The sequence below is a fragment of the Aplidium turbinatum genome, chromosome 16 (assembly GCF_918807975.1).
Source record: "Aplidium turbinatum chromosome 16, kaAplTurb1.1, whole genome shotgun sequence".
Lineage (NCBI taxonomy): Eukaryota > Metazoa > Chordata > Ascidiacea > Aplousobranchia > Polyclinidae > Aplidium > Aplidium turbinatum.
In genome coordinates this window covers 19,687,727-19,791,146 of record NC_137487.1, presented here as the reverse complement: position 1 = coordinate 19,791,146, position 103,420 = coordinate 19,687,727, and the positions used below count along the sequence as shown (strand labels likewise).

Below are 103,420 nucleotides of genomic sequence, written 5' to 3'. Positions count from 1 at the left end.
TAAGCAGTTAATTAAAATACAGTTTCAAAACATAATACCTGCTCTTTATTCATAGCTATTCTTATCCTAACATTGGTTGAAATACTTCCGTTTGTGAGACCCTGGCTAAAATAGCGGTAGAAGTTAGCGCTGACGCTGACGCTGTCAAGTTATCAGAGCTGACGCAGTACTTAACGCCGTAAAGATTTAAGGCAATTCGCGCTCACGCTGACGCCGTCAATTTATTTCATTGACTTGTACAACACTGGTTAGCAGGCAAACTAGTGGCTAGCATGTTAGCAGGCAGACCAGTGGCTAGATTGTTGTTAATAGACAAATTGGTGGCTAGCATTTTGTTAGCATGCAAACCAGTGGCGATAGCATGTTGTTAGCATGCAAACTAGTAATAGTCTGGATGTTGTTAGCATGCAAAGTAGTAGCCACTGATCACGTTGTTTGCCTGCGAACTTACTTTGCATATTGGATCTAGCCAATGGAACGCATACAGGAACGTGTTTCAATGGAACTCCATATTGTGACGAAGACAAAGCAAATTGTAGAAGAACAAAGAAAAGCAAATGCAACAATTGTGAACAAAACATGGTTTCAAGTACAAACAGAATTGTTAGCTCTGTTGAAAAAGCAAACCGATAACAAGAGATCAATTATATGGGCACTTTTTACTAGAAGCATTGCAAAGTTGTTCTGATTCTAATATTCATAAGTAACCAAGTTTTTTGATACGTTTTCAACAGCCATGTGTAAGTGAAACAAAAGTGAAACCAAGTTTAATACTCTTTAAATGTAACAAATCAGTCATTATATCTCGCTTGACTTGACCAAAATGACATTTTTAATCCAATGGTTGTTAGTCAAATGAAAATGTAAGTATCAAAAACTAATGATTAGATTTTTAATTTAAATCAATGAAATTGGCATTGATGGAAAGTCTTAGAACTCGAATACCAGAAAATAATAAATTCAGATTAAAATTTTAAATGTTCTTTTTATTTGAAATTTCAATACTATATGCCGTAACTTCAAGATTGCTTTTTAAACTAATCTTTTTATTAATTTTTGCAAGCCCAAGCGACTAAAAAAATTTCAACACAAATAACGTAGGTCAAGTATTTTTTGTTGCAAAACTCGGAGGATTTTTGTTAAACTTGTATTGTTCCTGGTTTGCGCAATGAATGAAAGATATCAGGGTAAAAAGTACTCGGCTTTTCTTCTTTAGAGCTGCACTGACACTGTCTGTTTTGTAAAGCGCTGTGAGCGATGTATACTTGCCGTGGATACAGAGTATCAATACAATATGAGAACACACGTTATCATTATAATTATCACACATATTTGCTTACTCGGTCTAATTTACAATCCCACTTGAGAGTAAATAACATAAAACATGCTTTGAGATCGACAAAGAAGAAGATTCTTTTCATTTGAGTGTCATTTATAATAATTGAATGAAAATATTTTTGAGGAATCAGTTTTTATTCTGGGGTATACTTAGCTTTTGGACTTTTTTATTTCCTTGACATGACTGTAACTTTAGAAGTGCTTTTGGTACATGAGTCTACTTCATCGATTGCACTAATGAATGTATCCTACTCGGTAGCTACTGCAACAAAGCCTCAACATAGCCAGGCTATTTAATCTAAATGCAACTGCCAGCAGGAATGGTTTCAAGGAAAAATTGTTTGAGAAGTTATTTAAACTAATGGAAAAAAAAGGCCAAGCACAGCAGCACTTGTCAAATTCATCATAGCATGCTACAAAAAGTGTTAAGATATTGTTTCAAATAGTGAGCCTCAAAACATTTCTTTGTGGTGCAGTTTCATCAATAAACAACGCAAATCGAAGGCGATAATCTCGGTCAGTGCAGTCATGCATCTGCATGCCAAGTACGTGCTTTTGCAGTTAGTCCGTGTGATTTGTCCGATAACGCACTTTCTCAACATGTTCAATCATATCAAGAAAATGCTCACTAATTTATTAGCAAGGCTAACTCTTCCAATGATGCTGTATTAAGCTCCTGCGAGCCTTCCGTACATCATTTCTACGCTCTCTGGCGTTATTTATTACTGATTCTAGAGCAAGGGTCTCAAACTAAAATTGCTCTGAGGGTCAAAGAAACACTTGTAAATTAACCCAATGGCCGCAATACACAATAAGAAGTCAATAAACAAAATAACTTAATTAAAACGCAATAAAAAAATGTGGTAAAAACACACCAAGAACTTTAGATCGCAAGAAAAGGTTGCAAGAACAAAGAGATATTAAAGCATGGTACGAACCCAAAAATCTCAAACGAAAAACAATAACAGAAAAGAACGCAAACGAAACGACGGAGCTGGAGAGTAAAAATCCTGCAATTAGCTTTTAAAACTACAAAAAAACTAAAACCTTGAAGAACTGACTTTAGCAATTATCTTCTTCTTTATCAAGGTTACTATTGCGATAACGACACAATAAGTGAAAGTCAATGTGGTTGTGATGTAACATCACGAGTTTCTGCACGCAATAAAATGGCGCGACAGCAGTGCTAAAAAGGCGTGTGAAGTTTAATGGGCATTTTCAATTTTTTGAGCAAATTCTGGAGTGAACTTTGTTTTTCGAAATCTTTAGTATAAATAAGTACTGTAATTAGTAATAAGTTCAAAGCTTAAAAATGAATCGCCGCCACACTAAACGTGCTTTAGAGCTGCATGTTTGAAACCTTGGTCCTCAGCCCGGCGTCTTTGATTTTTTACAATCCCTAGGTTGGAATGCCATATAGTGCTTGGTCGCATTCTTGCAATTGGGATATCGATACATATACAGTACATGGTGTTAGCGTCCGTGTTACGTCGCACATTTTGTTACATGCACATTGTAACACATGTATCGTGGCCACATGCTATGAGCAGCACGCCTTTAATCAAGACGAGTTTCTTAGCTGAAACGATCAGTGTTTAATTCCAGGCGCAGAGAAGGCACTTCAGGTTAGCTGTATGCCTTGGTGTGGGTATAACTTTTAGTACTACTGTTAGTCTTAAGTTTTGTTTTTGGTGTGGACGTCATTGTTCCGCAGATGATTTGTCCTACATACTGCTCATGGCTTAATTTTTGGTGTGAGACCGGTCAGTCTCTTTTTACGTCCTGATGATGACGATTCATTTTTAATGCAAGAAACTGCTACACAAGAATATAGGCCTCGTTCTCAGGCCATTTCCATCCCACTACTACTGTGCACAGGAGGTAACTGTCTTGATTGCAGCTACGTATAAGCGGGTTGTTACTCACTACGTCCGTTCCACTGTACAACGCGTGTGCACAGAACACTGACGCCGCTTATTTTATTTTGTTACCAATTACATATTTGAATTATTAAAACCAGATGATGGATGACTTTTGGTCAAGGACTGATCCAGCAAGTAGCCTTAGGGAGCTGGGGAGCAATTTCAACAGGACACGATAATGTGTAGGTCTACATTAATCCGACCTTGCAAATACACACCGTGACTAAACTTATTTTCCACTGCTTTAGGGGGCGATCATCTCCAATCTCTCCCCCTGTATCCCCACTGTTTAGGTTCGTTTATAATTTGTAAAAGAGCCTCAAGCATAGAAAGGCAACCAAAGTAACTTTGTAACTTTAACTTTATAATACATATTCCCTTGGAACATTATGAAAATTAATATTAGATTTCTTGATAAGCAAGGTCGATGAGACATTGGTTTTGCATCGAATTGCTCAACTTTCTAGTGTCAGTCGGGAAGTGGTTGTTGCTCAACGCGGCTCGTTCTTGATGAGTTCCAAGTTTTGTCAACATGTTCTAAGTTCTGCTTTGACGATATTTGGTTTAAAAGTTTCAATAAACGCTCTTTTGAGTTAATAAATAAAAAAATTGTGTTGTATTTACACGAACTCAATTTTTTGTGACCATGCATGAGTTGCAGTTGCAAATGTTTCTCTTTCGCTGCAAACAGTTTGAGAAATCCTGCTCCAGACAAACATGGCGTGGTACGCAAACTTTAGCATAGAGTGGATTACCATATAATCTGTGGCCTTTAAGGTTTATCAAACTTTCCAATTGATAAGGAATTTTTTTAAAGCCAAATTTTATAACTTTACAATGATTAAAACCACAAAACACAAATCAAAACATTCTGGTTAAAATGAACAAGTTTCAGTTTTTATCAATCTTCCATCACACTGTCGGACATACATCCGGGATACTGTAGTACGCTTCACCAAAATGCTCCACTCTGTCCAACGTCATCGCTATAGCGAAGTCACTCGGACAATCGCAGTTACGCGCGATGTTGCTGACTTCTTGTCCAGTGAGGACACGTGGCCAGATCATGAAGTTTGTCATGTTTCCCCTGTGAAAAAAAACTGAAATTCAGAAGCCATTATTTGCAAACAAATATTATCTTATGACTGTCTCTCAATCACTCACAGACAAAATAACATTTTAGAAACAATCAATTTCAATGTCGCTGCTTTGCCGATAATTCAAGCGTCGGAACGAATTGAGGGTAGGCTAGGCTACTTACAAATAATTACATGTAATAATTAGGGTAAGTTTTGCCAACTTTTTTCATACAGCAGCTTCAAACAATAGCCAAATAAACAAGATTTATGCAGCAACATATATTGAATTACTTTCAGAAATTTTATAATGTGATCTTTTTGGGAACGTTTTATTTTTTAATATGCAATTTAAAATTTTAAGCTCTTTCAAGTAAGCCTACTTTGCGAAGAACAAAAGTAATAAAAAATCTGTTTTAGTTGGACATTTACAACGATCTTGTATTTTGTATAAACTGGTATTTGGTCCATCGGCGTAAACTGAATAGTAATCTAAAATGAATCGTTGATAGGCCTAAAGTATATCTACATGTAGTATGGAAAGCATGTTTTGCGATGGAAGATGGAAAATGTTAAAGATGGAATGGGATGGAAGACAGTCTTCCATCATTCCATCTCAATTTCATTATTAACTTTCTAGCCTAACACGATTTTAAGACATAAAAATAATTGTAAAATAACGAATAAAAGTTGTCGTTTAATTATTTTTCTTGAACTAAATTTAATGCGATTTTCAATTTGCATTGAACCAACGCGATTGTTGACCGGACGGTTGTTCGAGAACAAGAAGTTGAGAACAACTACAAAACAAGTTATTCGAGAACAAGTAGGCTACATTGAAACAAGCATCCTCGTGAAGCAACATACTTTCACTTCAGCCATTTAAATGCACTAAATCGCTCTTGGATTATTCTTTTTGTGTGAAAACGTGAACAATCAATCAAATAGTTTGAGAAACAATAGCATTAGGCTATGTGGCAGCAAGCAAAGCGCTTTGAAAACCAAAGTGCTGACTGTGATCATAATAGTAAATCAATCAATCAACTTTATTTTTAGTATAGCATAAACCAACAAAAGCTTCACATACCGGTATGACTACGGTAAATTTGACAAAGGTCCGAGATAATAACATTAGGTGACCGTATATCAAACACATAGCCTAACTTTTATCCATATCCAAGCTACATCTTGGAGGCACCGAAAAAAATCCTGCGGTTATCTAAGACAAGGTGCCACCACAATATAAATAAAATTTAAACGATAAAACAGAGAGTAAGTAGGCCTAAGCTTGAATTCAGTAATTATACTGTGCACAGTTTTCGCACAGCTTTCCATGCTTTCCCTCACCGATCGTCATTGCATTTCAGCTACTGTCAAGTTAACCAATGAGATTTACATGGTCATGTCGGATTTGCTTGGCCATCACTTGCTAAACTGAATTAGCTGACTTGTAACATTCCAAGTTTCAGCTTGCTCAGGTGTTACTTGCTCAGTTCACAACTGCTGGCTTGTAGGAGACTCTAAAAACTAAACACTCACCACAGATCGTAAACCTAAACTTTCAAGATATGAACATGTTCCACTTTTATACCAGAATGTGATTTGCTCAACGATATGATGGGGCACAAAAATCTCCATGTTTTTCGTTTAAAATTTTTATCTTTGCCAGTTGAAAGGTCAAGGATCTGTGTCTTTCACTAACTTTGGCAAGGGCTACAGCTACATGTTTTGTCAAGAGTTAAAAAGCCACTGAATTGTATCGTCATTCAATTCGCGCTGATTGCACACACCATTATGGCACGTGGTAGATAACGCAATTACAGATAGTGTAGTCTGCAGTTTGTTCCTCCTTGCCACTCTCACAAATCGCAAATGGAGCCACCTCCCATTTGTGTAGCTATGTTGGAGCAAAATATCTCGATGCAAGAGCATAGGTAGGGATACTGTACTGTCCCTAGCATAGGTGGTTGAACCGCACTCAGGCCTTTCATGGACAAAGTATTTCGGTTGAGTGGGAATCCGATGTCAGATATGAAACTTTGAACTGTTGTGAAGTTTTTCTTCCATTTTTGCTCCATTGGCAGTCCGTCAAGTTCGCCACATTAATGGATTGGTATTCAGCAGTTTTCATCAGAGTTGTTTGGCTTGTATAAATGGGTGTCTTGATTTCAATCACCAGGGTTGCTTGCATGCTCATAGAGCAAGTGATTGGTAATCATGGCGCGACAGAAAAGAGACAAGATGGCTTCTTTGCTACAAAGTTTACTCGGTTGGATGCCTGCAGTGAAAGGAAAGTTGTTCGATGGTGCAGGTTGCAGGCAACGGGTCACAATTTAGGTTAGTTGGTTGAGCACCCGACTTTACAAACGAAGGAAACTGCAAGATCAAGCGGCGCTGGTTCGACTCTCCGGGTGTGCGCGGGAGCAACGCCTTTTTAGGACTGCTTTCCATTCAACGACACCTGGTGAATGGAATAGTTCACGGATTTTTTTTCTCTTCACGGAATCGCCAACTTTACTCTGTCAATCTCAGTGACCTGGTTTGCGCCAACACTTCAAAGTCTCTACAAATACGCGAAACTGCCAGGATTAATGTCTCAAAGAATTTTTTTTTTTCAGTCTGAAGATAAAGATTTAATCTACAATACATGGCGTCATTTATGGAAGCGTCAATTTGATGGCAATAGTTACTGCGACTCCAGACAGATGCACAGTATTTTGCTGGGGCATAGACTTGCGCAATGGTGGCAGTGCACAAAGTATCAACTCAGGCATACCACCAGATCCAATCGAATGCCTGAACATAGTCATACAGGATGAGATCTTGTTTTATAGTGACTTTAACTGCTTGCATATATTTTCTGGGTAAGCTATGTTGCTGCAAATCTATACAAGAATCGAACCGGTGTCTTCAGCAAGGACAATAAGCAAGCGCTTCATTATCATGTCATAGCCTGCCCTACTGACACAACATTGCAATTCAAAAAACTAACTACTTCAGTACCAAAAGCTTTGAGATGCTTGAAAACCTCCTCCGTTGCTATCATCGTGATCTTGCCCAAGAACTAGTATTCCTCCGCTCGCAGATGGACGCGTTGAATGAGAAACAGATCCTACTTCATCACCATCGATGTAGATGCTTCTATCATTGAATTTGGAGGAAAATGTCAGACACAGATGGAACTGAAAGAAAAGTGATTATTAAAGCGGGACAGAACAGATAGAGTCTATCGTTTAATAGATATGGTCTATCTGATAGACCATACAGGGTTATAGGCAAATTGTTCGTAAACAGTTCTTCGTAAAACAATTGTTCGTAAACAGTTGTTGGTGAAAAGAAATCCGTAAAACAATTCTTCGTAAAGTATTTCTTCGTATACATCAAATCTGCATGCAGCGAGGAAATGCGTTGGGAAAAATTGTTTTACAAAGAATTAATTTTACGAAGAATTGTTTTACGAAGAAAACGTCGGACACCCCCATACGGGCAGGCGGTTAAGCGCCGGACTTTGTGCACAAAGCATCAGGAAAATAAAGAGTCAATAGTTCTTCTTCCTGTTTGTGCACTTGGCACACAAATTTTTAGAAAAGCCTCTATTCAGCCGCACCTCATAGATAGAATAATTTATAGGTATCGACACTTCAGCAATCGACAATTCAGCAAGTGACACTTCAGCAAGTGACAATTCAGGAAGTGACACTTCAGCAAGCGACACTTCAGCAAGCGTAAATTTCGATCTTCCAATCTCGGTGAATGGACGAGCTCCAGTAGTTCAAAGCCTCTGCAAGTAAGTGAAGCTGCCAGGACAAACTTCTTAAGGAAGCATTCTCTGTCCGAGGATAATTTAATTAAATTAATCGAATAAAATAAGTTTATTCAAAAATGAGCTTACTTTTGGCACTTGGATTTGCGAAGGAGCATTAAAATAGTTGAGTTCACTTCGAACAAAAAATGGAAATCTAATTGGGTTTCTATTTATGAATACGGTCAGGTCGTTATCCACAGTTTCAGGTGAGGCGTAACCAAAAATGGCGTTATCGTTGTAATCGGTCGTTTCGATCCAGGAGCAAATGGTCGCTTCTTTCATCGAAGGAACAAAATTGCGATACTGAACGTAATCAGTGATCTGATTACGACGAGGAAAATGATGCGTCACAGTCGGACAGCCTGAAATATAAATAAAATGGAAGAAAAATAGTTTGATAAATAGAAGACAATTAATCCTGTAGTTGTTCGTTTCTGACGGTGGTCAACGAATCAAAGTCACGTTTTAATACGTAGTTGGCGTTTTCGCATGCGACGATGACTGATGAGGGCTATCTGTGCGGTGAAGCCTAGATTGGCCTGACATGAACACGGAAAGAATGGTTGTCTGAAGTTCTTGAAGTGCGTTGAAGTGCGTCGGCTGCGTAGCCGAGTGGTGAGAACGTCTGCGCGACGTTCGAAAGGACGTGGATTCGACACCGCGGATGTGTCTCAGCAAAGACACTTAATGGCAAGCCAAAATAAGGGGAGCAGCTGACTCGAAGACTATATTCCTCTTCGCTGCTTCCTATCGTCTGTTGTATCGCATCTGTGATGGCAGTGTACTGTGTTACCGCAATGGGCGCAAATATAGTAAAAACACGATTATTATTATTGTTCAAAGCTAAGATCTTGCGCTTTTCCCTTTATGTGACACAAAAGAGCATGTTTTTCAGATGATTCTGCTTCCACAGAAATAAAACTGCGCCGTGATGATTGTTCTGCGGCTAAGTCTTCTAAGAATCAACTTTGCTAGAGAATTTTGCCATGGAAGTTTTCAAAATGTCGTAGAAACGTTTTCTCTGAACAACCACTTGTCGTCTGGCATTAATATTTCCTCTATAGAACAGTTGGTTTGGAATGCGATGGTTCGGCATCCGTTGGGTGGGACCTGGACATCTGATTTGTGCTTGTTCATAATGGTGAAAGTGCTGGGCATGTTTGCTCTACTGAGAGCTTCGATGATTGAAACTTTGTTCTGCCATCGAATCTTGAAAAGGTTTCGAAAGCAGGAAAAGAAAAAGTAATTCACCTTCGTGCAAGCTAACAACTAGCATATTGTTAGCAGGAAACTAGTAGCTAGCATGTTGTTAGCAGCAAACTAGTAGTTAACATGTTGTCAGCATGCAAACTAGTAGCTAGTATGATACTAGTATGTTGTCACCATGCAAACTAGTAGCTAGCATTTTGTTGTCAGCATGCAAACTAGCAGCTAACATGTTGTTAACATGTCCGCCCCGTTAGCTCAGTGGTTACGCGCCTGGCTTAAGATCACACGGCGCTGGTTCGACTATCGGGGTGTGCGCTTGAGCAACGCATTTCAGTACTGCTCTCCATTCTGCGGCACCTAATGAATGGAATAATTTTCCGGCAATAACACTTCAACAATCGGAAACTTCACTCTGCCAATCTCGGTAACCGGCCCTGCGTTAAGAGTCTCTACAAGTAAGCGAAACTACCTGACCTGTTGTTTATATTCAAACTAGTAGCTATTTTCTGTGCGCCCACAAAAGTCTGAAGCAATTATGTATTATAATAAAAAAAAAACAATAATAAAATTGCTGGAAAATTTTAGTTACTACAATGACTTAATTAAACTTTTTATCGCATTGTAGTGATTTGTACACCAGGCACATTGTGTTCCTTAGTGATGTGCAGCTTTAGCAATATGTATGGTGTCATTTGTGTACTCAGCCATCTTGCATGGCTATTGGTGTCAAAGCAGCCTATTGCGAAACAGCTGATTACCTCACAATAAAATTTTCTAACTTTGACCTGTTGCATCAGGAGACTTTCATTTTCGTTTTAGTCTTGGACCAAGGCCAAGACTCTTGGTAGAGGAGCGACGGTTGCGACGGTTTTTCTGATTATGTGAATTCGCTCAAAGATGTATTCTGTTTAGTTAGCTCAAAATGGGCCTGGCAATGTATTCAAATAAATAATGAAGACAAAAGTTTTGCATATCTTTTATGTAATATATGAAATCTCCAATTCCTTGGTCAATTTAAAATTAAATAAAAGCTTATGTTTTGACTATTTTAAATTTATGTTTTGGCTTAAAATCTTAAACATACTATTAGTGCGGTCCTCGAACAAATTCAGATTCTGAATGCGGCCCTGGAGATAAAAAGTTTGTCCGCCCCTGATAGAGCATGTTGTTAGCATCAAAACTAACATGTGCCAAAAAACAAATTAGGTTACTGTCTGGCCATCTCTTCAATGGCCCAACTTCAACAAACTTTTAACCAACGTAATAAAAATGTAGAGAAGATTGCAAATTAGCAATGCGGATGTGGTGCGAACTTAAGTTAATGGGAAATAAATGACAAATTAATTTTCTTTGGACGTTGAAACTTAAAAGCAATTTTTGCTCGTTAATTCTTGGTTTAAAATCACGATTTGTCTGTACAACGTAAACTAAGTGGCAGTTAATTTACAGTCATGACACGGAACTTGGAAGCCATATAAAAACAAATATATAATGTTCGGTTTGATTTACCAAGTTCCGTGTCATGGCTGTAATTTAATTTACTCTGAACTTACGAACGTGATCTAAAACCATAAATTAAGAGCAGCAATGAGATTTTTAATTTCGACATCCAAAAAAATCTGCTTTTTGCAAACTTTCAATAATTTTAGACCACAAAATTATTTAAACTAATACTACAGTTCTTAAAACAGAAAAGGACTCTACAAATAAATTGTTTTCGGAAAGTTGACAGAGAAAACATGGGAACGTGCATGTTACACAGGTGCCACAAGTTGCACAGTAGCCTACCTCTTGTGTACCGTGCACTGACAATGTCTCGATCGACCAATTTATAAGAAAAATCATATCTCGAGGCAAATCTAAATTTCAGACTAAGATCATGGAAGCTTCAAGAATCAAACGTAATAATCCATCTTTCAACAGGCAATTAATTGCCTGTGGCTCATCGTTCCTTTTGTGTGTGTTCTAATTGTTTGTCACATGCCTGCAGGGCCGTTGACAGGATTTCTCGGGCCCGGTAAAACTTTATTTTCGGGCCCCCTTCATCGACAATGTTATGGATGTAAAGGTTGTGTACAAACTTTTATTGATGTCGTTTTAGCATGATCATTTAACAAATCTTGCTCAATCTTAAAATTCCTTGAACCGCAAAACTTACTATCTCTATCTAGCGGTTGCTTTTTCGAATTTTTATTTTATCACATAGCGCTAGAATATTACTTCTCGATTCCATTGATGTTTCACTGGTCATTCTAGGCTGACAAGAAGAGAATTTACAGCAAAGTTAGTGCAGACAGTCAGAAAATTTTCAATTTGATTTGGGAAAGGATTTTGGGCTAGGTGAAACATTTGCTGATTGCTGCAATCTGAAAAGCGGTTTTGGTCTAATTTTTAGTGCAGAAATAGGGATAGCAATCTTCTTACCTGTGCCATTTCAGTTTTTGAGTTTGAACAAATATTAGCTTGTTGTTTTTGAAATTCGTGTTTCGAGTAATATTCGTGGTTAGGAAAATCACTATACTAGACTAAATTCTTGTTTTACTGTTTGGTGGCTGAAGTGGCTATTTTACCACCAGAAAGCTGAAGTGGGCCCGATACCCAGAAGGGGGCTGGTGCTTTACCATCTGACGGCTGAAATGGCTGTTTTAACCTCTGATGGCAATTCCTTTAGATCTGATTATATTAAGATCTTGATAATGTTTAAAGTCGCGGGGAATTTTTTAAATCCGGACCCCTTAAATACTCCGAGCTCGGGTCCAAAAGTACTACCTAGACCCCCCTGTCAACGCCCCTCCATGCCTGTACTTTACACCTCATGTGATCTGATTCCTGCTGTAATAATCCTTGCTAAAAGTCATCATGTAAACTTGTAGCTAGCATGTTATCAGCATGCAAACTAGTAGCTAACATATTGTTTTCATGCAAACTAGTAGCAAGCATGTTTCTAGCATGCAAACTAGTAGGAAGCATGTTGTTGGTATGTAAACTAGTAGAAGCTAGCATGTTGTTAGCAAGCGAAATAGTAGCCTCTGTAACATGTCAGCACACAAACTACTAGATAGCATGTTATTAACATGCAAGCTCACTTTGCATGCTGGTTCCAGCCACTGGAAGGCATACAGGAACTTGCTTCAATGGAACTCCAAATTGTGACGAAGACAAAGTAATTTGAAGAATAAAGAAAATCAGATTCAACAATTGCAAATAAAACATGGTTTCAACTAAAAACACAATTGTGAGCTCTGTTGAAAGATAAACCGATTACCGACAACAGGTCTTAGAACCAAATTTCTTACCAAAAACATAGTAAGATTGCTTCTTTTAAAACTCGTAATCAAAATTTTTGGTGCGTTTTCGTTGTCAATGTGTAAACAAAGCAAAAGTTAAAAACCAAGTTTCATGCTTTTTTAAATGTAAAGAATCAGTCGTTGCTTGCGCCAATATGACATTTTCAATCGGTCGTCGGACCACTTGGCATGCGACAACTCAGCAAGTGCTTCAAATCAGTAAGTGCTTTTCAGCTACTGTCAAGTCAGCAAATGAGATTTAAGCGCTCACGTCAAACTTGCTTGGTCAATTGGTCATCGCTTGTCAAACTCATTTTGCTGACTTGTATTATGATGTTCCAAGTTTCGACTTGCTCAGTTGTCGTTAGTTCAGTTCACAATTGCTGACTTGTAGGAGACTCTTTTCGATTCAATGGCGATTGGCCAAATGAGAATATAAATATCTAAAACAAAAGATAATTAATTAATTAAAATTAATGATATGTTGTCTAAGCTAGTTTAATTTCAATTCACAAATTTTTTTTTTAATTTTTACAACTAAATTTTTAAAAACTCAACGAAATTGACATTGATGGAAAGTCATAGAACTCGAACACACGAAAGTGATAAACTCGGATTGAAATTTCAAATATTCTTTTTCACACAAAATTTAAATAAAAGTTGTAGGTCACCTTAACACAAACTAATCTTTTTTTATTAATTTTGTTTAAATCCAAGCATTACAAATAACGACCGGTTGTTGTTTTTTTTTGTCTTTTTTTTAAGTTATAATAAAAATGTTTTTTCCTATTTGTTTTTTTAAACTCAAGGGTATTTACCTTTCCACAGTAGCCTACAAAATTCGGCTTGAAAACACAACAAAGGTCTTCATTTTGAGACTAGTTGAATGAACAATCACCTGGTTCCATGGCTTCGTCGTTTCAATGTCCGTCTCTGAATCGGTAGACTTGGGCTCGATTCCTTGTTGGGACATTTAACAGCGATATTGAATATTGTTCCTAATTGACACACATCAAACGCATGATATCAGAGTCAGCTTCTCGGCTGCTCTTTTTTGGAATACGCTGACACTGTCTGCATTGTAAAGTTCTTTTTTCTTCTTCGTGTGAACCTTCTTCCCCACTCGAGGGGTCGATGGGCGTTGCCTTTTACCGCCCTTGGGCAGACCTTTTACCACCCATGAACTGGACGACACGGTTTAGTTGGTTGGGCAGGTGTCGAGCAGCCACTGAATAGATTCGCCATCCAGTTCACGCAGACCACACACACCATTTGTCGTAAGTAGGTATATTACTATATTATGCACATACTCCGACACCCTGACTCTGAATAATCTGTAGGCTACAAGGCTACTGAAGCTTTAAGATAAAACAAACATTCTTTGCGAATGAGTGTTATTTGCAACTGCACTGTACAGAAATTACTCATCGAAAAATCAACTTTTGAGCTGAGGTATAGCCTGCTAAGCATTCGAACTTCTGCATTCGTCTAAGGTGACTGCAACTTTGCAAATGGTTGGTTTGGTTTGGTTTTGAATCTTTATCCTCGGACTGACAAAGCCTTGATAGGTTATTCCTGGTACTTGTTCGCATACTTGTAGAGGCACTTGACGCAGGGCCGATTACCGAGATTGGCAGAGTGAAGTTTTCCGATTGTTGAAGTCTTGTTGCCGAGAAATTATTCCATTCACTAGGTGTCGCTGAATGGAGAGCAGTCCTGAAATGCGTTGCTCAAACGCACACCCCGAGAGTCGAACCAGCGCCGCGTGATCTTGAGCAGGGCGCGTAACCACTGAGCTATCGGGGCAACGGTTATGCTTTTCAACGGTATGCTTTTCAACGGTTGCTATCAATGACTGCAACCTACTCAGAAGGCCTAACAACTGCAGCAAAACGACATTGAGCCAGGTTATTTATCTCGAAAACAACAGCAGCAATCATGGTTAAGCAGCAAGTGTTCGAGAGGTCAAGCAATGTGGGAAAACAGCCAAACACATTTCGAATTCCTCTTTCATCAATCACAAAAATTGTTAAAAGTTGTTCCAAATCGTGAGCTCGATAAGATTGTACTTTCATTAATAAAGGACGCAAATCGACGACGAGATGTATCTATCCAGAGAAAAGCATTTGGATTCCAAAAACGGTAGGCTATGTAGTGTGCTTTTGTAGTTGCCCTGTGTGGTGTTAAATCAGCGCCCAGGAGCATAGTTTGCACTGTGGATGTGGCGCTTATTATTATTATTATTAAATAAAGCACTTTCGTGGCATGTTCACTCATATTAAAAAAACGATTACTAAATCATTTGTGAGGCTAACTTTTTCTATGCTAATGTACAGCACTAGTGCACAAAACATCGACACCCCTCATTTTATTCTGTTATCAATCATTCATTTTCGAATTGTTGAAACCAGGTATGTTCAACTCAGATGAGTGACTTCTGGTCTAGAGCGGGTGCAATAACTAACCCTAGGAAAGGAGGGGGAAGATTTTAACAAAATACTATAATGTGCAGCTCTATATTAATCTGACCTTGCAATTACACCATAAATAAAGTTACTTTTCAGTGGTTTAAATCAGCGATCGCTCCAATCGCCCCCTTCCTCTTGGATCCGTCACGGCTTTAGGTTTATATTTCAAAAGAGCAGCAAGCGTAGTGAGACATCCAAGGTGAACATTGCAGCATCATACATGTGTTTTTGGAACATTATGAAAATCAACCGTGGATTTTTTGACTAACAACGTTAATAAAACGTTTGGTTTTGAAATGATTGCTCAACATTCTTGCTACAGTTGGGAGCGTTTGTTGGGGCTTACCTTGGCTCGTTTGCGATATTTTTATTAGTCAACACATTCAAATTTTTTTCCGTATTTGGCTTCAAAGTGTTGGAAAATCTTTCTAACCTACTAGTTTTGAGTTAATGTAGTGAATTGTGTTTATCCTACTCAAACTCAATTTTCCTAAAGTATTTCTGAAATCATGGATTTGTTGCAGTGCAAATGTTCCTTTCTTGCTATATTCAGTTTGGAAAGTCCTGTTCCAAACAAACGAGGCATTGCACACGTATTTTAGCAAACAGAGCTTACCACATATTCTGTGACGTTTAGGGTAAGTCAGCGGCCAAGACCTTCGTTTTTTTTACTTTGTAGATCGCAGAGAGCTATACTCTCGCATCATGCACATAGGCTCACAATCACCATGTCTCTTTCTTACTGAAACATATGCGTTTGTTCAGCTAGATTTATCGTAAATGTCACCCACAAGCATGAAAATGACAGAAATATGTATTATACAAGTCTTTATTGTTATGCATCTTACAATATTTAGCGGGATTTTTAGCAATCCTTGTCTTGAACAATTCTCTTCAAATCTGCCTTGTGTTTCGTTCAATCAAAGTAACTCGTTTACGCAGTGGCGTACTCAAAAAACTTTTTATGGGGAGGGGAAAGATTGCATGAGACTATTTTGAACTAGGTATGTGATGACTAACATTTACTTCACGGAAGAAACGAAACAAGACTTGTGGCAGATCACAAACCGTCGGGGGGTCCACGCAAGTAGCCTTAATCAAGGAGACAGTTTCAACAAAACACAATGATGTGTAGATCTACAGTAATCCGACCCTGTAAATTTTGTCTTACCTCTACCCCCTCCCCCTTGCGTACACCTCTGCGTACACATGGGTGTTTCATTGCTTTGATGTTTGAGTTTTAAAGTAGAAAGCACAGTCTCATAGCCGTATGTTGACTCGATACCAACAGTAACAAAATTGCAGTTCGTTTGACCTTAGAGTAGTTTTCCATTGGCACATTTATTCATAACTCAATGGTCTCTTCCCATAAATCGGTTTCAGTCGATCCTCCTCCCAAAAATTAATCATGTCCAACTCAGCTGTAGCCTCATCTGAGACAATCGGAGCTTTCAAACAGTTTATCACAGAATCCAACAGGTTGACGAGGTGTGGTCTTTTATGTTGCAGATTACAGAACTTGAGCACAAAGAGTTTTTAAAAGGTTTTAAGCAGTTTTCCAACTCTTTGGTCAGGCTATTCAAGGCGATGTTAATAACTTTCTCGCTGGTTTTAGCAGAGTGATAAAATGTAATAAATCTCCATTTTGTAAATGCACCTTAAACAACTTCAGTTTATTGACAAATGCAAACACTTCGCACTAGGTCAGGTAGAATTTTTACTAAATCCTGAAAATCCAGGTCGACTTAGTCTTTCGTCTATAAAAAAGGTCAGAGCCATAATCCACAAGTTTTCGAGTGCTCTGGGGATATCTTGTTTTCTTTCTGTATTTACTACCCCAGCTTCAAGATGTTTAGTCAGTTTTTTTTTGTGATAAACAGTTTCACGACATCTGAAAGCTGAGAAGCAATGGAGTACTTGGCATTTTGACAACCATCACCTTATAGAGCGCACTGCAGCGGCAGGTCACCTGGCCGCTCTTGATCTAACTCGATGATATGAGATTCTGAACTTGCCGGTGATTGAGCGCATGAGTGCAAACGTTGTTGACGGTTTCCCTCACAGGCTTTATGACGTTGTCCAAATTCAATATTTTGGATACACGTTAGGCCTAAAGCGACTTTGGAAAGTTGTTACCTACCATGCGTAAGAACCGCGCAAAATCTGGAAAAGAGCCTCAAGCGGCTCGCGAGCAGCGGGCTAGTCAGGCCTGTTGTACAGACTTTTGACGCAGAGCCGGTTATCGAGATTGGCAGAGTGAAGTTTTCCCGTTGTTGAAGTGTTGTTGCTGCAGAATTATTCCATATACTGGGTGCCGCTTTATGAAAAGCATTCCTGAAATGTATTGCTCAAACGCACACCCGTAGAGCCGTAGGCTACCAGCTATGCGTGATTTCGAGTCGGGCGCGTGACCACAGCGCTAACAGGGCAGAAAAAATAACAAACTATCCGATTGATGCACTCAATAAAGTGGGCTACAGTAGGCAGCCAACTATCTGAATACTTAAATATAATTACAATAAGACGATCCCAAGGAAATTGCCAATAATAATTGATATAAGAAAACTACCGTTTATTGTCGTGTGAGCGGAGAAAACTTTTTTCTCTCAACATTGAGAAAATTACAAGTCTGACTAGTTAGATTGCTGGGGAAGTCTTCGACAATAAACGGTAGCCTAGTTTTCTTATATCAAATAATTACAATAAGAAAACAACCTTTTTCCACTGAAGTTTTCATAAGACAAAATTTCATAACTTTGTGATGATTGAAAACACAAATCGAAACATTTCTGGTTAAAATAAACAAGTTTTAGTTTTTATCAATCTTCCTCCATCTTCCATCACACTGTTGGACATACATCCGGGATACTGTAGTACGCTTCACCAAAATGCTCCACTCTGTCTAATGTCATCGCGATTGCATGGTCATAGGGACAATCGCAGTTACGCGCGATGTTGCTGACTTCTTTTCCAGTGAGGACGCGTGGCCAGATCATGAAGTTTGTCATGTTTCCCCTGTGAAAATGTTGAAATATAACAGTCAATAGCAGGTAAGTTTTACCAGATTTTGCACGTGGTGGAGCAGACTTATAAAAACGGCATCGTGTTTGTAAACTAGATGGCTATCAGCTACACTGTTCAATTAGTAGCCTACTGTCGGTTGCATGGCTGGGTGAAAAATAATGAAAGGACGTGGGTTCGACACTGCTCCAGAGCAGGCGGCTGTGTCTCGACACGACACAATGGTATACGGATAGTGGGAGCAACTGACTCAATGACTAGATGCCCCTTCGCGGTTCCTAGTTACCTGTTGTCTCGCTTCTGTGATGCGAGACAACAGGTTTAGTCTACGTTGCTCAGGGCTGTTGGTTGTCATCTTATTTGTGGTTTGAACTTTTGGGGCCGAGATTTTGTCCTTTTAAGTTGGAAATGTTATTCAAGAGGCTACTAAAGAGCAGCCAGTCTTTGGTGTCATTAAAGACACGCAGATCTTCTGGTGTATTTGGTGGACGAAGGATAGGGCAAACAATAGTAGCGCTGATATGAGGAGTTCAAAAATGATCTTGGGCCCTATTTTCTAATAACTGTCTTGATTTGGGGACCGAGGATCTTATCGGTACCTGGCCCAAATTCCTCTCAACGGATCTGACAACCATGAATAATGTAGTTTGTAGTCTCATCCTTAACATGAAAAAGATGCTTTTCTCCATTTGTGAAAGACTAACTGTAAAAAGTCTAAATCCTGTGCGAACACACGATCGAAAAGAACCCACGACTCTCTAAGTAGGGTGAAGATTGTTGATGAAAAATGATATTGCAAAAATAAACCTGCTGTTTGTGCGACGAATACTGGAATTGAACCAGTGTCTTCAGCATAGAAGCCAAGCACAGTAGCGCACTAGCCCTTACGTCATAAATTCATAAAAATCAACACATTTTATGCAAACGTAGGCTACATATTCATTACTTATGTACCAAAAGCTTTGAGTTGCTTGAAAACCTCCTCCTTCTTTATTATCGTGGTCTTGACCAAGAACTAGTATTCCTCCGCCGTTCACTGAACTTGTTTCCTTGGAAACGGTTCCCACTTGATTTCCATTGATATAAAGATTCCTTTGATTGAGTTTGGAGGAAAGAGTCAAACAGAGATGGAACTAAATAATGTGATCCATTAAGGCGTGATTAAAATACTGTACCAAATCGCTACCAGCTATAGCATAAGGCAAAGATAAGACAAAATGATGCAGCGTCGTCATCAGCATTAGTTCAATCATTTCCTCGTGTGCTTTTCAAAACCGAAAAATGGCTTCAAACTAAAAGCGAGTAGTAAAATAAAAGTTTTTGGATCACAAAATAAAGTTATGTTTAAAGAAAAAAAGTTATTTAGTTAGGGCACAGATTGCAATCCCGCAATAATTTCCAACCTGGTAGATCTTATAAATGAATTGATTTTAGGAAAACGTAAGTTCTTCTTCAATTGCCTTGCCTGAAGCAGGCATCAACGGCCTTGGATGAATAATTAGACCAATGGTTTCTATTATTATGTTGTATGAATGATTGTTTCTGCTTATCGTTAAATTATTTCACATAAATTTGTCAAACATGATGAAATGAATGAACAAGACAAAATGAAAGCACTAAAATTTGCATATTCAAAAACCGGACTGTGCAATTTTAATTGATGGTCGCTCTTCAAACTTCACAGGTCCATGTGCATGATAATTCTTGAAAACGTTTGTGACTAAGAAAAGTTGAAAACCGCTGCAACGATGATCTGACCAGCTCACAAAATGAGAGCTAAAAGATCAGCAGAAAAAACAGGTGTAATTATTTTACAACAAGGGACTCACCTGTGGTGTTGAAGGTAACGAAGAAATAGTAAATTCGTAGCCTTTACCTCGTGCGATGAAGCGAAATTTAATTGGGTTCTGCAAGATGAATATAGTTATTTCGTTGGCATCAGTCGCAGGTGAAGCGTAACCTAGGATGGTGACATAGTCAAGATCTGTTGTCTCTATCCAGGCGCAAATGGTCACTTCTTTCATCGAAGGAACGTAACCGCGATACCGAACATAGTCCGAAGTCTCGTCTCTTCGCGGAAAATGATGTTTTACGGTTGGACAGCCTAAAATATAAATAAAAAGGAATAAAACAGTGTTTTTCGAGCAAGTGCAATTGACAGAAGACAGGAAAAAAGTTTTCCTTCCGGGTATATGACGTTAAGTGCTAAAACTCGGCGAGGGCTCTTTTTTTATGCAGCAACCTGACATTCCAATACAAAACGACATATGAGGCCCATATTTGATATATTTTCAGAATTGCATAGGACTATTGTATAACAAAATTATAAATGTTCTTACATTTTTCGAAAATTTTAATAAAACAAAAACAATACATTTTTCATACAAAATTTACTTCACTTTTGAGAATCGCTATATTTAGATTTTTAACCTCCACGTCCCCATGGCATCCCGGGATGTCCTTGATCTCCTTTAGCTCCATCAGCACCTCTTTTTCCAGGAGGACCTTGACTCCCTTTTGGACCTTGAAAAGAACCTTAAAAAGAGAATAGTAAATTTTGGTTATTATGTTGAAACCTTGTTTAACTTCACCAGTGGTACTTTGTTGGAAAGTAATGTGGTTTTAGTCAGAGATGCAAAGGGAGAGGCAAAATCACATGATTTCAAAATGTTTCTAAGACCATTTTCGACTACATGAGTATACTAACCGAATTCGCGAAATACTTAATCCTATTTGTGCCTCCTCTGATTCTTAAGTCCTGCAATGGCATCAACATCTAAGAAAAAGAAGAAGAACTTCTAATCAACATCTGCAACAATCCACTTGAAGCTAATGCAAAGACCACAACACTTTTCATGAATCCAAAGATCACTTCAGTTTCTTTGTGCGGTGACAATGCTCCTTACTTGGGCAACGAGAGTCTAGTCGTAAAACACTCGAAAAAGGCAAAGACGAGAAACGCGATGACGTGTCATCTCTCTGTTATAACGTGATAGTAACCGAAACTATTTTTCTCACCCACACCAACTCTTTGACACCCACAGTCCCACACCAAACTCCAATGCCCGGTGAATATTGGGGAAAATAACCACCGTGGCTACAAATCTTTAACGTTACACTTTCGCAAACAATTTTGTCATTAATCTTGCCATAAACAAACTTGAGTTCCATTACTTTGCTTTGATCAATTTCAATTCGATCCAGAGAAAAATAATTGATGAAATTGATAACAACAATTGCTAAAATCTCAAGACAAAGAGACTTTCACAAATATTCAAACTAAATCTTGATTCTACATCACACAATTGCATAATGAACTCAACAAACTACAAACAAACTCGAGAAATCTGAGAAGAAAATGCATGTAATACAAACAACTAACTATGCAGTGTGAGAATACATACGTTTACATCACAGATTTATATCCAAAACGAAGACAATCAACAAAACCTGATAGAATTATTTAAGTTGTTTTCAAAATTTTTGCTACAGTTAAGCCACAATCAAATGGTGACGAGACGAGAGCTCCATTGTTGAGCAAAGAAAATACATAAATTATGAAAATAGCGATAATGGCTTCAACTGGAAGTGCCATCATTTATGATTATGACGTGGAAAGAGCGAGACTTGTAAGAAAATCAGCGTCATGACAGACCACGTCACCAAACACAGATCTCCAAAGGAGCGTAGCCTGCTCGAACTCGCATGTGCAGCGAGTCACGGCAGCGGCAGCGCCCTTATCTTTGTGACGCGATACTGCACACAGGCGACATCAACTAACTCCAAAGGACACGATTCAAAATTATTCATCATCAGTACTCAGCCATTCAGTCATCAGTGCATAGTAACACTACTGTTGTCTTTGGTTAGGTAATGCTAATGTATTAATGGAGATCTGAGTTCAATACCATGTTGTTAACCCGCCAACTAACATTGACATGTTGTTAGCATGCAAACCAGTGGCTAGCTTGTTATTAGCATGTGAATGAGTAGCCAGCATGCAAACTAGCATGCCACTAGCATGCAAACTCACCTTGAGAGTTGGATCCAGGCAGTGGAGCACATACAGGAACTTGTTGCAATGGCGCGTCATCTTGTGATGAAGATAAAGCAACTTGTAGAAGAACAAAGAAGAGAAAATTCAACAATCGTAAATGAAACATGATTCTCTAGTTATGCGCAAACAAGTAAGTTCTGTGGTAAACGCAACCAAGTGAAAATTTGTACTGATCAAACCTTTGATAGGATTTAGTGTCATCATTGCTTTAGCATTTTAAATAAACATCACAGTTTTCCACTTGTTTCGAGTGTAATGCAGCATAAACAAAGCCAACTATTTTAAAATCAGTTTCTTGTATGAGACCTCCACGTAACTTAGAGACGGGGAAATTTTCAAATAATTATGATTTATAGAAAATAAAAGTAAATTGATAGAATGTAGGCAAAGACTTAATGTTGTTCTACTTTAGTATCATAAAAACCACCAGCATAGAAAATATTCAACAAAATAGGTTTTACATTATTTAAAGCACTGTTAAGTTTAACGATATTTAAAACATTATTATGTAACCATCTACTTAGAATAGAATTTTTATGCGTGTTGATAATATTTGTTCGTTTTACGTATTTTTCAATTGTTCTTTGTTACATGAGCTAGCTAAAGATGCTAGCTCATGTAACATGTCTGCTCCATTAGCTCAGTGGTGACGCGCCCTGAAGATCACGCGGCGCAAGTTCGACTCTCGGGATGTGCGCTTGAGCAACGCATTTCAGGACTGCTCTTCATTCAGTGGCATCTAATGGATGGAATAATTCCCCAGGCAACAAGACTTCAACAATCATAAAACTTCACTCTGTCAATCTCGGTGACCGGCCCTGCGTGAAGAGCTTCTACAAGTATGCGAAACTACCAGGAATAGCCAATCAAGGCTTTGTCAGTCCAAGGATAAAGATTCAAAACCAACCAAACCAACTAAAACCAACCAACCAAACTATTACTATAGCGAAATCGATTCCTAATAAATTACACTGAGAGATTAGATTGTTGTGCGAATGCCAGCAGTTGATGAATTCAAAATAGCAGTAGGCCTACCAAGTTTTCATCATCATCATTAAGTTCCTTCCTCTCGTCGAGGGTTGGAGGCAATGAGACGCCAAGTTTCTCTGTTTTGAGCTTTTTCTTTTGCAGTTTTGTAGTTAAGTCCTGACCAGTCTTCAATATCATTAGTCCAAATTCTTGGTGGTCTGCCCCTATTTCGTTTGCCGTTCATTTTTCCTTCTAGTAGTTGTGTTTGAATAGAATTATTGCGAATCATGTGGCCAAAATATTTCAATTTTCTTGATTTAATTGTTTGTAGAACTTCCATGTTGGTTTGTATTCTGGATAGTACATCTTTGTTTGTGATTTTATCCTTCCATGAAATTTTAAGCATTCTTCTATAAATCCACATTTCAAATGCCTCAAGTCGTTTAACCATTTGTGATGACAGTGTCCATGTTTCTGCATTGTAGAGTAGTGTAGTCCATATATAGCATTTCGCAATTCGTTTTCGAGTGTTGATGTTAATTTTGCGTGTTGTTAATGTCTTTTTAATTTTCACGAAGTTGTTTCTTGCTATTTCTATTCGTCTCAATATTTCCGTATTGCATCTGCCATTTTCAGTTATTGTGTGTCCCAGATAGGTAAAACTTTTGACTTGTTCGACCAGCATTCCGCCAATAGTAATATTTAAACTTGGTACATTTTCTTTTCTTGTAATAGTCATAGTTTTCGTCTTGTTTATGTTGATTTTCATGTTATATTCCTTTCCAATATTGTTCACTTTTTCTATTATTGTTTGGAGAGCTTCTGCTGATTCCGCCAATAAAACAGTATCGTCTGCATACCTTAGGTTGGATATGTTCATACCTCCTATGCTGATACCCTCCATTTCATCAATCTGTCTGAAAATCATTTCAGTATACAGGTTGAATAGACATGGAGATAGTATACATCCCTGGCGAACTCCACGTTTTATGTCCATTGCACCAGATAAACCATCTTCTATCTGAATAAACGCCTTAACCAAGTTTTGGTTAAACATTATTTAGTCAAATATCTGTTTTAATATTGTATTGCCCTCCCGTACTTGTTACCTTGCCGTGGTGGGGAGGCTTGAGTACCTCAAGGATCCTGTGGGCTATACCGACCGGGGCTCGTAGCCCCTGGCAGGTCTAACCATGTCGGGCAGGTTACAGGTGAGAGGTCAGATAAAAGACAGTACAACAGCCGGGCAGACGGAGCCGTCAGCCTTGGACGGCAGTTCGTCTAGGGGAAGGCAAACCCTGATTCAAAAACCTCCGCTGTCTTGCGGCTACATCCAGTCCTGGAAAAGGCTACGGGAGTCAACCCAGACAGAAAATCCGGAGTTGAGTACGTGAGGCGGTCGACTGTCAAACTCTTACATCCTTCCGGCAACTCCCGCAGCCAAACCGTCGCCGAGTGTCACGCTTTGCGTTCCCTCGGACCACGCCGGAGAGGCAGAGAGGGGGTCCTGTTATGCTTTTGGGAAGCGCAAGACCTCCATACAGATGCCCAGGCCAGTACTCTGGAGAGGCCACTCCAGTCGCCCCCATCCCTGGGTGCGAAAAACAAACCGGAGGACAGCAGTCTACGGGTTATAAGTCTCCACACGAGAAGCTACCGTACCCAGAGTGCTACAATCATCTGAAAAGATGGAAGGATGTCTACTACTATTGTATTGCCACAACATCAATTTATACGTCTCGTGATTCTATTTGAATAAGCTGATGATGCTATTATTATACCGAAATCAATTCTTAATAAATTACACTAAGAAGTTAAATTGTTGTGCAAATGCCAGCATTTGATGAATGCAATATAACAGCACCACCCTGGTGAATACTATATAGCTTACAAGCGCAACATTGTCACAATCAATGTGCAAGGCCTCGCGTCGGGCTGCTTTGCATCTTGACAGAATGTGCTGTTTTCATTGTAGAATTCTGGTGCGATGTGTTATTATCGGTTATGACCTGAAGTAACCTCTGATTACGAAATCTGTATTATGTAACGTGTATTTTTCTGGAATCATTTTCCCTACGTGACGTTCTAGAGACCTCTGTTGTTTACATTTAAATGCTGCTTGATAGAACGATGGTTCTTTATGATGTAACCCTACGTAACCTTCTCGAAGTTACTGGACTGAATAACCAACTATAAATAGTGGTGTAGTTTGTGTATTATTATTATTATTATGAGTTGATTATGAGAGTTGTGCTATGAGTTGTGGATAGGTAGTTGATGCAGAAATTATTGGTGATTGAGACTTGAAGTAATTGAATACAAGTAGATGAGAATTGGTGCTGATATAAATTGTGTTTGAAATTAGAGTTATTTGAGAAGCCGTTTGTTAAAGTCCTTCAAGAAGTTAGATTATCATTTCACTAGTAGAATTATTCGACATTAAATTGACTACTTTTCGGTTTGACCCATTAAACTACGTCATTGAACCTTTCCAAGTCTTTTTCCTGGTAAGAGATAGAAATAAATCGTGACAAACATAAATGCTTGAATATCCAGATGAGCTAAAGATGCTTCTTTCATTGTCGCAGCTATACGGTGTTTTTCAGCTTTAAACACTTCAGCTTAAATACTTTGACTTTGATTGACAAGTCGCTGTTTTTTACTACAGTGGACGTTAAGTTTTCTTGCGTTTCTGCAATTAGACGCCTGCGTGGCTTAGTAGTGAGAACTTGCTGTCTAAACTCAATGACGTCGGTTCGCTACTCGCCCAAAGCATGTAGTTCTGTCTTGGTTCAAATAAAAGCATGAAGTTGGACGCAAAAACTCTTTGTCTTTCACTTCACTTAATCTGCATCTTCAACTATCGGACATAACATTGGTACTACAAAATACTTGAGTTAGTTACTAACAGCGGTTTTGGCGGTAATATCTCATACAATGAAATTTTATCATTGTAACCTACGTTGTAGGCTATAACTGGTATCGGCAGAAATGTATCCAACTAAAACTAATTTGCTCTCTCAGTGAAGCTAACCTGTTGCATTAATCTAATATTATAAAGTATTTTTACCTTTTCAAAGCCAGTTCCATTTGAGAATCTTTCTTATTCTGTTGCTCTTGCAACCCACGCTTCCTCCGAAATGTCTTCCTGTTCGGTCTACCAACATCAGGAAATACCTATAAAGTTTTCCTAAAGTTTTCTATCTGCTTTCCGGTTTCTTTTAAAACCTTGCCTTGATTTTACTTTGAAATAGAAGCAATTTCGTTTAGTTGAAAATTCAAAACGAAACGTTCAACAAGTCGTCCAGCTTACAAGAGTACGGCCCCAGTAGCGTAATCAAGAGGGGAAAAGGGGGCAATCCCTCCCTTGAAATATTTTAAATAAAACTTTCACACTCTTTTACAGCATCATTTAACAAAGTTTTACTGTTGATTAAGGCTGAAAGTGGGCTACTCTCAAAATGCGCAATTTTAATGTATTTTTTTCAAAAATTTGCTTGCTACTCTTTTGCACAACACAAAAATACTTTGCAACATTTTTGATACAAAACCATCTTGATTTTTTTTCAGTTTGCTTTAATCACTTCCCACTCCACAAGAGTCCTTTTACATTGGATGAACGTCTGAAGACGTTGAATCAATGTAAAAAGGATAGTTTGTTAGCAAGGATGTTTTAAGCGCGACATCGAGTGCTGGTAGCGTCGTGCCCCTTGGAAAGTGCATGGGGGTGTAAAACACCCCCACCCCTACTGTGACGTAATCATATTCTTTTGAATACATTTTTTTTCTGATTATTTACTGTTTATTTTCTGCTTTATTTCAAAATTTAAGAAAGTTTCAATTGTGCCCTTCAGAACGATGTTAATTGTGCCCTTCAGAACAATGTAAATTGTGCCCTTCAGAACGATGTTAATTGTGCCCTTCAGAACAATGTTTTCTTGTTTATTTCTATTGAGTTTTCTCTCCAGGGGTTGAAGAGTCAAGTGAACGGAAAGCAAGGAAGCCAATCTTTATGTTTAACTTCAAGCACACCATTAAGTACCTTCCCAAAGATACAGCCGTATGCCTTCAATGGGAGTCGAACCAACTTCCTTTCAAACTCTGGCACGGTCCCTAACCATTGGGCAACGTAGACGACAAAAACGAATTTTTTAATTTATTGCCAAACGTAAGTTACACTCTTGTTCAACGCAAAAGTTCTTTGATTATATTGATTAAAATTTGATAGCAATAAAAATATGAAAAGTGAATTTCCCTTTCAGAAGATTTCGTTTTGCAAAAATGTTTCATTGAAACCCAGTTCTTTATTTCAATGCGCGCTTCCTTTGTGTGGGTGGCAGCACTGACTTCTTGTTACTCGCCTGGTATGTGCACGAAACTGTCAACTACTTATTTCTGCGGCAACTGACATCACCATGAATATTGAAATCATCATTGCAAAGCTTGCTTGTACCTTGGAATTTTACACTTTAGCAGCTGCAACGACAAACGGTTTCTGGGTAAAATCGTTGTAGCCTTTGGAGATATATCAGTCGTTTCGAAAGTTGAAATTTATAATATCTGTGCATTTAGAATTTTTATTAGCACGATCCGCACAGCGACTCTCCGTGACAAATTGCTGGTCAGGTGACCTCAAGTTGAGTAGATCACGTGAAAGACATTCACATTCTAATTTCAGAAAATAGTTATTCTTCTTCTTGCGTTTGAGGCCGTTGTCAGGCCGCAGGTTACATTGTTAAATCCAGGCACGGCAGCCAATGGAGTGTGTGTTCATCAAGCGTATTTAGGTCTACTGGTCTATTCTTGGGGTCCGTGTACACTGTACAGGGCATTGGTAGATCATGTGGTATGCAGTTTAATAATTTGAGCCACATGCACAAGATGGTGAGTCGACGAGGTCTCATTGAAACAAGTTACTATTGAAACGCACCCCACACCCAGTTCGCCAGCGATTGAGCTTCACCCATTCCTTCTGACGTACTTCTCCTCCAGGTGGATCGTTGGTAGGGATTGACTGTGAATTGAATTGGTTTCGTAACTTCTTTCTATTCGTTGTTCCAAACTTCAGAAATTTGAAAGTTGGAGCTGCAGCTCCATCTTCGTAAGTTGAGGTAACAATTTAGATGCATCAAAAATGGGGGAAACTTGTAATTTTGCACTAGCTAAAGCAGCCATTGGTTGTTGTTGTTGCAGTAGTTGTCGCTTGCACAATCTACGGATATTTTATCCGGTCGCTTATTAGACATAAATTTTATAAAACTTAATTTCTACATATACAAACGTAGCGCAAAATACTTCTTTTAGTGGATTCACGACTTTGGTGGATCCAATACCCAGTAAAGTAAGACACCTTGTGGCTAAGTAACATATACAATTCAACACACTAGGGTGAGCTGCATTTGCGTGACATAGACAAAATTCAAAAGTATTCTGAAAAGCAGATTACGTCTTTTCGTATAAAATTGAAACAGAGCCATTGTGACCAATGTCATTGATGCGTGGCTTGTACTGGTCTGAAGGAGAGCGCCTTCTACAAATTTTTCAAACTTGCTGCAGGGAATGTTTTACATTTCTTTTGTTGTTGTGTGTGGTACAAAATTATTGAGAAGGTGTTTTTTCTTGGGTAACAGCGAAACTAAGATATTTTGTTGTAAAAGGTGATCACATGAATTTGTGTGGCACTGCGAGCTGTACGATCTTTTTCACTTCGCTTCACCAGGAAAAACAACCAAAACCATTATCGGAGTTTTTGTCATGACCTGAGCTGGAATCGAATTCAGATCTTTGAGAAGCAAATACGACAGCACTCGGTATTGGATTAGGAGACGGATAAAGATCGCAATTAATTTGATTGAAACGTTGATTGACTGTGAAAACCTTTATCTATGAATTGGGAAAGACTCTTTGGAAGCTCAGTGTTGACATCTTTGCATACTTGTTGAAGCTTGTATCCTCAATCCTGGCAACTGAGATATGTCGGTCGAGTAAGGATTCAATTGATTGACAAAAGCAGCGGTTGAGAACTATGTGGCATAAATTAGTGGTGCAATACTGATGAGCCCAGCCTCATCAGCAAAACACGTCTCTAGCGTTGAATTCATGCTACACTCGACTGCAGAGAAACACAGCTGAGATATGTTTTTGAAAATAAAAAGCATTTCGCGTTTCACGTCTACACTTCAAAAATGTTATTCCCAAACAGCAAAGTCCGTCATTTTTACGTTTGTCTGCAGACGTTGAATCAATGTAAAAATGACAATTTTTTTTTATCTGAGTTGTTGCAAACTATCAACTTTTAAAAGCTTGGAGTTCCATTCACACGATGTCAAATATTTCGTTATATCCTCACGTGCTGGGTGCATGTCTTAATGTTTTGCGAAACGGCAGTCATAAAACAAAACAACAGTTTGCGCTGATTCTACGCAAATGAACATTAAAACAACGTGATATTATTCTTTTTACAACACTTCCTCTAATTAAGCGTAAAAGGAAGAATAGAATGACAAACCGCCTGCTGTGTGACTGCCATAGTAAGCGACAACCAGCGCAGTATGAGCAAGGCATCAACAGAACAACAGCTTAGTCAAGAATGTCGCAGGTACATGTAAATGGACAAAAGTGGGATGGAAAGCTACTTGGCGATTTCGCTGACCAGGTTGGGACTACCTTGGATCAGTTAGGTCAGGAATATGAAGACATGATATTAAACTTTGAAGAACAAGTAAGGTTGAAATAATAAACTATAATAATTAAGTCTAATTGTAATTAATAATGCAACCAATTTTTTGACCTAAATTCTTGCAATTTTGACTTTATATTTCATTTATGTGTGACCTAAAAGTGAATTGTGACCTTTTCTTTATTAATAATTTTGAAATCTCTCATCGCATTAGCTTGAAAATTTGTTGATGGATTTTACAAACTTGGACAGGACCGAAAAATATTGCCTTCATTGACGTTGTTAGCCTACTACCCATACTGCAAATCAACCGTTTTTACATTGATTCAACCTCTGCAGACGTTGAATCAACGTAAAAAAACAGTTGGTTTGCTTTGTCTGGGTAAGACTGTTAATTTGGTATTTTCATTAAAAATGTTGTTGAGAAACTTTTAAACAAAACGTTTGACACAAAATTGTTTTGAAAGTTCTCAACTTTTGTTTCGAAGCGAAACTTGACCTTTTAATTGATTCGAAAACAAACGAATTTATGCAAAACTTACGAATAAGTAAACATTCCAATTTCCAAGCCAGAGTGTTTTTCAGTTTCAAAACAAAGTTGATATTTCTTAGTGAAAAGGTTGATCTTGTAGTAAAAATAAATTTTCCGTTGTCTTGGCCAATAAAAATTTAATGCCTAGGTCTCTGATAGCTGCACAAATAGCCACCAACTGCACAATGGAGTGCACATTAACAAAATACCCCACGACAAATCTATGCAATGTTACTTTTTAAAGCAGAAACAAGTAGTAATAAAAACTGTTGCAAGATTAGCTCTCTTTTCGGAAAAGGTGTCAAACATACCAACAAATTTATTGAAGACGAGTGGGAAAGCGAAACTGACTATGACATCATAACATATTTGTTGACGCAATTCAAAGATTGCACTCAATAGTTGGTTAAATTCAATCATTTTAGTTACATATAGTAGCGATGACAAAGAGTGGACCAGGGGGTACTTTTAGACGCAGGCCAGGGAATGATTTTAGGGGCCGTATCCTTTCCAAGTGGCCGAAAACATGACGAAACTATCGCGTATTGTTTGAACACATTTCGTTTTACTTACAAGTGTCTTGATTTTGGGCCCAAGGATCTTATTAGTCCCGGGCCCAAAGTATCCTTTCAACGCCCCTGGTTGTATATTCGTGGTGGTCAGAAGCCAAATTATTGATTAAAAATTTGTCTATTTTTTTTTAATAACGTTATTAGCATAGTTAGTTAAAAGAATATTCTCATACTACAATCCTTCTCGATAGTTGCGTTTGTTTTTAAACACCTTAAATAATTTGCATAAACATGAATTGCTTCACCAAACGTCCTGCATTAAAATATAAGGCAATATGTGTAAATGTAATTTTTCACAGAAAATCTATTTTGCAGCGGAACAAAATCATAAATAATTTTGCGCCAAAAAGAGACCTACGCATTTTTGTGTTAAACATTTGTGTGGCCAATAAATGTATCCTTGTCAAATACTTTACAAGTACACCAGTAGAGAATAATTTTCACCCATTAGTTGTGAAAACAGTAACATCAAGAGCAAAGTGGTTAATCGAATCAAAGAGGGAACGTTCAAATATTACGTAACGCCTTCGAGGGGGAGGGGGGGGTTTATGCAAAGCGTTACGTTAGCGTCACATCGGGGGGGAGGGGGTTCAAGCAAAACGTTACGTAACGCTTTCGAGTACGGAATGGTAGTTTTTGTGCTGAATTCGTAGTGAAAAAGCGTTACATGGGGGAGGGGGGGAATTGAAAAAAGCGTTACGTTGGCGTTACATGGGGGAGGGGGGGGTCAAAAATTCGGAAAAAAAAGCGTTACGTAATATTTGAACGTTCCCAGAGCGAAGAGCCCAAAATGTTGATACTAAACTCATATTCAGCAAACAAACGTTTCGAAAACTATACTGCCCTACATGTTCATTTGCAGTAAAGATTTCAGTGAAGATGAATACAGTATCTGCATTTTGGGCTCTTTGTTCTTTGATTACAGTAACACCAATGCATTGAAAACTATCACTGCACTGTTGCGATTCAAACAACTTGAGATAAAGAAGTGTGAGGTCATAATGAATCTGATTCATCACAGATTACTATGAATCTCAAAAGGTCCACACTTTTATGACTCTTGCATTTAAAATAGATGCCGACCTATGAAGTCATGTTAATTACACTTTATTTAATCAGAACTAATGCATGTACGTCGCGGTGATTGTGATTGCTGATTGTTGCCATTAAATCATAGCTCAGCAAAGCAAGTATTACATCACTTGTTGTGCTATCTCGAAAGCTGTGAAGGTGAAATTATGCAACTTGAAAACAAAAGTGTTTTTTCATCAGAAAATCTTGTTTGAAACAGTGGAAGTTTTTTCACAATTACTCTAATCAAAAAATCTAAAGAAAAAAATTGTTTATACTTTCGTCAGGCAAAATGCCTGTTAAGGTTTTTAGTGAATAGTAATTGCATTTGATGTAAATTGTGTTCATGTAGCCATGTTAAGTGTTTGTCATCGTCAAAATGAGCAACCAGAAACAGACCAACTAGCAACTGAGTAACATTGCAATTATGCCCAGTCATGGGCGGACAAACTAAGGGAACAGGGGTTTCAGTGGTGGTTGAGACCCATCTTTGCATGGATCAGAGGTGCACTGCTGATGATCCCAGCCCAAAGGGGGAGCGCGCTACGTTTTTTTATATTGAGAAGTCGAAGACAGAGTGAATTCATGTTAAAATCGCTCAAAATTTATTTTTCTGTTCACGATAATGTTGACCACATGCAATTGCTGTGTAGTTAGTGTGATCGAGTCTGTCGAAACAAAAGTATGTCAACGTCACGCATGCAGTAACACGTCATAATGAGCACCGATGCAGTTAGACACCATCATTGATGAAGTGACAAAAGTATACTTTTGTAATTGCGTGCTTAGAGTAACAAAGCGTTGTATGATAGATTAGCAAAGATATTGTGTTTGAAAGTTAAGACCATCAGTAATTTAACCTACAATGCTAAATGTGACAATAATCGCTGAAACTTTATACAACCGCGTCAGCAATCTCAGATTAATTTCCTTGAATACCCAGCTAGCCAAATTGCTTCTTTTCACATTGATTGATTCAACGTCTAAGGACATTGCATCAGTACAAAAAACGATTTTGCTTTTAGGTAAGTGTTTAATTCCACGTAAAGCATCACAACAATTGAGAACAAAAGGCCAATTTATTAGTATTTCTCACATAGAATCTATATGTACTTACGTATATTTAACAACTTTACAAGAAAATAAAAGAATTATATTGAAGTAATTACATTCAAAAGTACAATATCTAACAGTGCAAAAGCCTCAAGTAACATTAGATCAACAAAATATGAATGAGCAACGGTTTTTCATAAATAGCTACTTAACAAAATGCAATCTGATATCACACCACACAATGTCATCCAATGTTTGGTCAACACAAACCCACGCTTGTCTGTATCGCACTGCAGCTTTACATCATCACTACAAAAGTAGCAACACTTGTAGAACCAGATACGCAAATACCAATGATTCAGTTTCGTTTAGTGGTTTTGGCCAATATGTCGGCTTGCCCCAAAATCAAACTTTGGTTCAAAAAGAAAGAAACGTTTCATCTTTTTGAAAGTACCCATCAAACAGATTTTGTATTGTTTAGTTTTTTCTGTTTTTCATAATGGCACTGCCACTGCCCTTGATTAACAAAATGTTTAGAAAAGCGCCAACCCAAACCAACACACAACAGCATCTATGACGTAATAATCTTGTGACAGATTTAGCAGGAAGCCAAGCCAGTTCAGCATTACTGACATAATTTCTTAAATATACATTACATTACGTTATTTTAGCAACATTTATCATAAAACTATCATAACTGAACTAATAGACCAACCCTTAATTGCGCCTTTGTTTGATATTGTGACATGATTTGCTTGAAAACGTTTTTAAAAAGAATTCTTTGTACTCTGAACTGCTGTGCTGTATTGATATCTATTATGCGCTGACGTTTATTGATTTCTCAATTAACATTTTATCCGTTTAACATTATGACCTACTCACGTAGATATGCATGCGGTAATTTAGTTGAGAGCACGAAACAGTTAAATAAACGAATATCGGCTAACACATATGACTCTTCAAAAGAAAAGTATTTCAAAATAATTTGTTTTGTTTTCTAACAAATCTTTCTGTCCTAGTATTGCGAAAAACGTAATTTCGTTTCGTTCTGAATTCGAAACGAAAAGAAAACATTTTCCAATATCTTGGCATATCTTGTTGGACGGCACATTTCCGTACAGGCGAGCGAGATTAGTGCAAGCAGCAACCACCTCCAACCTCGGTGATTGTGCTTGCGCCATGGGTTTATGACGCTGGTGTGTTAGTGATGCAGCTTGAATGAAGAAGTTATTGAATGCAGCCAAACATTTATGAAACTTATGAAACGTCATTCAACATGTAATACAATGCCAATAAAACGTTGAAAGCCCATTTTTTGGAAGACAAGACAACATTTTAGGGTGTCGATTACTCCCTAAGCCCCCCCCCCCCCCAGCCCCCACCCCTGGCTACGGCCCTGAGTTGTGCCAAACTGTTAGCATTAAGCTTCCTATGAGGCTTTCTCAGTTTGAAGATAAACATTCTGTAAATCATGTGCCACTCCAACAGAGCAACCAGATATTTATAGTTATTGTATGTTTTCCACTCAGCATCTTCGTGCTTTCACTTGTGTTGTCGTTGTGCGTAACATATTTATTTTAGATACAGTATCGATTCAAAGATACGCCAATCTATAAATTGATATTCTGTTTATCAAGTTAGCCTTACAGACTAAGATGTTGACATCAGAGCATATTTGTAGAGACCAGCTGCGTGTGATAGTAAATCTGTTGTAGAATGCTTCATTCAAATCATTTCTCATTATATTGTGCTGTAAAGATGTTTTATTTTTTGCAGAAAGCGCAACTGAAGAATTTCTCGCCGTCAGATGGCGCTATTCTAGAAGAAGGTAACAACGAACGCGTACCAAGCCCCACCCCCAGCAACTCCAGCAAGAACTCGACCAAGAAGGACCACGATAACTGCAAGAAATCTTCATCAGGAATATCGTCATCCATTAGAGCTGCTAGGAATACTCTGAGAAGGAAGCTCTCAAGCAAGAGCCACTCGCCCTCACATCATCGTCTGTCACGTCGAAAAGATCATTCATCCGTGTCAAGTCTCTCGCGAAACGAATCGGAGGGTAGCGGAATTGAACACGAAACATTTGAGACGCCGCAGCAAACGTAATTCAATAATTGAGAGAACTTGGTTGACAGCAGTGCCAGGATCTTGTTTCCACCATGAGACACCAAATATTTCGTGGCTACTTCCAAAGGTTTCAAGATGTAAACGCTATTTCAGAGCGCTCGGTTTTCGTGATGACGTTATGAATCCTCCTTTGTTCACCAACAAAGACACAGTTGTTGCTTTATCTACTGCTTCTTCAAATGGATTTTAAGACAATATTGATATAAAACTGACACACCAACAACACGTGTCACTTGCGGTCTAGTAGCCTAGTATTTCGCTCTGGTTGGCCCAATGGACACAACTTGCCAGCAACCTATAAGTAAGGGAAAGGATAATTTATTTGCAAAATCCCGGTTTTGAATGTTACAGGCTTTTCTTTGCGACATACTGTTTTCTTTCTGCTCCTAAAACCAGAGTAGGTTTAGCTATCTATCAATTTCTTGCAATTCTGTATATTTGCTTTCCCTTTGCATAAACCTGGTTTTAGCTTTTCATTTTACCTTTTGAAACGACAGATGATTGTAGGCCTATGTCAGATATGAATCAGTCATTGTGTTGTCATTTAGATCGCATTGTTGCTCATTTGCTATGTCAGTGACGTAATACTGTAACCACTTGCAGATGTGATGTCATAAAAGTGATTATATAACTATAGTAACTAACGAAATTTCAACATCTTTTCATTTAGCCTACTGTTACTTTACCAACCCAATAGCCAACCATTATTGAGCAGATTGTCTTACCTTTTCTTACATGATATGTTGAAAGAACTTTTGTCTCTCGTTATTACTTCTGAGATTATGATATCACTTTTACGTGTAAGTGTCTTCACACTTACTTGTGTTGTATGCAAGCCATACATTGTTTACGTGTTTACAATATAGAAAAGAAAATACATTTTGGTGTGGATCTATGAACGTATTTGATGGAGGCAAAACATCTATAAAAGGTCGATACAGTATCATCAAAATCAATCACATAGGCTACTGATCAACATATTTTGACGACTTACTTCAGTAAAAGTTTGCCAACATTTATTTTCAATTTACCACATAAATGATTTACAATGCAAGATTTTCTATAAAACAATATATCTTTATGTTGAAAAGCAGAATGATGCTGGGGTGCCCATGGTTTGATGTCTTCAATTTTTTAAGCTGATTCTTAACCAAACGTAGTAATTTGAAAACAAATGAAATACCAACCTATCTCCCTGACGTCATTCGCAACCTCTTGGCACTCTGCTCTCCATCGGGGAGTAAGCCCGCTCCCTTTCGGGCTGAGCGAATTGCGTTCCAACAACGACGACTTTTTTAAAACCAGGTAATTCATTGGAGTTTAAGATGCTTTCAACATCCATGGGAAGAAGCCTAAGTTGTTCAAGAAACAAAAAACACCAATAACACTTTTTCTTGATATGGCGATAGTTTTCCAAGCGTTACATCAGTTCAGATGGCTGTAACTTTTGGGCTGCGTACACGCGGTCTGGAAATGAATCAGTATGCAGGTCCAGACTCCAGAGACACGTGTTTCCCTTCAAAAATTGAACATTTCAAGTGGTTTATTCAACTTAGATCTAATGTAACTTTATAAGTAGCTGTAAAAGAGTTGACTAAGGTCAGTGCTTGTAATCAATTAAGCAATTTGAAAGTTATTTTCTACTTTTTCTTCATGCGTTTGAGGGCGCCACAGGTCACGTTGTTAAACCCAGGCGTAGCAGCCAATGGACTGTGTGTTTATCAAGCGCTTTTAGGTCCACTGGTCTATCCTGGGGCCCTGACTATCTATATTTGGGCTGGTTTACAGGGCATTGATAATGTGGTATGCAGTCTGGAAATTTTAGCCACATGCACAAGATGGTGAGTCGGCGAGGTCCCATTGAAACATGTTACCATTGAAATGGCCCACTCCAGTTTGCAAGCGATTGAGCTTCACCCATTTCTTACGAGGTAGTTCTTTTGCTACTGAACGCAAGGAAGTAAAGCAACATATGGTTTTAGATTTGCTAGAAGCCTAAATAGATAGGCTAGCTATAATTCCAAATTTTGCTTTTAAGCATCCGATCACCTTTTTTATAGAACTTATTGACTGACACATTCTATAGCTCTGGTAACTTTTGGACCTACGCACAGTCAACGATTGCATGAACATCTTATCAATGCTTCAATAGCTTGCATGCATAAATTCTGTCAAAACAAACGCAGTAGCCTACATTTCGTAGATTTTTAAAAAGTAGCCAACGGATATAGTGTCTTGTCTTATCACTTGTCAAACTGTAACATTGTGTTTTATATTGGTTAAAAAGAAAAAAAAGTATTGCTATTTTTGCAGCTAAAAACTCAGTTTGTCAGCCAATACTCAATTCAATGTCTGCAGACGTTGTCTCAATGCCAAAACAGTATTTGCTGGCTAGGCTAGATCTAGCCTGTAATCAGAAAAAGGATTAGTATTTTGCATCAACTGGTAAACGTGATGCTGGTGTTTGTATGAGCTGAAAGCGCGGCATTAGGCTTGTGAGGAAATACACGTTTAACTTTGTCTTTCCATAACTACAGTGCCTTCTACGTGACTTCGTCGTTTAACTTTGATACCAGTTTTAAGCAGGTCTGTAACCAGCTCAGTGGCCGAGTGGTTATCGCCTTCAGCTCTCGTGTTGGTAGATTTAAGCTCGATTCCAGGTCGGGTCAAACCGAAGACTTTAAAAACGGTACCGATTGTGTTCTTTCTTGCATAACGCAGTGAGGATAAGCCGGGTAATAATGTGATGGCATCCTAAATCTGATATAAAATTAAACATGAACCCTGTCGCTAAAAGACCTTAGTTGCTGTGGAGCGACAATACATAAATCCATAACATTATTATTACGCAGACTTGTGGAATCGTAGTCTTAAATTTGGAAGGATTATGGCTATTCGAAGTTGGAGTGAGTCGGTAAAAAATACGACTCTGACTACGTTGAAAAACAAAAAACAAATATTTGCAGTCTTGTTTCAAAATCTTGTTTCTTGGTCTCTTTCATTGAGCTTTAAAATTTAAACAGAAAAGATAAGTATTTGCCTGTTAGTTTTAATTTTAAAATCACCTCATCAGTTTAGAATACAACCTCTAGAATTAAATATATTTTTAAATCATAATATAGGCTACGTCGGTTTTCAAATTTAAAACAGAATAATAGCCTACTTGGATTAGGTTTAGATATTATTCAATAAAAAAACAAACTGTCGTTTACTCAACTAAATATTAATAAAAAATCGTAAACTGGCAGGATTTGAAAACTGTTCCGACTTTGTAGGCTAATATAATTGAATATTATGGTGCTTGCACAAAAAGAATAATACCTAACACCAAAACGCTATCAATGCAATACCATAACGTTAATCCAATGCAATACTATAACGTTATAACGTTAATCCACTGCGTTTTCATAAAGCTACTGGTCATTTTTTCCATAATTCAACAATTAAACATATCTGGCAACTTTAAAACAAATCTGGCAATCCCGGAGCTGGAGTCAAAATCGTATATATTTTTTACCTGACTCCACAGACCTGGTTTAAGATTAGGAGTCACCTTTCCTTGTCTATCAGGTTTCTTTAAACATTAGGATTGAATTAAGATTTTGACTCAATAAAAACATGTGTTGATACGTTATTGTACGGTTTGTTGATTTATTGTTGCGTCATGCACTGCCGGTCTTAGGGTATTTCGGGCCCTGTGCGGAATAAGCTTTGCGGGCCCCAATGACAATGATCCAATTCAGTAGCGTAGGTGGGTATTTTGAATGGAGAAGGGGGGTTTTGACGGCCGGCGGGCGAAGCCTGACGGCGTGTTCGCCGAAGGCGACACCTAGCGGCAGGGGTCTGAGGGGCCTTCACCAGAAAATTTTGAAAAATCACTTTGAATTTGATGCATTCTGAGAAAGCATGTTCAACAAAAATTTGGGTATGGATATTACTGTAAAATTATTGCATTTAAATTTTCACAAGAGTGAAGTTTCCTGAATTCATAGAATATTAAGTGATTTGATACATGGCGTTTAAAAAATCCGGGCCCTTTAAATGTTTAGTTTTAAAACTACATATATATTATAATAATGGCATAATAGCGATGGTTTTGTATTGAACGTAACATGCATTCTATTTAAATTCAATTGCTACAAAATGAAATTCTGTTGTCACAGTGCAATGTTTTAATTATTTGGCACATGATGAAATGTCGTGGGTGGCCTAAAAGCATGAAAGCGTGTAAAGGTGACCCGACGCGACAATCTCAGCACTTGCCTCACCCTAAAGCCGCAACTGACTTCAAGAATAGCGGTACTTGCTTGTGAATCGAATTGAATTTTTTCCATTGGAAACGATAAAAGTTACTGCATTTTCTGAGTAAGTTGCGGACCCTGTTTGGATCGCACGGTTTGCACACTCCAAAAACCAGCACTGCGTCATGCGCCTTTGTAACACAGACGTCATTCGTTACCTATGTGCCCTTACGTCATCACAAACCGAGAGTAACCTAAATGCTAGCTGCAACTGTATCTGGTTTCAATGTCAATAATTAACATTAAAATTACATCGGATGCACTGTCGCGCGGAGAACAAATTTACAAAACTGTTCAAATTTTTGATAAAAAGTTTATAATACAAAAAGCTGTTTGAAATTCTTCACCATAAAATAAGTGAAAAAAACTTCAACAGGAGAGATACTTCTTCTCTACTTCCCACTTCAGTGGTTGGAATAGTCTACAAAACGTTAAATCTGCGGCAGGATAGACGACCAAGTTTCGACACCAGAAGTAAAACATAATGTATCTTTTAGTTAATTATGTCCTCATATGTCCTCTACAAATCCTGGATTTGCCTCCCAGACCTTTTGGCTGGACGTGGTGGAAACTCTTCCTTCATTTTTGGGATGAAGATGATTTTCTTTTTCTTCTACAACAATCCAACCTTTCTTTATCCCGATGACGTAAATACCTGTAAAAATAGCGCAGTACCCAAGTTGGAAGACGTAATAGAGAAGCGGAAACAGAAGCATCTGCTCCAACAGTGCAGTGTTTGAACCGAACGAAAGTTGAATAACAGCCGAAGCCACTTGTGCATTTTGGAGAGCTGTTTCTATAGAAATCGTCTTTTTCATCCTCCCGTCAATTTCAAGTCCGGGAAGAAAAGTCACTGCGTACCCAAGGACGAAACCCATCAGGGGCATGATGGCTGCAACCTAAAAATATAAAACAATAATAATCGTGTTTTTATTTGCGCCCATTGCGATAACATACGGTACACTGCGATCACAGATGCGATACAACAGACGACAGGAAGCAACGAAGTGACATATAGTCTTCGAGTCAGCTGCTCCTCTTATTTTGGCTTTCCATTAAGTGTCTTTGCCGAGACACAACCGCGTGCTCTGGAGCGGTGCCGCATCCACGTCCTTTCGAACGTTGCGCAGACGCTCTCACCACTCGGCAACGCAGCCGACAAATTACTCAGAAGCGTAATATTCTTTTACATATTATTTCAAACCCACAACAATACTTAAAATAAAAGACTAGTAGGTCCTGTGGAAGCCAAAAATGAGATGGAGAGACGAGATGGACAAAGAATGTGGAACAACAAACTGGTACATAAAAACACAGGATCGATTGGATTGGCAAGAAAAGGGGAAGACCTTCGCTCATCAATGAACCACCACAGGCTAAACATGATGATAATGATAAAATGTCTTGTCACAGAAACAAAATTCATTTGACCAATTGGTTGGTTGATGTATTAACACTTCTTGTAGGTGGAGAAACGCCGATCTACGTATTCTCTGTCGGGTTCAAATCGCATTGAATACTTCAAAATAGCACTTTGCACGCAACATTGAGATGAAACAAAAATTTTGCTCAACAGTGTAGCTCAACATCCCCTTTATGTGGTTAAAATGGAACCGTATAAATATTCAGTAATTTTGCAATGATTAGAAACAAAGTTGGCCGTAACCTTGCTAACATTGCAAAACCAAACCCTCCAAAAAGCAATTTCAATCCTACCACTCCTTGTCTCTAGGTGACCACCCATGATACGTTGCTAACTATGCTCCTCACAATTATCATGATGAGGATTAGGATAGATGCAAATATGATGAACGCCTGGGAAGAAAATGTAACAAATCAATCAATAAAATATGTTGATTTGCGAGCATTTCAACAACAAGATTTATTGATAGAGGTGTAATAATTCTTTACAACGGTAGGAAACGCTTAGTATTCTCCATTTTGAAACAATATTTTGTCTGAATCTAAGCTCAATCGAAGCTGCAACGATAACCATTATCTTCTCCTTGAGTATGAGATCGTGGCAGTCACGTTATTTCATCCAGGCACTGGATGTGTTGCTATCAAGCGCTGTAAGATTGGTATTTCCATTTAAGATTTGTAAATTGGGCAGTGATGCAGGCCCGTAATTGCCGGGGGGGCTTGGGGGGGCAATGCCCCCCCAAGCTCAAAGTAAGAGATACATAAAAATATTGCATCTATTCTCTTCTGCAATCATTTTGGCTGGAATTACCCATGTTTTGGCTGGAATTATCCCAATCATTCGAAATTACTGCTATCTAGCACCTTGTGACTTTATAACATATGCCGTGCCTTTGCCGGAAAAACCGCAAATTAGACTCATTGCAACTACAAATGTTATGTGCAGTGGCGTACGCAGGGGGGGCATTGGGCCATGGACCCCCCCCACCCTTCAAAATGTTTTAGTAGTTAACCACGTAGATTAAGGCATTTAATATGTCTTGCATTGCTCTGTCAAAGCAATTACTGTAACAATGTTGTTTTATAAACTAAGCCAATACGAAATACATGGCCCAATCCACCTACACCACCCCAGGTATGCCAATGTAGCATAGTGTTCTGTAAGCCTATTATAGTGATTAGTGAGAGAGAAATGGATAAAGTCTAAACTAAAACCATACTGGGATATCATGAAGACGTCTGGGATATCAATGGCCAGTGGCGTAGCCAAGGGGGGGGGCAATTTATAGCCAAGTTGGGGGTTACAACTCCACTTTGGCACGCGTGTGACGTCACGATATTGAGAATGATGCTTTCAGTCTCTTTATGCTTGGGAATGATGCTTTCAATCTAAAAAAAACTTGCCTAATTTTAAACAAAACTGCATTAAAAGAGCGAGTTTTGCCAATACCAAACATTCAAACATCTCAGCCAGGAATTAACAAGAAAACATAGAGACTTAGCTTTATTTCCGAAAACTGCCGAAGAAAACATGATCTTATCCTTTTGCTATGCCACCTGACAGCACCATTTTACAGGAATATTCATACCCACATTTTTGTTGAAAATGCTCTCAGAATGCACCAAATTCAAAGTAATTTTTCAAAATTTTCCGGGGGAGGCCCCCCAGACCCCCCGCCGCTGGGTGTCGTCTTAAGCGAAAACGCCGTCGGGCTTCGCCCGCCGGTCGTCAAAACCCCTCCTGCTACGCTATTCTCAATGCCTCCCCCCCCTTGAGAAAATCCTGCGTACGCCACTGGTTATGTGCATAGCCTTTTACTTCGCAAACAGCTTTTGAGCCCCCCCAACCTAAAATGTATAATTACGGGCCTGCAGTGATGGATGATGTTTGGGAGGCTATCCCACATGCACATACATTGGAAGACTGATACACAGGGTGACAATTCGTTCACTATCATGTGCCATCTCTGAGTCGAAGGTTGGCTTCCGATTATGTTCTGGAATCTTGAAGTTCCATTTTTGTTACTTCTTTGACGAAGTAACCGATCCGAACTGATCGGTCAACTGACAACAAAGACAGTGACACAATATGCGCATTACAGCTGGCTACGACCTATGAAATGCACGAATTGGTCCATCACGCAGGATAGACAGTAACAGCTGCTTCATTCCTGCTTGGTACCCAGCAGAGGAGTGGGTTTAGGATACTAACGTACTTCTCCGACGTCGTTTGAAACCGCTGAGCACTCTGCTCTCGGTGTCAGGGGGTAAGCCTGCTCCGGTACGGGCTAGACGAGTTACGTTCGAACAACAAGGAAGACTTCTTCAAAAACCCGGCAATTGATTACGATTCAAAATGTTCAAGTTACTCAAAAATCAAACAAGCAGCAAACGAGGGCTACGACCTACCAATGAAATTTTCTCAGCTAATTTTGGAAACTTGACGTGGATGACCATTCCAAGGAACAATGGAACCACGAGAGCGACAAGAGAAATAGCTGTTGAAACAAAATGCGAATAAACCAATTTGCAGCAAACCCCGTCCACGAACCAATTCTGTTTGGCAGAATTATAAGATCAAGCGATGGTGGTTCAAGCCCCTCTGTAGGCAAATGAGCAAAGTGCTTCAAAAGGGTTTAGTGTTGTGACAACCTATACAGTGGTAACTCCACAAACAAATACTGTTCAAAATCTAAGTAATTTCAAAAAATTCTTGTCATTTCAATTTAAAAAAAAAAGTTTCAAACGCTAATAAAACGTTCAACATTAAGACGTTAAGACTCGTTACATGTTTGTACACTGATAACATATCGCATCAAAGGAAAGGTTGATGAAGTCTGTGTGGAGCGCACTGTCTATACTCTATACCAGGGGTGGGGAACCTTTTTAGTATTGCAGGCCACATAAAATGAGAAATAACATTGGCCGACCACCATTGGCCGACCACATTGGCATGATGAACATTGGCCGATCACTAAAAAATTCGAAATTTTATTTACAGATAAAAAATGTAGCGAAGTAGACAATGATTTATTTCACTTTCACAGCTAGTGGAAGGGCTGAAAGCTTTTATTTTTGGTGAGTCGTGTGATGTCTGCTGACACGGAAGATGTTGCAACTCTTAACTGCATCTCCAGGTTTTTATCAGTCAGTCTGGAGCGAAGCCGACTTTTGTTAGATTCAATTTGGAAAAAAACTGCTCGCAACGGTAGGTGCTTCCAAACAGAGACACATATTTCAAAGCATGTTTCCGCATGACTGGAAAGTCATCAGCATTTATGTAGCGTTGATAAAAGTTGAGCAGTGGAACGTTTTGGTACATCGCTTTCAACGTACAGTCATTCTGGAGCTCTACTATTTCATGTTGGAAGTTACTAGGAACATCAGTTGCAATCACATTGAAAGAAGAGGCAAAAATATCTAACTCCATTTCTTTACTTTTTATGTCCAAAAATCTTGCATTAAATGTCTCCATAAGATTGACACACACATGGGCATATTTGGTTGTTGTAAAAGGCTTTTGCTCTTGCAAGGTAGGGAAATGTGCGGTATTATTGTTTTCAAGTTGTACTTCCTACAGATGTAGTTTAGCTTCAAATGATTTCACTTTTGCAAACAAGGAGCCCAATTTTAACGCGGGCCACATGGAACAGTCACGCGGGCCGCATTTGGCCCGCGGGCCGCAGGTTCTCCACCCCTGCTCTATACAAACGTAAAAAAAGCTTTACAAATACAAAGACTATTAAACTACCACTTCCTCACCCAGAGTATCGTAAGAAACTTGATATTCTACAGGTAGATTTTCCCCCGTGGAGTAAATGAAGAGCCACAATGGCATCATCCCTAGAGCCAGCAACGTTGTGGTAACAGTCATGGCAATACTGGATAAAAAAGAATTGGAAAATTTTAAACTTGGACAAGAAGATTAAGAATTAGCAACACAGGACATCGTTACCATAGAGTAAGAGAGCAATGTTAGATGTGACAACAAATTATAATTACTACCTTTGTCAAGTTTAGCATAACATTGTAAAAAATAGCTACAATTTTAACTCTTGCAAATTAACCGCAGATGCATTGGTATTTTCTTTTGCTTAAAGCGATTGCACATTGTGCAAAAATTTGTGAACAATCCTTTTGTTTCTGTCTGCAAAACTGTTATTCAAAGCATTGTCTGTAAACTTTGAGCTTTACTACTTAGATGGCTGACAAGAAAATGTTGAAAAACTGATTTTGGGTTGAATGAAGTCCAAAATCCTTCGATAGTTTTTAATTTCCTTTATTCGGACACAATAGTCTGTGCAGATGGTGGAGTGCTACAAAGTCGCCTTCTCCTAGAAAGTGAGTGGCGTTATCCTGGTAGTTGAAGTAATAATAATGATTATCATTGTCACATCACAATCATTGAATCAATAAAATATTAAATAATATTACTTATTACTACTGTTGATCTAATTATTGTGATGTCACACACGTCTCAAAAGAGGAAGTATAAAGTAACCCTCTCCTCATCTGGCTACGTTACTCTTTGGAGATATCTATGCTCGGTCGGTGTTTATTCTGTTCATTAGCTTTTGAGTAAACTGGACTTTTTAGGTAAAGTGGCCAAGCCAACTACTATAACTTCACAGAAAATTTATTTCGCTTCATAGTTTCTAGATTGTTCGTGATAAAAACTGTCAAGGACAAACACGTTTATTTTCTGGTAAAGTTTTAAAGCGCAATACGAGAACGAAAAACAATATTTTGAAAAATGACTGTAAACAAAATTTTATTATTATGTTCATCGTTTTGTATCACATAGGAGTCGGCCTTTCTTTAACGACTCCGACTCAGGACACGCCAATCCTCCAACTCCATGACTCCGACTTCACAGCCGTGGGTATTTGCATGCTTGCTCATAATAAGTTAAATAACCTAAAAAAAAAACTTTCTGGAGCTCCGACGCAAACCATCACCTTAAATCCACGATTCCACCCATCCAGTACACCACTAAGTTACTTGTGGTTCCTCCTGGACTGCTCCCTTGGATGAAGACACCGAGAGCCTCCCCGAATGGCATCGAGAAGATTCTTATGAGAGCCCACGCCAATACTACAACAACAATCCAGTCAAATACTGTATTTGCATATCAGGTTGCAACTACGTTTATAGCAGTAGTTGTAACGTTCTTCTGGTAAAGGTGGAAGTAACAGCAGAAACATACAAGTTGATTTACTGCCTGACTGACGTTTCGCGCACCACGACAATGCGCATACTCAGAGCAAATAGCATACAAAATAACATTGACAAACTTAGAACTTTAAATCACAATAGCACAATACAAAATTAAACTGCAAAAAACGATAATATTCCTGATGAACACCTAAACTTTTCAGTATTCTTAGTGGTTTGGTTGGATTTGAATCTTTATTCTCGGACTGACAAAGCCTTGATTGGTTTTGTCAGTCCGAGATCTGACAAAGCGGACTGACATTCTCGGACTGACAAAGCCTACCAGGAATAACCATTCCTGGTAGTGTTTCATACTTGTAGAGGCTTCTGACTAACTGTGACTTGATTTTGCGATACCATCAAATATTTTTACTTATTGCATTATTTTAAGATCTCAAGCACATATAACATATACGTTTTGTTGGTTCAACTTTCTTAGACCTCCGTTGGTCTCTTGGCATTTGTTGCTTTTGCTGCTGGGATGGTAAAAAATAAGCCAAACTAATAAATTGTTTAAAAATAAAACTGATTTGTTTTTACAGGCGCTTTTTACGTATTCGTTTTGTTTGAATGTAGGTCGTGTCTTGCTTAGATTTATGATTTCTATGAACATTTTGAGTTGCTTATGAGGAATTGCTCAGGTCGCTTCAAATATCGACAGGTTTGTAGCTTTTCCTTTAGGACTACTAGAAACAAAAATAAAAACAGTTGGGAATTGCTCCCATTTGTTTTGAAGCAAAATTTTTTTTTTTTTATAATATTTCGTTTCAAATAATATTTCTTTGCAATAAATTGAGTTTTGCTCATAGGCTATAGCAGTATGACCATTGTTACTTCACAAGTGTAGATACTAACGACCTGTTTTAACCTGATCTTGCTAGTTCGCTGTGGTAATAGCGGTTTGCACTAGCTTTCGGAACACAGTTTCCTAGTCATGCGCAATATTAGCGAATTTCTTTACCCAATTTTTTTTCCAAAGTCTTTTGTTTCACGGTGTCCTATCACATGCGAGTGATGAAAGCCCTAGAACGACGTTCGAAAGGATGCCGGTTCGTCACCGCTCAAAAGCATGCGGCTGCGCCTCTGGTAAGACACTTAAAGGCATGCCTGAAGGTGGACACGAAGATTGGCTTCCTTGCCTTCCCGTCTACTTAATCTAAATCTTCAATCACCGGGCGTAAGCCGGGATACGACAAACAAAAATCACATGCACTATAGCAACAGCAATCACTTACGCGGTAACACAATCAGCTGCAATAAGACCCCGACAATGTAAGCTTTAGGCTTCTTCATGTAGCCCCACAGCGTCTTGTAGTGGACCGTAGCTCCGATTCCTATCATTCCTATGCCGATGATGACTCTGTGAATTGACAATTCTGGGTAGTAATAAATACGATGGAAGTGAAACACCACCAGACTCCATTCGTTCATCCCATATCCCACCGGCCTGACACTCTAAAGATAGGCCTGAGTGTTTCTCTACCGTTTCCGTAAGGGCGTCGGGCTTTTCCGCCCAATCATGCATCAATAGGGAATGGCTTCTTTCTCTACTTATGAACGTGGTGCTGAGGAACAGACCGCAGACAACATCATCAATGATTGTACCATCTTTAAGCCACCTAATGGAGTGGAAGGTCTGCGTGTCATGGATGATGCAACAAAAGACTGGCTGCTCTCTAGTAACCTTCTAGCTTAGTCCGGGAACATCGTGAATCTGGGGTGGTAAAAGAATGGACCCTCGGCCCTAGAGGCTTACACGACGACAACGAATAAATACGATACTTGAAAAGCAACTTTTTTAAACTTTTTTTTCTTTCCTTCCAATAACTTTTCAGTAACGAAAGGGTCTTTTCGAGAACACCTTAACTTTTTGATGACATGCTAATTTTTCTTTGGAAAAATTTTCCTGTTGTCTGATGCCTTGTTTGTTTTCTTTAGAGGAGAACGACCAGTACGCTGCATTTTTATTACCAGCGTCTTTCAATATTTTCCAAATTCTGTAAAGATCACAGGCCCAGGTCTAAAAGTAAGTCCATGCTAAAAGAGGTATTGAACGTTGACTGATATAAAGTGACGCCACAAAATTCCACATAGTCACTTCGGCAATTTGATACAGTAGTCCCCGCTTATTAAACCCACTGTCAATAGGCCCACCTGCTAATTAATTCCAATTTGGTCCGGTCCGGAATTACTAAATGTGTAGGAGTGGCAGAGAATGGTCCTCCTCTTAATAGGCCCACCCGCTCAATAAGCCCAAAATCGTCCCCTCCCAATGTGGGCTTAATAACCTGAGCTAATGTATTAATTACAGAGTTGGCAAAAACTATATCAGTTTCTTTCAGTAATAAATACTATCAACTCTACAAAAATAGTACCTAGCAGATCTCATTAAAGCAAACGTAGTCATTGGTCTCTTGAGTCTATAGTCTAGTCCCATAGACTAGTCCCATACTTGATCCTGGGATCGGGGGATGAGAAGATAAGGTTCTCAATGCATCATTAAGCCTTAGGTTCCATAGAGACAGTAAGGTGGGCAGTTTCTTTCTCTCGGCCGCCTTTCCTTCAGTAACTACGCCCACTTAATTTATTACACCCTGAGTACAGGTGCACGGTGTTTATTTTCAACTAGCTTGCGCCGGGAATCGAACCAGGATTGTAAGACTGTAAAGCGAGCGTCTTATAGACTGCGCCACCCCACCGCACAATGGTTTCTTTAAATATATTAATCATTTTGCAATTTCCAAATATCAGTCACTTTTGGTTTGTGTCGTGCTTTCAATTGTCACAATATCTCAATGGATGGAATAGGTGACGACACGACACAAAAGATTCGGTATCATAATATAAATTGCCTTACGTTGTGACGGCATAAAGAATGGTTTCTTGTGTATTGTCAGTGGCCTGTACAATGGACGATGCTGTTGTGAGTGTCTCTAAAAATATTTCATGGTTTCAAAAGTTTTCTTCTATTTGAATAAGATGCTGAAGAAGCCGCCTTTACGGTGGCAAAAGCTTTATCAACAAATCATACAAGTTCCCGAACCTGACTGTTTTTGTTTAGTTATTACAGTCAACTCCGCTTAATTCGGACACCGGATAACCCGGACAACCGTTTTATTCGGCCAAAATGCCCGGGAACGGAACAAAAGTGAAAATTGCACATAAAAAACTCCTGTTAATTCGGACAATTTTCCGCTTAATTCGGACACAGGACACAGTATTGGAAGAATTACTGTACTTACTACTTATGTGTGAGTTACACAGTAATGTATTTGTTGAATCGCTTGGCTTGGTATCGAAATACTGTACAGTACAACTAACCTGAAGGTATAATTCTTGTGCGTTTTATGCGATCAGTGCCAATTACTGCAGTATAGCGCAGCTGCAATCCATTTATTACGCAACAGTACAGTATTTTTAATGCGTTATTTCCCTTTACGTATGACCATGATACGAACAATTGATTTTCCGCTTAATTCGGACAAAACCGTTTTTCGGCTTAATTCGGCCAAAACTGAGTGGAACCAAAGTGTCCGAATTAAGCGGAGTTGACGGTATATTTAAAAGTTATGTGTGACATTTTGAATAAACCAATAGCGGTGCAATTCTATGCCACGAAGATGAACAATTGTTGCTGCAGAAAGACAAATTAAAAAAAAAACGATGTTCGTCTGAGCCTTCCTTGGACTGTAAAGGATCTTTTTTCGAATGCAAACTACATTTTCATAAATTCACTAGCTCGGTGGCCGAGTCGTTATCGCCTTCGGCTCTTGTGCTGGTAGATTGAGATCGATTCTAGGTCGGGTCAAACCAAAGACTTTAACCGATTGTGTTCTTTTTTGCATAACGCAGTGAGAATAAGTCGGGTAATAATGCGGTAACATCGTGAACCAAATATAAAATTAAAGATGAGCCCTGTCGCTAAAAGACCTTAGCCTAGCAGTTGTAGAGCGACAACAAATAAAACCATAACATTATTATTTCACACATTCTTTATATTTTTCTCAATCAATTACATCAACAATCACCTGATTCGTTGCCACAAGAACCGCCTGCTATTGTTACCGATGAACAAGGGTCCATTGTTTTGTCACCAAATGTGCCGCTATCCTTCCAAGTTTATTGTTTATATATAGTGTTGTTTAAAGATATTGTATGGTATAAGGTTTCCAGAGAACACGTTTAATTTCTACCAAGTCATCTAGTCAACTAACCACAAACTGAAGCAGTGCAAGTTATTTGTAACAGGCACTCATACGAGCAAAATTCAAAATATAAGAAAGAACTTTCATGTTTCAAATTGTCTCAATGCAAAAAAAGTATGAATTAAAGACTGAATAGGCTACCTGAAGGTGATCTGCTTGGAACAGCGATATTCCAAAGAATGTCTTGTATACAAAAGTTTTCTATTCTCTTAAACTTTTTCTGTCTTTCCTGCAAGGTGCTTCGCTTCTACATGTCATCTGGAAATCAATTTATTGTCAAATTTAAGCTTTAATTTTGCGAAACTGTGCATTGCACCCCAGCTACCAAAACCCTGTTGTTTTACCATCGATTTAGTGTCTGCAGACGTTGAATTATTACAAAACCGAAGGACTTTGGTACCAGATAATAATCTTTTGTCATCGCTTCTCTCCAACTCACCACTGGTTATCTTGAGACTTGCTAGTAGGCCTAGTCGGGGACGTCGCTATTGTAGCAGACTTCCACGGCCTGGTGTAGTTTTCGGTTTGTCCTGAAACTATAGAGAGTTACTTTTCCGTTGTGGATACTCTATTGTGATAGCTTTCTCGCAGGTATTCATAACTACTTTCATTGCTTTTCTATTCTTTCAAGATCAACTTGTACAAGTGATTAGCATTTGACATCCATACTACCATGCATTTATGCCTTTTCTATAATGATATTTTTTGTATCGTCATATCGCAATAATGGCGTATATTCTTAGAGACACGAAATTCTCAATATACAACCTACAATGTAGCCTACAAGCGTACAAACTACATTGATTCAACGTCTGCAATCAATGTAAAAATGACGGATTTTGCTGTCTATAGGCGCATTCCCTTGCCGAACTGAGCTTAACTGAATCAAAGAAACCTAATCTGCTCAATAAGCACGGTTCAAAGGTCAAACAGATATTTTCACAACGACTCAAGTTGATAATAAAAGCTATTCGGAGAAAAGCTAACTATTGCCTATACACCTATGACCATTTTCGCTGCAAGCATGAAGTTTGATGGCCTTTTTGTGAAATCAAGTCAAAGTTTACTTGAAAAAAAACTAACTCCAAGCTACCAGAAGTAAGGGCGATGTCAAAAATCTTTCCGCCACTGAATTCCAAGTCATGTTTTGCATTCTGACGCATTATTGGCAATTTTTAGAGACACATCTTTTTTCGATTGCTTTTCCCACCTTTGCTCATTCACACTGCTTTACACGAGAAAACACACATTGGATGTTGTTATTATACACTACAGGCAGGTTCATGTGTGTGCCGGCCGCTACAATGCAAAAGAGTTTACTTCTTGCTTTCAACAATTCCTTGGTTTAATTTCCTATCGATTAGAATTCAATGCATAAATTCAGTACCATTCATCACATGCAACAATTGCAGCAGACGAAGGACTTAGGTAAGGGGCGAGACTTTGAAACGTTTATACACAGTTGTTTAAGTAGTAGGCTAAGGTACCCATCTGTACATAGGACTAGTGCCGGTCTTAGGGTATTTCGGGCCTTGTGCGGAATATGCTTTGCGAGCCCCAATGACAATGATCCAATGCAGTAGCGTAGCTAGGTAGGCTACCGTATTTTGAAAGGGGAGGGGATGGTTTGACGGTCGGCGGCCAAAGCCTGACGGCGTGATCGCCGAAGGCGACACCCAGCGGCGGGGTTCTGGGGGCTTCCTCCAGAAAATTTTAAAAATGACTTTGAATTTGGGGAATTCTGAGAGAATGTTCAACAAAAATTTGGATATGAATATTACTGTAAAATGGTGCTGTCCGGTGGCATAGCAAAAGAATAAGATCATGCTTTCTTTGGCATTTTTCGGAAATAAAGCTATGTCTCCATGTTGAGTCTGGATATGCAACCTATTTCGTACCCCGATTTCGTACCCTGAAATCGGAGTAATAAAATCAAATTTCGACTTATTTCGTCCCCTGAAAAGATCGAGAGTAATTTTTGAATGTTTGCGGCAACTCCGATCAGCGACTTTGGCTCTGTTGTTTTTTTCTCGATCTTTTCACGGTACGAAATTTTCAGGGGACGAAATACGTTGCACCCGTTGAGTCTCTATGTTTTCTTGTTGCTAATTCCTTTGTTGAATTCACTTGTTGAATTTTTCCATTGGAAATAACAAAATTACTGCTTTCTCTGAGTAAATTTCGGGCCCCCTAATTTGCGGCCCTGTGCGATTGCACGGTTTGCACACCCCAAAGACCGGCACTGATAGGACACTGCCACAATATTGAAACTGAGATTGAATTCCATTATAACTATGTACTTCAGCTATTGGCAAAACAATCACTGTGATCATATTATAGAAATATGAACGTTTTTTGTTAACTTTAGTAAGTTAATTGTAGAATGATGACTTTCAAAGTGTTTTTTAGGCACGTGAGCCCATGCGAGTGTTATTTAAAAATATTTTGTATAATTGCTTGAAAAAAATGTAGCCTAATGTGTGTCTAACTAAGACAACTTTAAAATATTCTATTGCATGTTCATTGGAATAGCCAGCTTTAAAATGTGGTTATCTTCTGGCTGATGTTTGCAAAAGTGATATGGCATTCAACAGCTATCTTTATGAGAAAACAATAGGCTAAGTTAGGTGCAATTAAAAGGTTAGTTTGGTTTATTGCGCCAGTTTTGTATTAGTTTAACAAAAACAATGATTTTGATACAATACAAAATGAAAACCATTATTACAAAATAAAGGCGATGGGTTTTCTATCTATACATCTCGTTTCAAGCGACATGCCAGTAAAAGCTGCATATTTAATATCAGCATATAAGTATGCAATACATACAAGGTAATGGTCTACTACAATCAATCGAATGCTTCTTGTAAGACACGATTTGTCGATAGAATAAAACCAAAACAAACCATTCCAGGTTAAAACAAAGTAAAAATGTGTAAAAAAAAATAACAAAAGCAAAGAAATAAATGACATGCGAATGTTTGAACTTGGACATTCGAATGCTATAAAAATGAAACTGACGATGCACTAGCAAGTGCAAAATATATTTTCTGTTACATCTACTGACAACTGATCCCTGTTGCCTTAGCAATTGAGGTTTTAGCTATAAAAGTGAATGTATATTGTATAACTGTAAAAAAAAGACTTATACGAGACACTAAAAGGCACACGAGACACATGACGATTGGGTTTATAAGCTCTTGAAAATAACCAGCACAGACAAGAACGAACACAAGTGCTCGCCATTAACAGTAGCCCTATTAAAGATTTGTGTACAGTAGGGATGGGCCTACAGACAAAATATGTTTAGGGGAGGGTGGGGTAAGATGAGCACCTTTTTGCTTAAGTCGCTTTTACAAAAGAACGGTTTGTTTTGGAAAATTTTAATTGGGTGAACTTAAAGCACTAGTGAATCAGCTACATTTTAGATTGAGTTTTATCACCTTGCAATTTTTATATTTTTTTATATTGATACTTATTCGCGTGTTGCTCAACTTACCCCGGCATAAATTGTATGGGGTAAATTGAGCAATGACCTGGGGTAAGTTGAGCAATTCGATTAAGTTGAAGTATTCCCCTGTCAGTTTGTTTGTATAATTGCGAGGCATTTATGCTTCACAACACAACACTGTTTTTTTATCCAATACGAACCTAAAAAGACACAAATTCAACAGTTTAAACATTAAATAAGCTAAGGTTATTTCTTTTGGGGTAAGTTGAGCAACTGCTCCAACATAGTACTTCAACTAGCATTGCACACTTTACCCCAACCTGATTTTTGTGACAAAATTACAAATATTTAAAAAACTACAAGACTAACCAACCTGAACGTTTTATTGAATATCCTCACACTTTATGCTTACCAATACAAAAAAACAGATTTGATTTACATAGTGTAACAATAAAGTTATTCAGTTTTTGGCAAAAAAATAAAAATTTCGAATTTTCGTCATAAGCAATATAATCTGATATAATTGCGTGCCATTGTAAAATGCAATTCTCAGTGGACATAACAAATACATTGAATGAAGTGGCATTATGAGTGATACATCCAGAATAAAAATAAAAAAATTCCGCCGACTCGTTTTTCCAAAAACAGTGGTTGCTCATCTTACCCCATTGCACACTTTACCCCAGTCTCCCCTACCGTCGTAAATTATCATGCAATTTTGTACTTCTGGCGCAAAATGTAACCAAGCAATTTAAAATTTGCGTTTTCCAGGAGCTGGTTGTGCCTTGGACTCACATCAGTTTTGCTTTTAACTATCAACCATCTTGACGAATGATGAGGGCTGCCTTGATATCTAATGCGTCAACTTGTGAAAGAGAAATTATTTTGATAAAAAGTCTAAAATTTATAAATGTTCAAAAGTCAATAACCATGAATATATAGGGTTTGTAAGCGTTATCAGAATCGGCCACAGTTATCTGGACAACTATAAACCGTTGTGACTATATAATGCTTATTTCAAAACGTCAACGCCACTACAAAGCTTCTATTTCCAGCCAAAGGAGAACACTTGCCACCCCAGCAATGTAGATGGAGAGAGTTTGGCAATTTTAAACCTTTCTTTGAAACGTGTAACGTAGCAATGATTATACCAATGATAATGATAATATTATTTGCTATTGATTTATTTATTATGATGTCACACACAAGTAGAGTTCAACTCTCTCCCATCTGAATCCGCCACTGACCCACGTCATAGTGAAAACAAGCCCAGTCAATACAAATCCTGCGAGAACTTTACAGTTCATTACGTAGATGCAACATAGTACTTCGGGATTTGAACTCGCAACAAATCGCTTTGTTGTTTCATGCTCGATTCATCTTCGGTTGGGCAAGCAATCATCGTCGGCAGTCATCGTCAGTGATTGGGTGCTAAACAGATGGATGAGCTTGACAAGGTGCTGAAGGTGAACAGAATGATTTTCTGGCATGTTTTTCATGTCCACTTGATCCAAATATTTTTTTCATTGATTCATGACTCAATGAAAACCTGTTTGTTGCTTCATTATGACGTCATATAAGGTACTAGCACAGACATTGTTTGTCAGTTATGTGTCACTATATTAATGACTATAACATCACCAAGGATAATGTGGAATTCATCTGTCAGCAGCAAATGCATAAAACTTTAAAGTAAAAAACTGCAATAGAAGTTTTATGTCAGATCTTCTACAAAAAAACAAAAGAATTTGTGGAAATGTCATGTGTTCTTGAACGAAATATTAAATCAGTTTTTTAGTATTTTGAAGTTAAGTTGGGGAAAATTTGCGTTTTTTTTTAGTTTGTTGACTGTTCGGTCAGTTAATTGTGAAAATCATCGCGATGCTTAAACGTCACATCTGGTTGAAAGAAAAATTACAAAGCGTTGTTCCATCAGTTCAGGTAGGTTTGTTTTGTGGCGTCCTCTGTGTCTTCTTTAAATCCTAGGTTTTCCTTTCCTTTCTTGTCTATAGGATTGATCGAAATATGCCCATTTTCTGGGATGTCAACATCTTTCTCCTCCTTTAAAGGAAACCAACCTCTTCTCTTCCCAATGATGTATCCCACTGCGAAAATAGCGGAGTACCCAACTTGGAAGACATAATAGAGAAGAGGAAACAGAAGCATCTGAACTAAGAGTCGAGGACGCGATGCGAACGAAATCTGAATGACAGCTGCAGCAACTTGGGCGTTTTGAAGAGCCGTCTCAATAGAAATGGTTCTTTTCTGCTTTCCGTCCAGCCTCAGCCCAGGAACAAGAGTCACTATGTATCCAAGAATAAAAGCAACTAGTGGCATGATGGCTGCAACCTGAAAGTGTAAAATTACTCTGTTGATTGTTGCACTTTCACATCGCCTGGGAAACGTAAATTGTTTAAATGCGTAACACTTATTTAAGCGTCAGAATAGAGAAGTCAATGATCCCAGGAGTTTAAAATTGAAAAAAAAAATTGTTTCAAATGTTTCAAAAAATTGGATATTCCCAGTGTACCTACTGCACTGAGAAGACGGAAGACCGAAACGGTGTGCACTGACTGCAGTTATGGACGCTCTTGGACTGCAGTTATGGACGCTTATATAATTATATATACTGTATTTATATCTCAAAATATTGACAAAATATTCATATATAGTACTTATATCTCAATAAAAGTATTTTTGCAGGACAGTGGTCATCTGGACCCTGACTGACCCAGAGTCAGGCGGCCCAGGAATTTTTTTTTTAATGTGGAGTGGGCTAACTCGCCTCTGCATAAATGCTGTACAAAAATATGACAAATCTAATATTCCGCCATGAAGCTTGATGTACAAAGTTGAGTAATTGCACCCGAATATAAGCTGGAAGAGCTGTGATAGTAAAGAAGAGGCCGTTTCCGAGTTGGTTTGAGGTTATCCCAACCAACTTTTCCACAGACCCTTCCATTGAAGCAGTATCTTACCACTCCTTGTTTCCAGGTGACCACCCATGGGATTCGGCTAATTAGACTCCTCACAATTATCATAATGAGGATCAGGATGGATGCAAATATGATGAACACCTGGAAAGAAAATGAAACAAATCTTACCCAAACCTTAATTTTATCACTCCATTCAACAAATCAGTCTTTTTTGCATTGATTCAACATTTGTTGTAGCAATAGCGGCAATCAGTGACGAATGTGTTAACAAAATAGGTGGAAAAAATGATAGGCTAACATTTTGGCAACATTGAGAAAGAATAATAATAATCAACAATTTATGTTTGAGACACTCGCTTGAAAATATTTTCTGAATTATTTATCGTGCAAATTAAGCTAAGCTATCACAAGATGTATACAGTGACAATCTACTTCTATGCCTGTATATATCTTGTGATAGTTTAGCTTAATTGCACTAGTAGAACGCCTCATGTTATTTAATTAAATGCCTGGTGAACAGCCTCATTTAATTTTCAGTATTTATCAAGTGTTCACTTTTTGAATTAAAACGAAACGGATGGCAAAGTAATAGCGTGCAAGCTATTTTTAGCATGAATGAAGTCGCAAATATTGCACAATATTCAATATTGAAGCTTTCTATGGTATGCCAAGGATGTAGCAAATGTTTTGATTTGACAGTTATTTGTCGCTATAGCAACGGTATCTATGACGTACCTTCGAAATTTTATCAGCATATTTGGGGATCTTTACGTGGATGACCATTCCAAGGAACAATGGAACCACCAGAACGGCAAGAGAAATTGCTGTTGAAAAAATATGAAAAAAAAATCAGTTTGTTCGATCTTTCCCAAAGAAGTGTGAGGATCCATGAACAACAGTTCAACCCTGGTTATGTGCCAGTTGAGTAATTGAATCGTTGAATCAATGTAAAAATGACGGATTTTCCTGTTTGGGTACCGACCGTAGGTACCTTCTCCTAAACTTGCTTTTATTCATTCACTGAACTGAAATGATAAATGCAACAACAAAAATGTAATCTTCTAGCCTACTAATGGATCACTATACCTGATTGTTAAACTCGGTGATCGGCCTCGGACCGTGGTTTAAATGCTCAGGGATTCCCAAACTGTGGTCCGCGGACCATTGATGGTCCGCGACGACTGCACAGGTAGTCCGTGGCGATATGACAAGAAATTAAAAAGCCACACATATAGGTTGTACACTGTACAGTACGTACCCTGTCAAAGATAATTGCCGCAGTTCTTTACAACTTAAATGATTTCGAAGGCTTTTGCTATCCATTATCGTAAATCTTACTTGCTGCACCTTCGTTGCAGTTAAGAAGTTGTTTATGAAAAATTAGTGTTCCGTGACCCAAAAAAATTCACAAATAGTGGTCCATGGCCCAAAAAAAGTTTGGGAAACCCTTGTTTAAAGCGTCTATAAATATGCAAAACTGGCGGGATTACCAAACGAAGGTTAAGTTTCCCAACAGGTAATTGTAACCTTAAAGTGCCTCTGACAGGTAAATAAATTCGCTAAATTTACTTAAGATACCAAAAAGATGACACTAACAAACTTCCTTCACAAGGTAGATTTAAACGATCTGTCTTAGCCTGATGCTGCGAGTTTGCTGTGGCAATAGTAAGTTGCGCTAGCTTTCGGAACACAGTTCCCTAATCATGTGCTATGATGAAATCATAGCACATGACTAGGAATCAAAGCACACATGAAATCAAAGCACACGATTCATCATAGCACATGACTAGGGAACTGTGTTCCGAAAGCTAGCGCAACTTACTATTGCCACAGCAAACTCGCAGCATCAGGCTAAGACAGATCGTTTAAATCTACCTTGTGAAGTAAGCAACGATCATGCTGCTAAAAGCGAAACTCAATCAATTGCCTAAAAAACTTCCCTGACCAGCAAATCGTAAAAAATATCAACAGGCTACTAAGTTACACGCTTGCAAACTTTCATTGACATCGGCGAATCTGGCACTCATTCAATTGCGAAGATACAAACGGCAACACTGCTTTGACGTCACAGTAAGCGGGAAGAATACATTCTTTCTCTGTGATTTCTTGGTAAAGTATGGTACGGCTACTGCAAAACGTGAATGTGTGGGGCTCTGTTGGTCTAAAGCAGGGGTGTGCAACCTTTATTACAGGAGGGCCAGATATAAATAACTGGGTGAAACCGCGGGCCGCACGTTTATTTAACATATGGTTTCTAGTAGTTGCAGGCACAAAAGAGTAGTTTTTTTGTTATTCATGTTATTCTTATATTAGGGGTTATCTCCTTCCAGAAATAATAAGTTAGGACGCCTAAATTTCTGAAGAAAACTGCTATTCAAATTTATTGTCACACTGTCTTTAAACGAGCTCAGTGAGAAGTTTGCAGCTGGCTTGTTTTCCCGACTGCTTTTTCCAAATTTACTTTAATGGAAGTGATCGCAATTCGAAGTCTATTTTCCAAGTGTTCGTCTGTCAGAACCGATCAATAGGGAGATTTCATGACGCCGGTTTTAGAAAAAAATGTTCGCACAAATACATTGGATTTTTCAAATGTGGAAAGTCATCTTAGTTGAAATGTTTTCGGTAAAAATCGCCAAGATTTATTTCTAAATAGTTTGCTTTCAAATCCGTTTTCTCTTGAAGATCAATCAGTTCAAGTTATATCTTCTGGTGCTTTGTTAATGTTTGTGTTAAATGGCGAAGCGAATATACCAAACAAATGTTCATGAGAATTGAAGTCCTTGAAGCGAGCCAAAAATTCATACAACGATTTTTCAAGTTGGTCAGCAAATTCAGTTTTCTTCTCAGGATGCATTCCATAGTCTCTTAAAGTTGGAAAGTGGAAAAGATTTCCTGTCTGTACGTGAGCTTTCCAAAGTCGTACTTTGTTCATAATGCCTTTTGTGTAACCATACATTTTTACGTTCCAGATAATTAAATACAATGGATTAGCGGTGGCCGGTGGGAGACTTCTAAAATGGTTAACAGAAGGTGCAAAATTTACAATAATTCACTCCGCAATGAATTGTTCAAACGTACCAGACTAAACTAAATTACCGTATAGCCTAAACATGTTTCGCGGGCCGCACACAATTCAAAATTGGCACATCTTCGCGGGCCACATTATTTTTCTTCGCGGGCCGCATTTGGCCCGCGGGCCGCACGTTGCACACCCCTGGTCTAAAGCATGTGCAAAATGAGAATTACCAAAATGAAAAAGTCAACTTATTATTACTATCAGGTTTCGATCAACTAGGTTGAGTTTACTTTTATCAAACAGCATCTCAACTCAATTGAAATTGCAGTTTCATAGGGCTACAATTTTCATACTTTTTTATTTGTCCTAATCTGGCTATAGCCATTTGCAGTGTAACAACAGTATCTCACAAACAGTACCTTTAATTTATGGTTGAGGCAATGCCTACAAATTGCTGTTTATGTGACATTGTCAGTGACAAAGATCGTGTGCTTTCTTTTCCCACTTTCCCACAAAACAAGGTACTGAGAAGAAAATGGTCAAAGTTTTCTTCAAGTGTTCGAAAGTGGGATGGGCCATACAAAACTAATCGTATATGCATTGTTTGGCGAATCCGAAACAATTTTCCAGATCCAGATGGCCGTTACACAGGATTTCAATGGCCAACTGAAGGCACATTATGAGAGAGAGAGAGAAGTTTTATTTATTTTTGAATAGTGATGATGAATTAAATATGAATGATGATTCGTACGATTTCTTCATTTTTCACTTCAAGTATATTTTAGGTTTTGTAGGAACGTATCCAGTACAGCTTTATTAAACTGCAAAAAACAATAAATCTTCGAAAAAAGCAACCGCTTGTACCAACTCCGACCAAACTGTGATCCACCAATTACATCTAGGAAGCGTTTGTTTCATCCGTTGCTAACGACGTCCACTTAGGATGACGTAATACCACCAAAGTCGTCCCAGAGCAGTGAAATATGGAGTTTCGCCTGTGGTGGCGCTGCGGAGCAGTCGTTTGATTAAATTACGCCCTAACCAGTCGAGCTACGAGGTTAAGATTAAAAAGTTCGCTAAGTGCAATTCTGCGCTAGGAAATGCTTTAAAAGGGGTCTATACTATTGGATCCAACCTGTCAGGGGCACTTTAAATAAATATTTTTTCAATCAATATATTTAAAAAACTTTAAAGTTATTACGTCATCAAAATAGAGGACTTAGTGACAATGACAAAGCTATATCGAATTGCAGCATCAAAATCAAGTTCTAAAACTGTTCGGCCACACTAAAAGATCAAATTTCGGAATCAGCGAAGTTTGCACAGAAAGTAAAGTCGAAGGAAATAGAAAACGATAACAAGACAACATTCAAGCATAGGCGTAGCCAGGGGGGGCGAACGGGGCCATGGCCCCCCCCCAAATTTTCAAAGTTTGGATTCCGAAGTTGAACCCATTGTTGAAAATATAATATAATTTGTATAAATTTATATTATTTTCCAAGACATTTGGCTATTTACACCCCCCAGGACTTGTTTTAGACACACAGAAAGACACCAATAAATTTTGCAAATCGTAAATTGCGCAAAGTTTACGCGATTTACGCTTCTTTTAACTAATCTGTGGAAGCAATTTCAGAATCGCTTACTCTGTAGGGTTTTTGTGTAGCTGAGTTTTTTGTGTTCTCTAATTTTAGCCGCAGTTTTTGCCCGTTTGTTTGTAGATAAGAGCTACCTTTAATAAGTTAATAGCTGTTTATCTGCTAATAAGTTTCATACAAATATTACCCTAAAAGTGCTTCCAGAAAGCGTTATAATCCATTATTTAAGTGTAATTTTGCAAAAATTTTCCGGGGGAGTACCCCCGGACCCTCCTAGAATACGCGTGCTTTCGGCACGCTCTAAACCCCACCAGCTTTAATGCTTCCCTTGCTTAACCGACCAGGATGCGCCACTGCACATCAGGTGGCGATGTCTGAAATCAAACATTTTGTCGTTTTCTTCAATTCATCAAATATTTGGCCCCCCCCAAAAATTTTTTCTGGCTACGCCACTGCATTCAAGCATGGACCGGTCTCAATTTGGCGAGACATGGCAATACTTAAAACTGCCACTCTTGTAAACAATTAACTCATGTTGATGCGCAATCTGCTACAGGCGGAGATGGTGGCAGATGATGAAGGATATTAGCCAACTTAGTTCGAAAACGTTTATCGCTGCTTGGCCTAGTAGTTACAGCGTTCTTGAAACGACATTTAATAGCATGTTTGAAGGTCCACAACTATAATAGTAGGGGTGGGCAAATTCAGGTCGATTTTTCAGGACCCATTTTTTCTAATGCCATTTGGGCTGGTAAATATGAATCCGTTGATTTTTTTGCTCTATGACGTCATAATAGGTTGGTTCAGTGGCCATTTTCAAAATGGCTATTTTGCTCTCAGGACATACGAGTGAGACGAATATACCTGTGCAATATGTCTAAACATATGTTTTGAGGGTCAAAGATTACAATAAAAGCACTTTTAGCTACCTGACATGACACCTTCTTGTATTTTTCTGAAGAAAAGATCATTTTTAGGTTATTATTTGTGTATTTATTACGCCAATGATCGTTTGAGCTTCTTGTTATATACAACCATGTTACCAGGAAGATTGAGAAGGCACTTTCAAACTGCATGGAAGTTCACGGATATTCGTTTTTGTACTTTTAGTTCGTGGCTGTTGTCAACTTCCGCAAACTTCGTTCAGCTCAAGAAAAGTTACATCCCAATTTTTTTGTTTCGGTGGGTCCAGGTTCTTAGGCTAGGCCATTGAGAGTTTTGAGGTTAGCGGCTTATCCCGCTGGTGTTGGCTTTTAGTGCTGCAAATCCTGCCGTTCGGATTTTTTTGACACTGTGGTGGTTTAGTCAGAACGATGATGTTTTCCGTTTTTGTTTGCAAGCTATTTTGTTTTCCGTGTGAAACGAAATGAGCAACGGAGTCGAAGAGGTAGATCTCCACCTTTATAGGAAGTTACCGGTATCTTGAGCTGAAAAAAACTTCTGAATGTGATGTAACAAAACCTTATACAATCGCCATATTCTGCCATATCATAGTGGTCTACCACAAGAACGGTTTGAATTAGGGGAAAAACAGTTCCGTGAGCTTCCGTCAACTTATGTGTAGTGTGAAAGGTTTTTGATTTCAATTTCTGTGAACTTACGTGTAGGTGTAGTCTGAAAGCGCCTTAGACTTCTTTGTGTAATTTCATCATATTTACTGACCTTAGGCTCCTTTGTCTACATGGTGGCCGGTCGATTGGTCGACAGACTCGCTGTGTCGACAGCTGTGTGTGTGTTCACGCTGTGTCGACGGTCATTCACGCTGTGTCGACGGTCGACAGTCATTTGGTCGAGAGACATTTGGTCGACAGGACGTTTGGTCGACAGACAATTGGTCGACAGACATTTGGTCGACAGGACATTTGGTCGACAAGACATTTGGTCGACAAGACATTTGGTAAACAGACATTTGGTAGACAAGACATTTCGTCGACAGACATTTGGTCGACAAGACATTTGGTCGACAGGACATTTGGGTTAGGTTAGGGTTAGGGTTGGGGTTAGGTTAGGGTTAGTTAACCTAGGGTTAGTTAAGGGTTAGGCTAGGGTTAGTTAAGTTAGTTAGTGTTAGGCTAGGGTTAGGCTAGGGTTAGGCTAAGGGGTTAGGCTAATGTTAGTTAAGTTAGTTAGTGTCGAGTTAACCCTAACCCTGAAATGAATCGTTCTGTCGATCAAATGTCCTGTCGACCAAATGTCCTGTCAACCAAATGTCTGTCGACCAAACGTCCTGTCGACCAAATGTCTGTCAACCAAATGTCCTGTCGACCAAATGTCTTGTCGACCAAATGACTGTCGACCAAATGACTGTCGACCAAATGCCTTTCGACCAATTGACCGGGTACCGTCTACATCCAGGTTGACTAGTTGTTGCACTAAATAATGCAATATAGGTAATCAATTATGAAAACTGAACGACGAGTGAGAAGTGAAAGCAGAAAAGAACTTTTTGGATTCAATTACACTGAAATACAGGAATATAAACCCACAGGAAAACTAGCTAGTGGGACTGTTGTAATTGGACGAATGCTACAGCCATGGACTTCTAAATAGTAGAATCTGGACTGGAAACGCAGTGACCAACAGTAGGCCAAACAATTGGTACAACAGTTGGCCAACAGTGGACCAACAGGGTTAGTTACTTGGCTGTTGGCCCACTGTTGGCCAACTGTTGTACCAACTGATTGGCCTACTGTTGGTCACTGCGTTTCCAGTCCAGATTCTACTATTTAGAAGTCCATGTTACAGCTATGTAACCGACAGAAGGAGAAGCAAGCCTTAAGCAGGACTGAAGCGAGTAAAGTTGTAGCTAGAGAACTGTATTGTATTGTAATTAAATCTGTATTGGAAAAGAAAGCACGCTGGAAATGGGCAAGATGCTCAGAAGAAGTCAACAGCGTGAAAAAACTGGAATCGGACTTTCTGGCTATACTGTAAACTAAAGACAACAAAAAAACTTTCACTGATTAAAAAAGCAGATCTAAAGAGCAAGAAGACACAGAAGATCTTACGTCAGATCGACTTGTGCAAGTTGCATGGCGGTCCAGCTACAAGTAGGCTACATCGCTTGATTTATTGGAATGTTTGAGTGGAAAACAACTTTTAGCCGAAGTTAGCCATCTTCGACTAACTATAGCACTCGAAATTCGACAAATGAGACGAGTTAAGGCGGCTGATGGACGATACCGGGTTGAAAAATTTGGTGCAGAAGAGCTGAAGTCCTCCATTAAAAATGTACTAAAGCCAGTATCCAACATTACGACGACTGTTGACTCTCTCTCTCTTTTGACCAGAATTATATGACCTGGCATGTGTAATTATGCGGAATGATTGTCAATGAGATATTCGTATGATTATTTTCTGTTAGATGGTGAAACACATTAAAAAATTTTAATTTTTCATGTAAAAAGCGTTTTTTTTCGTACTTTCAGATAATATCGCCACAGCAATGCAGTGAATCGCAAAACTGAGTTAATTTTTAGAATCTACGCCCCAAACAACCTATATTTAGACATATTACATGACCCATATGATCAAATCTTCATCCGATTGATGGAAATTATCAATTTTTCAGCGGCCATTTTGAAAATGGCCGCTGAACCAACCTATAATGACGTCATAGACAAAAGAACTTATCGGATTCTTATTCCGAGAGAAAAATGGCCATGAAAAAATTGGGTCCTGGAAATACTATGATCAAAATGCCTTTATTTGCCCACCCCTAATAATAGCTCTCTTACTTTTCCCTCCAACAATAAGCAAAACTCTAAATGTGATAAAGAACAAACTTTTGAAACAGTTCTTGTTGTTATTTGGTTGTTAAACTTGAGAAAAAACACAGCGCTTTGCCTATAGAATCGTAAAAGTCTTCACAAATACAAACACTATAAAGCTATCACTTCCTCACCCAGAGTATCGTAAGGAACTTGATATTCTGCAGGTAGACTTTCTCCCTTGGCATAAATGAAGAGCCACAGTGGCATCATTCCTAGAGCCAGCAACGTTGTGGTAGCAGTCATGGCAACACTGGATAAAAAAATCGAAAATTTTGAATTTGAAAGACAAACTTAAGAATCACGGGTACGTAGCATAATAAGTACATGGTTTGCTCTTCGGCTTCAGATGAACATATTTCATACTTTGTACTTCAAAAATAAAAAATAATCAAATACTTCATTGCAAAAATGTGATGATTAAACATACACAAGTTTATTTGCAGGGTTTATGGCTTGTTTCGATATCTACTTTTATTCACCTCTTAGAATCTTGTATAAAGTCGTGGGGCGCCACATGCGGCTTGAGGCAATAACATTACATCACAATAACACGTTTAGCGTCACAACTTAGAACAAGTGGTATGCTTTTGTGCTACTGTGTATACTACAGTATATATCGCCACATCCACAGAAAATCTATGCTCCTTGGAGCTGTACAGTCAGGCCCGTAGCCAGCCGGGGGCCAGGGGTGGGCCTCGCCCCCCTTGACAAAATCTCAACATTGTCGAGCAACAGCTACAATTATAATGATTTTGCCCATCCTTCCCGTTGCAGAGCTCCAACCTAGGCGCAATTAACTACAATTGTTTTGTTTAGTTAACAGCTAAGATGATTAAACAATTTCGCCCCCCCCCCTACCCCCTTCTTTGGCAATCTCAACATGTTCAATTCAACCAAGGCCAACACGTGTAAGGTTGGTAGAAAAGTTGTCAGAAACTGTGCAAAATAAAAATGTTTTGGGAAAGAATGATAACCTAACAAAGAGGGAATGGTTTTCCAGCAGGCCTACAAACTGGTACAAATTAGGCTATTTGATATCAGCTGTCGCTATTCTCGGTACCATACCTAATTCTAAGGGTCAGTGATAACCAATTTGTGCAGTGATAAACCAAATTTGTGCAGTGATAAATGTGCCGTGGTAAAGCAAGTGGTTTTTGAAGACAACGCATAGCCTACAAAATACATATAAACCCGTAATCTTTTAAGCAGTGTTTATTTTTTCTCTTCAATCCAATCAGTGTAAATAAATTTTGTTTCTAGTTTTCTGATCTGTAAAGTGTTCAACCTTGCAGCAGATATTGCTACATTTGGATCTAGCACTGCCGTTTGCGTGTGCCGACTTTTTGCCGAAAGGACATTTTGCCCAAAGACATTTTGTCGAAATACATTTTACGGAAAGGACAAATTGCCGAAAGGACTAAGGTTGTGAACGACAGACTGAAACACATTGTGGAGAGCAGCGATACATATAACACAAAAATGGGTTTCGGCAAAATGTCCATGCAGCAAAATGTCTTTCGGCAAAATGTCCTTTTGGCAAAATGTCTTTCGACAAAATGTCCTGGTACCGCCGTTTGTGAGTGTGGATTCTCAGTGTTAACAAGGGTTGACGCTCCCACTAGACGGAGCATGTTACAACCAAGACAGGCAAACTTGGTGCTTATGGCCTTTGAACATTCTGTATTGAAATCTATCGATTTAGACGTGTTTGTGAGACGGTTTGCAACCAAACATCCGCGACTGCAATTGCAATAGACTAGCTCACGGGTGTATAGGCGGAATGTAATCATATATATCAAAATCCTCGGCACTAGCTTCTTCGAGCCAGTTAAAGTTTTTGCTTATAACAAGTACCGCTATTTATACAACAAGTCAACAATTGCTGTGTTATGTTGGTCATTGTAATATGGTTGCCGTAAGTTAGCTAGCGGATAAAATAAGAGACCAATGTTGGTCTTAACACTAATATGATATATTGCAATTTTTGTGGATACCGGTTTAAGAGGTTAAAATGCCGAAATCATTTAAACTTTTTCGGCCCTCCTAACAAAAAGTTGGCCCCCCTTGCTCTGCGGTCTGGCTACGGCCCTGTGTAGAGTGACAACAGATGACAAAGCCATTCAGCCAATACAGTGACAGAGTGATAAAATCTTCTTCCCAAATCAATGAAACAATTTGATTTGTCTCTCACAATGTTTGCATAATGGTAGAGCTGTGAACCATATGGTCCATTGGTCCTTGTTAATGTTACGTCACTGTGGAGCTGAAATATTAACGATTGTGTCGCCAAGATAAAAACTAGTAACCAACAAATAAGTGTCGGGTTTACGGGTTTGCATTCTGGTGGTACATGCCCAAAGGTGGGCAGTAACAAGTTACAAAAGTAACTAGTTACTATACCTAGTTACTTTTTGAGTAACTGTAACGGTAACTTCGTTACTATTTTCCAAAAGTAACGAAACGCGGTAACTAGTTCCTATTTTAGCACTTTTTTAACAGTTACAAGTTACTTTTGCATTGAAATTTCAGTTTCTGTTTTTGGCGATTAATCAATATGTATCAAAGACAGGCAAGACACAACAATACAACAGGGTTGAGCATTGCAACAATATATTTGCATATTTACAAATAATTTAACAGTCAAACGTTTTCGGTTTAACTTAAGCCCTCATCAGGAAGCTGAAAATATTTATAAAAATACAATAAAATTTCAACTTCTTGAAGGTCACTATCTAACTGACTGAAAGCATCAAGAAACACGCAGCGATTAAAAGCTATTTCTTGATGCTTATACAGTAGTCAGATAGTTAGTCACCTTCAACAAGTTGAAATTTATTGCATTTAGTTTGAGTGTAACGCTTGCAATGCCTCTAAAAAGATTGTCTGACATCAAAACCAGCAACAGCATTGCTGTTTGCTTGCCGTTGGTGGACGTTCTTGTGGAAGCAATACAAACCAGATTTGGTCATTGGTTCGACAGCGACTGCCAGCTGCTTGCGACTGCATTCCAATCACAATTTAGACTTACCTGAGTTCAATGGCTGACAATTAAGCGACACTGCTGAATTGAAGACCAAAATAAAACAGAACATGCTTCAAGCAATTGAAGAAGCAAACTGCTCTGCTGAAGAGGGGAGTAGCAGAAGCACTGAAGTGGATGGTCGTAGAGCAACAGAGGACTTTTTTGCACCACTTTACGCAAAAACCAAGAAAAGAAAGCAATGCGCGTTGAATCTGTTACAGGAGTGTTTGGAAGCGGACCCTGAGCCCAAGTTAAGCGGATCCAGATTCACAAGCGGACCGATGAAAACACTGTGTTTAAAACATAACACTCCCATTCCGTCAAGTGCTGCAGTGGAAATATTGTTTTCATTGCAGCACTTGTTCATCACCAGACTTTCTTCGTTCTTCCCCGACGCCGACACACGCCCCATGTGCCTGACATTAACAAGACAGACATGGGTCGCCTCAACCGTTTCCGTACGGCGTCGGGCTATTCAACCATGCGCCAATGGGGAATGGCCTCTTTCTCCTCTTGTGTATGTGGTGCCGAGGAACAGAGACCGCAGACCACATCATCAATGGCTGTGCCATCTTCAAGCCACCTAACGGAGTAGAAGGTCTGCGTGTCATGGATGATGAAACCAAAGACTGGCTGCTCTCTAGTAGCCTTCCAGTGTAGTCCAGGAACATCGTGAATCTGGGGTGGTAAAAGGATAGACCCTCGGCCCCAGAGGCTCACACGACGACGATTGAGCATTGAGCAAGGACATTTTAAAGCCCACAAGGGCAGGCCTAAGTGACGAGCACTTTGAAATGCTCGTATTTATTAAAGGATATAACCATATAAATGATATAGGCTAGGCCAGTGGTTCTTAACCTTTTAACAGTGGGGGACCGGCAAAATTTTTAAAAAATGTTCGCGGACCGGCAACCAAAGATCGTAGTGAATAGAATGAATATTTGTAACGTTTTGTTAACCAAAGTTGTCGTTGCGCACCATAATGAAAGGTTTTAGTATATGATTTGTATTCAGGACAAAAATTAGAATAAAACGACAATCAAATCAACTCAAACAGAAAAATGTCAATCCATTTCCATACAAAATCAATGTCAGTGGGAAATTTGCTACTGTTGCGCTGCCAGTAGCCTATGTGAGGAAAACGAGATATCAAAGAAGTTTCTAAAACACGTAGCTCTGTTTCGGCATCCAGGCGATTTCTTTGCTTTGTAAAAGCCAGACATGAAAAAGAATTGTCGTTTATAAATAGCTAGTTGAAACAATTACCATCAAATCGATTGTTTTGAAAGTTAGGCACGAATTCGTTTGCAAAAGATAACCAGAAGTGTGACGATGAAGTTTTTCGAATCTGGACAGCAAAGTAGAAGCATAACATATTGTAATTCAATCAGACTTTCTTTTTCATGAAGATGAAGGTCGCATGTGTTGACATCATCGATGCATGGATTGTTTATCCAAAAGTTTCCATGTCGAGGATCTTCATGTTACGCGAAATGAATCGTTAAATTGTTAGCCAACTCTTTCAATTGTTGACTCACAACACTCAGAACCTCTTTTTACTTTTTTCACCACTCCATTTCACCAGCATTTTCCACAGCAAATCGGCTTGTCTTCATTCCATTCTTTGAAAAACAAGATCTTTGCTTTCTCAAACTCCGGTTCTGGCAAATTTCCATTGCAGGCCTGACTTTATCCCGGAACTTCAAACTTGTCTAATTCCAAATTTTCCTTTCCAACAACTTTGAAATTTTTCATAATCAAGGACAAAATTCCCCATTTGTTTATGTATTTCTGTGTTTCAAAACTTTTTGAAAACTATTACGCAATTTGTCACAAAAACATTATCAACGGCACAGAATTAGGTCATCAAAAAGATCACCTTTATTATCAAACAATTTTACGTGGAGATATGTCAGTTTTACAGCTGTGCATGTTTCACAGTGCGATCACAATTTTACAATATGCTAATGACTCCACATTAAAATAAGCTTTGCAGAAAGTAAGATCTTTTGCGGACCGGCAAAAAAATTACACGGACCGGCACCGGTCCGAGGACCGGCGGTTAAGAACCACTGGGCTAGGCTAAACTGAGTAAGTTGTTTTGAATGAAACATTGTTGGTTTTGTACTTGTACTGTTATGTTAGCATAGATGGCTCTAACACTATATATCAAACATTGCGGTTAAACTGGACTTGCATGCAGAGCTGGCCAGGTGCAGAATTTTTTGTTCAGATTTGTGAGTAACTGAAAGTAACTGGTAACTGTAACTAGCAACTGTAACTAGTTACCATACTTTTTAAAATCGGTAACTGTAATGGTAACTCAGTTACTATTTTGGCCAAGTAACTGTAACTCAGTTACTTTTGAAAGTAACTTTGCCCACCTTTGTACATGCCTTTGCTTTCATTTGACAATGTTGCGGTTCTTGATGATAAATAGTTGTACTCCTCTTGCAGAGAGGATACTTTATCATTTCAATCAGTTAACCTCTCACCTTAAATCCACGATTCCGTCCATCCAGTACACCACTAAGTTACTTGTGGTTCCTCCTGGACTGCTTCCTTGGATGAAGACACCGAGAGCCTCTCCGAATGACATCGAGAAGATTCTTGTAAGAGCCCACGCCAATACTGTGACAACAATCCAGTCAAAAACATGAACATTAGTTTGTGAAGAAAATATGAATTTAGGTAAGCATAAGACAAGTTAGGGGTGAACAAATATGTTTAGGAAGCAGAGCTGTTATGAGAAAATGACATGATAACTTAATATTCTAGACAGGCAGAAATAATGTCACAACTAAGACCTTAAACGTCTCTGGTGAATTTAATCATAGAAGTTTGGGATGTTTCGGATAGAAAAGATTTCAACTTACGACAAGGCCCGATTGCCATGGTTTCAAGACTCCGCCTGTAGAAGGACGGTTGCTGGCAACTGTAGGCTAACCTTGTTTTACACAGTTTAACCAATCCTGAAAATATGCTCAACTGCATAAGTTGAGACTAGTACCTTCCTGTATTTATCTTTTTCATTTCTCATAATGAGATCGCTATGTTATTTGATTCACAAACACAGCAATCACTTACGCGGTAACACAATCAGCTGCATTAGGACCCCGAGAATGTAAGCTTTAGGCTTCTTCATGTAGCCCCACAAGGTCTTGTAGTGGACCGTCGCTCCGATTCCTATCATTCCTATGGCGATAATGACTCTGTGAATTGACAATTCTGGATAGTTATACATAATAAGAAGGTGAGTCCCATACTTGATCCAAGCATCGAGGGATGAGAAGATAAGGTTTTCATTATACTAAGCCTTCAGCACTAACGAGAATAGGGTGGCCAGCTCCTTTCTCTCTGCCGCTTTTCCTTCAGCAACTATGCCTACACAATTGATTAGACCCGCGGTAAATGTATTTATCAACAACCAGCATAAGCCGGGAGTCGAACCAGGATTGCATGATAGGAAATCAAGCGTCTTATCCACTGCGCCAACCCACCACGAGTTATACATACGCCAGCTCAAAAACAAAGAAGCTCCAACTTTTTTTACTTTAATAGCTCTCTTCAGTATTTATAGAGATGGAAAAAACGCGTAAGTTTCTTTGAGTATTGATTTAACAATTTTGCGATTATAAACCTTAGTTTTCCGCTTTCAAGTTTACCTTCTGTATCTTTTTTAATTATGACGTGTTTTGGAATTGTCTCCATGAATGACTAACTCCGCCGAGTAACGAAAACACTCAAGTTCAAGGGCAGATAATCCAACCTGCAGTGTTGCCTAACTAAGAAATACAAGGGGCAACAGTGCAAAGCGGGATCACCAAATCTCACCTAAAACCTTCTCACGTTTGTCAAGTTTTTTGTTATTCAGATCTAAAAGGTGAATATAATTTTAAACTTAATTTTGCAGTTAGTTTAGTGGAAAGGTCACGGATCACTGATTTAGGCATAGGTTGATTGATCAGTGCTTCCAAACGAATTATTTGTTTTTCAGAAAGAAAAATTTGCATTGCTATTTAACTAAACAACCATCTCAAAAGCATAGAAAACTTGATTATTGTTGCGTAGAGACGTCATCACAATGTGATTTACTGTAAGGGCAACGCTATTCAGCACAGAACATACGGAACCCAACAAATTTATGAGCCAATTTCATGGTCTCTTGACTATAATCAGGCAATGGAAAACAATGACAAAGCAAAACTGCACTAATACCTTAGCTTGCAAATTTGTTCTTTTTACATTGATTTGAGGGTTGCAGACATTAAAGCAATGTAAAAACGGATTTTGCTGTCTATTAAAAAGCAGTAACGGATGTACAGTTGTACACAAGACATCAGGACACAACATTTTATCGTCCAATCGTCCAAGTAAGCATTATAAAGAGAGATAACCAGAGTATCGGGCCATCCAAAAAAAGCATTTTACTTTAGTTGTTTTCGACGGAGGAAATCTCAAAAATGCTTCACAATTGTGGAGGGTTGTGTGACAAACTATTCCGTACTTTTGAATTCGGAGGACGCATAGCTATACAGTAACTACCAAATTTTTAAAAAGACCCACTGCTCACCCAAATACAACACAACATGCATATTTTAACAATCTAATTCTAAATTAAATGAAAGTAAATGCATGCTTGCTTTTTTGCAAATATTTCTTCTTTTTTTTGTTTTTGAGTGATGCCAAAAATTTTCACCGTTTTAGAATAAAACTTTGTCACTGAACTTTTCATTAAAAATCTTTCTTTGAATTTACCAATGATCCAAAAGGATGCACAGTGCAATGACACAACATTTTTCGTGGTTGCAAATCTAACTGTTTGGGAAACAATTTGACTGCAAAGTTTTAAATTGTTTCCTTGAAGCTTGAATTAAAAATACAATTGCCATAAATTTAGACCCTGAAAGAATCGATAAAATACAAAAACAACAATAAGAAGAAGATAATGATAAAGTTGGAAAAAAAATAAAACAAAAGCTAAATATTAAGTGATTTACAAAATACCACAAATTTTATTCAGAATAATAGCTGTAGGCTATTTACAATTGTCTTACGTTGTGACGGCATAAAGGATGGTTTCTTGCGAGTTGTCAGCTGGAGGACGCATCGTAGTCGTTAGGTTGAACAACCCTGAAGAGAATTGACCTTCTTAAATTCTTAATTTAAATTTATACGTAAACAATTGTTTCGTTTTTAAGGTTGATTGAAACGGAATCTTTCGTTAGATTCTTTCTTCCAAATTATAAAAAAAATTAGCATTATAAAAACAAATTAGCGAACGTTTTTAGCAATACATATAGCCCTTATCAAACCAAGTGTACAATTCTTTGTAATACAATTTAGGTAGAGAGATTACTTTTTTCAACCATGTTTAATGATTTTGATGTTATAGTGTATGCTTCTCTAGCATTTCTTATACAATGTATTTTTTTAATGCCTTGATAAGGGCTATAGCCTATGCATACTTTGCATAGCCGAAAACGTTTGCTATTTTGTTTTTGTGTTCATAATATGAAATGTAATGTTGTTGCTCAGTTATGTCTGCTTATGGTTTAAAAAAGTAACTTCTCTCCTCAAGTTTTGTAACAAATTTGGTTTCGTCTTGACATAAAATTCGTTGCCTGGATTTCAATTTGTCTCAAATATATATCTTTGTTAGAGCTTCGGTAGAGAGTTTGTCTTGTTGAACCATAGGCATACGAAGCCGAGCAACGTGATCAAGTTTAGCATCTTCAAGTTTATTACATTTACATAAACATAAAACTACGCTGTCCTTAGTTTCATTGTGGAACTAAAAAGTTGAAAAATATGCTACATTTAAATGGATACCCGTCATACTTTTTTGATAAAATATTAAAAACTTTTTTTGGATACGAAACCGAAAGATAAACCCGAAGAAGACGATTTTAGCAACTTTTTTGATATACCATTCTTGGGAAAAGATTCGGTAAGATTTTCAAAAAATCTAGCTAAAATTGTCAAAAAGAAATTTGATTGTGACATTTGCCCTGTTTATAGAACGTTCAAAGTAGGCAGATACTTTCAGCTGAAGTCGCCTACGCCCTTTGCTTTATGTTCTAATGTCGTTTATAAATTCAGTTGTTTGCGTGATGCAAGCCTGACATACATCGGTATGTCAACAAGACATTTATCGACTAGAGCTGGGCATAGGTGGGCAAAGTTACTTTCAAAAGTAACTGAGTTACAGTTACAGTTACTTGGCCAAAATAGTAACTGAGTTACCATTACAGTTACCGATTTTAAAAAGTAACTAGTTACCGTTACTAGTTACAGTTAATAGTTACTTTCAGTTGCTCACAAATCTGAACATAAAATTCTGTACCTGGCCAGCTCTGCATGCAAGTCCAGGTTAACCGCAATATTTGATATATAGTGTTAAAGCCAACCATGCTAACATAACAGCACAAGTGCAAAACCAACAAAGTTTTATTTAAAAAAAATACTCAGTGGCTTATATGTTTATTTCCTTTGAGAAATACGAGCATTTCAAAGTGCTCGTCACTCAGGCCTGCCCTTTTGGGCTTTAAAATGTCCCTGCCCAATCGTCGTCGTCGTGTGAGCCTCTGGAGCCGAGAGTCCATCCTTTTACCGCCCCAGATTCACGATGTTCCCGGACTACACTGGAAGGTTACTAGAGAGCAGCCAGTCTTTGGTTTCATCATTCATGACACGCAGACCTTCCACTCCGTTAGGTGGCTTGAAGATGTTAGGCTAACAGTCATTGATGATGTCCGCCCCGATAGTTCAATTGGTTAGCGCGTCACTTCTGAAACGAAGAAGCTTCAAGATCAAGCGGCACTGGTTCGACTCTCAGGGCATACGCTTGAGCAACGCACGTTAAGGACTGCTCTCCATTTAGCGACATCTAATAGATGGAATAATTTCCCGGCAACAAGACTTCAACAATCAGAAACTTCACTCTGTCAATCTCGGTGACCGGGCCTGCGTCAGTGATTCAAAGCCTCTACAAGTATGCGAAACTTCCAGGGTTAAGTTCTGCAAGAAGCTTTCCCAGTCCGAGGATAAAGATTTATTCAATCAATCAATCAATGATGTGGTCTGCGGTCTGTTCCTCGGCCCCACATTCATATGAGGAGGAAGAGGCCATTTCCCATTGGTGCATGGTTGAACAGAAAAGCCCGACGCCCGTACGGAGACGGTTGAGGTGCACCCATGCCTGTCTTGGTAGTGTCAGATCGATGGAGCATGTGTCGGCGTCGGGGATGAACGAATAACGTCTGGTGATGAACAAGTGCTGCAATGAAAACAATATTTTTACTGCAGCACTTGACGGAATGGGAGTGTTATGTTTTTAAAACAGTTTTTTTTATCGGTCCAATTGTGAATCTTGATCCGCTTAACTTGTCCTCAGGGTCCGCTTCCAAATACTCCTGTAACAGATTCAACGCGCATTGCTTTCTTTTCTTGGTTTTTGCGTAAAGTGGTGCAAAAAGTCCTTCGTGGCTCTACCTACCACCATCCACTTCGGTGTCGCTGCTATACTCCCCTCTTCAGCAGAGCAGTTTGCTTCTTCAATTGCTTGAAGCATGTTCTGTGTTATTTTGGTCTTCAATTCAGCAGTGTCGCTTAATGATCAGGCATTAAACTCAAATAAGTCTAAATTGTGGGTGGAATGCAGTCGCAAGCTGAAAGTCGCTGTCCTCGAACCAATGACCAAATCTGGTTTGTATTGCTTCCACAAGAACGTCCACCAACGGCAAGCAATCAGCAATGCTGTTGCTGGTTTTAATGTCAGACAATCTTTTTAGAGGCATTGCAAGCGTTACACTAAATGCAATAAATTTCAACTTCTTGAAGGTAACTAAGTAGCCTAACTGACTATAAGCATCAACAAATTGCTTTTAATTGCTGCGTGTTTCTTGATGCTTATAGTCAGTTAGTTAGTTACCTTCAAGAAGTTGAAATTTACTGCATTTTTATAAATATTTTCAGTTTCCTGATGAGGGCTTAAGTTAAACCGAAAACGTTTGACTGTTAAACTCATTTGTAAATATGTAAAATATATTATTATAATGCTCAACCCTGTTGTATTGTTGTGTCTTGCCTGTCTTTGGTACATATTGATTAATCGCCAAGAGGAATTAATTTAGCCAAATCAGTTATCAAAAATCGCCAAAAAGGAGCCAAATCATAAATATGAAGCTAAACGTCTTAAAAAATCGCCAGATTTCTGGACTTTAGCGATAAATTCGCCAATATGGCAACCCTTCTCCACCAGACTACAAAACAAAAGTAGAACCGCGCATGCGCAGTGCTGCGCCGATACATCTGCGAGAAAAATGCATTATTGCGCAAAACGCAGAAAACACGCACTAAGCAAGACACAAACACATGTAGAGAAATAAGCGGGAATTAAAAACTGAAATTTCAATACAAAAGTAACTTGTAACTGTAACTATTGAAAAAGTGCTAAAATAGGAACTAGTTACCGCGTTTCGTTACTTTTGGAAAATAGTAACGAAGTTACCGTTACAGTTACTCAAAAAGTAACTAGTTACAGTAACTAGTTACTTTTGTAACTAGTTACTGCCCACCTCTGGAGCTGGGGAACACCTGAATTTGAATTCTATACAGAAAAGCGCAATTAAAGATCACATTTTTTCATGTACAGAATGCCAAAATAACGTTTCTATCAAGCAGTTTGAGATCATGTCTAGAGGCAGGTCTGAGTATCAAACTAAGATCTTGGAAGCCCTGTACATAAAACGTCACAATCCACTTTTAAACAGACAATTGTATGCTTGCGGGCTGCGGCTCGTCTTTCTTGCTCTCTGTATTTTAAAATTAGTTTTTTCGCACCTTGCCTTTTTACCATATCATGTGACCTGTTTAACACCTTTTGATGCAGTTACCTTTGATCTCGTGGAGCCTATATCGTTGAGTTTGAGCTAGTCAGAAGTACTGTGCAGTTTTTTGTCTTTTTCTGTTTATAGATTTAGTTAACCATTGTATTATTTTCAGATGTAGTTAATTTGTATGTATGTTATTCCTGAAGAGGACATCTTGTGATGTCGAAAACGTTCGATACTTAATTTGTTGCGTAGTTTTATGTTTATGTAAATGTAATAAACTTGAAGATGCTAAACTTGATCACGTTGCTCGGCTTCGTATGCCTATATTTCTTTGTAAAGAATACCGTTTCGAACAACTCTATTATCTACCAACCATCTAAACTCTAAACGAGTAAAATCCATCAGAATAAAACAAGTGAATAAAAACTCTTTTAGTATCAGGTGAAAAATTGCCCGGGCTAATTAATCATTAAGGCCCCGATCGAATGAAAATGGAAGACGCCATAATCGAGTTTCACTCTTGTTCAGGATCATCAGTGGTGCATATGCAATTTTATGCATGAGTCTTGAGCGGGAAGTCTTCCGCCCAAGACAAAGTAAATAGGATTGCTCTATCCTACGTCATAGTCAGCGAAGGCTGCTAATTCAAGTAACTCACCAAAAAAAATCAGAATAAACTTAAATTACTTACCAGTATCGTTTCCACAAGAATTATTTGCCATTGTAATCATCAAACACGGATCGAATGTAGCTGTGTCTATTGTTCGTGTCATTTCCGTCACTGTGTCCATTGTGCCTGCCATGTCCGTCGCTGTGTCCATTGTGCCTTCCATGGAAGTGGCTGTGTCCATTGTGCCTGCCATGTCCGTCGCTGTGTCCATTGTGCCTGCCATGTTCGTCGCTGTATCCATTGTGCCTGCCATGTTCGTCGCTGTGTCCATTGTGCCTGCCATGTCCGTCGCTGTGTCTATTGTGGCTGCAATGTCCGTCGCTGTCGCAGAATTCAATTTAGTTGTTTCAGCAGTTATTGTATCAGTAGTATTCACTGTGCATGTAGTGCTCCCAGTTTTGATGAGAAAAATTGAATGTACACTTACAATTACAAATTCACAATACAAAAAAGCCGAAATAAAACTTTGAAAAGTCCTTAATGTTTTCCTGCTTTTGAACAATATTAGATACGACATTTTATGTCATCTTATGTTGTAAAAATAGAAATACACATTTACACATAGTTTTTATGAAAAAGTAATGCATGTGCAAGACTTACTTTCTTATTTCAATGCTTTAAAATACAATAGTTTATAAAACTAAGTAACTCTTCGTGAACAGCATTTTCTAACACAAACAGTAACTCATCTGTTCCATAACAAGTTTACAGAACCAACTATGACCAACAATTCAACATACGCGGTGTTTGTGAGGAACAAAGAAGCAATTAGAATTTTTTTCAAAGATCTAATTTGTTTTCAAATGACACGATTGTTCTCAAATCCACTATTTTATTGCATTCGCGTAAACCTCGCTGTAGGCTACAAACCACTTTACACACTTTTTCTTCGTTTAAAAGTAAAATAGCTTGAACGTTTGAATGCATTGCATATCTTTCTAGTCTAGGGGGTTGTTTTCTTAGTTCTTGTTTTTGAACGGATAAGAGAAACTGCTTATCAAATGCTCGTTACGTTTTTAGTTTGTGTGTGCTGGCAAACTGGTATTTTGTTTCTTTATTGAGGTTGAAACAAAATTGAAATATTTTCTCGCCATATTCTACAACATAACAAGCGCATTCGTCTGATGGAGTTCATTCGTATTGGTTTGTTTGGGCAAATTAAGTTTAATATCCTAACGTTTGATGAATTTTTTATTATTTTGAAGATCAAATTTAACATCCAGAAAGAATGATTTAGGAACTTAACACAACCGTCCCAGAGCAGACTAAATTAATCAACATTTTAGTCAAATTGATAAGCCATGCAGATTAGGTTAAACTCATCACGTCATCAACTGGCCAACGGCGATTATTTCATATATTTACACAATTCACAAATGAGCTAGATTCATACTTCCGTCCCAACAATATTGTGCAGGGGTGGGCAACTGTTGCTTGCGGGGCGAGGTGACCAGATTTCAATAAAAGCAGACGTGCAAGCTACTGTGGTTCGTAGAGTCGTCCACCTCATTGGATGCTTTTTGGCGCTTATTCATTTGCTAATACGTAGTCAAGATGTTAATATTACGTAAAAAGGTAAATTTATTAATGAACATATTTCTTTTTTCACTATGTAGATACCAATGATTTGATTTAGCCTGATGCTGCGAGTTCGCTGTGGTAATAGCGAAATGCATTAGTTTTCGGAACACAGTTCCCTAGCTATGTGCAATCATCATTACACATCTGTGTTCCGAAAGCTAGTGCATTTCGCTACTATACCACAGCAAACTTGCAGCATCAGGCTAAAACAGATCGCTTGTACCTACAATGTGAAAAAATAAACATGTAATAAATTTACTTTTTAACGTAATTTTAACATCTTGACGAATTATTAGCAATTGAATAAGCCACACAAAGCATAGAGCGAAACTCAATCTATTGCCAATTATTTTTGTCGAGTATGTTCTGAGATGAAAATTTTGTGGCTCGTAAATAAAATCTTTGGTAATTAAATCAAAACATACTTTCACTTTCGCGGTTACAATATTACAATTGAAAACTCCAAGTTGGAATTTTCCTAGAAAATATGGAACGCTAATATTTATAATGGCAAATGTCAAAATAACACTTGAAATGCGTCTAAGCAACGTAAACTTGTGGCTCGGGTTGTAGTTCGTAACCGACATAAGCAGCTTTTTGGGTTGAAAAAAAAATCGTTTTTTTTTAGTTTGAGACTCAACATCTGCTAAACGTTGAACCAACTTTCAAAGAACTGATTTTTCTAGATGGTTGTAATTAATTTTAAAACAAAGTGATCTAAAGTAGAATTGGGTCGCCGATAGAATATAATCGTCCGCCTCTGAAGCGAAGAGGTGGTGCCGATGCATTTGAAATAAACGTTCCGCATGAATGGTTTAATTCTACTAACCCAGACAGCAAATCAATGTGACAAACGATTGATTTGTTGTCTGGCTACTCATTGGTGACGCACAGTTTCCTGCAAACCGTAAAATGACTATTGACAGAAGATAACTTGTTCAGAAGAAGCGTTCTTTCTGGCGCAGCACACGACTGACTACTCACTATAGAACAGCGAGTATTGCATTTCGCTAACCATACCGGTGTAGCCTCTACACTAGCCATTAAGACATTTTCAAAAACATGTGATTCTCGCCTGTCGTGGAAGAAGTATCCTTGCCGAGAAACAGAAGATACTAACATTTTGCCTACAAACCTAAAAATCACTGTTTATATAATTATCCTGTGTCTCTTACGCTATATGAACTGTCCTAGTCTAAAATAAACCCGATAAAAATGTTAATATTATAATTATCTTAGTCAAACGTTTCCCTCTTTATATGCCGAGAATAACAGTAATTTTGTGCTTCGAAAATTGAATTTGATGATTTAAAAAGGAAATAACTGCGTTGTACCATGCTAAGCAGGCACTTGAGCCAGCTCCATGAAGAAGTCAGTCTTGTCTGATTGATGAAATGTCAGAATAAACGCGAATAGTCGCCAGAAACAGCTTATGAAAGTTCAGCCACCAGAAAACTCACGTCACGATATTAAATCGCCATTGTTTATTTATTGTCGTTCTGAAACAGACAACTTAGACACCTTTTTAATTTATCGCTATTGTAAAGTCTCTATCTACGACTCTATATTAATGACGAGATAGTCTGTATTTACCTCCGCCATAACCACCGAATGCATCCTAGCTGCTTTGTTCAAGAAAGAACACTATCGGTATCATTTTTTAATGTTTGGTTTAACCATTTTTTATCAAGCATATTCCTTGCTGTTGAGCATAGAAGTGGAAACTCTCCCAGTCTGTCATTAAACTAGAGATGAGATCATGAATACGCCTGTCAGTGAAATGCAGAACCAATTCTGTGTTGTGATTGTGAATAACACTTTTCAAAATTAATTATTAAGGTCGAAATAAATATCACGGAGACACAAATTATTTAAAATAATTTTTAATTTTCAAAAAATTTTCAATTTAAAAAAAAACTGTTGTTCCGAAAATCTTTGCAATTTTGCTATTTAATTTTTGTTTCAATTTGGCAACAAATTTAAAATTTTAATTAAAGCAAGAGTTTTTGAAGCAGTTAAACAAAAATTTTACAATATTCATAACCCCAGATAAATTTTCTATGTTTTATCAAAAAATGACAATGATGCGACTTGTAATAAAAGAGTTATAAGCGCTTAACCTTGATGCTGAATCCGCACCGCCTGGGAATTCGTTGAAATAAGAACCTAGAGATGCAAGAGTTTATTGATTCTCATCTAACCTTTCAACCATCTCAACGCCAGCTGCTGGTTAATATTCCTGTCACTTCTTTTTCGACCATACGTTTTCTGTGTCGTGATAAGATAACGATGTGAGGTAATTGTGCTGACATCCTCAACGTGTTATGTCAGAAGGAATATAATCTGCATCATTACTGATACCCTCACTTGGCTTGGAATCGAACCAACACCCACCAATGCAATGGCATGGACCTACCAACTCTACAGTCAGTTAATTAGTGGATTTGTAAAATTCCAGTATTTTGAAAACCTCATAACTGATCAACTGAGAAATAAATTTTGATTGACCCTGTAACGTTTTGCAAGGCCTGAGGCATTCTTCCACGAAGCTAAGCCTAGCTTATCACAACTGAAGAATTTGCTTGTCGCCAAAACAAGTTTCTTCGATGTCCTCCGAGCATTTTAAAACGAGCTAAGTCGATAGCAAAGTCTTTAAGTCAAGCGTTTTTGAATCACTCAATGTTGCAGCAAAATTACCCAACCAAGAAAAATGTCATGCATAAATGAGAAGCATTCTGCGGGCGGTCAGTGAGACATTCATAGTAGGCTACAATCTTGTAATTTAACTCTTCTTGATAAGCTTCATTTCCAGTAGCCTTTAAAAGTGCAATTTTCAACTGAACACTTTCTGTTTTGTTTTTATTAGTGTATAGAAAAAAATTTATGTTACTGTTTACGGTGTTTTAATTTTTATGTCAAAGCAATTTGATCTCCATACAATATAAAGCAAATAAACAAAATTAAATTTTTAAATCGAGTGTCTTATTTTATAAGGTTTTCAATTTTTTCCATAACTAAAGTTATTTCACGCTTTAACCACACAGTTTAAACATTTCTACTTCACTGCGTTTTATACAAGAAAATCTCGCAATTGAAACGCTCAAAGTCAAATCACATTTCGTAACATCCTCACACTCCAAACTGTTCAGTGAAAGTACCAGATGATTGAACGCCCATATTTAATATCCAGGAATAAAAGCAACTTTATTAAAGCCGGTAGACGTTGAAACGACGCAAAAAAAACATGAAAATAAAATTTAAACTTTTACTCTGATTGTATTTTTTGCATTGCTAAAACCTTTTGAGACTCGACGTACAACACTATTGTGATTAAATATTAAATATGATTGTTACGTCACTTTTTATTTGAACTGAAATGATCTAACGCCCATTCAAACCTTCTGCTTGGATCATGGGAATATACAGCACAGCATCAATAGATACAGTTCCATACAACATATTGTTCCTTCATTTGCTGTGTTGATATCTTGCTTTGAAAACTTACTCGACTACGCGGTTGAATAACTAAGAGCTCGTCACACAATGCAGAAGAAGTGTCACTTTGTGCGCTGTGAATTCGTTAGTAAAAAAATACAAACACTTCCATGAAAGAAAATGTTTTTGCATTTATTGTTTTTTATCGTCTCAATTAGTCAGCAGATTCATCGTTTTGCAAAGGCTACTTTCTCACTGATTACCCGCATCTAAGAAACGGAGCAACGTAACGAGCCTACGGTACCACAAAACAAACTCTCTGCCGAAGCTCTAACATCAAAGAAACTTTACAAAAACGCTATTTATCGACACGTTCCTCTTCTTGTTTCATAAACATTTTTATTGACTGAAAAATATCAAAGAAAAGCAATTTTAATTTCTAGGACACTTGCTGCGAAAAGGAAAATTTGAACATCTCTCTCTCTCACATGCAAAATTGAAGAGAAACGTGCCCAAGCAATACCTTGGCCCAAGGCAGACTAAGATTGACCTACTTAAACCAACACCAACATACACCTAACACACACAGCAAAAGACCGAAAATCTTCGAAACTTTTCAGACAAAAGGCAGTCAATGCTTGCAATCAAGCACAACAATAAAAAGAAGAAATTGAGCTTCGTTACTTCATACCAGTCGGCAGTCGCCCATTGCTTCAACCATGACTGCAGTAGAACAATTAAAACTCGATGGCATCAAATCGTGCGTTGCAAAGTCGCTTACTTTGTCTCCAGTCTTGAACTACAAAGCTTGAATCGTGCAAATACAACGCATTCTTGATTTCTCGGCATGCGAATGCGAGCAAACGGCTCAATGGGATTGCTTTGCAAGTTATGCATTCCCCCGAAGCAACATTGCATTGTTTCTGGCAACGTACGCCCTCAAAGCGTGCACAACAGCGTAAAAGTCACAGCAAGTTTTCATAGCAGTGGCGAGTCCCCATTGAAATTGGCGAGGTTGCCACTCCTAAAACACACAAAAGTAACTTTAGTAAGGGACATTTGCAAGGTCGGATTAATGCAGACCTACACATAACTCTGATTTTGACCAAAGCAAATGAAGTCACCCCCTCCCCTTTTAAAGTTACTTGCTGAACCCGCCTTGTCTTATGGTTTTGTCAATAACCCTGTCATGAATTCTGGTTGGTCTGGATTTGCTTTCAGGTCGGGTCATACTATGCAGCCTAGCGTAATCGTTAAAAGTAGTAGCCTACTGGAGTACTGGTATTGCTCCTTAAAACCTGTGGCGATAAACATTAAGTAAAATAACATAATCAAGAAGAATATTGCATTCCTGGAAGGGAGAAGAGAGCTCAGCCCAAGTTTGATAAAGATGGTGGCTCAAGGGGCCTCTCTTAAGCTTTTTTTCAGATCTTGACGGAACAATAACATCTTGAACTGTTGTCTTACAACAGAGCAATAAATATTACGACCATAAGTTTATGACACGCGCTGTTTCTATGGTTCGGTCAGATGTCCTTTTTTTACAATCATTCAATGATCATACATTCACACTACCATTCAACGATCATTGTGTGCCACCGATAACTAAACTCCATGAAGTTATACCTCACCTGCTGGTGACGCGCCCCCTGGTATGGACCTGCCCGGCCGACTTGGGTCAAGCTCAACAGAATTCGAAAAGGAGTTGGCCGATGTGCAAGTGGGGTTTGGCTCTTCATCGGCTTGCGAATGCGGCGGGAAGGAACAAACTGCTGACAATGTCGCTTTTAATGTCCCATTTACAAGGTGCCAAATGGAATGCATGGCATAACAGCACTGAACGAAGTTACACTCACCTGGCTTTCAATCACTAGTCCGGAAATCTGAACAATCCTGTCACAGACGAAAGAAGAACACCTTTCAAACAAGATATCTCTCAAAAATTACTTCTAGGAATATTATAACAAAATAATTTTGCAGGAAATGCAGTTTGTTTTACGTTTCCTGATCCACATCTAAAATTACCACTACACACCCCTCCGTCAACGCTACTGTTCCCAGGTAAATACCCTTCATGCGTCACGCATAGCGAACAAAACAAATGAATTCAGGGTCTGCAGGTTCAAGTGGAGAAGGATATTGAGCCCCATGTCAAGGAAGTGTCACAATGAAGTGAATGTAATCCAACCGCTTTCTCAACAGCTCAGCTCGCACATGACGCGGTTTTCTTTGAATCAGTCTCAACGCAAGAGGTCACACTAGGTGATCTTGTTATTCAGTTTGCAACTGAGTGTTATTAAGATAACGATAATGTGCATTTTCAGTTAGCATCCATCGCGGATCTGTGTTGTCACTTTGCAAAGTAAACAGGGTAGACAGGCGCAGCTGCATAGAGGTGCAACGCAGAGCTTTCGAAATCGATTGCTCAGCTGATTTAACATCACCTATAACAAAATCTTTGATACGACCAGAAAAGGAATCGAACCCATGTTTGCCGATTGAGAGCCTAAGAAGCTGACCAACAAACCAGTGACCTTGGTGAAACCCTAAATCTTCCAAGCCACAACAAACCAGTCCTTTATCAGATTGACGTTGAAACAAAAACAAAAAAAATTATGGCTGATACTTTTTGAGATGGAAACGTCGATTCTTACATAGAAAACACAATTTTTACATTGTTTCAACATATTGAAACGTTGAAACGATGAAAAGCGAAGCTATGCAACGCAAATGACGTAATGTGATAGTTACAAAACCTTTACAAAAACGAAAGAAAAAAGATTACGAAGTTACTATTTTCAACTTCTTTCTTACCGGGAAGATTTCAGCCGACAATAAATTGAACTTTACTTCAGCAAATACACCATTAAGTTTGAGAGTTGAAAAGATAGTAACTTTTTCATTAATTTATGGTAAAACAACTTCAAATCGACAAGAAACTTTTTTATTGAAAAGATGCTAAAGTCATAGAAAAGATCAGGCACTTCCTTTGTGGGCGATCACAAATCTAAAACTTCGACGAATCATTAAATGACATAAAGTTTTTGCTCGAAGCCAATCTTTATACCATCGACGACTAGCTATCTCCCACTTAATAGCACCCACAAGAAACTTAATCGTTTCTCAGCGCAAAGTTTTGCAACCTGGTAAGTAAGGCTTAGTATTATTTTTGGAGATGAATAGTTCTTGTTGCGTTGATGCTTTGCTGCAAATGCCTGACTGAAAGATTTCAAACATTCTATGTGGTCGTTCGGCCACCGACTATAAGCCTGTTCTTAGTTGAATTCTACAATTAATTTCTATCATCGTAATAAATTTGTCTTAGCCTATTTGGCAATGTTCGCTCAAATATTTTTTCACTGGGGTCTAAGTTTTTAGAAATAAAAGACTAAAGAGTTTGAAGTGGGGTGAAGGGATTTTGGGAAAATAACATTCAAACTGAACTATGCTGATATACGTCTAAACTCTCTCAGTACAGCAATGTGCTTCCTAGCGTATCACAAATGGAAAAATCACTACCGGTACGCTGAATTACTTATATAGAAATAAAGCGTTCAAATTTAGTGTTCGATTTACTGCTCTGAAGAGACTTTAAGGTCGAAACAGTGACATCCTGTCTGTAGTTATGTTGAAAATTATTATTCACTCTGTTATGTTGCGCTATCGAAACAAACAAATCTACTTGACTTGGCTAATAGCTTCTGCCGTTACAAGTCTGATGGCGTTGCAGATGACACGTTGTATTTCTGCAAGGCATGTTCCTCAATGCACCAGATGGTTAATTAGCCCTTGAGGCACAATCTAAGTGCTTATTTTCTAAATCTGATAACTTCCGGAAAGAAAACGTTGGTCAACAACCAATTTGCTTCTGAAACGAATTGTGTCATCTAGGCTAATTTCAGATAGCTGGACGCAAATATCGCACTGAAATTGGGTTGATTAGCTCTAGTTTTTGAGATAAGACACCATGTCGAAATGTGCATTAGGGTACCTGCCGATGAAGTACACTGTAGGCGTACCTCATCATAAAAAAATACAAAATAAAAAAAGAATCTTTTCATAAAAACGCGGCATGGTAGCTTTGCATTAGATTGCCACCACATGGGCGGTGAGATAGCGCAGTGAAAAAGGCGTTTACTTTCCAATCATGCAATCCTGGTTCGACTACGGCTTCAGCCGGTTATTGAAAAACACCGCTCACCTCTACCCAGGGTGCAATAACTAGGGTGGGCGTAGTTGCCGAAAGAAAGGCGGCCGAGAGAAAGGAACTGGCCACCCTACTCTCGTTAGTGCCAATGGCTAATACCGATAGTGCCGATTATGCATGGGGCTCACTTTCAGCTTTTTTCTAACTGCAAAGAAAGACTAGCATGACTGCCAATCATTGACTCCAGAGGAGAAACACGTCCCACATCGCCCCACTAGCCTACAAGTTCAGTTTGTTTTTATTCCTGATCATCACAACGAAAAACAATATATGCCAAACATAGGAGAGGTCTAGAAAAGGGTAGAGCTAAAATAACAGACCGAAATAACAACCCTGGTTCATAATTGTTTTAATAAAACTTTCTAACGTCTTGCAAGCAGCAAACAATAGAGTAGACCACACCTGTGATTATTGCAAATATTCCAATCTTCTAAAAACTTGAACAGCCTGTTTCACCCATTTGAAAGTAGCTATTTGTAGATAACTCTCGAATTTTAACAAAAATGTAAAAAAAACTCACAACTAAACGCCGTTTAAGATACCAAGCAATGACAACTCATCCTTGCAGCATCTGTGAAAATCGTCAGTTTGAGAAAAATTTGGCTATTAAGTAGTCCAGAACATTGCCCGAGGAATTTCTACCGACGAAACCTCAACATTAAAATAACCTTTCTGTGGTAACTTGCTGTTCATTCAACTCCTGAACCACAACCACAATGACGAAGTACTCTGTGTTGCGCGAAAAAAAACTGTGTTGCTTTAGGTAGCCAGGAAAGAATAACAAGACGATACTGTTGTGAACCAGTTGGGGTCCGGTATGAAGGCTTAAACTTAATCTGAAAATAAAAACACTATCAAGGCACTTCTATAACATAAGAGGTTTTCCAAAGAAAACTTAGGTGTTTTAGAACTAGGAAAATACCTCGGTAAGGAGAAAAAACAACGTTGCATTTTCAATAGATCTGGAGTTCAAAATCCTCCAAGCCAGTCGAAAGAATCCGGGTCGAAAAATAGCCTGCTCCTATCGTACTGGTGATTTGCGACAACATCGATTAAACGATGAATACATGAAGGCGTTGTAAGCTACCGCCACCTAATGTCGCTAGATTATTATCCATATAAACATAACAATGAAAACTTAATCTGACTGGGGCTGCATCGCGACCAAAGTAACATGCCTTTTCTCAAATACCACAAGTGGGTTTTCATCATTTAACTGATAAAATGTTATAAAATAACAGACACTACATTATTTTTATAAGATGCGCTTCAACCTGTAGCTAAAACCACAGATAAGTTGAGACGATATTAGCCAAGTCACTAATTCAAATCGTTAAGGTCCTTGACCTTGCTTTCACGCAATGTGTGCGTCATAGTGCGTTTCACTAGAATTTCAGTATAAACTTTCAAAATTCACATTGTTTTAAAGAGGGCAGCCGAAAACTGATCAAGCAATCCTCAGAAAAACTTAATGATCGTCATCACAAAAAAATTTCAAAAAAGAATGAAAATTAAAACAAATTATGAAGCCCTAGGCCTAGTGATGTCATACTTTTGCGTATTTCCTTGCTCTGGGCGGTTGTTTCTTTCTTGTTAGGAGCTTTCTTTGCTATGTGTATCCAGTAGCCTATGGTGTTGACAGGGGAGTCCAGGGCGTACTTTTGGACCCGGGATGATTTTAGGTGCCAGAAAACTTGAGTCCGCCCCGATAGCTCAGTGGCTACACGCCCGGCTCAAGATCACGCGGCACTGGTTCGACTCTCGGGGGGTGCGCTTGAGCAACGCATTTCAGGACTGCGCTCTATTCAGCGGCACCTAGTAAATGGAATAATTCCCCAGCAGTAACACTTCAACAATCGAAAACTTCTCTGCCAATCTCGGTTACCGGCCCTGCGTCAAGAGCCTCTACAAGTATGCGAAACTACCAAGAATAACCTATCAAGTCTTTGTCAGTCCGAGGATAAAGATTCAAAACCAAACCAAAATCATCGTATTCTTTGGATAAAGTGCATTTTCCTTAAAAGTGACTTGATTTGGAAACCGAGGATCTCATTGGTTCCGGGTCCAAAACATCTTTTCAACGCCCTGGGTATGTTTCATTTATTTTACTCGACAGTCGCTGAGGCATTTGTGATTTTAGTTCGTTTTAGTTATTCGTCAATTCCTAAAGTTTCCTGAAGCTTAAATACAACTGCTCAGAATCATAACATTACTTTTTTTAATTTTATCCGAAAATAAAACTTTTGTTGCAATATGAAGTGCAAAAAAAAGTTGAAAAAACTTCTTTAGATAAAAAGCTGCCTGAAAACGAATTTTTTATGCTGTACTTTAACCTAAAAACTCATATGATGATCATACATATGGTACCTAGACCTCCCATCTCAATGCCATTGTGTCCATTGTCAACCCGACAGCTCACTTGGTTAGCGCGTTACTGTGTGAACGAAAAAGCTTCAAGATCAAGTGGTGCTGGTTTGACTGTCGGGTTCTGCGCTTAAGCAATGCATTCTAACGACTGCTCTTCATTCAGCGGCACCTAGTGGATAGAATAATTCCCAATAAACAACATTTCAACAATCTGGAAACTTCACTCTGCCAATCTCGGTAACCGGCCCTGCTTCAAAAGTTTCTTCAAGTATGCGAAAATACCAAGAATAACCTATCAAAGGCTTTGTCAGTACAAGCAGGGCCGGATTAAGGGAACTGCAGGCTTAAGGCTGTTTACTAGAGAAGGGCCTAATTTTGCAAACCAAGCTACAAAAAGTAATAAAAATACATACATAAAAATTGAAATTATCTACTGCAAAATAACATAAACATAACATAAAAACATGTATTAAATGCAACTAAATGTCATAGACTCATAAAGTATTACAATATATATTTAAAATTACATTTCCCTAGCCTTACAACTAGCAAACGTATGAATGATGTCATCGACATTCAAACCTCTAACAACATCACTCTCTATGCTTAAAAGTGATAGAGCAAAGAGGCGGGTATCTGACATTGTAGAACGACGATAGATCTTAACTCGTACGGAAAAAGATCGTTTTTTACTATAATTGGTGATGATGAGAGTCAAAAACAAGCGTACAACGTTTCAACATTTGGAAAACTCTCAATGATCTTGGTCTCAATGATTATTCTATATAACCACATGGATGTTGTCTCCGTATCTTTTTTCTTGGGAGGGCAATCTTTTAAATATGCTACAAACTGAATAAATTTTTGTGAGAAGTCTTCCTTGAAATCATCAGTGTATTTTTCACATATGCGTCGAACACCTTCAGCAATGTCTTCAGTAGCCATATTTATTGCAAAGTTGCCAATGATCCCAAATACTTTATCAATAGGCTACTGACATAAGCTGCAATCTTTTTCAATTCCTGCATCAGTTTATCACTGATGGAAACAAATGTTTGAATTCGAAATGCTTCCTTATTGGGAGTTAAATCTGCTGATGTGCCATCATCATGTTTTTTCTTTCTTCTACGAGATGCAACAGCTTCAGTGACTCCCTTTTGTTCATAGACATCAAAATTGTCCCTTGTTGTTTGAATCACCATTTGTAAAGATTTCAAGAGCCCAACTGCTGTTGAAATATCAATACGTGAACTTTTCAGATTATTGCTACATTTATAGAAAGGTTATAATACGGTAGGCCTATGTCATTCCACATAATATGCCAGTTTCCAGAAGTTGCTAATATTAATGCAGATTTCTTGCCATTTTTTCTTGTATCTACCTTTTGGTTGGTTGGTTTTAAAATTTAAAAAAATCATATATTGATGAGTTAAATTATTTAATAAGACGACGTTGGCTATGTAATTAGGTTTAACTTCATTCTTTCGAGACAGCAGATATTTGATCAATGCTTAACTTAAAAATGCAAACGTTAGTCAGCAGTCTATCAGCACTCACAGTTTTGCCATGACTGTGATCATAACAAATCAATAACACTTTTTGCATTATAAAAAAGTCTGCGGTCAACCAATTCCATCAACATTTGAACAGCATATCTTCTTCAATTCAATTCACAACAGAACATGAAAAAAACAACTCCATATCATTTTTAGACGTCTTAGTCATTCGTCACAATGCCACAAACACATTGACCGCTACAATTTTCAAAAAATCCACACACACTGACAGATATTTAAATTTTAATTCACACCATCCAAAACATCAAAAACTTACTCCAGCTAAAACTTTGTATGACCGCATTGACACACATGTTGCAGATCCGCATGAGCGTTCAGGACAGAACAAAGCATTACACAATACATTGCGCCTCAATGGATTTCCAAGAAAGCATGCTTGCCAACGACAACCTAAAAGTTTAGTACCTCCTTCTACCCAGTATAAGTCTTTTGTTTCTTTACCTTATGTTAAGGGAGTTTCTGAAAAAATTCGGCGTATCATAAACAGGGGCGCCGGAACGACTTTTGACTGGGGGGGGCAAGATTACCAAAAAAGGGCACTTTTGTTTACTAAAAGGCCAATTTTTTTCAAGTTTTAAGATAAGATATAGCGACAATGCTAATCTATCAGCTCACTATGTATTGAGTAATGATAGCCTACAAGTGTCCAGTATACAAAGAAGGGCATCATGCTAAGTTATAATAATGTAACCTACTGTCAAGCCTTAAAGCAGCCTGCGGCCATGGCCGCTAAGTAGTGCTTGAATGACCGCCGGTGCTACCTACTCAATCGGCCAAGTTTGGCCGCCGGTCTCTTTTAGCCAATTGTTTAATTTCGCAATAGAATGATCGTGGTTAACTGTCGAAAATATGTAGTATCAAAGAGTGATGCAAAATTAGGTCGGCGCGTCGTAATCACCACTGTTGTATTGTGCGGAAATATTTGTTACGGTATTGATGGAATATATCCATCTGCGATCACCAGCGCTGTAAGTCTTGTTTGTAATTCCCGACGTTTATTTTCACAAAGTCCTAATCCGAAGTGCTAATTTACATCGGCTGGCAATATTGTCGTTTTTATGTCGATTCGATGTTGTCGGACATTGAATCGTTGTTAAAAAGGAGAACTAGGTTAGTTGACATCCCAGGGGAAAACATTTTTTGATCATATTTTGCAAAAATTATGATTCTTTTAGTAATGTCCTTCACATCATTGAAATACTTATTTTATTACCTTGCCGTCATCGTCAACACATGTCGAACGTTGTTTTTCGTTGCTAAACAGAATTCTAGGTGAGTGGCGAACTTCTTTAAACTCAGCCACATTGGAGACACTCGTGCGAGTATCGTTAGATGGTCCCGCAGTACTAGATTACAATCCCGATAAAGCAGTTATTGCGTGGTGCAACGATTCTATTGTAGGACTTCGCCCAGGCCCAGACTTCAACAACGCTATAAGTCATCATTTTAGCATTGTTGCAAGTTTAATTCTATTTTCTTGTGCTATCGTTAATTTTATTTTGTATTTTGGCCTCCAAGCACGCAGATTTGGCTGCCGAGAAGGAGCTCCCTGTAGGCCACGACGGCTGCCGGAAAAAAACGAGTTTTAAGGCCTGTAGCCTACTGTGTTGCAAAGTTTTGTGCCGTAAATATTATTTTGAGGCAAAAATGAAAGATTATAACTAGGCTAAAAGCGAATAGCAGAAATTGTTATATTGCAAAACGTGCAGTAGCTTACATGACTTTAAAAGGGCACCATTGCCCCCCCTGCCCCTCCATCTTCAGAAAAATTGAGGGCAGGGGGGGCATCCGCCCCCCCTGCCCCGGCGCCCCTGATCATAAATGAAATTGGTGTAAAAGTCGCTTTGAAACCTTTCTTGACAATAAGTAATTTTTTGCCGCCTTTAAAAGACCCCTTGAAATAAAGCGCAATCTCAGGTTTAGTGTACCAAGTTTCTTGTGATGATTGCAATTTAATTTATGTTGGCCAAACAAAACGAGATCTTAAATCTCGCATTAATGAACACAAGAGAACTTTCAAATATCAACGCCCGGAACATTCTGCTTCTTGCATGCATCCCATAACTTCAGATCATAAAATAACTTGGAGCAATTCTAAAATTCTAAAAGTTGAAAGTGATTATAAAAAGTTGGTTCTGAAATGTTTTCTGAAAGTTGGTTCATCAATCAAAAGCCTCATGTAATGAATCGGAATGATGGCATCTCTTTTCCTGCTATCTACAAAAAACTATTGTAAGTGGTTAGTTGACGTTTTTTTTTAAATTGGTTTCATGCTGATTGTAAAACTGTGCAGTAGTGCGTATAAAACTCGATTCATCATGACTCATGCTGTTCACTCTCCTCTCTTGTTGTTATTTAAGTTTCTTGTTGATCGTTAAGATGTAAGTCCTCCTTTTTCTAAATTATTTCAAACTTTGCGCGCGATAATTTTTTGTCTAGAAGGTGAATTTTTATTTTGCACGTTGAGTTGATTTCAGCAACATGGTCCTGTGTTTTGCCATGCTAGACAGGTAGTCACTATCTGGTCTAGCCCCCTGAAGAAGTCAGTCGTGTCTGATTGACGAAACGTCGGAATAAAAGCAGATTGTCACTGTATACATCTTGTGATAGTTTAGCTTAATTTGCACCAGTAGAACATCTCATATTATTTAAATAAAAAAAAGTGAGACATTCTTTCTAACGGTCGCAAAATTCTATTAGCCTAACTTTTGATGGAATTTATAGAAAAACATTAAATCAGCATATAGATTAGGAATTTTTGATTCTGTGTGCCAGCCTATAGTTCACGACATAGTTTCGTCAATGTCATCATAATAAATGACTGAAATTAAATAAAAACTGTACGCAGGTCAGTGCAGTTTTATTTAATTTCAGTCATTTATTAAATAATATGAGATGTTCTACTGGTGCAAATTAAGCTAAACTATCACAAGATGTATACAGTGACAATCTGCTTTTATTCCGACGTTTCGTCAATCAGACACGACTGACTTCTTCAGGGGGCTAGACCAGGTAGTGACTAGCTGTCTATTATTATTAACATTTGACGAATATTTGTTTTCGTTTAGATGAATTAAGGTATTTTCCTGACGAGGGCAGAAAGTTTTGCCGAAAACGTTTGAAGTTATGTAGCTATTTTATTTTATGTATTATTTTTTAAATTATGCAATTCAATCTTATAAAGTTGTTATCGATTATCTGTCTATGGTTTTCAAAAAGTATCTCTCTACCAAATCTATACTTGTATAAACCCCTTTTCAGAATCAATGCTGAGACAAGCACTAAATCCAACTGAACTTACTATGAAATCCTGCTAAAACAAGTCATCTTTAATAATATCACGATTTGTTTATTGAAGCAGAATGGCAAATTCATTTGAACAAAGATTGTAAGAAAAGATCTGCGAAATTTATTTGAATGAAATGATTAGGTCTAAACTACAGTCTTTTGAAGTGCAGTTAAGTTTTAAAAAAAAAAACACTCTTTCTAATAATACTCAAGAGTAAACTGAAGCAAAAATGCAATTCTAAATATTCTTTTTGGAAATGCAGTGAGAAAAACTTATATAAATGTAAACATTTAAAAATAGTTCATTCACCACAAACTTTGTGAAAAATTTATAAACTACGAATTCTGTGTTACATATTCGTAGATCAAGTCATCATTTTCTAGTTAAAAACAATTCCTAATAATAGTATCAACTGAAACTTACTACCGGGTATGGCGAAACTCTAAGTATCATACTTTGAAAATGTTGGCTTTAATGTACAGTAAAGCTTTTATTCATTGTTAGTCTATCAAATAAATTGACCATAAAATAAAGAAAAAGTACAAAATTGTGTTTGAAGAAGCTGCAGAGCAAATATCTTTCATTGAAGTGAATTGGCATATAATAATCGATGTGAGGGTGAAGTTTTAGTACGTCTAAGCAATGAACAAAGTTTATACGTGTGGTCAGTTTTTTGAATAGGCTACTTTTTCTTTTTTTGAAAAACAAACTTTTTTACAAAGCCGCTTATTAGCAATCCCCACAAAGGTTGCATGGAATCAACCATGAACCAATGTAGAATCGCGCTTTGCACCCTCCGCAATAATTTGGCACGCATCTCGCAGAACCCCCGAATATTTCGCACGTGGTTACTTGGCATGGGTTGATTAAGCATTGAACGCACGATTGGCCAAGCGGACAGAGGCAAAATCCTGCAAAAAAGACATAGCAACAAAGTTAGGAAGCTGCGTGGCCGGGTTAAAATGGTAGGCACTTTGACAAAGTACAGTTTTCCAGGCAAATCAGCTGATTTCAGTCATGTGACTCAGGACGTGATATTCTGATCGCTCTTCTCCAAAGATTTTTGATACAAAGAAACTTAAGTAAATGCATTGCCACAAGCAGCGTGGCCTAATGAGTTAGGGCAAAGGAGTAGTAATCTCGATTGCGTGGGTTCGATCGGACAACATAAAAAATGATTTAATGATTGCAACAAAGTGATTCAAAGTCTTCGTTTTATTAGTGTGTTGCTGATTTCCGCAACATTTCTTATATTGTAACGAAGTTATCGATTTGATAGAATCCACATTGGGAATAGAAATCACGTTGGGAAACGTTACTATTGCTTTTCAAAAAACACCCCAGATAGAAAAAGTCATTTTTGTTTCTATCTAAGTCATGGTTTTGGCTTTTTAGTGCTATTGCTTGCTTACAAATACATAACAATTTTTATGCGTTTAACAGATGTACGTGACTATTTGATTACCTTATGGTTCGGAATTGAATACTTTTTTACCGTAAAAGGTTCAATTATTTAACTGGTATGTGATTATAGTATTAGATAGTATGATAGCGTTAAATAGGATGTGTGATAGGTATGTAATTTTACTGTGTATAGATAGATTCAAGTGTTACAGGACGAATTTGTCCGATCGTGTTGATTTTTGCTTAGATCAACAAATTGGTACACAACTATTCCTTATTATTAATTTAATGCTCTCAGAACTGACAATATTATTGAATGAGAGTCTACAAAGTTCATCTAAAAATATGTGCACAGAATGCTGCCACAGGCCTTTGCTGACTGTTTTACTTTTATAAATAAAGTTCACCAGTCAAAACAAATAAAATGATTTATTTTTGCTGTCTGCTACATCGAACTTCGGTAAAAAGATGCTATGTTTCAATGGAGTGTTACTTTGAAATCCAATACCAAAAATAATAAAAGAAACATTAATACTTTCAAATTTAAATGTAAATGTTTTTTAAAGAATTTCTATAATAACGTAGGCTGTGCTGAAACTTATCATTTGCTTATCTTTTTGCATTTAGACTGTATGTTTTTTGCAGCCTTGTTTTTGTTATTTTACTGTTGCCAATTATCATTTGTTTATTTAAAACAGATTTTTCTGACCATGAAAAATATAATAATGCTAAATAGCATATTCTGTGCATAATTAGCATTGTTTTTACACAACCTGCAAATGGATTAACTAATTGATATCAGGAATAACAAAAAATACACCGAATTCATGATTATTTTACAGCTTACCTTGTGCCACAGAAGATGTCATTAGAACAGAGATCAAAGAGAAGACCCACGCTAACTTCATGGTTAGAATTTAAGATTTGAAGAAACGAAGTTGGCACCTTTCTTGTGTAAGGACTACTAAAATGTTTGAAGATGGCAAGCAATGTCTTGTTTATATACAACAACTGGGGCTCTGGTAACCTATTATTAATTTGCATTCATCACTTAATTGCTGCTAAATGCCGAGGTATTTGTGCCACAGTGCTTGACATACAAGTATTTACTATATTACGTCAAGGAATTGCTCTCGATACACTAATAGTGTTTCTAGCTAACGCCTATGGAAACTTATAATGACTCTGTTTGTGACACTCCCACAATGACATTTAAATACGCATTTCTACGTTTATACTCAGCCTATCGTTATTCCGACTTAGCCAAAACGCTACTTTAAAAACCATTATTTCTATAAGCAACAAAGAACTAGAATAAAGCAGTTTTTCCCTTTTTGGCTAAAACACAGTCATTTCATCATGATTAGGCCTACTCATTTTTATAATGGAAAGGGGTATTGTCTGTTACGCCCACAAAAACTGTCAATGTAAGGTTGCCTTCCGGTATGGTGATTTTACGAAAATGAACAAGATATTTCGAGCTTCAAACTGGTCACGAGTTAATAATTATCACTGTGCTGCGTTTGAAAATTATTTCGCAAATGTCAAAGATGTTTTAACTGTTTCTGAATCAATTTTTTGCGCTGAACTCAAAAGTGCAACCATTTTTTTTCAATCAGGTCAAGTTTTTTTTTATCACATATTTGATTATGCTAGCTTTAGTCATTATTGTGCACAAAGAAACTAATTTCTGTGGTAGCTTAATTGGTCATGCATGTTGTCAATTTTCGCAAGATGTTATTTTTATTTGAATGCAAGGTTTTTGGAACAACAGCCATTTTAAATACTACAAAAATATAATGACACAGTTCAAATAAAGGCACTTACAACTATCCAAGAAAGCTTCCTAACACATAATTTTGTTCAACGGCGCTCAACCTAGCAGTAGAAGTTAATATGTTAATGTGTTTTAAATAGGAAATACTTGCCAACATCAATGTGTGAAATAAAAACGAAGTGTTCAAAATAGCTTAACACAGAAAGCGTTGTGCGACACATGATGATATTCCGACGATAAATACAATAACAATATAAATACAAATGATTTATGCTGACAAAAAGTGTCGCTTCAAAGATTTTCTTCTATGTGTGGAATTGGGAAGATCTCTTTTTAAGCACCAACAGTAATCTGCAAGCATGTTTACGCCTCAGTATCCTTGGTACCTTTCTTCCATCTGGCGAAGGTCTTGGTGGAATCTCTCTCCCTGTTCTTCGCTGTAGTCACCACAGTTGTCAGGAAAGTAATCCAAATGCGAACTCAGAAAGTGCATTTTCACAGACATCCGGGCTCCAAGGGATTGAAAGCTTTCAAGCAGCTCTTTAACCTGTGCTTCGTAATTAGGGCTTCTATGCTTTCCAAGGAAGTTTGCAAATACTACTGGAAAAGCTGTCCATGGTCTTTTTTCTACTGCACTCATGAGCGTGCAGTAAAACCTTCGTATTTCATCAGCTCACGGATCTGTGGCCCATCAAAGACTCCTGCTCGTAGCTTCGCTTCAGAGATACGGGGAAATTTCATTTGTAAGAACTTGAAGGTTGGGCCATCTTTATCAAGTGCCTTGGTATAGTTTTTCATGAGACCAAGTTTAATGTGGAGAGGTGGCAAAAGAATATTTTGTGGATCAACTAAGTAAGCAGATTTGACATTTTTAAAACCAGGTGTAAAACTTGTTCTGGGTGGCCAGCTAATTTGTGTGTAGTGACGATCATCAGCCCTAGAGTCCCATAGCTAATACCATAACATAGCTAATTTCCAAATAAAATACAATAACTATCATCTAAACTGCACACTAACCTAGCCTGTAAAAACCAGTTCAGATGTTTAACTTTTCAAGCATTAGGTGCATTCGTTATGTTCTTCTCATTGTGATGTTACTGAAGTTTCATCAAAACTTAATTCAATTGCTAAACCACTTTTATGACATCACAAATCTCAATCGCAAGACGCTGAAAGCAGCAGTTGTCGAAAATTTCAAATGCAATTTGCCAAAAAACTAGACCTGATGGAAGAAAACGGATAACAGTTTTGGATTCAGCATCAAAAAGTACACTAAGAATCGTCAATACTTTAGTAACCTAAAAATTAACGCAGCACAGTGTTATTACTTAATGTCACTTCATGAATAAAGCAACCTAAAGCCTTTCAAAAATGTTGCAGGATCTGCCTTTGATTTCGCTGCATTTACTTGGCAATTGTAGGCTACTAGAGATTATGTTTTTATTTATATTGGTTCAACATTTGTAATTTTACAGAACAGTCTCACTCTACATCAGACAAGAACATGCAGATGCAGTGGCGTAGCCAGAAAATTGTTTGGGGAGGCCAAATATTTGATGAGCTCAAGGGAACTATAAAGTGTTCGTTTTAAGGCACCACTACCAGGGGCGCCGGAACGATTTTTGACTGGGGGGCAAGATTACGAAAAAAGGGCACTTTTGTTTACTAAAAGGCCAATTTTTTTTCAAGTTTTAAAATAAGATATAGCGATAATAGGCTACTAATCTATCAGCTCACTATGCATTGAGTAATGATAGCCTACACGTGTCCGGTATACAAAGAAGGGCATCATGCTATGTTATAATGATGTAACCTACTGTCGAGCATGTAACAGAAGTGGTTAAGCTAACATTCTGTATACATAGATAGAGCACTACTGTTGTTTCTCAAAAGGGTTTCTTTATTGATTACCCAGCATACAAGTCGATGTCATCAGATAGCCGAGACAAAGACGTGTTATCCCAAGTTGTGTCAATTTGAAAAGGAACGAATATTGCCATGCTAGTGTCTTTTATCACGAAAGTATTCATACGCCGGTGCTGCCAGGCGCATAGGAAATGACTTAATAAAACATGAACGTTGGCTAAACAGTAGAATTATGGAATTATGAGAACGTTGGACTGCACTGCAGAATAATGGCTGGTGACGAATATAAGACAGCAGTCGGTACATACGTTGGCCCCAGTCAAAACGACGTTGAAACGTAGATGAAACGTCGTGAATGACGAATAATTAGGTTATGATGTAGTGAGTGAAATTGAATGCTGGGGCGCAATGTTATCCCAAGTTGTGTCAATTTAAAAAGGAACGAATATTGCCATGCTAGTGTCTTTTGTCACGAAAGTATTCATACGCCGGTGCTGCCAGGCGCATAGGAAATGACTTAATAAAACATGAACGTTGGCTAAACAGTAGAATTATGGAATTATGAGAACGTTGGACTGCACTGCAGAATAATGGCTGGTGACAAATATAAGACAGCAGTCGGTACAAGCCTTAAAGCAGCCTGCGGCCATGGCCGCTAAGTAGTTTGTTTGTTTGTTTATCTTTATCCTGCATTGCAGGAAAGCGGACTTGAGCGCTATGCATCGGTGTACGCCTTCCGACGTACACCTGACCCACGCTGCAGCCGAGGCAATGTCTGTTTCCGGTTGTCTACTCTATTTATGACTTAAGTTTGGTACTACCCATTACTCAAAATCGATCACTGGGTAGTTTCAATTATCGTAAAGTTTCTTGCCCAGAGAAACAACAGCAAGTGCGGGTGGCTGGAGTCGAACACGCAGGCTCTCGACTGCGAGCCCAACGCGCTAACCACTCGGCCATTGCTGCCGGTGCTACCTCCTCAATCGGCCAAGTTTGGCCGCCGGTCTCTTCTAGCCAATTATTTAATTTTGCAATAGAATGAACGTGGATTAACTGTCGAAAATACGTAGTATCAAAGAGTGACGCAAAATTAGGCCAGCGTGTCATAGTCGCATATATCCATCTGCGATCACCAGCTATAAGTCTTGTTTGTAATTCCTGACGTTTATTTTAACAAAGTCTTAATCCGAAGTGCTAATTTACATCGGCTGGCAATATTGTCGTTTTTATGTCGATTCGATGTGGTCCGACATTGAATCGTTGTTAAAAAGGAGAACTAGGTTAATTGACATCCGAAGGGAAAACATTTTTTGATCATATTTTGCAAAAATTATGCTTTTTTTAGTACCGGTAATGTCCTTCACATCATTGAGATATTTATTTTATTACCTTGCCGTCATCGTCAACACATGTCGAACGTTGTTTTTCGTTGCTAAAAAGAATTCTAGGGGAGTGGCGAAGTTCTTTAAAATCAGCCACATTGGAGACACTCGTGCGAATGTCGTTAGATAGTCCCGCAGTACTGAATTACAATCCCGATAAAGCAGTTGTTGCTTGGTGGAACGATTCTATAGTAGGACGTCGCCCAGGCCCAGACTTCAACAACGCTAAGTGATCACTTTAGCATAGTTGCAAGTTTAATTTTATTTACTTGTGCTATCGTTATTTTTATTTTGGCCTCCAAGCACACAGATTTGGCCGCCGAGAAGGAGCTCCCAGCAGGCCACGATGGCAACCGAAAAAAAAACGAGTTTTAAGGCCTGTACTGTGTTGCAAAATTTTGTGCCGTAAATATTATTTTGTGGCAAAAATGAAAGATTATAATAATTAGGCTAAAAGCGAATAGCAGAAATTGTTATATTGCAAAATGTGCAGGAGCTTACATGACTTTAAAAGGGCACTATTGCCCCCCTGCCCCTCCATCTGCAAAAAAATTGAGGGCAGGGGGGCATCCGCCCCCCCTGCCCCTCCGCTTCCGGCGCCCCTGACCACTACCTGATGTAAGCTAGAAGCTTATGAACACAAAAACTTACAAAGGTTGAAAAGCTAGTAGGCAAAGTAAGCTGCAAGCTTTTGCAAATTAATTGGCTGTTCAATTCAGACGCACAGTCCATATAAAAAGGATCATGAAAAAACATGCAACCAAATTAGGTACCGAGCTACCACATTTCAGAACGCCCAGCACAAACACTAATAGGCTACATATTACGTTGAAAGCGCAGAATACAAATGCTTAATCTCATCCATCTTGGTTGGTTTGTTTGTTTGGTGGAAGGATGTATGGCAACGCAAAAAATGAAAGGTTGTCACTGAATCATTCCCGAAGAGAGTTAGCCTACTCAATGCGTTGATGTATGGGACGTATACTGAACGTTGGAAATACTGGGAAACCGATTCAGCACAGGCGTTAGCACAGTAAACTTGTACACTATTCTGGTCATTGTCAGCTCTTGTAGGCTTACTCCGAGTGCTTCACAATTCATATGCTTCTTTGTATATGTTCAGCAAAACGTTCAGGTCGTTGCAGACATGGTCGAGAACGCTCTATAGAGAAGTAATCAGGCTCTTCACGCTGACTCCAACACTCTGAATTTTGCGTACTAGTGGTTCTATAAGAGCCAAAAATCTCCCAATCAAGGAAACAGCATAAGCCACTTCAGATTTCTCTAGAGCAGTTTTCAAATAGAAAGCCTTTGCTCTAGTCTCAATGCTTGCGTCCTTCATCAAAGAACCAAGAGCGTCAAGTACAAATGTCTCGAAGGCCCAAACTACAAAAACATGTTAAAGTCATGTACGCCAACAGCAGCGAAGAAAACTTTTAAGATATGACCTTGCATTAATTGAAAAGACATAAACCAGCAATCCAACCCTAAATATAATTGTTTCTCGTGAGATGCAATTATATTTTAAGTCAAAATCGCAGGTTCCAGGAGTTAGGACCGATACTGAAATGACACAATCGGCAAAATGCGAGAATGTGACTTAAAAATACTTCGTTCATTTGTTTTTACAACGTTTATTGGTGTCTTTCTGTGTGTCTAAAACAAGTTCTGGGGAGTGTTAATAGCCAGATGTCTTGGAAAACAATATAATTTTCTACAAATTTTATTATATTTTTAACAAAACGCTCAACTTCGGAATCTAAACTTTGAAAAATGTGAGGGGAGCATGGCCCCTTTGGCCTCCCCTCGCTACGCCTATGTTCAGATTTTGCATTACTTGGGGAAAAACAAACAGAATTGTCTTGCTTCACTTTTGGCCAACTTTGAAAAAATATTTTATATGGTAACCAGTTTAACAAGTCGAAATTCTGCCACTGCGAATGACTACAATGCAACCGCCAACCAATCAGAACATGTTATAAGAGGCTACTGTCCAATTGTGACCCTTTTAGCACTCATTCGGAGAGTTAATGCTTGTTTTGAACTTTATTTGGTAATTAGAGAAGAAAAAGAGCAATAGCAGTGGTGGGAATCGAACCCACGTCAATGAAATGACTACTTTCTAGCCTTAACCCTAACTCCTAAGCCAACCAGCTGACAAAAAATCCATCACTTAATATGCTTTCTATCATCTTCTTTTCGCCATTTTTTACGTCACTTAAACCGTAGCTTATGATTGGTTGGCGGATTCATTCTAGTCATTTTTAGTGGCAGAATTTCGACTTGTTAAAGTGGCTACCATTTTATATGGCTAAAACATTGGCACGTTTTTGAAAAACGTGGCAATGGGAGAGTTTGCAAATGACGTGACTCTGAATGATTTAGGGGCGTATCCTCAATGAAAGCAAGAGAAGCATTGCTTCCCCTGTCAAAATTGAAAAAAGAGATATTTTTCAGTAAAACGATTTCGTAATTTCTTTACCTGAATACCAATTAGAACAGTTTCTAACTCACGTCACCGTATGATTTCAGCTCGGTTTTAATTTTAAAAAGGGTTGGAAGCTTACGGAAGCAAAGATTCGTATCGCATCCCTTGCTCTCGTTTTTGCTATACGAAGAAACAAGTGGCCTAATTAGGCCTAATAAATACATTTTCTGCCACAAGAAATTTTCAGTTTGATGGAATATTTAGTTTAAAGTTAGGCTAATTCATTTTTGTTTTGCTAAGTTGAACGTTTTGTTGCCTGTGTTTTCGTACACTGCTGATGTTGATGACTATGGATTTCTTTCAGCAATTATTGCCTTTCCTTCAGCAATTATTATGCCTACCCATTTTATTACACCCTAGGTAGAGGTGAGCAGTGTTTTCAACAACCAAATGAAGCCGGGAGTCGAACCAGGTTA

At 38.2% G+C, this 103,420-nt stretch overlaps 3 protein-coding genes and 1 pseudogene across 4 annotated transcripts; 1 reads left to right on the top strand and 3 right to left on the bottom strand.

Moving 5' to 3' along the window:
- Positions 1-17,552: 17,552 nt before the first annotated feature.
- Positions 17,553-22,316, bottom strand: LOC145785833 (neuronal pentraxin-2-like). The gene is made up of 5 exons (XM_082597541.1): positions 22,160-22,316; positions 20,557-20,661; positions 19,956-20,230; positions 19,081-19,259; positions 17,553-18,120 (listed from the first exon to the last, which is right to left on the bottom strand). Exons 1-5 carry the CDS (start codon positions 22,287-22,289, stop codon positions 17,946-17,948), a joined length of 864 nt encoding a protein of 287 aa, XP_082453667.1. The 5' UTR covers positions 22,290-22,316; the 3' UTR covers positions 17,553-17,945.
- A 7,383-nt stretch (positions 22,317-29,699) lies between these two features.
- On the top strand, positions 29,700-36,362 carry LOC145785661 (uncharacterized). The gene is made up of 2 exons (XM_082597346.1): positions 29,700-29,873; positions 34,836-36,362. Exons 1-2 carry the CDS (start codon positions 29,742-29,744, stop codon positions 35,166-35,168), a joined length of 465 nt encoding a protein of 154 aa, XP_082453472.1. The 5' UTR covers positions 29,700-29,741; the 3' UTR covers positions 35,169-36,362.
- Positions 36,363-39,982: 3,620 nt separating this feature from the next.
- On the bottom strand, positions 39,983-47,557 carry LOC145785299 (ileal sodium/bile acid cotransporter-like; annotated as a pseudogene). The gene is made up of 6 exons (XR_014291154.1): positions 47,362-47,557; positions 45,871-46,006; positions 44,675-44,793; positions 43,322-43,410; positions 41,207-41,305; positions 39,983-40,389 (listed from the first exon to the last, which is right to left on the bottom strand). The product of XR_014291154.1 is annotated as an ileal sodium/bile acid cotransporter-like (transcript).
- A 3,881-nt stretch (positions 47,558-51,438) lies between these two features.
- Positions 51,439-87,331, bottom strand: LOC145785440 (ileal sodium/bile acid cotransporter-like). Its single transcript, XM_082597097.1, has 9 exons — positions 87,257-87,331; positions 77,653-77,952; positions 73,182-73,257; positions 71,212-71,336; positions 70,620-70,755; positions 65,234-65,352; positions 57,451-57,539; positions 56,758-56,856; positions 51,439-56,128 (listed from the first exon to the last, which is right to left on the bottom strand). The coding sequence occupies exons 2-9, from the start codon at positions 77,912-77,914 to the stop codon at positions 55,712-55,714; spliced, it is 1,323 nt and encodes a 440-aa protein (XP_082453223.1). The 5' UTR covers positions 77,915-77,952; positions 87,257-87,331; the 3' UTR covers positions 51,439-55,711.
- Between the last annotated feature and the right edge of the window lie 16,089 nt (positions 87,332-103,420).

Coding starts and splice junctions, on each gene's coding strand:
- LOC145785833 (XM_082597541.1), bottom strand. CDS start 22,289: ATGTTTCATTTACGATTGTTGAATTTTCTCTTCTTTGTTCTTCTACAA. Junction 20,231..20,556: donor GATGCCATGGGGACGTGGAG/GTTAAAAATCTA, acceptor TTTATATTTTAG/GCTGTCCAACCGTAAAACAT. Junction 19,260..19,955: donor CGTTACCTTCAACACCACAG/GTGAGTCCCTTG, acceptor CACATTATTTAG/TTCCATCTCTGTTTGACTCT.
- LOC145785661 (XM_082597346.1), top strand. CDS start 29,742: ATGTCGCAGGTACATGTAAATGGACAAAAGTGGGATGGAAAGCTACTT. Junction 29,874..34,835: donor TATTAAACTTTGAAGAACAA/GTAAGGTTGAAA, acceptor TATTTTTTGCAG/AAAGCGCAACTGAAGAATTT.
- LOC145785440 (XM_082597097.1), bottom strand. CDS start 77,914: ATGGCAGGCACAATGGACACAGCGACGAACATGGCAGGCACAATGGAT. Junction 56,857..57,450: donor ATGCTGATAAAATTTCGAAG/GTACGTCATAGA, acceptor TTTTCTTTCCAG/GTGTTCATCATATTTGCATC. Junction 56,129..56,757: donor TCACCTGGAAACAAGGAGTG/GTAAGATACTGC, acceptor TTACACTTTCAG/GTTGCAGCCATCATGCCACT.